General features: G+C 57.0%; 5 protein-coding genes across 27 annotated transcripts; 3 read left to right on the forward strand and 2 right to left on the reverse strand.

Annotated features, from left to right (window-relative positions):
* Window positions 1-1,819: 1,819 nt before the first annotated feature.
* On the forward strand, window positions 1,820-15,170 carry CAPN11 (calpain 11). 6 transcript variants are annotated; one of them, XM_065058104.1, is made up of 22 exons: window positions 1,820-1,933; window positions 4,647-4,929; window positions 5,508-5,577; window positions 7,053-7,171; window positions 7,313-7,446; window positions 7,622-7,790; window positions 8,371-8,454; window positions 8,538-8,623; window positions 8,835-8,909; window positions 9,306-9,466; window positions 9,546-9,715; window positions 9,944-9,955; window positions 10,224-10,435; window positions 10,561-10,600; window positions 10,860-10,925; window positions 11,267-11,324; window positions 11,423-11,487; window positions 12,347-12,415; window positions 12,522-12,600; window positions 13,041-13,157; window positions 13,233-13,291; window positions 13,855-15,170. In XM_065058104.1, the coding sequence occupies exons 2-22, from the start codon at window positions 4,684-4,686 to the stop codon at window positions 13,879-13,881; spliced, it is 2,118 nt and encodes a 705-aa protein (XP_064914176.1). In that variant the 5' UTR covers window positions 1,820-1,933; window positions 4,647-4,683; the 3' UTR covers window positions 13,882-15,170. The 6 variants fall into 6 exon arrangements, with proteins under 6 accessions (XP_064914176.1, XP_064914180.1, XP_064914181.1 ...); XM_065058108.1 differs by having other exon boundaries at window positions 10,863-10,925; XM_065058105.1 differs by lacking the exon at window positions 1,820-1,933 and adding an exon at window positions 2,867-3,001.
* A 6,640-nt stretch (window positions 15,171-21,810) lies between these two features.
* Window positions 21,811-41,303, forward strand: LOC102087755 (uncharacterized). 8 transcript variants are annotated; one of them, XM_065058089.1, is made up of 33 exons: window positions 21,812-22,422; window positions 25,482-25,589; window positions 26,972-27,127; window positions 27,830-27,961; window positions 28,077-28,268; window positions 28,349-28,432; window positions 28,584-28,702; window positions 28,865-28,979; window positions 29,253-29,339; window positions 29,653-29,768; window positions 29,923-30,067; window positions 30,186-30,292; window positions 30,396-30,477; window positions 30,621-30,758; window positions 30,834-30,965; window positions 31,235-31,491; window positions 31,609-31,732; window positions 31,896-32,090; window positions 32,399-32,554; window positions 33,062-33,282; window positions 33,624-33,801; window positions 34,113-34,259; window positions 34,487-34,885; window positions 35,244-35,363; window positions 36,461-37,996; window positions 38,300-38,380; window positions 38,544-38,630; window positions 38,793-38,884; window positions 39,132-39,217; window positions 39,790-39,850; window positions 39,963-40,123; window positions 40,416-40,550; window positions 40,736-41,303. In XM_065058089.1, the coding sequence occupies exons 1-33, from the start codon at window positions 21,994-21,996 to the stop codon at window positions 40,969-40,971; spliced, it is 6,414 nt and encodes a 2,137-aa protein (XP_064914161.1). In that variant the 5' UTR covers window positions 21,812-21,993; the 3' UTR covers window positions 40,972-41,303. The 8 variants fall into 8 exon arrangements, with proteins under 8 accessions (XP_064914166.1, XP_064914167.1, XP_064914161.1 ...); XM_065058090.1 differs by having other exon boundaries at window positions 30,624-30,758; XM_065058091.1 differs by having other exon boundaries at window positions 29,256-29,339.
* A 1,073-nt stretch (window positions 41,304-42,376) lies between these two features.
* Window positions 42,377-76,341, forward strand: SLC29A1 (solute carrier family 29 member 1 (Augustine blood group)). Of its 9 annotated transcripts, XM_005503802.4 has the most exons (14): window positions 63,051-63,308; window positions 63,554-63,794; window positions 70,093-70,175; window positions 70,604-70,685; window positions 70,955-71,091; window positions 71,321-71,460; window positions 71,663-71,797; window positions 71,972-72,069; window positions 72,427-72,517; window positions 72,645-72,736; window positions 72,862-72,970; window positions 73,223-73,308; window positions 75,047-75,246; window positions 75,348-76,341. In XM_005503802.4, the coding sequence occupies exons 3-14, from the start codon at window positions 70,147-70,149 to the stop codon at window positions 75,457-75,459; spliced, it is 1,311 nt and encodes a 436-aa protein (XP_005503859.1). In that variant the 5' UTR covers window positions 63,051-63,308; window positions 63,554-63,794; window positions 70,093-70,146; the 3' UTR covers window positions 75,460-76,341. The 9 variants fall into 9 exon arrangements, with proteins under 9 accessions (XP_005503860.1, XP_064914190.1, XP_064914192.1 ...); XM_005503803.3 differs by lacking the exons at window positions 63,051-63,308; window positions 63,554-63,794 and adding an exon at window positions 42,377-42,976; XM_065058118.1 differs by lacking the exons at window positions 63,051-63,308; window positions 63,554-63,794 and adding an exon at window positions 54,020-54,102.
* Window positions 76,342-84,330: 7,989 nt separating this feature from the next.
* Window positions 84,331-92,185, reverse strand: SLC35B2 (solute carrier family 35 member B2). Of its 3 annotated transcripts, none has more exons than XM_065058124.1 (4): window positions 91,956-92,185; window positions 88,676-88,869; window positions 88,228-88,388; window positions 84,331-86,481 (listed from the first exon to the last, which is right to left on the reverse strand). In XM_065058124.1, the coding sequence occupies exons 2-4, from the start codon at window positions 88,830-88,832 to the stop codon at window positions 85,543-85,545; spliced, it is 1,257 nt and encodes a 418-aa protein (XP_064914196.1). In that variant the 5' UTR covers window positions 88,833-88,869; window positions 91,956-92,185; the 3' UTR covers window positions 84,331-85,542. The 3 variants fall into 3 exon arrangements, with proteins under 3 accessions (XP_064914196.1, XP_064914194.1, XP_064914197.1); XM_065058122.1 differs by lacking the exon at window positions 91,956-92,185 and adding an exon at window positions 91,704-91,836; XM_065058125.1 differs by lacking the exon at window positions 91,956-92,185 and adding an exon at window positions 91,704-91,766 and having other exon boundaries at window positions 88,676-88,796.
* Window positions 92,186-93,475: 1,290 nt separating this feature from the next.
* Window positions 93,476-106,952, reverse strand: NFKBIE (NFKB inhibitor epsilon). Its single transcript, XM_065058126.1, has 6 exons — window positions 106,488-106,952; window positions 95,847-95,949; window positions 95,092-95,323; window positions 94,822-94,910; window positions 94,296-94,544; window positions 93,476-93,980 (listed from the first exon to the last, which is right to left on the reverse strand). Exons 1-6 carry the CDS (start codon window positions 106,817-106,819, stop codon window positions 93,915-93,917), a joined length of 1,071 nt encoding a protein of 356 aa, XP_064914198.1. The 5' UTR covers window positions 106,820-106,952; the 3' UTR covers window positions 93,476-93,914.
* Between the last annotated feature and the right edge of the window lie 9,420 nt (window positions 106,953-116,372).

The following is a 116,372-nucleotide window of genomic DNA, read 5'->3' on the forward strand; positions in this document are numbered from 1 at the left end:
AAAGAAGAATGGTGCTTCCTGCCAAGTCTCTGCAGGCATCTCTCCAGATGGAAGCTTAGGGGAAGAGAAAAAGGAAATTTCACAGGTAATGGTGCAGGTGCTTGATGGAAGCTGCTCTAGCACAAGGGGCAGGACACAGGACAGCCTGCATGCTGGATTACACAGGAGCTCTCTCCTACCCCAGGACAGTCAGCTGTGAAAGCAGCTTTAAAGGCCACAGAGGGGTAAAGAGGCAAAACCTGAGCAGGAGGAGAATGGGGTCACAAGAAGGATGGGCACTGTCCTGGGTGGATCTGAGCGGGCAAGGTTCACGGCCAGAGAAAAAGCTGGCAGAGCTGTCCAGGCACAAGCCCAAAGCAGGAATAAGACCTGGCATTGCAGATTTCTGATTTTCTGAAAGCACACTGCTGCCTGTAGCTCGCTGCAGAGCTGGCTGGGGACTCAACTAGGGCCCCCCCTACACTTCCAGCCTGCAGGCAGTGATGCAGCTGTGTTCTGCCTGAGAATATGGAGTGGGTGCTGCTGCACTCCAGAGCAGGGCACCCCAAAGCCTCTTCTGTAGCAGGGTGGGCAGAGCAAGCTCCCTGTGCCAGGCTCTCCTAAGTGGGAATGGGTCCTGGCCCAGGCCAGAGTGTTCCTGTGTAGGTGCGGCAGCAGGACCATGCCACAGCTGGATTTGAATGGCCTGGTTGCCCTTCCCTTGGGTAAAGGACACAGCTCCTGCCTTCATGTGCAACCTGCTCCCTGCTTAGCAAGGATGTGCCCTCCTGGAGCAAAGTGGGGTGGGTTAGAAAGCAGGCACTCTGCGAAGCCTGAGGGGGCAGCTGGGTGCTGCAGTGAGGTGGTACAAGCACAGCCTCCCCAGCTGCAACCAGGCATGAGCGTTGGAGAAGGACACCCACGTTTCGTGGCACCCATTGGGATCACTGAGTTCAGCCCTGGCACCAAGAGAATGGCAGTGCAGTGCTTCTTCCTGGACCTGGGGCAGGTGAGGCTGGGCCATGCCATGCCAAACTGAGCTGAGCTGGACATGCCAAACCGCACCACGCTGTGCCGGGCCATGTTGTCTATGCTGGGTTAAGCCACACCAGGCTAAACTGTGCCTGTCCATGCTGGGCCACGTTAGGCCAGACATAACCAACGTTGCACCTCACTGGGTTGCATGGGGCAGTGCTAGGCCCTGCTGTGGCCATGCCTGTTGGCAATGGCACCACCCAGCATAGCCACACCGTGAGTCATGGAGGGCATGCAACGGCAGCCCTGCTGTGGGAAGCCCCAGGGCAGTGGGACCTGCTTGGGATGGGCTCTGCTGGCACCCAGCAGCAAGGGGCAGCTGGTGGGGTGGGTGCTGGCCATGGCAGACAGGGCTTGCAGGAGTGAGGTGGTGCTGGCATAGCCTCCCCAGACACAAGGGGCAGAGAAGGGACCCCAGTGGTTGGGTGACACCCCATGGGACCACCAAGTCAACAAACCATTGGTCAAGGTGCAGTGCAGGGCTTCACCTAGCTAAGCTGACGGGCCAGCAGCACCTCCAGTGCCATGTCACCTCCAGCACCAGCAGCACCAGTCAGTGTCATGTCACTCCCAAATCTTTTCCCAGGTGAAAGTTGCTTCCTCTTCTCCTTCCAGCCCCAGTTTCCATGTGCATTGAGCCCTTTGTTTGCAGCAAAGGCGGAGAAGCACGCCCAGCCCGGCTGTACCCCCCCCCCTATCCCCAGGAGCTGGGGAGTGGTGGCAGCAGCCAGGACCGCACCAGCAGGCGCGGTCAATCCCCTCCCGGTAGTTGTGAACGGTCGCTGCGCCTTTAATTCCCCCTCCCACCGCCCTCCCGCCTTTGCTCGTACATCCTGCCCGCCCAAACCCCACCTTCCGCGGGGCCGAGCTGGGCTGGGCTGCAGCGGGTAGGGCGGTGGCGGCGGCAGCGGCAGCTTCCGTAAGTCCATCCTCCCCATCCCTGTTCTCACCCTTTTCCGACCCCCAGGTCGGGGTTAGCACCGGGGGGACACCCGCCGCTGGGCGGGCAGGAGTCCTTAGCGGAGCCCCCGCCGTGGGGGAGCCCCACCCGCCCGACGGCAGGGGCCCGTCCGGCTGCTCTCCCCGGGCTCTGAGCTGCTCCGGGCTTGCCTCTCCCCTCCCTTTTTATCCGCGGGGATTTTTGCATTAGGTAACAGAGCCGCAGAGACCTGGAGGCATCGCAATCAGGGCGGCGTGTAAACTGGGTACCGCAGCGACCCGAGATGCGATGCTGACCCCAAGCCAACGCCGCATCTCATCGAGGGGATGCGGGAGCATAAAGGGGAACTTGTAGGAAATTAGGACCTTTGGCACCGGACGGCCGGGAATGGGCTGATTGTTGCCTACGCACTGTAGGACTCGATGGGCGGCTGTGGCTCCTTGCCCCGAGCTGAGTATGCGGCAGGATGCGGTGTCTGGGCTCGGCCTAGCTCGTTTTGAGGAAGGGAGCTCCCCCTTTCTTTCGATCTCCCAGAGCAGCTGACGAATCAGAGGTCTGCAGAGATTTTTGGCTGGACTTCAGCATTGATGCTGTCCAAGGGTCTTTCAGTGTGTGCTAACTGGGCTGAGCTATCATGGACCCTGTGGGGACCAATGTGTATTTCTGCTCTCACCTAGAAGGGATCAGAGGTGCTTCTGATACTGGGAAGCATCATATTGCGGTTGGATATTGTCTGGTGTGGAGAAGTGCCCTGGGGGCTTGTTTTGTCTCTGCATGCCCTTTCCTCCCCGTGTCTCCGCCTGCAGTGTCCATCAGCATCAGCCTGGGGGGGTGTCAGTAACTGACCCCATTGCCTAAAGCCCCACGTGGTTCCTGTCCCATCTTGGGGTCTCAAATGTTTTTTCTCTCTCTGCGCTTGCGTGACCTACGTCTGCCACTGAGCCCAACCTTCCCCGAGTATTTTGAGCCACAGAGCTAAGAATAACTCACGGTGCCCGTGTCTGGTCTGCACGCAGCTCTCCGTGTCCGCGGCCATGTCCAGTGCCGGTAGGCTGGGCAGGAGAGGGTGCACGGAGCCAGGCAGGGGGAGTTCCCCAGCCCTCGGCCTGCCCTGGTGTGGGTGCTGGGGAGCTGGTGAGGTGGGAGCTGGAGGCTGTGTGGGTGGCTGCATTTGAAATTCTTCCTCCCACACCCGCCCTGGGCGCTGGGCAGCGGCTCTGACCAAAGGAGCCATCCCACCAGCTCTGCGGGCAGCGAGTGCCTCGCTGCTGGGAGAGGCTGCCAGTGTGTTGGCTGCAGAGCAGGTGTCAGAGGGAGGAGATGATGGAAAAGGGCTGAGAGAAGGATAGTGGGTTTAGAGCATCCCAGGGATGGTGGAGCAATGGATGGGGAGGCAGCAAGCCAGCACGGGCACCTTAGCACACTGCTCTGAGTGGGTTGCTGGCTCCTGGGTTATTTACCTGAGGACCACTCAACTGCTTCACATAGAGAGACCTCCGGAGTATTCAGCACCAACCCTGCCAAGCAATAGCTGAGATGGCTGGGGAGTGGGCTGGGGTAACCTGCAAATGCTGGTGGGCCCATGGTGGTGGCACCTGCCCCACAGCCCTTCTGAGGTGACCCTGCTTGCATGGGGGCTTGGACCACACGGCCCCCGGAGGCCCGTTCCTGCTTGGGCGCTGCGGTGGACACGAGTGCCAGCTCCTGCCATGGGTGCCTGAGCTGGGCCGAGGGCAGCTGGGTGCAGGGAGGGGAGCTGGGGCTTGCCCCACGGCAGCGGGGCAGGGCTGCAGGGCCGGGCATGCCTGGCAGCTGTGTCATGTCAGTTTGAAGCGCTCAGCCATGAGCTGCTGGTTAAACCCTCCAGGCAGAAAGCCTGTGGCAAGCCGTTTGCCAGAGCGAGGGAACGGGATCTGCCCTGCCTCAGTCTCCTGGTGCTGGGTTGCCCTGCTGCCCCTGTGTCCCTTCCCCAGAGCTTGAGTCACCCTGGCTGTGTGTGCTGGGAAGGGCCGTCCCGCCTCTTCCTTCCCTCGTCCTTCCCTGGCCCCATAGATAGAGCTGTCTCTGCGCTGCGCTGGGCTCCTCCCGGCCCGGCCCTATTGACTCAGTGCTCAGGCAGCCGGGGCGGCTTTCGAGGGAGAGGCGTCCAGGGCTGGGAGAAGCTGCGGGGTGGCTGTGACGCCCTCCTGGCTGCGACAGGCGAGGAGGAGCCGGGATGAGGGAAGGTCCCGGAAAACTGCGTCGGAAGGAGAGGCTGTTGGGGGTGGAAAGCGGCTGAAATTCCTCCAGGCTCGACCTTTCTGTGCGGCAGCAACTGGAGAGCTGTGTTTGGGCTGCCAAGGGGCTGCTTCCTCCCCGCCGTCCCTCAAAGCCGCTCTGCCCCTTCCACGTCCCCTAAAGACAGCACGGCTGCGATGGCTGGGTTGGAGGCCGTGGCTCAGAATGGGTCTGCTGCCAAGGATGGGATTTGGGGAGGTACTCCTGGTACATTAGCCCAGCCCAGGGATGCTCTGTGTGTCAGCTCTGCTCACTGCCCTGGAGCAATGCTGGTAGAGAAGGTCCCTGATGTGGGGGGTGGTGGGGAATTTGGGATGTCTGCCCAGCCTGGCACCTTGTGAAATGGCTGATGTCCCCAAGGCATTGCACGGGTGCTGAGCCCTGCCTCATGCCACCCGTGCCTGTTTCATTGCAGGGAGAGGAGCTGAAGGTAGCGCTGCCGGTGCCCGGCTATGATGCCCTTTGGTGGGATGGCTGCCCGTCTGCAGAGAGACCGCCTGAGGGCCGAGGGGCTCGGCCAACACAACAACGCCATCAAGTACTTCAACCAGGACTATGAGGCCCTCAAACAGGAGTGCCTTGAGAGCGGCACTCTCTTTAGGGACCCCCAGTTCCCAGCTGGCCCCTCTGCCCTTGGATTCAAGGAGCTGGGGCCTCATTCCAGCAAGACGCGGGGGGTGGAGTGGAAGCGTCCATCGGTAAGTGCTGGGCTTGCTTCTCCTCGGGCTGGGCTGCAACATCTGCCCTGCAATGCCTGCAGTGATGTGGTTTGCCAAGCTGCAGCCTGGCTCCTCTCAGTTCTCAAATTCCCTTGAGTGCTTCACAGCCTTCTTTCCCAAGGGCCTAGAGCAATGCCCCATGAGTGTCTGCTCAGAAAAGCATCATTTCTGGCAGGCTCTGCTTCCATGGGGCAGCAGAGGGTGGGTTTTAAAATGGGTGGGCTACATCAGTGCTTCTGGGTATCATGGCACTGATGCGTCACCCTTGGTGACTGGGGCTTTTGAGAGTGTATATCCCCTGCTGCCACAAGTGCAAGGGGAATGCCATTAGCCTATCTAGCTATGTCCTCCCATGGCTGCAGCAGATCTTGCCCCCCCTTACTGTGATGGGCTCAGGGTTGCAGTCAAGCCATTTTCTCTGGCAGAGGGCAGGTGGGGAGTGTCTCTTGGAGACCATACACCCTCCCAAGTCAGAGCTGCAGTGGGTGCCAGCCCCCCAGAAGCCCAGGCCCTGCCAAGATCCAGCACCAGCATCTGATTCTTCTCTCCTCCTGCAGGAATTAGTGGGTGATCCTCAGTTCATTGTTGGAGGTGCAACCAGGACAGACATCTGCCAGGGGGCTCTGGGTGAGTGCTGGACCTCTGTCCCCAGACCCTGGTCTGGAGAGCAGTGGCTGGGCAGGGCTTCTGTGGTGGGAGAAGATGTAATTGTGTGAAGTTGAGAGTGGAGTGGTTTGCAGCACCTTTCCTCAGGCCCGTGCAGTGCATTTTCATGCCAGCCACTGCACAAACATCTCTGTTGGGCTCCCTTCCCATTTATTATGGTGGAAACTGGAAGGCAGGGGTCACCCTGTGCCTCCTGGTGGCTCTGGGTTAAGGCTTCAGAAAAACGAGTTGGTGTGTGCACAGCCTGACCATGCTAAGATCAGGGGAGATGTTGAGTGGACCTGTGTCTGAACACATGCTGACAACACCACCAGGAGCTGCTCCAAAGAGCTCCCTGCTTTGGTAAATGGTGAGGGAGGGTAGCTTGATAACAGTAACAAGCTGAAGTGGGGATGTGCTGGTCAGGACAAAGTGCTTGCAAAGCAACGTGGTATGGCAGAAGGGAAGGAAAGTTGAGCTATGGAGTAGAAGGGGCGGTTTGTAATTTCTCCAGGGGTGTCTCCCAAGGCAAAGGCACTGACACAAGGAGAGCAGTGTTAACGAGCTGGGTAGGCTGGCAGGGCTGGCAACGGGGATTTCGAGGTCATTCGAACCAGATCTGGGTACCACCAAGAGTGTCGTCCTGGGTCAGGTTGGGCACTTGACTGGGAGTATCATGTACCTGAGCACACATAGCACGCTGGTTTCAGGGCTGACCACATTTAATCCATCCAGTAATTAGGACAAATTTGAGGTGTTGACTGGAGCACGTAACAGCCCAGAGCACTGCAGCAGTGTTCAGTTAGTCATTAAAAAGTCTGAAATGCCATTTTGTCAAACCACAGCCCAGTACAGGTTATCCAGACTCAGGCTAAGGTGTGACAGGCTTCAAAGTCAAAAGAGAAAGGGGAACGAAGGCAGAGAATTTAAAGTGCAGTGCTAGCCTGGAGCAGCATTTGTGGTTAAGAGCACTTGGAAGGAAAAGTGTGGTGATGTTGCTCACAATTTGAGAAACCAGGGCAGCAGCATTAAACATCCAGCTTGATAAAATGCTTTTTCAAATGCAGTTTGAAAATTGCAGTGTAATTCCACTGCAGAGCTCACTATCTGAGATGTGGAAGGCAATCATGCAAATGAGTTCCAGGAGAATCTAGATAAACAGCTGCAGGAGGGGGCTGTTGGTGCTGACTGTATGTGGTGGTCTGGATACAGGCTCTGGGTCAGGGAGGATTGTTCCCAGTTGCCTTGAACTAACGCTGCTCTCCAAGGCAGGCTGAACGAGCCTGGCTCCCTGAGCTCTGTTTGCCTGCTGGACACACTGATTTTTCCACATGCTTTTTGAGCTGGGGAGCCCCAGATATTTGCAAGGAGGGCATGCCACAGCCTCCTGCAAAGCCACTGGCTACCCCTAGCTAGGGAGGTGGTGGGTGCTCACAGTGGCTCCTCTCCATCCCCAGGGGACTGCTGGCTGCTGGCTGCCATCGGCTCCCTCACGCTCAATGAGGAGCTCCTGCACCGTGTGGTGCCCCATGGGCAGAGCTTCCAGGAGGACTATGCCGGCATCTTCCACTTCCAGGTGGGCTAGGAGCTCCTGGCCCTCCACGGCTGGTGGGCTGGGGTGGGAGGGAGGGTGGTGGGTTGAGGTAATCCCTCAGTGGTAGGGATAAGCAAGTTGTGTGATGCTCCAAGCTCACCCCACTCTCTCCTGACCCCCTAGATCTGGCAGTTTGGTGAGTGGGTGGACGTGGTGGTGGATGACCAGCTGCCCACCAAGGATGGGGAGCTCCTGTTTGTGCACTCAGCGGAGTGCACTGAGTTCTGGAGTGCTCTGCTGGAGAAGGCCTATGCCAAGTGGGTACCACCGTGGCGGACACGTGGGTGGGTGGGGGCCAGGGGACCTCGCTGCGTGAGGCAGAGTAGAGGTAGTAATTTCTCTCCCTGGCCCTGCTTGTGCTGCGTGCCTGGAGAGCAGCAGTGTGTTATGTCCTTGTTACCTCACGTGCCCCTCTTGCTTCCTGGTGCGCAGGCTGAACGGCTGCTATGAGGCACTCTCGGGGGGCAGCACCACCGAGGGCTTCGAGGACTTCACCGGCGGTGTGGCAGAGATGTATGACCTCAAGCGGCCACCACGTAACATGGCCCACATCATCCGCAAGGCGCTGGAGAGGGGGTCCCTGCTGGGCTGCTCCATCGACGTAAGTGGTGTGTTGGATGAGCCAGGGGCTCTGCCGCAGCAGTGGTCTCACAGCCTGAAATTGTGGCAACAGTTGCTTCTCTGGGACACCAGGCGGGAGGTTACTTCTTTCCCCTCTTACCAGAGCCTCCTTTCCAGAGGCAACATGGCAGCCTGGGGGCACAGTGTGTGGGGCTGCAGCCCAGCTGCTGGGAACAGGCTCCTTTGGGTGGAGTGGGAATGTCCATCTCGAGCACAGGCTGTTGAACAAGAGTCTGCCTATAACTCCCGCCATGTCTTACATCAGCATCTGAGAGTTACCTGGAGTGGGGTTTTCCATCCGTTGCCTCTTGTGAAATCCTTCTCTTGCTTTCTGGAGTTTGGGTGGTTCCCTGATGGATCTTCAGGGTCTTCAGGCTGGGAAAATCTCTTTACATTGTCCTCAGCCAGCAACCTTTGAGCAGAGGGTGCTGGTACCTGCTGCTTCATGTGGCTGGAGCACCGCAAAGCAAGGGGATTTCTCCACATGGTGGAGGGAAGGGGTAGGGATAGCATTACAGGAATTTAATCATATTCACTTGAGCTTTGCATATTCTCCTCAGATCACAAGTGCATTTGATATGGAAGCAGTGACCTTCAAGAAGCTGGTGAAGGGCCATGCCTATTCTGTCACAGGCTTCAGAGATGTGAGTCAGCTATGTGAGACTTTAATAGCAATAAAATAGCCTGGCCAGTGGCATGGGCACAACCTCCTGTGTCTGGTCGACAGGTGAATTACCGGGGTCAGCAGGAACAGCTCATCCGCATCAGGAACCCCTGGGGTCAGGTGGAGTGGACTGGAGCCTGGAGCGATGGGTGAGTTCGACAGATGGGACGTTAGTCCCACCACGGGCAGGCCAGCAGGCACTGCACACACATCAGTCAAGTGCACAGCACTGCTGTGGGTATATTTGCAGCGTGCAGTGCCCTTCCCATTGGTGAGGGGGACAGTCGAGGGCCTGCTCTGAAGTGTTCTTGATTCATCTTTAGTAGTCCTCATCTAATTGTCTCTCTTCTGCTAATGCAGCTCCTCTGAGTGGAACAACATTGACCCTGATGAAAGGGAAGAGCTGCAGCTGAAGATGGAGGATGGAGAGTTCTGGTGAGTGCCAGAGCAAAGTGCTGCTCTTCTTCAGCACCCAGCCTGGCAAGGAGCAGAGAAGCTGGGATCCCACGGTTCTGCTTCACCTGAAGCACATGACCTGCCTTTATGAATTGGGTTTCCAGCACTGGAGAGCCTGCTGGCATTTTCTCATCTGATCTAGTTAATAATTTTCCTCCCTTCAGGGGAGTCCAACTAAATCCACAATAAACATCTAGGAAGGGTAAACATACCTTCTTCCCCAAACCCAGCTTTAAATGAGCTATAACTGCTCAGGGTAAAAGATCTTGCTGTCACTTAATTCTTCCGAAATGTTGTCTGGGTCCAGAGGCACTTGTGCCCTCCTCCCTGCCCCCCAGCAGTGCCCTGGCCCCAGCCCCTGCCTGCTTCCCACAGGATGTCTTTCCGGGACTTCATGAGGGAGTTCTCCAGGCTGGAGATCTGCAACCTGACGCCCGATGCCCTCACCAAGGACGAGCTCAGCAGGTGGCACACGCAGGTGTTTGAGGGCACATGGCGCCGGGGGAGCACTGCTGGGGGCTGCAGGAATCACCCAGGTACCTCTTTCCCCTGTATCTCTGCTCTTGGCAGCACAATTGAGCTGGGTGTCTCATCCACACATCCTCTTTCTCCCAGCCACATTCTGGATCAACCCCCAGTTTAAGATCAAGCTGCTGGAAGAGGATGATGACCCTGGGGATGATGAGGTGGCCTGCAGCTTTTTGGTGGCTCTGATGCAGAAGGACCGGCGGCGGGAGCGGCGAGTGGGGGGCGACATGCACACCATTGGCTTCGCTGTCTACGAGGTAACCCCCGCCCCCACCCCAATGCTGCTTCCTTGGGACCAGCTCAGCCTTGCCAGTGCTGCCTGGACCTGGCATCCCAGTCCTCAAGGAAACCTTTCCCACCTGCTTTGTTTGGTCTGTGGGTTAATGTCCCCTGTCCCATGCTCTCCACGCTGTAAAGGATGGGGACAGGTACTGGGATTCTGATTTTTCTTTTTTTTTTCTTCCCCTTTTCTCTCCTCCTTGCAGGTTCCTGAGGAGGTAATTGCTGAGACACCGGAGCCTACCCCCTCTTGGAGGGGAGCACAAGAGTGGGCAGGAATGGGTTAAGGCACATGCATGCATGCATGTGCACCTTGTGACAGTGACAAGGGCACTAATGGGTGCTGGGCATCTCCCTGCAGGAGGGATGGCTCCTGCTGGGATGGGCAGGGTTGTCCTGTCCAATGGGGCTGGCTCTGGTCCCATCATGCCCTGTGGGTCTCCCCCATTTCGGGGCTGTGGTCCACAAGCGGGTTCATTCCCCCAGGCCCAGGGCAGCCAGCATGTGCACTTGAAGAAGGACTTCTTCCTGCGAAACCAGTCGCGGGCACGGTCCGAGACCTTCATCAACCTGCGGGAGGTGAGCAACCAGATCCGGCTGCCCCCCGGCGAGTACATCGTTGTGCCTTCTACCTTTGAGCCACACAAGGAGGCTGACTTCATCTTGCGAGTCTTCACCGAGAAGCAGTCGGACACAGCGTGAGTCCCTGCCTGGCCAGGGGACACCCTGTGTCTGTGAGCGGGGGGGGACATTTCCCCACTGCAGGGAGCTTGCTGGCTGGGAACCCTGCTCATCATTTTGGTTTCCTCCTTTCTGCCCCCAGGGAGCTGGACGAGGAGATCTCGGCAGATCTGGCAGATGAGGTAGGACCTGCTGCTTTGGTTGGGTTGGTGCTGGGGCTTGGGAGGGCGAGCTGCAGGCAGGAGATGGCTGCCTGGGTTTGGGATGTCACTGTGGCTGGAGAGGTGCTGGCAGGGTCACGGTGACGGGGATGTGGGAAGTAACAAAGATGAGAAGAACAAAGAAGAGCTTTCCTTCCAGTATGGGTTTGCTGAGCCTGGGAGGCAGGGCAGAGCCCAGATTTGACCACTAACCTCTTCTTTCTGGTCCACATCACCCGAGGAGGAAATAACTGAGGATGACATAGAGGACGGCTTCAAGAACATGTTCCAGCAGCTGGCAGGGGAGGTGGGTACAGCTGTGCTGAGCTCTGGGGGGCCCTAGACTGGGAGGGGATGGGACCTGTGGCCAGGAAAGCTCCAGTCCACCTCATGCTTGCTCAGTCCAATCCTGCAACAGGTCCATCTCTGCCACGACTCAGCCCAGCTGCCCCCAGGGGTGATGTGATGGGAGCAGATCTGGGGAAGAAGCATCCAGCTGTGGCCCAAACTCTTCTGGGCATGCAGAAAATGCAATGGCACCCTGATGTTTTGTGACTAAGGCAGAGATGTTTAAGCAGGAGCAGGGGGATGGCCACTAGTTGGGTAGAGAGCAGGCAAGGGGTGCTGCTAACTCTTCTCCTGCTGCAGGACATGGAAATCAGTGTCTTTGAGCTCCGGACTATTCTGAACAGAGTCATCGCTAGACGTAAGCACTACCCTTCCTGCACCTTGCTCCTCACAGCCCAGGCCTGCTCAGCAGGTTGGCTTTTGATGCATGTGCTCAACCTTCTCCTTCCTCCTCAGACAAAGATCTGAAGACAGATGGGTTCAGCCTGGACTCCTGCCGCAACATGGTCAACCTGATGGATGTATCTTCTTGGTGCTGTGGGCAGGGACCAGCTTCCCTGGTGCTCAGCCTGTCAGCGGCAAGACTTCTCCACAGGAGCTGGGGCTTGGCTCTCCAACCATGCTGAGGCATGCTGGTGCAGGGAGGCAGGGAGAGATCCTTGTTGCTTCAGGGCCATCTGCCCTACACCCCTGGACTTTAGCAGCAGGTTCTTTGGAAAGGGCTGTCAGTTCCCCTGCTTGCTTTGCACCCTGGCTCTGCCGCCAGAAGCACAGCCCAGCCCCACCAGTGCCTTCAGGCTTCCCTTCCAAGAATAAGTGCCCTGTGCTTCCCTTTCCTCCAGGCTCCCCAGCCTGATGTGACATGACGCCATCCAGATTTCAAGGCACTTCTGGAAGTGAATGAGTGCTGTTGAGCTTCTTTCCCCCCAAACCATCCTGTCCAGCAGTTGAGGATGAGAGGTGTGAAGCAACAGGTGCCACGGCTCGTGTTCCTGCTTGCACAAGGACATGCAGTTGAGGGGTCAGGTGAGGGTAGAGGAGCACCTCCAAGCCTTACTCCGTCCTGGCCCTGCAGTATCTCCTGTTGCTGCAGGCCAGCCCAGTTTTGCTCTGAGGACACCACAGTGATGCGCCTTCCTAGAGCAGCAGCACAGCTGTTCCCAGGGGGTGGCACAGCAACTAGGCTAAGTGTTGCACTTTTCCCCGCTGGGTTGCAGGCTGATCTTGCTGATGCTGCAAAGCAGACAGGAGATTGGGGGGGAAATTGGGTAGGTCAAGTGTGGCCAGGCTTTTCTCATGTCAGATGGCTGCGATCTGATGGCTTTTCTTTTATGCCACCCCCTTTGCTGGCTGCTTTCTCCTTGACCCTCTGCTCCCCAGAAAGATGGCAGTGCCCGCCTTGGGCTGGTGGAGTTCCAGATCCTGTGGAACAAGATCCGGAGCTGGCTGGTAAGGAGGAGGAGGGGGCATGGTGCACTGCAGCAAGGTGAGGGGACAGCCAGGCTGGAAGCCACAGGAGAGCCTGCCCTTCACCTCCTCTGTGATGTTTTTGCAGATGATCTTCCGCCAGCATGACCTGGATAAGTCAGGCACCATGAGCTCTTATGAGATGCGCCTGGCTCTGGAGTCAGCCGGTAGGTCTGGAGAAGGATAGGGCTGGGCTGGGAGCTGGGGAGGGTGCTTCTGCTGTCTGAGCCCAGTCCCAAGTAGCTGGAGAAGAGTGAAACCAGCCTATGCTGCTTGCTTGGAGCCAACTTGTCATGGTAGTGAGATGTGGCCCATGTCTGCAGTGGGCTCTCTCCATCCCAGCTGTGCCAAGTGCTGCAGCCTCAGAGTTAGTGACACACGCAAGGTGGTCCCAGCCTCTGTCCTCCTCTGACCTGCAGGGTCCCATCCTGGCACAGCAGAGGCCTGAGAAGGATCAGTGAGATAACTAGTCATATGGCTCCAGGGAGAGCATCCCCTCTCCCTGCTGAGGCTGAACAGGGTGCCCCTTCGGGTGGGGGCGTGGACTTTCATAGCTACACCCACCTCTTCTGCCTTCTTGGGGTGCTGACCACTTTCTGCCTTGCAGGTTTCAAGCTGAACAACAGGCTGCACCAGGTTGTGGTGGCCCGCTATGCAGACACTGACATGGGTGTGGACTTCGACAACTTTGTCTGCTGCCTTGTGAAGCTGGAGGCCATGTTCAGTGAGTGGTGGCTTTAGGGCAGGGAGGGCAGGAACAGAGGGATGTGTTGCTCACCTTGCTTTTGTGCCCCTGCAGGGTTCTTCCACAGCATGGACCGTGAAGGCACTGGTACTGCCGTCATGAACCTAACTGAGGTGAGAGCTCAGCCTAGTGGGAGGTGGGGTGGGAGACAAGGTGACAAGGCATAAGGGTGAACGGGGCACCTGGGGTAGGTGGTAGAAAGCCCTCCAGCCCCTTGAGTAGGGAAAGAACCCATAAAAGATCAGGATGAGAAAACGCGATTGCTGAAGGCTCCTTGCTTAGGGTGGGTGTCGAGGATAGGACCAAACTCTTTTCAGTGGTGCCTAACAACAGAATGAGGGGCAATGGGGACAAACTGAAGCACAGGAGGTTCCCTCTGACTATGAGGAGAAACTCCTTTACTTTAAGGGTGAAAGGACTGGAACAGGCTGCCCAGAGAGGTTGTGGAGTCTCCTTCTCTGGAGACATTCAAAACATGCCTGGACACAGTCCTGTGCAATCTGCTCTGGGCATACCTGCTTTAGCAGGTGGGTTGGACTAAATGATCTCCAGAGGTCCCTTCCAATTCCAAACATTTTGTCATTCTGTGTTTCTTGGAAGGCTGTCAGAGTTGACACATGAGGGCACGTCAAAAATGCATGAGCCCCTGCTCATCCCTTCTCCCTTTCTTTCCTAGTGGCTGCTGCTGACAATGTGCGGCTAGGAGCCACAACAGATCCGCTGTGGCTGGGACACCCCAGTGAGCCAGGCCCCCTCCAAGTGCCTCCCCTTGGATCTGTGGACACAGGATACTCCTCTCCCTCGCTCCATCCCATGCTGAGCCACCAGCCCTGCCTCTCAGCAAGCCTCACGCCACCCTCTCTGGTGGACCAGAGGTCAAGGCAGGCAGGGGATGTCCTTCTTCTCTTCTGGGCTGGACTTCTTTCTACTCCCCCCTCCTCTCTCCCCACCCCAGAACAGGAGGAGGGCAAGCAGCATGGGGTACCTGTGCACCCCTGCACCAAGCTTGGCAGGAGTGAAGGAGCAGGCTGGGGGGTGGCTATAGAGCAGAGAGAGGCAGGAGCTGCGGAGGGGAGAGAGGGGGGACTCATACCGCTTGCTCTAGTTCTGTCCCAAACCTGCTGGCACGTGCTGCCTGTCTCTGCACACGCCTGGGAGCATCAGCAGCTACTGCCTTGCTCAGGCAGAGGCAGCGTGTTCCTGAGGAGCCAGAGTGGCCTTCTGGGAGGAGGAAGGGCCATACTCTTCTTCTTGAAGCCCTTGCACTGCGCTCAGCACCACTAAGCATGACCAAAGCATGGAGCCTACTGGCTCTTTCTGCGTGGCCTTCAACACATCACTCCCACCTCCATGCCCCTGCCTTTGCCCCATCAGTGGGTCAAGCCCTGAAACTTAAGCACTGAATGTTTGGGGGCTCCCTTGCCACGGGAACATGTGCCACCCTCTAGTGCAGCAGAAGCTCATCTTCCACTTGGGCACAGCAATGCCACCACCATCACAGCGGTTTGGCCTCCCCTCCCAATGCTGGGGGCTCCTGGGGCATCCACTGACCCTGTTTATGGCCCACACAACAGGGCCGGGGGGTCAGCACCCACGAGAGAAGGGGGGTGGTGATTTGGGGGGTGTTCTCCTGCACACAGTTGGGTTTTTTCCCTCCTTTACCCTCCCACACTGTTGCACTCTCCTCTTCCCTTGGGCTCCTTTGCCCAGTGTGAATGGGCTCCAGTGCCAACGTATTTCCACTTCTCTGTGCTCCTCCACTCCCCTTCACCTTTTTCTGGGGTAACGGGGCGGCTCCAGCTTGGCGGTGGGCAACAGCCCATCCTTTGCCCTGTAGAGGCAGGCAGGCAGGCAGGCAGCTGGCTTCCTCAGACCCCTGTCGCGACTGGAGGATGTACCTGCAGCAATAACTAACCACTGCTGCCCGCCCGGCAGCTCCGCTTCCTCACCCCGCTCACTGCGCACTCCGGGAATAAACCGAGATCTGTTGGACGTGTGGCCTGGGTGTCGCATCCACCCTCCCCTCACCACGGCACGGGCTGGGGGGATGAGATGCAGGGCCAAGCCCAAAGCACACTGTTTGCCCAGCCTGGGCCATGGGTGAAGGAGCATCACCAAGTACAGGTCTTGTCGTGGGGGTGTGGGGGTCTATATCCCCTACGATTTTTTTCAAAATTCACCTCTTCCTTTGCAGGTGAGTCTTAATGCTGATACAGAGGGGCAGCACCATGTAGGAGGTGTAATGGAGCATTGCTCTTCAAAGTGAGAGCAAGCAGCGTGCTGTTGCCAGGGCTGTTAGGTTATCCCAGGGATTTTTCAAGTGGAGGAAAAGCCGGTGCTTGCTCCCTGGTGTGGGTGGGAAGAGGAGTGTGTCAGTGCCGGGCTGGGGTGGGAGGCCAGGACAGCTTCACCGCAGTCTCTGTCCCAAGGATGTGGTGCAGCCACGCTTCTGCTCACCTAGGGTAGCCCTGGGTCTGGCCACAGTGTCCCAAATGGCTCCCTAGGGTACTGCCATGTGCCTCTGCCATGGGAGCTGCTGGAGCAGTTTAATCTCACCCTCCTCCTGTCCCGCCAGCAGCTTGGCAGTGGCTGGAGGCAGCCGGTCAGGCTGGGTTTGACCTGTCAGACTTTGTGCTGGGGTGGATGAATGTTGGTCATGGTTTGCTGCCCTTGCCTGTCCCTTGCCCGGGGCCCTTCTGCTGGGGGCAGAGCTGGGGTCTGCTCTTAAAGGAAGAGGGAGCAGGAGGGGCTGGGGAGGGGAAAGAGGGTCTGCTTTGGTAGGATGGAGTTAACTGTGGAGTGGCTGGGAGTGGAAGGCAGCCTGGAGCTCTGGACCCTGGAAAGGGACCACACCAGGTATGTGACACTGGGTAGGGGCTGTGGGAGGCTGGTGTTTTCCCTTGGCCATGCAGGCTACAGCTGGAGGCAAAAGTTTTCCTGGAAAACTGCTGTGGAGGGCTGGGTGGTGGGGCTTTTCACAATATGTATCAGAGCAGGACTCCTCCGTGTGTGCATCCTGCCCCTTGCTGACACCCCGGAGGGGCATCACAGCCCACATGGCCCCAAGGGTGCTCAGCATTTGGAAGCAGACTGCCCTTGTGCACTTTATCCCCCCACTGGCATCTCAGTATCCCTTGTGTGGGTGCCCTTTGTGCCAGCCCAGCTCCCTGGGACCACTCTCATGGTGGGACAGCACCCAGCCCTGGTGCGAGCCAACCTGACTCAGAGCACAGAAGGGAGGCAAGGTATGACAGCAGGAGGGAGCATCTCCCCAGCCTGTCTGTCTTCAGAGGCTCCCCAGGGCTAGGTGGCCATGGGCTACTTGCACTTGGCTCGTGGCTACCTGTGAGCTGACCTGCCCTGGATGGGGTGGGGTACATTGGGGCTTGCCAGCTTGGGCTCCCCCGCTCCTCCTTGCAACCCCAAAGCCTCTGGGAAACAACAGCTCAGGGGAGATGAGACACAGGGGCAAACATGCAGAGCTGTCATCACTGTCCCAGCTGTGGGGCCTTGTTGTTCACACAGAGACCTGATTGTAGGGCATGGTGCTGCCCTGGCTTTGGAATGACAGGTGCCCCCAGCATAGCCTTACCAGAAGCCCCCATCCCTCCCTCCCTCAGGCGCCAGCTGGCAGATCCCTTGCCTCGCTGGCCCCCACAGCTGACAGCCCACTATCTGCAGGGGTCGGCAGCCGGGGGCTCCCCAGCTGCCAGCTAGTGACACAAAGAGTAGCCTGGCTCATCCCCCTCCTTGCAAAGGGGGACAAAGAGGAGGCCCAGTGGAGTCCTTAAGTGCTGGCATAAGGTGAGGAGCAAGAGCGGCTGGGGACCAAATGTGGCCAAAACTGATTTCAGCAGTGCTTAGTGGGCACTAGGCAGCAAGAGCCAGCCCTCTCCCACCTGTCCCATACCTGTCCCCAGGTCTGTGTTGGGTGGGAGTCCACAAGGTGGGCAGGCAGCACCCATGGGTGCACAGCACCACTGCTCCTGCTCCCCACCATCACAGCATCTCCTCCTGCACCCCATGCCCTGTGTCTCTGCCTCCTGCAGCCCAGAGCTGCCTGCCCATCCTGAGGGTCCATGTCTCTCACCACCAGCTGCTCACATCCATCCTTCAGGCATGGCGTGGGGGGACAAGACCACAGCTTGTCCCCACCTGGCCCCACCAGCTGCCCTGGCAGCTGGGCTCTGGCTCTGTCTCCTCCTCGGCTGCACTTTGCTCTGTCCCGGGCCTGCAGGAATGTCAGTCCTGTGGGCACAAGGGGCCTTTGTGCAAGTGGGGGTCTGTGGCTCAGCCCAGCATCCCCAGCCAGGGCTGTGGAGGGACACAGCTGAGGGCACATGCGTGGGCAGCAGCTGACACCAGCATGGCGCACAGCTCCCAGCCAGGCTCTGCGGTGTCCCTGCTGCCGCAGGGGCTGTCAGGAAGGAAAGCCCTCTTCCCGTCCCCCTCACCCCTCCAGCACCAGCAGCTGGGTGGCGGGAGCATCCTGCAGCCACTGCCAGCTTGGGAGCAGTGCCAACACCAGCACAGAGCTGGCACCTCCTTGGCGAGCCTCGGTGCCCGTGCCAAGGGACACTGCAGGCTCAGCCACCCCACGGGGCGAGCATGGGGTGGGGGCCAAGAGCACCAGGCAGCAGCTGCTGGATTCGGCCTTTTTCAACAGCTGCCGTCTCAGCACCAGCAGCAGGGAATGTGCATGGGCTGGGGCTTTCCACGGCCTGGCCATGGTGCATTAAACAAACTATTTATAACACTCATGTTGCTCCCCAGAAGGAATGGCACACGTTCCTCCTGCATGGGGTTGGGTGCTCGGGTGCCACTGGTGTCCCCAACACCAACACCTTCTCAGGTCCCTGCCAGAACGGTGAGGTCTCCTTAGAGAAAGGACTCTCGGCTGCCTCTCAGCTTCTTTCCCCCCATTTCTGTTAGCTCCCAGTGCTAGACCCAGAGCAAGATTTGCAGCATATCTCACACATCTCATGAGGAGATGCCCAAAGCCCATGCCCTTCTTTCCAGCACCCCTGCTCCCTGCTAAATCCTCTAAAGCCTTCACCATGTGTCAGCCACTTTGAGCACTGGCAGGTGCTGATGGTTGCTCTGTCCCCTGCGCCTGCCCCTGAGGCAGCAGAAGGGTCTCACTCCCCATGAAGTGAATCAAATCCCTAGGGCTTTGGAACAGCAGGGGGGAGAAGACAGGAGGACAGCTCTTCGCAGTTCTGTCACTATTCTGAGGACAGCCCTTGCAGCTGGGCTGCTTCCATGCTTCCAGCCCTCTTCTCCCATCACCAGCGCTGCTTCATTGCAGGCTCCCAACAACCCCACAATTGCCTTGTGCCACCCAGGGGCATCTCCTGCCGCTTGTTTGCTGATGTCCAGCTGCCTGCTGACCATCTGAGAGAAATAAGTGCTACGGAGGGGTACACGGTCCCTGTTTGGGCTCAGGAAGTGGATCCTAGCTCTCTCTGGCAATTAAATAGGGGATACTTGGTTGAGATTGGTATGATAAAGGGAATGGATGCCTGAAAGGAAGTGGTCTTGATGTGTACCTGGCAGAAAAGGAGCCAGTCACCTAGTGAGGGATTTTGAGCTCCTTGGTGAACGGTGACAAAGGATAGACAATAAAAAGCATTGAGAGATAGAGTAGTGGCTGCAGGAGCAAAACATCCTCTGTGGATTAGAGAAGTTACAGCAAGGCTCTACACGCCTTGACCCAGGAAACACAGAGGCACAGGACTCTGGTGGCCTAAATCTTGTGTTTGGAAGTAGATACTGGCAGGATTTAATTTTCTTTGGAGGTTGCATTTTCGTCCCAGCTCTGTGCCTGACTCAGCAAAGGAACAGGGTTAAGTCCCTTCACCTCCCTGGGCTATGCTTTTGCCCAACTGTGGAGGATAGGCTAAAGCCCCTGACCTTCCAGATGGGGAAAGCAGCTTGGCAACATCTCTACATTTTTGGCAAGAGACGAAAATCTGCCTCTTTACGAGTCCCAAGAGCTTGGCAAACAAGCCCTGCCCCACTTTCCTCCCAGTGCTGGGATGTTGCAAGCATCTGGCTCTTACACCAGGATAACTTCTCCTGCTGTAACCTGTGCTGGATCCCTGGGAAGGAGCAGGTTTCTGCAGAGGCCATGCACTGAAGCCCCTTTGTTCCCCAGGGATTTTCCATCCCCTCCGCTTGTGTGTCTCTGCCACATAAGCCTCACACACAATGCTCCCAGGAATGTGCTGCAACACTTCTGCTGCAACACCTCTGCACCTGGCCGGCACCTCCCTTTCCCTGTGGCACTGAAGGACAGGATTATCCCGGCAGGCAGGGAAGGACGGGCGGTTCCCCCGGCTCAGGCACAGCTTTTCCTTGGAGTAGGTAAGGCTCCCTGGGGAATAAGATCTCCATTCCCCTCCATCACTGCAGTCACTACTGCTGGCCATGGTCACTGCACTTTTCATCCCAGTGGTCCCCAGCCTGTTCAGAGGCAGGATGCTGCAAGGGCCTTCTGCACAGGGAAGGGATAGTCCCACTGGGGCGCTACTGCTGGGGAAGTCGAGGCACTGAGCAAGGCAAAGACTTAAGCTGGGGTCAGTCACAGCACAGTGAAACCAGGAGTCACAAGAGCAGGCCAAGCACCACACTCACTGTCTCACTGATAAAAGGGGAGAAGCTCCCTCCCAGGGAGGCATAAATCCTGACACAGCTGCAGCAAAGTTTTGGCTCCTGCTTCCTTCGCCCAGGCTCTTCCCATTCCCCATAACACAGCGGTGCGGGGCCGGTGCCAGCACGCAGCAGAGCGGTGCGCCTGCGCTGGAGCTCTCTGACCGCGGCAGACCCATAGCCCAGAAGGCTCCGGGAGCCTCGGCGAGGCGAGTCCCAAGGGCCTGACGTCAGCCCTGGTCCTTGCAGCTCCCAGCCCTGGAGCTGAGCCGTAGGGAAGCTGTTTCTGGTTTCGGCGCATAGTGTCTCTGTGCTGAGGCACGGCCAGTCCGCTTTCCTCATCCATGGCTGGCTCCCCAAGAGGAATCCACAGGGCTGGGAAAGGTCACCCTGGCTGAACTAACCACCCTTGGATCGGACTTGCTGGGCAAGGGACAGCTTGCATGAGGCAGGCTGGGAGATGGAGCAGTAGCTTTCGGTCCCTTGTGTCTGTTCATTCTCCTAAATTCCGCTTGAGTGGGAGCCAAGAGTAGGGCCTTGGCAGGGTTTTTGAAGGGGACAACAAGGGGAGGAAATGAAGCCAGACAGCCACCAGGAACAAAACAAAGTTTAGGCATAGGAGGGAAGACGAAGGGCACAGACTTGAGGCATGGACCTTCCTGCCTGCACCCTCACCTTGGCTAGCTCGTGCTCCCCTGGACTGCAGGGCCCTGGCCGCTTGCTCTAAGCAGGCTTAGCTTGGAAGCACAGCTGGAAAGCACAGGACACTCGTTGCCAGCCTGCTCTGGAGCCCTGTGTGAAGCCAGATCACAGCTCTTCCCCAATGGAGTGCCCCATCTGCTCCTTAGTGTTTTGTGCCCTGGGGCATCCTTTCCCGCATTCCGCCTGGTCTGCATTCCTGGCCCTTCTGGGAGCAGGGTGGCAACTGCTGGTGCTCGAAGAGAATGACAGGCAAGCATATTTTGGACCCAGCTGCCTGCTCAGGGGCTTCAGCAAAGCCTTGTAGTGAAATAGGACCTGGTCCAGTCAGCCCACATTTCTGCGGTGGGCAGATGTTCCTCCCTCGCCCCCCTTATTCCCACAGCACCGCCACCCTGACAAATGGGGTCCTGGGCTCAGGGAGCATGTGTCTGGCCTGGGAGGAGGGAGCATTTAAATGGGCAGCTGATTTTTTTGTTGTTGTTGTCCCTTGCTCTGGAGCTGTTCCTGCCATTTGGACTGGTGGAAGCTCCACGTGGGGGGAACTCAGCAGTACAGGCTCCCCAAGGAGAAAGGGCTAAGCAGTGTGTCCCAGAGCGGGAAGGACCCCAAGGAGGGTAAGAGTGACCAGGGGAAGAGGCGAGGAGAAGAGCGGTTCCTTCCAGTGGTTCTCGCCCAAGCAGCACCCTGCTCACAGAGAGGTGCAGATCCTCCGAGCACCGCGCTCGGGCTCCCGCGTCCCATTCGGGTCGGAAGCTCTGAAGCGTGAAGAGTTCCCGGGCTTCCCCCGACCCAGCAAGGCACCTCGTGGGGCGGAGAGCAGCGGGAGCTGCCGGTGCGCCCGCAGGCCCGGGGGGCAGCATGCCCGCCCCGCCGCTGGCCGCCCCGCTGCTGCGCGCCCTGCTCGCCCGCCTGCTGCCGCTGGCCCGCAAGCGCCTCCTGCCGCCGCTCCGCCGCCTGGGGCGCCGGTTGCGCTCCCGGGAGAGCCGCCAGGCCCTGCTCACCTGCCTGCTCTGCCTCCTGAACCTGCGCAAGAAGGTGGACGACTGACAGAAGCCGGACGGGGAAGGGCAGGGCAGGGCGCGGCGGCTCCCTCCGGCCTCCCCTGCCCGCCGCGGAAGGAGGGACCCGGGGAGGGGAGGGAACGCGCCCCGGCGGGGGCGGAGGGTCCGCCCAGGCAGCCGAGGCTGGACGGTCGCCCGCGCCTTTGCCGCTCCGGCCATGGGAGCCGGGCCGCCCCCCGCGCCGCTGCCCCCCGCCGCGGGGCCGCCCCGCTGAGCGCCCTCGCGGGAAGGGGCGGCCCCGGCGCCGCCCGCCCCGGGGAAGGAGCCGGCGCCGCCCGGGCGGTCTCCATCACCGGTGCTCCCGGGCCGCCGGGGCCCCGCGCTGCCGCTGCGCTCCGCGGTGCCCGGGCCGGGTCGCCCGGCTGTCCCCCTGCCCGCCGGCAGCGGCAGGGAGGGCGAGGATGTCCGGCAGCACGGCGAGGAAGGTCCAGCCCTTCACCATCAGCACCAAGCTCTCGCTGCCTAAGTGTGCCGCTGACTTCCCCGGGGACGCCTGCTCCGGCATCGCGCTCACCTCCGCTCTGGACAACCACCACGGCCTCCGCCGCAGCCTCAACGAGCGCATCTCCCTCTACCTGGCCCAAGCCCGGGCCAGCCCCGCTGTCCCCCAGAGCCAACCCCGCAACCCCAGCCCCGGCGAGGAAGGGCGGACCGACGAGGAGCGACTGAACCGCAACTCCCTCACCCGCTCTATTAAGAAGATCACACTGTCCAACTGGCACGGGGAGGCTTGCGTGGGGAACGCAGGGGGACCCCGGGACCCTGGCCGGACTGGCAGCGAAAGGAACCACAATAACAACAACAGCAGGCCAGGGAAATCTCAGTTCAAGGTAAGTGGTCTCCATACCTTGCTCTCTGCTCTCTCATTTCCCTGCGGTTCCCAGTTCCTGGCTGCCAAGGCACGGATAGGTCCTGGGGAGGCTGTGTCCTGGTAGGGGATCCTTGCTGCCCTGTCCCCATACCCTCCCGGCAGCACTCACTACAGGTCTCCTGGGGTAGTTGCTTTTCTTCCACATCCCCTCCATGCACTTCTCTGTACTGTAGGCTGGAGGGCAGGACGTCTTCGTGGATGAGCTGAAGATGAGCTTTCCCTATGGCTAAGATGACCCAGAAAAGCTCTGCCCCAGAGCCTGGCTATGGAGGGCTCAGCTCGCAGAATACCCAAGATGATGCAGTTATGTGTGGGGAGCTGGGAACTTGTTCTCCCTTTCACTGGAGGGGAAACAGGCTGGGAGATGGGAAGTGACTCACGAAGGGCCACACAGCCAGGCAGAGCTGGGACAACTCTAGGAGCAAGACCCAGGGCTCCCAGCACCCCGCCCTTCGGGTCTGAGTGCTAGCAGGCATGGAGATCTGAATTAGTCAGTGCCAGAGCCCAGGAGACCCCCTGTGTGGCTGGGATGGGGCGGAAGGTGGTTTGGAGACCATCACTGGCAAGAGCAAGCAGGAACTCTGTGGGATTTAACCCTGACCTGCAACAGCTGGTTTCCCGGCAGAATAGTGCTAGGGAGAGCCGCACAGTCCACTGCCAAAACCCTTGTCTTCATTGCCAATAAAGGCCAGGCATGGCCTCGTAAGAGCTGCTGCTTCCTCCGGCACGCAGGCAGCTCCTCGCTGGGCAGCGGAGTCTGCGCAGCCCAAGGGGCATCAGCACAAGGGCTCCCCTCTTTCATATAAGGTAGCGACACACACTCAGCACAGTGGTGTGGTGCGGGACTCTCGGGAGGGTGCCAGGATTGGCCCCTCTTCCCTGTCCGGCCTGGGGGGGGTGGAGCTGGGAGGGGAGGACAGGCTACAAGATGGAGCTTTGGGAGGAAGAGACAGAGCCAGAGCACAGGGCAAAGCATGCATTAGGCGGGATGGCAGCCAGAGGAGGGAAGAGAACGCTGTCCCCTGCACGGGTCATGTTAGGGCTTTCCCAAGCGTGTCCCCTGGTCTGTGGCTCTGCCCTTCACTCCTGCCCTGTAGGAATGGGAGACTCCTCTTGGATGAGCACAATACAGCCTGGGAGGGTCTGTCCCCACTTGTCTTGCTCGTGGGAAGTCACTGGCACACTCTCTTCTATGGGAATACGGCAAGTGTACGTGCTGTGTTAATTTTTTTCATGGAGGCAGCTGAGGCTGTTGCGCTCATTTCACATGTGGCTTTGGTCATGTTTCGAAGCCTGGGGTCCTGCTGGGGAGCGGTTAGCACAGCACCTCACGGATAGCGAGGATGGCCTTTGGTTGCTGCTAGAGTTTGTTGTTTTGCCCAAGCAAGGACCCAGCTCTGGCCAGAGGGACCGTGGAGGAGGGGCAGTCCCAGTGGAGCAGCTCTGTGGGAAGGATGAAGTCATCCTTGTGCCGGCAGCCCTGTTTTCCTGTGGCTGACGGATCGCAAGATGGGGACTTTAAATAAAGCTCCCGCCTCACCTGCAGGCTTCTTTCCCACGGCTAAGCTGGGGCAGGGGGGGACACTCATGAGCTGCAGCTGGTGTGGGAGCTGCTGTCTAGAAGAAGGGTTTCCTGGGGTCTTATGCTCTGTAAGCACTTCACGTTTAGCTCCCTGCCATTCCCTAAACAGACATCCAAATCTCTCGGCCTCATGGTTGGGCAGGGAGATGCCTTCTCTTTCTGGCAGCCACCTGCCAAAGGTGCTGAGCTCTTGCTGTGCCAGCTGGGCTGTGATTCAGCCTCGCTCCCTGCCCTCTCTTCCAGCTCTGGTTGGGGTGTTGTGGGGTGGTGCTGTGCTCTGTCCTCTGCAGCCCCCTGGAAAGGTCCAGTGGTGCTGGTCTCTCAGGGTTGTTGGTCTGTTTGATGGGCTCTGAGACTTTCTGGTTGCAGCAGCTCTAGTGTGAGGGGTAATGCCATCCACGTTTGAATTCTTCTTCAGTCCTGCAGAGATGGTAGGAAGCCACTTTCTGTGCAGGGGCGGGAGTCCTGCTTCACCTGGGTTGGTTCCCCTTGCACACTGTTCCTAGTCTGGAGTGGTTTGAGCAGTGATGGGCTGGGTCCAGCTCTGTCTGACCCACGACCCCATTTGTTGTGGTCTCAGAGAAAATCAGGAAGGGGGGATCACATGTTGCCTTCCGCCTTGTGCTGCCCTGTGCACGCTTGGATGGCTGTTATAGAGACAACAAGGTGGCCCTTGGGAGAGACTGGAAAGAGGTCCTGAAATTGGCCTGCAGTATTCAGCGGCCCAAGAAAAGATCCACCCATAGAGGATGAGAGTGACTGCCCTTGTGCATGATCCAAACAATCCCACGCACCTCTCCTCCTGGCACTGGGCTCTGTTAAGGATAAGGTAACGTGGAGTTCATCCTGGACCTCCTCTTTGTGCCTGGCTGCAACTCCTGAACTTCCTTCCTCCTGCTTCTCCTGTTCCCAGTCCTGAGGGAGCCCTTCCCTGCGAGTCAGCCGCCCCCTTAACTCTTGCTTCCCAGACAGGCCAAGGTCAGGGATCAGCAGCTGAGAGGACTCAGATTCCTGCCCGTGGGGTTATTGTCCTCCTGTACCCTTGTGCCTCTACCCTGCTTCCCTAGAGATGAGTGGTGGGGCTGACCCTGAGCGTTCTTAGGTGACCTGGGGTGACCACTGAATGGGTTTCTGCTGTCTTTGGAGTCAATTCAAGGGGAAAATGGGTGCTTGTGTGTGAGTGAAAGTGGAGAAGGCACTGAGCAAAGCAAGCTTAGGAGCTCTTGCCACTTGCTGAGTGTGTGGTAGGAACCACAGGTGCTGCCTGGAGGAGCCTGTTCTGGATGCCTAAAGAAGGACGGCCAAGCAGTGTCTGTGTACCGCTGACAGCCTCCTCTGGCCAGGGCAGGGGCAGGCAGGGGCACGCTCCTTTGTCCCCTTGGCTGCTGGGACAGTCAAGCACTTCCAGGCTCATGGCTGTGCCTTCCCCTCTCTAGGTTTTCCTCAGGAAGGATGCGGATGTGGAGAATGAACAGCAGGAGACCGGGAGTCCCCGGGCCGGTGGTTTCTGCTCTCCAGTGGACAGAGGTTCTCCCTTCTGTGCGGTATGTCCCGCTGCCCTGACCGATTAGAGAGTCTGACCCCAAGGGTGCGGCTTGGGGCTGAACAAGCAAGAGTGGCCACTGGTTATTGCCTGGGTGTGGAGTTCAATGCAGCCTTGCTGCTCTAAATGAGCAACGGGACAAGCTGGGCATGGGCAAGGTTACAACCCCCAGGCCAGCACCCAGAGGTTTTATCACATCCAAGAGAAACTGGATTATAGGCTCCTTCAGCCCTGGCCATGTCAGGAGATGGAAGATCTTGGAGTCACAGGAGGGCCTGAGAATCTCTGTTGCTATTTTTCAAAAAAAAAAAAAAAAAAAAAAAGACAGAGGATTTCTCTAATTCTTGTGGTTAGGCAGAAAGGCTTTGAAAAGCGACTCCTGTGCCGTCAGCGGGGCAGCACATGCCAGAGTGCTTAGAGAGCCTGAAAGTTGCCCAAACCCTGCTTGCTGCTCTGCAGGCTCCTGGGAGATTGCACCCTGATGGGCTCAGGGGCAGCTGGGACCCCATGGGCCAGCTTGCACCAAGGTCACTCGGGGAGAGAGGGCTATCCCAGCCCCTTCCCAGGAGCAACTTCTGCCTGGTGACAGGAGGCAGCGAGCTCTGTGCCTTTAGGTTTCTCCTGAAGATGCTCAGGCTCCTCTTTGCCACCAATTAGTGTGCAGTCAGGTCCCTGTCCCTGGGCAGCAGGGTGGGAACTGAGTGCCCGGGTGGCTGTGCTGTCCCCTGGGCTGTGTGCAGCTGGGCCTGGGGCTGAGCTTGGAGGGGGGCCAGCACTTTTGCTGGCTGACCTTTGCTGTCACCTCTGGCAGAACTGGAGTCCTGACAGAGAGTTTCGTCAGCGGTGGCTGCTCGGGAGGCCAAGCCCCAGGGAGAGATGTGGTGCTTCCTGCCCCCCTGCCACTGCTCGCTTGGGATGGGGTTCTCTGGGTGCCCCTGAAGGAGCAGTGGGCTGAGCTTGTCAGGGACCTGCCCCATGGCCCTCCCATCCCATCACCTGGCAGTGTCTCCTGGGATGACACCAAACAGGTGCTGCAGACACAAATGCTTCTTGCAGGGGTGCGCAGCCTCAGGCTGGGTGGGCAACAAGTGCCACATCTGCCTCCAAAGTGGGTGCTGGGTGCCATCCCACCAGCCTGGAGTAGTCCAGCACCTAGGGACAGCCTGGCGACCTACTGCTGGGGCTGCAAAAGCCATCAGCATGGCCTCGCGGGACCCATGCCTTGGGGTCCTGGGAGACAACCCCAAATATGTCAGTGAAGGAGTAGGATTGGGGATGAGGCTGGCTGACATAATTCATTTGAGCTTCCGAAACACTCCTAGGAGGTGATGGGGAGGGGTCCCTGGGGCAGCACACTGACCCCTCCACCTCTGCCTATCCTAGCTGGCAGGACCTTTGTTATCATCGCCCTGGAAAGAGAGCCCCAAGGGCAAGGAGCTCACAGCGGCACTGAGATGCACTGGGCAAAGCAGCGCAAGAGCATCCCCCCTCCTAGACCCGAGCCCTCTGGTAGCCCAGTTCAACCGGGAGATGCTGCAGGTGAGGCCAGCTGGGGCACCTGCCCGAGGGGCTGCGTGGGGAGCGGGGCGGGGGGCCACCGGCAGCCTTTCATGTGAGCTGCGGGCTGGGGTGCGCGCTGGGGAGGGCTGAACTCCCGGCCCCGAGCGAAGCCATGGTTGTGGCATGAGATCATGTTTGGACGCCTCTCCCTGGCTGTCAGCCCCAGGGAGAGGGGGTCAGCATGCATCAGGGCCCTGCTTCCTCCCCACGTGCGCACGCTCCTCCCATCCCTCCTCTTCCTCCTCCCAGCCCCTGTCCCTCCTAGCAGCGTGGGAATGGGGATGGTGCAGGGAGGCTGCTACCATGCGTGCTGGGTAGGGTACATGGGTGCTTATACAGAGGAGATGAGCATGAGAAGAGGAGATGCTACATGCAGGGATGTCCCGTACAGAGACCCCCAGTCTGACTGGCGGTAAGGGCCCCAGCTTCTTCTGCTGGGCTGGGGCAGGCAGGTGCTGGAAAGAGGCGAGATGCCGCTTGTCTTCCTGTCTTCATCACCCCTCTTGCCGTACTGAGCCTCTTTGCTGGTCCGTTCTTGCTCAGAGCAAACGGGTTGTGAGCTGAAAGGGTGCCCTCCGGTCCATGTTGTGGCTTTGGAGGGGTTTGGGCTTGCGTCTCCAAAGCCTCATCCTTGGGGCTTTGGCAGAAACATCCAGCCACGTGGCTTTTGCCACCTCACAGGCGGAGGGCTGGGTGCGCAGCAAGCTGCGGGACCTGAAGGATGGCTGCGACCTCCAGGACTGGGAGGAGGTGGCTCAGACCCTGCAGCGGGACATGAAGGATTTTGAGAACACGCTGATAAAGCTCAACCAGGTCAGGCCAGGTGGTGGCACAGCTCCCATTCCCCTCAGCACCCATGTCCCAGGGCTCTCCACAGTGGGGGGTGCCTGGGAGCCCATGATGCTGAGCAGGTCCCTTGGCCCCACAGATGGGCGAGCAGCTGATGTGGCGGGCGAGCCCCAGCACCGAGGGAGTGCGGAGGCAGCTGCTGGCCCTGCGAGACCAGTGGCAGCTCCTGAAGCAGACAGCTGCCAGCCAGAGCAAAGCCCTGGGGGGGCTGCGGAGCCTGCAGGACTTCAACAGGAAAGCCGAGCGGCTGGAGGCGTGGATCAGGCACAAGGTGTGGGGCGTGGGGAGCGCGGTGTGGGGAGGAGAACAGCCTGGCTGCTCCCCACCTTCTCACACCCTCTCCTGGCCCAGGAGGAGAAGCCCTCCCTGGCAGCCCTTCTGCAGGAAAGCCCGGACAAGATCCAGCTCACCCGACGCATCCTTGACTTGAAGCAGGTGAGAGGCTGCTGGGAGGCTGCTGGCATGCTGGGGAGCCCTGAACCCTGCCAGCCTTGGGATCCCGATGCTGGGGTATGGGCACAGGTCCCTGAGATGGGGGTTGGAGAGACAGCCAGGTGATGCTGATGTCTGTCTCTGCTTGGGCCAGGAGGAGCAGCAGTTCCAGAACCTGCACGAGGAGCTGAACAGCCTGGCCCAGAAGCTGGAGAAACAAGGCAAGAGTGAGAGCAGGAGCATCTCAGCCCGGCGCAAGCACCTCAACAAAACGTGAGTGGAGGACGCATGGGCTAAGCAGGGATGAGCTGGGCAGCAGGAGCTGATGTACTGGGAGGCAGGATCTCCCACAAATCTCTTGCCTCCCTCCCCTCAACCCAGCTCTGCATGGCTCTCCAGGGGGAACCCTTCATCTCTTCCTCTGCACCCATGCAGGTGGCTGCGGCTGCAGGGGACCCTGAAGGAGCACCACGAGGCTCTGCAGCTGGCCCTGGAGGTGGCTGCCTTCCTCCAGCAAGCAGATACCCTGCTCGGGGCCATCCATGCCAAGGTACTGGCACTGGACCTGGGGTCAGCCTGGTGCAGGGCTATTACAAGGCCACAGTGAAACTGAGCGGGCAGCACCTCGCTCTAGTCCCCTGCATGAGAACTGCTGCGGTCCCAGCACCCTCAGCCTGGGGCTCAGGGAGAGAACTGGGGAACGGAGCCTGATGTAAGATGGCGAGCCAGAGCAGCAAGCTCAGCTTTGCAGTGTCCCTTTCTCCTGGAGCTGAGGGCAGGGCCCCATCCTCCTTCCGCCGCTTACTGCAGCTTCCCCTTACAGCAGAGGAGTGTCTGCGGTACGGGGAATCCAGGGGAGGGTGAGCCAGGTCAGGATCGGGACGTCAGGGACATAGCCAGCCAGGTGATGGTAAGTCCAAGGCTCTGCCTCATCCTCAGAGCCCTGGGGAGCATCCTGATGGAGGGGGAGATGTGTGCCTTCCCAGGTCAGCATCGGCACCAGCGGGGCTGGGGGTCCAGTAGACACCCCGTGGCCATGTGGGGTGGCCAGGGCTGTGTGATAGACGCAGGAGCTGCCTCAGGGGCAGCAGGGGACTGGGCTTGGTGTCTGCCACCTCTCCTGCAGGGCTAGTGGTGGGTTGCCATCACACACTCGCACTGCAACTGCGGTGGCTTGTCCCTCACCAGCCCTGCCATCGCTCCCTGGCTGCTCTCTCCTCCAGATGCTGGATGTGACTGTGTCCCAGCTCCTCAGCCTGCAGCCCAGCCTGGCAGCCCGAGTGGTCCCAAAGCACCGAGATGTCAAGGAGAGCTGGGCACAGCTACAGCAGGTGCTGAGGTAGGGCAGAACCTGGCAGGAGCCCCAGGGCCTCAACCCTTGGGGAAAGACCTGGGTTAACCCCTGGAAGGCTCTCTGGGGCACCAGCTCCACTTAAGGTCTCTCTTTTCTCCATTCTCTGCTCCCCTGGGCCTCCCTTGTGCCCCTTTCCCAGGACGGAGAAGCCTCCAGCACTGGTGAGCAGTTCACCGAGGTGTGAAGCTACAGCTCCAAGCACAGAGCCCCGCGCAGATGATCACAGTCGTGGGATCGTGGGGAAGGAAGCAGGAGACAAATGGACAAGAGGCCCTGGGAGCATGGTGAGCATGCATGTCAGCCTTCTTCCAGCACCTCCACCATGGGAAGGTGTGGGAGCTTGTGGGAACGTGATGCACACTTCGTGCTGGCAAAGGAGGAATGGAAGCCTTTGTGCCGTAGGTGCTGAAGGATGTGCCAGAGAAGGTGGCGGAGTATGGGAGAGGTGAGGAGGGCAGCCCTGTCTCTCCAGTAATGGGGCAGCCCCCTCATGGAGGGGACAGCAAAAGGTACTGGCTTGTGGAAGTGGCTGTGGGGAGCAGGATGGAGCTGGGGGGGATGTGGTTCCTCCGTGCAAGGGGCAAGCTGGCCCGACTGTCCTCATCTCTGTAGGAGGAGGAGAGAGGCTGAGGCTGAGTGGGGGATGCAGCAGCCAGAGGCCCAGGTGCAGGACATCTGCCCGGCAGTGAATGTGGTAATGCTCCCTAAGAGTCCCCTTCGCTTCCAGCCCGGCCTGGGGAGCCAGTGTTGCAGGGAGAACCCCCTGCCCTGACCCCCTCCATGCACGCTTGTGTCCCTGTTCTGGGCACTAATGCACCATGTCTCCCCACTCCTCAGCAGATGGTGTCCCCGCACAAGAAGAACACGGGTCCCAGCATCCCCCCATGTTCGGTGGGGGATGTAGAGAGCCTGGAGGCAGCTCAGACACAGCGGGAGCTCCTGAACTCCAGTTCCAGACCTGGAGCTGTGGTCCTGGTGAGCACCCTCGAGGGTGGGATGTGGGATACACACCAGGCAGGGCCCATCCTCAACAGCCTCCCTGCCTCCTAGGAGGGGCAAGCACCAGGGGGGCCCCCAGGGAGCCCACAGGTGGAGGCCATGCTGCGGGAGCTGGGGGAGCTGTGGGAGGACCTGCAGAGGAAACACCAGGAGAACGGTGCCATGCTGCGGGAAATCGATAAGGTATGTGGAGGCAGGGCTGGGGTGGGCACAGGGGCATGCCCTGATTGCAGTAGCTTGCTGGAGATTGGCAAGTGAGGCCAGTCCCCATGAGGACGGGATCTGCAGTGTTGGCACCAACATCTCTGACCAGGCGTACAGCCTATGCGCTGCTCCAGCTGTGCCACCCGAGCTGCCAGCGCCCAGGGTACATGCACTGGGATGGCAGTGTGGCTTCTACTTCCCCTGCATGGCTCAGAGCCAGGCTGATGGACTCCCCGCTCTCCTTGCAGGCACTGAGGCTGGTGGGGGAGCTGGACCAGGCTGAGCGGTGGCTGCAGTCTGTGGCCGGGTCCCTCTCAGAGCCAGCCACCATGAGAAGCCCAGCAGAGCTGCGCCAGGACCTGGAGGAGACGGGCCAGTTGGACAGACAGCTTGTGCTCTGTGGCCTCAAGCTCCAGGCACTGCGGGAGGAGGCGGTGGGAGAGCCGCCCACCGAGCATGATGGGGCAAGGAAGATGCAGAGGAAGGTGGAGATGGTGGAGGAGAAGTAAGTCCCAGGGAAAGGTGCCTCCTCTCTGGTCTCTGGGAAGGGCAGGCAGGAGGATGCTCACCCCAACGAGATGAAGAGGGTGCTGGCACTTGTGACAGGCACCTGTCCCTGCAGGTTGGCACACGTGCAGGCAGCCCTGCAGCGCCGGGCGGCAGACCTGCGTGACTCCCTAGTGCTGTCTGAGTTCCTCCAGGACCTCCAAGAGGAGGAGGCACGGAGCCGACAGGGACGTACAGCGGTGAGCAAAGGGGCCAGATGTCCCTTGGGATGAGCCAGCACCTGGGACTGGCCCGGGGGTTGGTCTGTGGCTGGCAGAAGGACCCCATGGATGCCTCCCTCTGGCCCAGCTGCCTGGGGTCGCTCCCCATTTCCCTCATGCCCAGTGTTTCTGTTGGCTTCAGCCAGGGAGCAGGCATTGTGGCTCGCAGGGGTCTTTTCCCCTGCTCTCTGCCCAGGCCAGGCAGCCGTCAAGCAACAAGGACATGAGTCACCCCTTGGGAGACCTGCAGGAGGCTGTGCAGATGCTGAATGATGCAGCAAAGGAGCGGGAGCGGGTCATGGAAGTGGCAGCGGAGACGGAGAACCTGGGGCGCCTGGTAGGGGCTGGAGGTGGGGGGTCTGGGGATGCAGCTGGGTGGTCTGCCTGCAACTGGACATGCTGGCTAGTTGGGACAGGGCACACGCCTTGGCTGGCCCCAATGGGACACAAAGGTATTGGGATACATTCAGACTGCTCTGTGCAAGGCGGATATCCACATCCCTCCCGTGGCTAGTGCTCCCTGCCCTTTTGCAGGCACGTAGCAGAATGCCCCCAGGCTGGGGTGGGCTGGGGCCATATGGTGAGTGGTGGCATAGGGGTCCTATGCCAGGGCTCATCTCTCTTCCTCCCACACTGCCCATCCAGGTGGCAGAGGTTTCCCCATGCCTGGAGGCCCTTCGATGCAGAGCCGAGGCACTGGCTCGCGACACTGCCCAAGCAGAGAGTGGCTTCACTGCGGTGAAGAGCGAGAAGGACCTGCAGGGGCTGCAGGGCTTGCTGAGCCAGCAGCAGGAGATGGAGGTGAGACTCAGGGAGCACTGTGTCCAGCTGTGCCCATGGCAGGGAGGTGTCACAGCTGGTTAGGGCTGTCCCAGGGAGGTGCTAGACCCCCTGGGTCACAGGCGTTGTAAGCCTTGGCACATGGCAGTGGCCTGGGCTGGAGTTTTCTAGTGGAGCCAAGCCCTGCCGCACTCCACTGCCCTCTGCCAGCGCGGGCCAGGCAAGAGGATGGAGCTTGTGCAGCCTCCTGTGTGCCAGCACATGGCTGCCAGCAACTTGCTCATCTTCCCACTGATGGGGAGGTGAATCAGATGGGCAGAGTGGGGAAAGCAGGCAGCCCTCTGCTCTGCCCATCCTCCCCACCAAGGGTGGCTCTGCCCATTCCCCACAGCCCCTGTGCCAGCATCCTCCCCTCCCTCCCTGCATCCTTCCCTGCATCCTCCTCTCCATCCCTGCATCCTGGGATGCAGGGAGGACCAGACTGGGCACAGAGGGGTTGGATGCATCCTGAACATTTTCTGCCTTTAGCGTGTGGTGTCAGAGACCCTGCAGGGGCAGCTGGAGGAGCTGGAGAGGGCAGCTGCCCACTTGCAAGAGCTCTGCCCTGCTCAACTGTGCCCCATCAGCCGGGAGGTGCAGGAGACGCTGCGGGCCTGGACACAGCTGCGGGAACTGCTGCAGAAAACCCGGGCTCGGGTGCAGCAGGCAGGCCGTCTGCGGCACTTCTTCAAGGACTACTTAGCCATGATGTAAGTGGCCACGAGCCATCGGGATTGCTCCTGTGATGGTTGCGGGGAGCTGGTGAGAGCATGGCGTTGCCGGAGTACAGGATGCTGGCAAGTATGTGGGCAGTGCTGGAGCTGCAGCCAGGCAGAACCATGGGGAGCCTGGAACAAAGCGCTGTGCCAGGCCTGCCTGCTGTGGGGCAGCCCCATGGCATCTTGCCCTTTCCCACCAGGCTTGCCACTACCCCAGCGAGCTGCTTCCAGCCATCTCTGAGCATGGGAATGGCTTCCTGGGGCCCTGCAGGGCTGAGGAGAGGCTGGGTCGTTCCTCAGCCCCCCTCAACCCATCTTTCACGTGCACACAGCTCCTGGACGGAGGACACGCGGGCTCAGATCTTCTCTGAAAGCCCCAGCGGCCATGGCATCCAGGAGACTCCGTGTGAGGAGCTGGAGAGGAGGATTGAAGGGAAGCTCAAAGAGTTTGAGGTGCTGGCAGCATCGGGGCAGCAGCTGGTGTCTGAGGAGCACTACCTGAGCGTGACAGTAAGGATGGGGAAAATGGGGTCAGGGAAACCCTTAGCAGCCCCCAAAATCCTCTGGGGACAGTCCCTGGAGGAGAGAGCAAGGTGTGGGTGCAGAGCCCCAATGAGCAGTATGGGACCAGCCCCACATCCCTGGGGCTCCTCAAGCCAGAGGGGCATTTTGGCCAGCAGTTGATGCTGAGACCTGAGGTGATGTGACTATGTCCCACTCACAAACACTTCCTAAACTGCTCCATAGTGAGGTGTCCTGGTAGGCGCAGTGTCCCTGGGCCAGGGGTCCTGCAGGTTGCCCAGCATCTCTCCTCACTTCAGATAAAGGAGCGCTTGGAGGAGCTGCAGAGCATGCTGGGCTGGGTGCTGGTGCGCTGGCGAGCACAGAGGCACCAACGAGACCCAGGGAGCAAGCAGGAGGACAAAAGGGACCAGGAGAGCCCCTCTGGCACGTCCCTCACTGGCCACGTGAGTACCCAGCTGTGTTGAGACTTTCAAGGAGAAGGACCAGCCTCAAGGCTGAGGGTAGCAGAGGCACCAGACCGAGTGGGTGATCCAGAAGTAGGGGGGAGATGTGTGCCAATACCTCTGGGACTCTCTGTGGTTCAGACAGGGCAAAAGAGAAAATTGTCTTGAGAAGATGCTGAGCTCTGGCAACCCTTCCTCAGCGTTGTGTCTCTTGACTTTCTTCCCAGGAACAGCATGTCCCTTGTGCTGAGTCTCAACCAGAGGGCATGCCCAGCCCAGTGGAGTTCATACCCTGCTCCCTCCTAGAGCCCATGCAAAGATCGAAGCCACGGCTGCCAGAGGGAATGGCTGTCTCCCCACCGGCACCGCCACTCTCAGATGTGCCATCAGGAGTGGAGCAGAGCTGTGGGGAGCGCAGCAGCTCAACACCCCACAGTGCAGGACCCCCCAAGGAGGCTGTCATCTGGGATCCCGCCGAGACCTCCACGCTACTGCTGCCACCACGGGGCCCCGGTGGGCTTGGGGGGACAGTCAACCTCATCCTCAGCATCGGCAAGAAGGGCGAGAAGAAAAAGGCGCGGCCAGTGGCCAGCAGTGAGCGGCTGGGGGAAGAGGCACTGTGGATGGTATGTGGGGGATAGTAGGCGGCTTCAGCAGAACCATGGGTGAGCACGCAGCGCTCCTGTCCCAGGGCTGGCCACCGCCATGCAGCCAGGGCAGCTCCCCACAGCTGTGCCCCCTCGCAGGCTGGGAGGCTTTGAGGGCTGCAGGGTAGCCCCCATGCTGGGACCCCCATGGACTGTTTCCAAGCAAGCTGTTGGGGCTGTGTCAGTCTCAGGAGAGGTACCTTTGGCTGTGCCAATGCCAAGCGATGCCCAAGGGCTGAGGACCAGCTTGCACCACCTCCTCTGCCTGCACTGTCCTGCTGTGGCTCCTCGCCCACTCTGTCCTCAACTCTCTGTGTCTCTCTCTCCCGCCGCTCAGCTCCCCGCCACTAAACCCTCAAGCTGTAAAACCTTTTGGAAGCGTTGCCAGGGGCTTTTAGGAAACACTTGGGGTAGTTTAAAGCGAAAAAGAAAGCCGCCTCGCCAGCCTGTGGAAGAGGTAATGTCCCCAGGGAGGCTGCATGCCGGGCAGAGTGGCTGCATGGCGTGAACCCGCTGCTACTGACCCTCCTGGCCGTGCCACTGTGCCCTGCCGCTGGTGGTCACTTGGGAGAGCAGAAACCCTCCCAGTGCCACAGGCTACAGAGTGTGGGTGCTGGGGCATGTGATGAAGGGACTCAGATGGGGCTGGCTGCAGCTTTACCCTCCTGGGTAAGTGGTTTTGGTGGCCATGGGGCACAGAGCAAGCTGGCAGCTCCATTGCTGGGGGCAGCAGCAGCCCCTTGCACAGCTGACTTTAGGAGGCAAGTGAGGATGAGACCATGTGAGGGTGCATGTTTTGGGGGGTGCTTGCTCTGGGTTGCATGGCTTGTAACCCCAGGGCTGGGAGCCTGGTATTTTGTTGGGGCTTGCATCCATTCGTTGTTCTGGAGCCCACACAAAGGGCAGTGTGTGAGGAGTCCGGAGGGCAGCCATGGCTGGGCCCCTTCTGCAGCCGGACTGGGTAGCCTGAGGGGCAGCGCAGGGGGCTGGAGAGGCCAGAGGGTATTGAGGTAGGGCAAGGGGCTGCTGGGCTGCCAGGAGGGTTTTGGTAAAGGGCACCCTCCAGCCTAAGGGATACAGGAGGACACTGCTCCAGCTCCTGCAGCCAGAGCCCTTTGCTTTCATCCTTGCAGCTGTGGAAACTCAGGAGAGGGGGCTGTGGCTGGGCTGGAGAGGGTGTCTGCAGGGAAGAGGAGGGGAAAGGAATATGATAAGCCCCTGCCCTTGCATTCACCTGCTCTGCTGCCTGGGAGCACACAGGGATGGCAGGGAAGGGTAACAGTGACTGCTATGTCTTAGTAGCCACACAAAAGTGGTGGATTGGAGGGCAGCAGTGATGGGGGAGAGCTGTAGGCTTTTGGGGTAAAGTAGCTCCCACTGTACCACACCTGGGGGCCTCCATCATGGGCAGAGGTTCCCCTGCCTGCCTCATCTTTGTCTGCACTGAGGTGGGAGCAGCCTCGGGGGTCTGAGGTGGAGCCATGCCGCTCCCAGCTCAGGATGGCAAGGCTCTGGGCATGGGGGTCACCCCCCTCTCCTTCTCTGTATCCACAGGCACAGGTGGAGACTGGGAAAACCTCCATCTCAAAGCGGCCACCAGCCATCACCCGCCACCCTCCGGCATCCAGCGGTGGGACGCCAGCCACCTCTCACACCCTGCCCAAGGCTGGGGCCGGATCCCTCTTCAACAGCCTGCAGCGGCGGGAGCGGGCAAGGGCTGAGCAGGCCCGGCTGCTGACCCTGCAGGGCATCATGGGCTCCAGCTCCCTGCAGCCCGCGCCCGAGGAGTGCCACGGCCCCAGCAACACATGGCCTCAGAAGTGCGGCCGGAGGAAGGGGGGGCCGGGGGCAGCTGCTCCTGGACCCCAGCTTGGGGAGCTGCTGCTCTACGTCAGGAACCCGCTGGTGCGGGACATTGAGGCCGAGTGTGCAGCGGCCCCTGGGAACCCCCGCCTCTCCTCCCCAAAACCCACATGCCCACACGTTTCCCTGGGCTCTGTGCTCAGCCTGGAGCTGCCCAGGGATGTGGCAGTCCTGGGGTGCCACCGAGGGGTGGTGGCGCAGCGAGAGGAGGCAGAACGGCAGGAGCAGAGGCAGGGTGAGGGAGTGAGGCGGTGGGATCCTGTGGGCAAGCATGGGGCTGGATGGCAGGAGGAGGTGGATGTGGATGGGCACAGACCCCAGGGGCCCAATGAGGGCCTGGGGATGTCCCCCAAAGGCGAGGGAGGAACGTGGTTCGAGGAGGTGAGCTTCAACCCCAGCTACAGCCAGCACAGGGCACACCGTGCCAGGGAGGGGTGCTGGAGCCCACAGTGCCCTGGCAGCACCAGTGAAGACCTGGACTTGAGGCCAAGCAGGCCATCCCGTGTCGGTGTGCTTCATCAGTGTGTCGGCCAGCAGGGTGATGAGCTGGCTGCCCAGCTGGACCGAGTCGGCAGCCCCAGCACCACCAGCAGGGCCAGGCATCATGAAGCCACTCGTCTGGAGCTTGGGCCGTCCCTGGCCAGCACCCCAGGCAAGGCAGGAGCCATCCTCAGTGCTGCCCGCACACAGCAGCCAGCTGGCAGTGGCCAGCCCCAGGAGTGCCCAGCTTCCCCTGCTGCCCCCACCCAACTCTCTGTCTTCAAGTGGGCACTGGGGTCCCCACAGCCCCCCAGCCCTGTGCTGGGCTCTGGGGAGGTTTGCCACCCAGCCCATGGGCAGTTTGAGGAAGAGGAGGAAGAGCTGCAGGCCATCTGGGATGGGGCAGGCGAGCAGCAGGCACCCAGCCCACCAGCAGGCAGCCGTGCCCGTTGTCGGCGGGAGAGCGGAGCAGACAGCCTACCCAGCCCTGACACCGCTGCTGGTGGGCCTCTCATCCTCTCAGCAGCCAACAATGTCCTGGTGGCCAAGTTCACACTTCCCACCGCTGCCCGGCTCCTCCACAGCCCAGGGGGAGAGAAGAGCCCCAACGTGGGGCACAGCAGCAGTGGCAGCCCCAGTGGGCACAGGGGGTCCCCGCGCACAGAAGAGCTGGTGTCCACAGCACCCCTGGACAGCCCAGGTGCCTGGAATCGGCAGAGGCATGAGGAAGAGAGAGAGACCAGCAAGGTGAGAGCTGTGGGTCAGGGGCTCTCTCTCAGGGTCAAGGGGACACCCCGGGCAGCAGCTGGGGTTACCTGCTCCAGCAAATGTGACCTGTGTTTGGGGACTCCCTGACTCAGGTGACCCCTTTGCTTCACCCCAAAAGCCTACAAACAACCCAGCCGCTGCCCAGGCCAGAAAATGGTTCCTTTTGTCCCATTCCCACCTTGGCGTTGCCTGCCAAGGGTGCGTCAGACACACCCCATGCACTCAGGGGCTGAGCTGGCACTGCTGGCCCCAGCACTTCACTTACTCTTTGTCCTCTTGCAGGCTGCCCCTGGTAAAATGGAGTTTCAGATGATGGAGGGGACACTGGAAAGGAAGCACGTGTTGCAGACAGGAGGGAGAAAGGTGTGGACATAGCTGTGGGGCTCCTTTGGGACTGGGGTGCTGGGATGTGGTGGGGTGGCCCAGGTTTTGGGGTGGGAGAGAATCCAGGGATGTTCCTGGTGCTACCACTTATCTTCTCCCGAACTTGTTGGCATCACAGCTGTCCCCTGCTTGTGTTCTGCAGGCCAACTGCCGGGCCTGGGGCCTCTTCCACGCCGTGCTGATGAGGCAGACGCTGTGCTTCTACCAGGACCGCAGGGACAGCCTCAAGGTGTGGTGGGGGCAAGTGGGGTGGCACAGCCCCGCAGGAGCAAAGGGAACACTGGAGGGGGATGGCAGCAGCGTGTTGAGGATGGAAGTGGGGTGTCCTTGCCTCTGCAGCTGGGGAGGAAAGCACCTGCCAACTCTGCTCTTTCTGTTCTCTGTGTTGTAGAGCTCTGTGGTGGCCCTTCCCTTGAACCTCTCTGGGGCGATCTGCACCCCAGATGCTGAGTACACCAAGAAGACCAACTGCTTCAGGCTACAGTAAGTCACCCCAACCCAAGGCAGCTGGGGTCTCATAGCTACAGCCCCCCCACTGTAGGTGGAAGGGGCTTTGCACTGCTGGGAAGGTGCACACCAACACCTCCAGTCAGGTCCAGCTCAGTCCAGTGCCTAGATTAGGATTTCTTCCTTTCTTTTTCATCTGCTTCCCTTCTTTCCCAGTCTGGTGTGGGCTGTGGTATCTGTACTCCATGTCTGTCTCATTGCTGAATTTTTCTCCCCTCCGCAGGCTGCGGGATGGCTCTGAGTACCTCCTGAGGGCCCCGTCCCAGCCCCTCATGAGTGAATGGGTCTCCAAGCTGCAGCAAAACTCAGGTGAGCAGCCCTTGCTGGCAAAGCAGGGGCCTGGCTGTATGTGGTTACTGTGGGCATACAGCCCCTGCCAAGCCCTCAGATACACAGAGTGTCAGAAGAGCAGCAGCACAGTGTTGTCTTCTGATTTATGCATCTTCCTAATCTGCCTTGGGAACAGCAGTTCTCTGCCAGGCAGGATTTGGAAGCTTTGTTTTAACACTGCATACACAGTTATAAATCAGGAATAGCACGACTGACGTCAGCAGAGCCTCAGCAGCAAAAAGCCAGTGACAGGAAAATTATAATTGTGCCTCAATCTTCCTTCTTCTCCTCTGTGGAGACTGGAAGCCCCTTGTCTGCCCTCCAGGCGAGGAGATCTATAATACTGAGTTCTTCCTACTGCTGTACCCATACCCAAGGGGGCTCAGGCCCCACCATGAGATCCTGGGCTGGCTGGCAGGACCAAGAGCAGGTGCTACAGCAGGAGGTCAGAGGGACCAGCCCTGAAGCACAGGTGCCCAGAGCTGGGGCTGACTCCATGGGATGGTTCTGGGTGCTGTCAGCACCTTGTGGGTTGTTTGCTGTGCCCTCAGGTTTCCCCGAAGTGGATTACTTCCAGGCAGCAGCACAGTGTGTCAAGGGCAGTGCTGGGGGGTAAGTAGCCAAGAGCTAGCCACCTGGGTCTCTCCCATGTTTGCTGTTGCCAGCCACTCAAGCAGGGCATTGGTGGACCAGTGTAGTTTGCTAAATCTCTCCTATTTTCTAGTTTCAGCAAGGTCCCCAGCCCTGGGAGCTCCCTCCAGGGACATCATCAGGTCACAACCCCCAAGAGCCAGGATATCATGGTGCTACCTTGCTCGAATGCCCAGCTGCAGCGGCCTCTGAGCAGCCAGGATGGCCCAGCCGATGGGGCTGTGGCAGCAGCAGGTGACTTTCCTGCCTGGCTGGGCTCCTGCTGACCCCCAGCTCCTCTCCCCAGCCCAGAGAGGTGCATGGGAGCCAACTGGGGGAAGCTGGAGGCTGTTGGTCAGTCTTGAACTCAGTGGTTTCTGGGCCAGGCGTCCCAGCGCCCCATGCCTGGGAATGGGACTGGGGGAAGGACCAGTTACTTCCCTTCATTTCCTGGGATACTGGGATAACCACACATTTCCCTGTCCTCTTCAAGTGGGTGGTGTTCTGTGGTGGCCTTGCCTTGTGACATGTCTCCATTCTGCTTCAGAGGATGCTCGTGGGGCTGGGCACAGGGAGCAGGAGTGGTCATCCAGGGGATCTCCTGGGCTGTGGGACAACAGCTGCCAAGAAGAGGACTATGGGCTGGTGGCCAACAAGAGGAGATCCTACTCTTTCACCTCAGGTACAGCCCTGGTTTCACTGTCACTGCCAGGACGTGGCACCACTGACCCTGAGGGCAGACACAGTGGTGCTCCAGCATCCACCCAGTCCCACATCCCTGCATCCTTGGCTGCAGCCCCCCATTTGGGGAGGGCTGACAGTGCCTGCTGTCATCTTGCCCTCCCCACTGACTGCTCCCTCTTACAGCCACCTACCAGAAGATCACCCCAGTGCCCGTGCCCAAGGAGCCAGTGGAGGCCGGGAGCAGCTACTCGGTCACACTGTACATTGGGGAGCAGGCACCAGCCATGCCCCGGGCACGCTGCCACTCCTTCGTGGCCCAGCCGGCGAGCCCACGGGACACGCTGGGGGAGAAGACCCCTGGTCCCCCTCGCCCTAAGAACAAATCTGTCTTCAAGAAGTTCTTTGGGAAGAAGGAGTGAACCTCAGCTGAGGGAGAGAAAAGCCCCAGCCTGCTTTTTATCCTCCTCTCAGGTGCTGTCCTGGCACAGCCTCTGCTCCCAGCACCAGCTCACTGCTTGCTGCCTCTCTGGGGGAAGAGAGGCTGTGGCAAGTGGCTCCGCTCCAGCCAGCCCTGGGGCTGCCCCATGCCCCAGCCACCAAAGCCCCGGCCTCAGCCCGGCACTGAGCACCCCTCCTGCCCCCTCTGGGTGCTCTCCCTGGGTGCTGCTGGCTCTGCAGGCATCTCACTGACACACAGCACAAGCAGGGGTGGGGAGGTGGTTGTTTTTATTAAAAAACAAACAGATGCTTAGTCTGGGAGCTTCTTCCTTGAGCAGCACCTGCCGTTGCAGGAGAAGGGCTCTGCAAGGTGGTCCCTGATAAGAGGGGGAAGAACTTCAAATGAGGAGGACCCCTGCAGCAGGCTTTGGTTCTGCTCAGGGAGCCTGAACTGTCCGGTGCTTCTCACAAGACACCTGTGGTTCTTCTGTGCCTGCACCCAGCCCAGCTCGTCCCATAGGGCATCTGGGCCCCTTTTCTCTGTGGAGGGAGCTTGGCAGGGAAGCTGCTGCCTGCAGAGCAAATCCTTCTGCCTGCGCAGCCCTGCCTTCCTCTCTTGCAGGATGGCCACCTACCTGGGTCACAGCAGGCAGTGGAGTGTGGCTGGACCCCCAGGGCTTCCTGTATCCCAGATATTTTACGATAACTTCACGGTGCACCAGGCTGCGCCGGCTTCAGCTGCCCCAGTTCCTGCCTGTGCTGGGAAGAAAAAAGCAGCTGGTCCAACCTGCCCCCGGGCCGGCACCAGAAGGGGAAGTTTGCGGGGCTGTGGGTGGCAGGGCCTTTCTGTGGCGGGCTGCAAGGCTTGGCCATGCACACCCCTCGCCTCCTCATACACATTCTGGGGCTTAAAATAGAAGTGCTGGCTGCAGCCCAGCTCTGCAGCAAGGGCGGGGAGAGGAGAAATGTGGGCATGGGGCTGTTTCCCCACCACAGTGTCTCAGTGTCTTCTATCCAGGCTGGAGACCAGCAGCAAGGTGGAAGTGTGCATGCCAGCACCACCCACAGAGGGGCTTTCTCCATGCTCCCACTGAAGAGTGGGAAGAAATGCTGGTGAGGGGTGCTGCTGTGTGAGTGGGGGGGTGCACTTTTTGTGCTCCCACTGTGCCTCCCCACCCTTCACTTGGCTCCATCACTCTTGGCTTCAGCACCTGTTTTCCTCCAGCACCGAGGCTCAGCTGCCTTAATGGGAAGAGGGCAGCTGGGATGGGGGGGATGCCCTGGAAGGGGGCCAGCCCCAGCCAGGCCAGGGAGGAGGCTGAGGCACAGCATTTGCAGCTCCAGCCGTGCATACCAGGAGAGTAGCCGGTGGGCAGGCGCCAGTTCATTCCTGAGCAGCTGAGGGGCCCAGCGGAGGGGGCAGTGGGGTGCTCTGCTAAGGGCCTCCCTGCCAGCCCTGGGGGGCTGATGCAGATCCATGGTGTGGTGGGGACTCAGCAAACATCCCACCGTGGCCTGCGTCCAACACAGCAGTGAGGTGATGTGCTGCTGGAGAGGTGCTCCCATCCAAGAGACAATGCTGGCACCCACAGCACCACTCTCAGTGCCCAGGGCTGTCCCCCTTGCATGGGCTGTGTTGTCTCCCCAGGGTGGCTGCCCGCCAGCAGCCTCCCTTCTCTCCTTCTCTGTGCTGGCATTCAGCCCCGCTGACGAATCCCGCTTGCAGTTCCTATGGCAGAAGCCACTTCCCCTCCTGCTAATCCGCCCGTGCATGCAGCCTCCACCTGCTGAGCCAGCCGGAGCCGTGCTCAGCCGGCCCCAGCCAGAGCCGGGGCTCTGAAACCTGCTCCGGCTGCAGAGCCCACGGGGCAGTGGAGCCTTCACACGCGGTCCTGCAGCAGCAGGAAACCCCGACCCTGTTTGGCACCGGGCAGCGAGGAGGCTGCAGGCAGCATCAGCTGGCACCAGGAGACCTGAGTCCTTGAGGTAAGAGCAGGGTGCAGGTGGTGGGGCTTGAGAGATGCAAGCGCTGTCTCTGCTGTGCTGTTTCCCCGGGTACTAGGCAGGGGGTCTGGGTCCAAGCCCCTTGCTGAGCCAGGGACTTGCCTCCCGTTTTGGCTGCACAGTAGTCCTGCTGCAAGGTCACCCTGCAGCTGGTGGCCTGTGTTGAGTTCCCTGAGCTGTCACCCACCGTCTTGCTCCCCCTCCCTGCAGGAACAGAGGTCTGGTAACCCAACCAGGACCCGGGGCTTTTCAGTCCCATGGCTGCGAGGAGGGTTCAGAGCCTGGCTCTGCTGTAGGGGAGAGGGAAAGGGCTGGGGGAAGCGGTGGTGGCGGGGCTGGCTGGCAGCACCCTGCCCTCCTTGTCAGGGCAAACTTAGAGCACAGGAATACCCCCTCCCAGGGCAGGGTCCCCAGGAGGGTGCAAGAACAGGAGGAGGGGAGGCGCTGCAACAAGCCAAAGCACAGGGCATCCCTGTGCTGGGGCTGCAGCAGCGAGGTGACCCCAGCAGCCTCCCTCTTGCAGCTGTGGCTGCTGCAGCTATGGGGTCCAGGGCAGAGCAGGGTGCAAGGCAGGGTTAGGCTGGGGTGGGAGCTCCGAGTTGCAGTGCTGGCAGCACGGGGCCATTGCTGAACTGGAGCTGAGAGCTGTCCTGCACCTGTCTGTGCTGTGTCCTTGATGTGGCAGGCAGCACACTAGGACCTAGCAAGCTGCAAGCCTGCATTGCTGGCAGCCCTCTGCCTGGACACTGTGGGATCCTGCCTTGTCAGCTGGCAGTACTGCGGGAAGGAGCCTGCCAGCCCCCAAAAAAACAATGTAAGCAAGCGTGGCTGTGCACCTGGCCACCCCCGGGCCAGGCAGGAGCTCCCTGCACTGTGTCCTGCAGGCAGGGACATGCCAGCCGGAGGGCTGAGGACTGCTGCCGCAGGCTGTAACAGGGCACGGGGTTAAGGACTGGTGGCAGTGGTCGTGGGAGTGGGTGAGTGCTGGAGTAGAGCAGGGACACTGGCAGCGCTCCAGGGAAGCCCTGGCACTCCTCCTGTGGCCAGTGCAGGGCAGCTGGGGTTGGGGTGCTAGGGGCTGAGAGGCCATCTGACAGGTGCTTAGACCCCAACATGCTCACCCTCACGCTGCTGCCTGTACCAGGTGCTGTGGCTGCCTCCCCCCCGCCTCTCCGGGACTCTCCACTGGGCTGGGCAGGGACCTGTCCCAGGAGATATGGCTGGCACCAGGACAGTGTCATGAGGCAACAAACACCTTCTACTCACCCCCCCAGCACCAGCCAGCTGGGTGTGGTGTGTGGCTAGCCTGCCCGTAGGGATGTCACCCCAGGACTGGCATGGCCACCTTCTTGTGTCAGTCCCAGCCTTCCTTGAGTGCAGGCTCTCTCCCTGCCCCACCAGTCCCATATGTTCTTCTATGGTCCCAGGAGTGCCTGCACAACATGGGACACCACTGGAGAGCCCTCCCTGTTCCAAGAGGCTCTGGGGCTGTGCCAGCCCTCTCCTCCGTGACAGATCTTCTCCATCCCTGTCCACCTCTCACAGGCCTTTTGTCCCCATAGCTGGGCACTCTCCCATGACCTTTTCTATTTGTAGGCTGACCGCTGGGATCCCGACTTCTACCTGTGCACCATTCCCCATCCAACCCCTTCCTCCCCAGATGCCATTCCCCAGCTGCCCTTGGCGTGATTTGGCCCAGTGCAGAGGTTCCGGCTGCCCCTGGGGCCCAAAGCTTATCCCTTGGCTTGTTTGCAGGAGCCTGACCCCACGTGCAGTGGAGAGAGACAAGGTACAGGCAGCACAGGGTTCAAGGTATGGCCATTGCCACTGCACCCACAGTGCCTTTCAGCGTGACGGCACTGCTCTGCTACCATGGTAAAGGTGTCAGGCAAGAGGTGAGAAAAGATCGTCCCTGCCACTGCTTGCTGCTCCTATCCCTCACATGTCCTGATGCTGCCTCGGGCAGGGAGTGGGTGCTGTAAGGGCCATGATGTATGGGAAAAGGTAGGGAGCGAGGGACGCTAGAACAGCTGTGTGGTAGGAGATGGTGAAATCATCTGTCATGGTCCCTTGGCCTGTGCAGGAAGGATGATGGAGGATGCAGTGGAGCCACGTGCTGCTGCTGGCCTGCTCATGCTATGACATACACAGACATATAAGGAGCAGCCAGAGCAGCCCTGAAAGCAAGCTGGGCAGCACTGGGAGCAGCAGGATGTGGGATGCCCTGACCTGAGCTGCCGGCAGCGAAGAGCCACTCTGGGGCTGACCGAGCTGTCAGGCTTTCACCGAGCTCTTTTGATTCTTGAGAAGTGATCTGCATGGATTTTTGCAGGGATCCCAGCACCTTCATCACTGCAGCTATGAAGCAGGTCCAGCAGCAACAGCATAGCAGCAGCTCAACCCTGCTCTGAAGTTTCCCAACTGTGACAACCCTGCAGGCAGCACTAGTGAAAGCCAGGTGAGGTTTTTCCACCCACTGGCACCCACTGGAGATGGCAGGTCCTGCAGGGAATGTGGAGAAGGCATGGAGTATGGGATGCCAGCAGCTCTTCCTCAGAAGGGGTTTTCCACAGGGAGCCAGCCACTGCTATTGTCAGCACTGACTTTCCCCTTCTGGCTTGCCAGAAAGGAGATTTACTGGGTCTGGGTCGCAGTGTTAGCAGAGCAGGCTGTGTTTCCCTGGAGACTGTGAATCCTGATCAGCTGAGGATGGACATGTCGAGTCAGCCTCAGGCCATGAGCCCCTGGGAAGGTAGCACTAGGACTCCCCCCTTGTCCCTGCGGACTTGGCAGTGGCACAAGGATGCTCCTGACTGCCTCATAGGCCAGGGCTGCAGGGAGAAGCAGGCAAACTGCCTTCTAAGTGAGCTGCACTGAGGAGGTGGGCCTGGGCAGGAATGCCTTGTGTTTTTCCCTGTCCCAGCCTACTCCTGTGAGACTCAGGGTTGTCAGATGACCAGACAGGACCCCTTTCTCTATGCCCTGCAGTTGAGCTGCAAGTGCAGCCCCACAGGACCTGTATCATGTTCAGGGTGACTGTCACTGTGTTGTGTCCTCATGTGATCCATCCTGGGTGACAGCAGGACGCTGAACTCTGCTTCCTAACACCACCTCTGCACTTCTGCATGGTACGTTACCTACTGGCAAATGCTGCCCTGCTACTTTTCACCACCTTCAATCCAAGAGCTGGAGCTTCTGCCCTTGGACTTGCTTGCTCACCCCCAAGATTTCCCAGCTCTCGCTCAGCTCCAGCCCCCTCTCTGTGGCATAGCTGTGGGTTAGTACAGAACACACACCAAGCTCACTGAATCACTGCCCATACTTCGGGGTGCCTGGTCCCACTTCACACACCCAGTTCCCAATGCTGGTGATGCCCTCATCTCCCTGCTCCAGCCTGCTGCCTCCTCATCCTCAAACTGGCCCTGGCGGACACTAGAGTCCAAGCACTCGGGCGCTTGCCTGCGTCTCCCTGGCCCCCTTCCCGAGGGGCGACTTGGGATGCTTTTTGGCTCAGAAAGGCCAAATACTTAGCCACTGGCCGTCAGCTCCCCGCTTTTGGGAGCACACCACCACTGCGCTCCCCACTTCTGCTTTTCCACCCTCCCTCCCGCATACCGCGGAGCCACTTAAGCCTATAGGCCGGGTAAGCCCTACCCCGTGGGCTCCCCGTGCTTCGCGGTCGCAGGAGGGGCCCCACAGCCGGCTCCCGCCCCCTCGGGGGCCGCCGCGTCCCGTGCCTGCCAGCAGGGGGCAGCACCGGCCCGCGCACCTCCCGGCGATGAGTTTGTGGGTGCTCTGCGGCTGGGCGGGGGGAGCCCGGTAGAGCTCCTTGCACTGCCCCAGCATTGCCCTGCACAGCTCCCTGCACAGCCCCAGCACTGCCCTGCACAGCTCCCTGCACAGCTCCCTGCACAGCCCCAGCACCACTCAGCACAGCCCTCAGAAAAGCCCATCTCCGGGTCAAGCAGGTTTGCAGCAAGAGCAGGCAGGGCCCAGAAGCTGGTGCCCCACCTTTGGGGACAACCAAACTCTGCCTGGCATCCCTGGCAGCACAGGTGTGGGGCACTGCAGCCTCCTGGCTGTGTCTCCCAGCCCCACGTATGAGGGGTGCAGGACCCCCAAAGGGTTTCCTTCTCCACAGGCTTAGCGCATCCTCTGCCTGTGAGTGGACGCTGGGGTTTGCAGAGGGGCTGAGGGAGGGCAGCGTCTCAGGTGATAACCGGTGGCTGGTCATGGGTTCAGCTTGCCCTTCTTTTGATGTCTTATGGTTGCTCTCTGCTGGGTGGCCTGCGGGGCTGCATATTGGCTTGGGAACCCACGGAAGCACAACTGACAGGAGAGGGAGATGATGAACGGCTGGTACTGTTGGAAGCTGTGGGAAAGGGCCCTTCTGGAGACCTGCCTGAGGGATGTTTGGGAGCATTCAGCTGCAGCTCCGCTGCCGATTTGCCCAGGGGAGAAAGCATGACGGGACAGGCTTAGTCTCCAAACAGGATTTAGTCAGCTGTGCCAGACGTTTGCATAGAGCTGAATTCCTCCACGCCAGCCAGTGTCTGTTGAGCTGGGCACAGATTGGGGCCAGCACAGCCGTGAGAGCTCCTGGGGTTCTGTTTGGAGCCCTCGTCTCTGCATGTGGCTATGTGCCATGGTCCCCATGGTGCCAGTGATCACAGAGCCTGCCCAGGCTAGCTGGGAGAGCCGGCAGGCACCTTGCCTCTGCCCTGCCATGCAGGGTGGGCAGCCTCTGGCCGCAGTGGCACTCCCCACGAGCAGGAGCATGGCTCTGCCCGCTGCCACCAACATGCCTGGGGAAAGCTGGTGGGGAGCCATGGCTTCAGGCTGTCCCTCGGGGCTGGGATTCAACCATCCTCCAGAAAGGCTTCTTCTGCCTTTTAGATGGCTCTTGGAGATCCAGGGAGCTGCTGGGCACCTGGGTCTGCCAGGGCATGGATGGGTTTTGTTGGGTGGGAGTGTAAGCAAGACCACACAGCAGCTGCCACCTCCCCTTCATCCTGCCAGGTTCCATCGTTCCCAGCTGCCTGCAGCTCCTTCATGGTGTTTTACGAGGGTGGCTGGGAGCCAGACGGCTCCTTCCTCAATGGCTCTGTGGCGGGAGACTGGTGCTGCCAGCCAAGCAGCGGGATGTGCCCCCGGCACTGCTTCAATGGGCCGGATGACCTTGACTATACTGTGGCTCCCTCTGCCCATGCCTGCTCCATTCTCTGCCAAGGACACCTGGCGTGAGACCACGACAGGGTGGCAGGGTGCTCAGCGTGGCCTGTGCTGCCATTTCGGAATGCCTCACAGTGTTTCTGCCCACGTCTGAGCCAAGGGTTAACGCTGGCTCCTCCAGTATGAGTGGGAGCCTGCACTGTATATCTTGAATTTATCCAGGTCTCAGCTCAGCCTCTAGCAGGTAGAAACCCCCTGCTGTGGCGGTAACATTTCACCCTTGGCCGGTGGCTGCACAGCTGGCACTCTACCAGTTGTAAATGGTTGTAAATGCTTGTCAGAGCAAGTAATTGGGCAGCTGGAGCTTAGGGGAGGGTGGCAGCGGTGCAGCAGCTGGTGTGGGAGAGTGGGAAGATGTACACTGAGGGAGGCACAGGTATGGTGATGAGGAGGGAGAGATTGCTGCGGGAAGGATCGCATCCAGGAGGTGGCAGGGATAGGAGACCCTTAGCAGTGGCTTGGGCAGAGGGGTTTGTGTCATCTTCCCTGCCAGCTGGGAGATGCCCCACGTCCCAATGATGCTGTTGTCCTATGGGGCACCAGGCCCTCCCCTCAGGCAGTTTGAGAGGGGCTGGATCTTGGCTGGACCTCACAGCCCTCAGTAGCCCCAGGGGTGCCCTGGGCCCCTTGCTGAGCTCTGCCCATGGACAATGGGGTTTGTTTCTGCTTGCCCAGCTGGAAAATACCCATGGCCCTGCCACCCTTCCCTGCCACATCTCCAGACTGTTTGCTCACCGGGGTGCAAGCGCTTTGGGGGGTAGCATTGTTACCCCATTACATCTCAGTGTTACCAGTGAGGGGGGCTGCTGAGCATTAGGAGGTGGTGAGGCTGATCAGCAGCAAATGCTTCCCTCTCCCCTGCCTCTCCTTGCAGGTTTTCAGCCAGGGCTGCTCCTGGGCTGGCAGTCAGCTCCCGCTGCCCTCAGCTCACTAGTGAAGAAGTCGCAGGCAGCTGCCTGACTTTATCCCGGCAGATCACCTCGTGCGAGGAAGCAGGGGGACAGTGGGGTGCTGGAGATCTGCATGGCTCCTTGCCAGCGGTGACGTGCCCAGCTGGATCTCCTGTCACGGGCAGAGCTCGGGAGGGGATCACAGCCCGCTCCTCACCCACCTCATCCCAGCCAGGCTCAGGCCATCAGATGAGCATCACTTACACCCGCCACCTCCCACCCCGAAATGCAGGGCAGAGCAAAGAGGTCCTGGGGGGTCGCCATCAGGAGCCTCACAAGCAACGACCAGAGAACCCCCACCCCAAGAAGGGCCTGCAGCCAGAACCCTGCTCCAGCATAATTCAGGGCCAGCAAGGGATCAGCAAAACTGAAACCATCCCTGAGCCAGTTGCTGATGTCAGCAAGAGGCTGTGATGCTTTGTTGATTATCAAAGCATCTGGGATCATTGCAGTCTCATTATAACTGGATTCCCAGGAGCTTGTAGTGATTTTTTTTTCGCCCTCATTGGCTAATAGGTTAACAACCTACTGGCACTTGACAGAGGTCCAGCACCTTCTGTGTTTTCCTCCATGTGACTGATTAAAGCGCCCCTTTCCCAACCCGGCTGTGCTCTGCTGCCCTGTCACACGTGCACAGAATCGGATACGGGTGCTAATCTGCTTGCCACCCCACTCCTGCCTGCCTGCTCGGCTGTTTATGCACACTGGCTCTCTGTTTCTCTCCACCGTGGCACAGAGGCTCTCTGAGCTGAGCTGCCCATGCCTTCCTCAGGAACGGGGTGAGCGGTGCCTGATGGAGGGAAATGCTGTCTCTGTGGGTTGTGCTTGCAAAGGAAGGGAGGTTTTGTGATGGAAAGGGGAGCAGAATGGCGTGCAGCCCCCTGACCTCAGTCCTGTTGCAGGCTGACAGCCTCACAGTGCCTCAGTTTCCTACACAGGCACAGGCAAATTGGAGAGAAATGGAAAACTCATTATAGGGAGGGAAGGCTGGCAGGTTAATTAAGATATGGTTGCAGAACACTTGCAAATCTCTGAAGAAAACATTCAATGTAGGTGCCAAGTATAGAGAACCCTGGAGGCACCCAGTGCCTGCAAATGCTGCCTAGCTCCTCCGGTCCTAAAACTTAAATATTGCCCAAGAGCCACGGAAAATATTCCTTCAGCTCGTATGATGCATTACCCACAGCCTGGAATAACAGTTCCTTTTTCCTCTTGCTTTCCAAACCAGCTGTTTGTTTGCTTTCCCCTTTTGGATTTTGATGCTTTAGTTGAAGCAGGGAATTGCTACCAAAAAAAAAAAAAAAAAGAGGCAGCTTTTGTAAAAAGTTTGGCAGCAAGCTGTCTGAAGGAGAGCATTTGACTGTTTGTTCTGCCTGTTACAAGCTAGCTTTGAGCAGAGCGTACAAATTGGGCTCCAGGTGACGATGTCGCGTTGCCTGCAGTGCACATTTGAGGTTTCAGAAAGAAAACTGGGCAGGCTGGGCATCTTGAGCCCCACTGGCGTGTCCTGGGGAGCACGTCCATGGGACTCCCAGCCTTATGTAAGGGAGAGGCTTTGCTGGCTGCCTTCCTCCGGGAAAGCAGGGCTCTGCCTGCTCCCTTTGCTCTGGGGAGTGCAACAATCTGCCAGCAGCGGCAGCGTATTTTGGCACCTCACTGCTGCTTTTGGGATGGAGAGGGTGGAAGAACAACAAGCCGCAAGGCCCTGCTTGAGGCTGCTTTTTCTGCTTGCCCAAATTACGGAGGGGAGAAAGATCTAGCTCTGTGTGTCGTACTGGTGTGGTGCATTGCTGGGCCCGGTACCACTGCTGGGCAAAGCACCAGTTGTTTCCAGTTTGGAGCAGAAACCATTTCCATAGCTATTTGCTTCTTCTGGGAAGCTTGTTATTATACTTGCAAAAGCCAACACAATAACATGAAAGTCACTTGGGAGTAGAGGGCTCTGCAAAAGCAACACGTCCCATCAAGATGAAGCAAGGCAGCTTGGCCCTTCAGCAAGGGCTCATGTCTACAGGGTGAAAAGTGAGTTGTCACCAGCTGTGTGGTTTGTCACCTTCCCTCACAGAAGAGGTGTCGTCCCCCTGGGACCACACACCAGCATTGGCATCACACAGCCCAAGGACCGTGTCTCGCTTTTGAGGGCAGACATGCTCCTGGGATGAGACCCATGGGTGAAACCTCTTCTGCCCTGCACCCTCTCCCAGCCTCAGCCTTTCTCACTCCATGGTGTCTTGTTCACTCCAGGTCTCCTGCTTTCCCCAAAGGAAGGCATCATTAGACCCCATCCTGCAAGTCAGTGGTGGGTGGGAGTGCAGGTCTGTGCATAGAAGAAGCTGTGGGTCCATGGTGTACTTAGGAACTGAAGCTGCCTTTCTCCTCACCTCCCCTTGGGTTTATCTGCCGGCCTCCTGTCTGCCTGTGGTCACTGGTGGCTGAGACGCTGTTCAGTGTTAATGGATTTCAAACCCCATGTCTCCACTGAGAGACAGCTCTACTGAGAGATGTTGATGTACTGATGATGCTTGGGAGTGGCTGTGAGGGTAGGACCAGAGCTGTGAATTAAAGAACATTTAGTCCTGTACTTTGGGGATGGTAAGTGCTACACATAACACTGCTGAAAGCCTGGGGTGAGACAGTAGCTACTCCTACCCCATCACAAAGCGGAGACTTCCCAGAATGTCCACACAAATGCGAATTTTGTGTTGTTTCTCCTCCCTATGAGGTTTGAGGCTCTTAATGATGCTGAGAGCCTTGTCCTGGCTTCTGGAAGCACGATGGTACTTTGGCTGGGCACCACCAGTCTGGACCTGGGAATCAGTTCCCACAGCTTTTGGCCTGTACTGAACTCAGAGCTTATATAGAAAAGTCAAATTGTAGTGATGCTCAAGTTTTAGCTCAATGCTGCTGACCACTGAGTGTGGACATCTCGAAGGGAAACATGGGGCCAGGGTTCCATGGCATCAATGTCCTGGGGACTGCCATGTGGGCTCGTAGGGCTCCATAGGTGACAGCATGGCACATCGCAAAGCCAGAGAGCAGGTGACATGAGACATCCCAAAGCAGGCAACCTTGATCTTCTTTTTTTGCTTTTTGTTTCCCTGTCTATTTTGAACCATGTTCTTCGTTCATGTCACACCCTTTATGCTGGGGTTGAAGGAGGGAGACAGAGAGGAGGAGGGGAGGGGAGGGAGAGGGAGAGGGAGAGGGAGAGGGAGAGGGAGAAGGAGAGGGAGAGGGAGAGGGAGGGGAGAGGAAAGGGAAAGGGAGAGGGAGGGGAAAGGAAAGAAAGGGAGAGGGAGGGGAGGAGAGGTTTTGCCTGTGTTGCAGCTCACTCAGAAGATCTTCCAGATCAGAAAGGCTTAGGGAAAGTGGGCTGAAGAAAGGCAGGCCCTGGGCCTGGATCCCTTATTGCCTGAGAGATGCAGCAGCAGCTTAATTGGAGATGGGAGCTTTTAAATTTAATTTGATCTGATATGAATCTTGCATTTAAGACAAGAGCCTCCTGTCTTATTATCTGACAACATTGTCTGCTGCTCACTTCGTGTTTTTGGCACATCCTGCTATCTCACCACAGAAACCCATATGGCAACAAATATCTACCACCAGCACAAAGAGGGAGACATCCACAGACAGGGGCTGCTACTGAGCAGGACTGTGAAGAAGTCACTTCCTGAGGGTGACACTCCACAGTGTCATCATTGCATCTCAGAAAATGCTGGTAGTTGTTTCGCCCCTGTCCTTGTTGCCTTTTTCTTGGGCTTTGTGGACTTTTTGCTTACGTGGCAATGTTTCGCAGGTCTGTCTCAAAATACAAGCTTGGTGCTTGGATCCTGCAGGGAAATGTGTCTTAGAGATCATCTCGCTGAGAGATCATGAGGATGGGAATCTGCCAGAGCATTCGGGGGTGTTTTAACTTCTGATTTTAATTTCTAACCCAAACTGATCACCGTCTGTAGAGAATTTTCTGAGGCTGTTTATTAAGGGAACAAACGTTTTTGCAGTCAGGGCTGCTGCAGGGACTTCTTGGTGACGCTGCCGGCAGCTGCACAGCGAAGGTGAACGGTGAGAGCGAGGAGGGCCCTGTGCTCCTGGCGGAAGCACCTTGAAACACTGAGCTGCAGAAAAGACTTCTACAGACCGTTTAACCACCCGGATGTGAGGTTGAATTCAGGTGCACTTCCCTTTGCTGCGGGACAAAGTACCCTAAGTCCTGCTGCACCTTGGCACTCCAGCAAATGAACAGGCTTTTGTCATAGCGGAGTAGTTATCTCTTCCGGAGAGTTAGGAGCCTGGCGATGGAGAGCCTGAAAAAAAAACAGCTTAGAGTCCAATTCTGCCTTTTTGATACTGTGTACACATCATATTGATGTCCTCTGGATACAGGGGAATTGCTAAATTTCAGATGGCTCTGTGCATTGCCTGCCTTCCTGGGTATCACCATCATGAATGCACAGTGCAAAAAGCTGTCTTCAATTCTCTCTTTAACCTGAGATATTTATATATTACAGTTTTACACTCAAAAGTGGTGACTGCCAGCAGAACAGGTTTTTGTCCAGGTTAGGATGCAGCACTGAGGACGAGTGACAGATCTAGTGAACGGGACCAGTTCACGCTCCGTTTAGAGCCGTGTTATAACATACAAGCTCTCTTTAGAGCTATAATATGTACTAACGTATAGGTATTAACACAAACCGGAGCTGGGTGCAGCTCAGGGGCGTAGGAAGAGGCTTTGCTCTCCTTCCACCACAGCCGTGCACCATAAAGCAGCCGAACCCCGGGCTGGATGGGAGAGCCGGGGGTTCCCCCGCCGGCTGCGGGGCGCGGGGAGGCGCGGACACGTAGTGGGGGGAGCCAGGGGCGGGCAAAGCCAGGGGGAGGGCCGGGACCAGCGAGCGGCGGGGAGCGGCGTGGAGGAGCCCAGCGCAGGTGGGTTCACCCGCGGGGTTGGGTAGCGCAGGGGGACGCGGCGCCTCTTGCCCGTTTTCCCCCCGTGGGGTTGAGGGTTGAGAGGTGGGTGGGGGGAAGGCAAAACCCGCTGCTCCCCCCCCCCCCCACCGCCGCAACGCAGGGACCGCGTGGCGCTGAAGGCGGCAAAAACAGGAGGAGGAGTTTGCAAAGCGGACAGGGAGGAGGTGGTTTCCCCTCCGCGCTGGGGACAGAAGGCGCCAGAGCCAGCAAGGAGCGGGGGCCGCCTGTATTTTAAGGTACTGACTCAAAGTCGCTGAGCTTGCGATCCTACCCGGGTTCCCCACGCACTCGGCAGCTTTGCAAGGCTGCTCGGAGCTTCGGCGGGAGCCGGGGGGTCGCAAACTCAGGATCCGGCACTCCGTCGTGGAGGGGAGGCGACGTGTGGGTCGCAGCGCGGGTTGGGGGGTTGATGCATAGATGCTGCCTTTTAGGATGGCGGGGTGGGGGTTCTTCCTTGCTGACTCGCACAGCAACTGCGAGTCCCCTTTCCTGGTTACTGCCAGGGGGAGAGCATGTGGTTTTGGGGATGCAAAGCAGAGCAGCATGTGGTTTTGGGGATGTGAAGCGCGCTGATGCTCTGATGCCTGGGATGCAGGAATTCACCAAGGGGTTTGTTCAGTGGTCCTCTGGCTGTAGGGATGTGCATCTCCGCCGAGCACTGGTGTGTGTGCACGATAGCGGTGCATGTTGCGAGGACACGCTGGAAGGTGTGTGGACTGGGTACCACATGCTGCTGTGCAAGCAGCAGGGCAGAGTCCTCTTACCTGTCAGCAAAGCCGCTGGGCCAGGGTTCCTCCAGGTCTTGCTCAAGAAAATGTTCTAAGTTGGCTGTGGGATGCTGTGGAAGATTTCGGTAAGCATTTCTTTCTGTTCCTGAGCTGTGTTAACAGAGAGCCTGGCCCAGGCAGGAGCACTGAGAGCTTCTGTGGAGCCCTTTTGTGCTGTCCTCCCCACCCCTGTAGTTAAATCTGAGCCTCTAATTAAATCTGAGCCTCTCACCCATGCTAGGTGCTAATACTGCCAGGCTGACACAGTCCCTGCCTGTGTTCACCAGCGTTCCCATCTGCCTTTTGGGAATGGGCCGTAAAGCTTTGGGCTGTGTGGGAAGGCAGCAGCAGCCAAGCCTTGGGGCTGTGGGATCTCAGACAAGTGAGCTTGTATCCTTGAGCCCAGTAGATTCCCCAGGGCTAGGGGCTGCAGGAGCTGCAGCTGTTAGCCACAGCTGGATGCGCATCCTGGCTGTTCTGAAGCAGGAAGCAGCCCAAAGGCCCCTCGGTTGCCTGTTGCGAGCTGACACAATTGAGGGACTTCTGTCAATGCCGACACAGGAAATCCCACTCCCCTCCTGCAGCACATCCCAGCTTGGCGGCATGGTTTCCTCTCGCCAGCCCCTGTGAGCTGCCGGACAGCCCCGGGCTCCCTCGGGCCTGCCTTCCCTCCAGGATGTGGCTAGGCAGGGATGCTTTTCTCTTGGGTTCACTGGTTATCCGAGTGCCGTTCACAAGCCATTGATACAGTGTCAGTCCAGTGCCAACACCACATGTGTGCCCTTCGAGCATTCCTGCTCCTGATGTTGCCTTTTGCTTCTGGAAAAGACAGGTATGCTTGCTCTTGGCTCGCCATGAAGGTCTTCACAGAGTGTGAGTGCCTTCTGTACAGCATTGAGGGCTGTAACGTAGGCCACAGAAGATGGTTTGCAGGGTGGCTGTTCCACCCAAGCTAGAGCAGACAAGATGTGGGGGCCTACGCTGTGCCAGGTACCTGGAGCAAAGAGGCTGAAGCAATTCACTCCAGCTTGAATGAGCAAACATAGGGCCAGCACACAGGCCAGTGTGGCACCTCCATCCTGCAGCTGTCCCTCTTCTCTTCCCCAAGCTGCGTAATTAACTACTGGCATAATTTCCTCATCATAGCATCCCTACTCTCATTATCTTGGGCTGGGAGGTATTTACAAGCCTTGTGCTCTTTGAAGATGAGCCATGGGCTTTGTTCTTGCCCTAGCCTGACCTGTCTCCCTCATTGTTGTGGTTGGGGGGCAGCCAGGGTGCGGAGGACAAGGCACTTGTTCACCCACTCCTGTGCTGCTCTGTCCTCACTCCGCCTGGCTCCATTCCCAGCTACCCTGGCAGTGGCACGGCTTGGGGACCAGCCTGTTGGGCCAAAGCACCTGCCTGCCCTGTCCAAGTGTGAGGGCACAGGCCATTGGCTTTGGGAAGGCAGCAAGCAGCGTCCGCTGCTTTCTTGGGACAGTTGTTTTTGTCCAGCGTAACATCCAGGTCCTTGGCAAGTGTTAAAGAAGCTGCAACAGCCGCTCTTATCAGCAGAGTAATGTTTGCTTGTGCTGCTTGCCAGCTCGGTACTGACCCCACAGTGCAAACTCCGCTCACCTCCCTGCGCCTTCCTGAGCTCCCCCAGCGCCTACCTCTGCCCTGTGACTGGGGCTGCTGGGGCTGCAGGACCGTGAGCTCTCCGAGTTGCGTCTCCATAGAATCACAGAATCATTTTGGTTGGAAGAGACTCTTAAGATGGAGTCCACCTATAACCTAAATCTAGCACTAAACCATGTCCTTAAGAGCCTCATCTAAATGTCTTTTAAACACCTCCAGGGATGGTGACTCCACCACTTCCCTGGGCAGCCTATTCCAATTCCTGACAACCCTTTCCCTGACGAATTTTTTCCTAATATCCAATCTAACCTCCCCTGGTGCAACTTGAGGCCATTTCCTCTTGTCCTGTCACTGTTTACTTGGGAGAAGAGACCAACACCCTCCATGCTACAACCTCCTTTCAGGTAGCTGTAGACAGCGATAAGGTCTCCCCTCAGCGTCCTTTTCTCCAGGCTAAACAGCCCCAGTTCCCTCAGCCACTTCTCATCAGACTTGTACTCCAGGCCCCTCACCAGCCTGGTCACCCTCCTCTGAACTCTCTCCAGAACCTCAGTTTCCTTTTTGTAGTGAGGGGCCCAAAACTGAACACAGGATTAGAGATGCAGCCTCACCAGTGCTGAGTACAGTGGCACAATTACTTGTGTAGTCCTGTTGACCACACTATTCCTGATGCACACCAGGATGCTGTTGGTCTTTTTGGCCACCTGGGCACACTGCTGGCTCATATTCAGCCACCTTTCAATCAACACCCCCAGATCGCTCTCTGCCAGGCAGCTTTCCAGCCACTCTTCCTCGAGCCTGTAGCTCTACGTGGGGTTGTTGTGACCCCTCGTTTGTCCTTGTTGAACCTCACCTCCACGCTAGCTCATAATCAGCTGCCAGCAAGATCAAGCACAAAGCACTATGCAGAGTGAGCTACAGGCACTTGCAGATGGGCAGGAGTCAGGGTTTTAACAGCCAGGCAGCTATTAGGATTTGATTAAGCAGTGTGAAACTTTATAAGTTAACAATGATAGTGCTTCATAGGTTAACAGTGTGCAAGACATGGGATGGGGAAATAAGCGTGCAGAGTAGGGGCAGACCCTGGATAGGTTTGGTTACATCAGGATTTGTGGTCCAGAGGGACCCCACTGCCCCAGCTGAAGTTGCAGAGCAGCACTGCACCCCATCTCCTACTCCAGACCCTGTAGACCTGGTTGGGGGATCAGTTGTACATGCACTCTGGGGTCCCCATGTGGGAAAGGAGCTGTGGTGCTGCGTGAGGAACATGTACGAGGGTAATTGCTCCCATGGGACAAAGGAAGCTGTTGTGTAGGGATAGCACTAGCCATTTGTAACTTCATTGCTGACGCTGGTGGTGTGAAGGACATTACTGTTGTGACATTTTAGTCCTGCTCCGCCTTGAACCGATCCCTGAGGGCAGTCTCAAAGCACTGGGTATCTGTGGCTGTCATGCACCATCCATGACACAAATCAGTGAGCCTGGCATTCTGAGTGCAGTACTGGAGGCTCTCTGTCAGCCTCTCTGTTAAGCCGTGTGTGAGCACAGCCAGGCTTGACCTCCAGGAGACCAGCTTTTTTTGAGGCCAAAGGGGAGCAGAGACCTATTGCCTGCTTGCTGGCGCATGCAGAAGTGGCCAGCAGGAAATCAGGCAGATTTCCGCAGAGCCTTCTTGCTTTCTTCCCACCACACCACTGCCAGAGCGATCTGCTCTAGTTCGTTTACTTTAGGACGTGTCTGGTGGGAAAGCAACCCGCTGTGAAATTTCCAGCTGGAAATTCATGGAGTGAATGGTCTGGGAAGCTGCAGAGGCAGGAGGCAGGCAGGGCTGGAGGTGGAGAGGAGTAAGGTTGAGAGGGGTATGGCTGAACTGGGAGCAGTGCTGGGATGGGAGGGGTGTGCAGGCAGCCTCCTGCTCTGGCCATGTACCGAGGCTGAATTATGGCAGCAGGACTGGGTGGAGACTCCCAAACCTCTGCCATCAGCCTTGCTGTGCCCAGGGCAAGCCATCAACCTGAACGTGTACCAGAGTTTTCCTGCTGGGGAGAGGGGCATCCCACTTGGGCCACCCTGCTTGGCTTCTGCCAAGCCCATGCTGTGGCTTCGAGGGTGGTCCTCATGGACCTGCCCGGTTCATCATGCCTAGCACAGCCACCCACTGGCACCATGCAGGGACAGGGAGCCGATTGACACCTGCGGCCGAGGGCTGGAGCGCCTAGAAGAGCTCAAAGATGGTCAGGGCTTTGGGGTGGGCAGCCCCATTTGAGTCTTGCTGCAGGTTTGCTTGTGAGAAACCCTTGTGAGAGAAGCTCCCTCTTTTTAGGTTTGGGGATTACCCCTGGAGAACAGCGGGAGGAGGTGGGAGGCACTGGTGGCACAGCTGCCTTCTTGGTGCTGGCCAGTGACTCAGGGTTGAAGGAGCTGCCTGCTCTGCCTTTGACAAGCCTTGTCTTTTCCTGGCCTCAGGACCGAGATGCAGGCAATTCCATTTTTTTTGCCTGGGGTATCCTCCCATGGTGCTATGGATGAGCTCTTTGATCATATTTGCTCCAGATGGGATCTCTGCTCCTTTGGGGAGCCCAGTCCATCAGGGTTTGTAGGTGTTGGGCTGTGGCTGAGGCCAGTGGGGTTGGGTGGATCTCCGCACCCTCCTGTTGAAAGCAGGAGGGTTATCCACAGTTATCCACGGGAGGAGGCAACACAACCAAGCTATTAAGAAACAATCCACCCTCCCCTGCAGCTTCTCCTTCCCATCTTCACACCCACTCCTTGTGGCAATACAAGGTTAGTGTGACCGTGTGGTAAACCACATCAGAAAACTAATCTGCCAACATGTTCCTGGATGGGGCTGTTACCTCGGGGGCAGCGGGACTGGGGTACCTGGGCAGTGGGGGGCAGGAGCTGTGCCTCACAGGGGGTCAAGGGAACTGCTGTAGGGCTCCATGCTCCCCCTGCCTGGGCTCTGCATCTGGGATTGCTCCAAAAGAGGAGCCTTTGATCAGAAACAAAACCTGACAGCAGTAAATTGCCTGGCTGTCCATAAGCAAACACAAATTCTCTGCCACCAGCTGTCTCTCCCTTCATCCCCTGTGGTTGTACGGGGGATGCAGTGTCCTAGAAAGGCATTGCTTCAGCAGGGCTCAGCCCCTGGGCTCCCTATCACCTGGCATCGCTGTGGGAGTGCATCAGCATTCCAGCATGTTCGGGCACTCGGGCAAGCTCTGGCAGGGCACCTCTGACAGAGGTTATGGTACTCTGGGTCTCCCAGCGGGGAGTCTCAGACCTGCCCTTGTCTCTTCTGCTCCCCAAGTTAATGCAGGAGGGGCTGGGATGGTGGCCGAGCCTGCATACCAAAGCTAGCCTCTCCAAAGCACCATTTCAGCATGAGCAGAACACTCGGTAGCTCTCAGGTGGGGCTCACGTGCCTACCTGAGATATCTCCAAGGATGCTTATGGTCCTGGCAGCTGTGGCACACCGGGTGGCAGCTGGTTACACAGATGTGACAGGATCTGCAGGCTGGGATTTGGAAGGGATGTGACTTACCCTTTCCAGACTTGTGGCCTGGCTTATTATTGTTGGTCATGAGGGGGAGTCTGTTTTGTTGGGGTTTGGGCAGACGCGGGGGCGAGCTCCCCACCTCCTGTTGGTTCTCCCTGCCCTTCCTGTTTGCCATGGGTTAGCTGATGATAGTGCTGAGAGCAGGAGGTTTGTGCTCTGACTTATTCCCTCTGAAGGAGGTGTCTGCCTTGAGCCTTGCTCTGGCTCCACATGTGAGACCTTAGTCCTGCCAGGGTGTTTGGAGAAGCTGAGTTGCTCAGGGAGGAGGGAAAGGGGTGCCAGAGGTGATGTTTCTAGCCTGGGTGTTTACTCCAAGTCCTTTGCTTGCTCCACACCGCTGATGGCATGCTGCCACCTTGGCTTTCCATTCCTTGGTCTACAGACGGTGTGCTGCCCACACGGCTCTTCTGGAGCTGCTGCAGAGCAGGGATGTGGCAAGCCCAGGTTTCAGCAGGCAGCATCTTCCCCTCAGTTTAATTTAAAATCAGCTGGGAAGTGTGCAGGTGTGTGTGGCTTCTGGAGTGCCCTCAACTCCTAGGACTCTTGGGAACATCTTTGCCCTGCTGCTTGGAGCTGGCTGCAACTTTGGAAGTGAGTGGCTTTAGGCAGGGTCCGTGTGGGGGGAGCAGACCCAGCCAGGGCATCATCCCTTGTTCCTCCTTTTCCTTCTGGGGATCATGGGGTGCCCTTGGCTGGGACAAAGTGTGCATGAGGGTGACAGACATGCCGTCTCGTAGAGCAGAGCTGCCATGCCCCTGTCCATTGTGAAATGTCTGCATTTAGCAGCTGAAGCCAGTTCAGGGTTTGTGAGATGCTACGGCTGCCCAAGCAGCGAGCGGGATCTTGGCAGGACAGACAGCTGGCAGAGGGACGATGCGGGACCACCGTGGGTGCCAAAACCTGCTTCCCTATTCCCTTTCCCAGTAGGGCTGCGGATATGGCATGCCAAAAGCAGCTGTCAGCCAGGGCCCCTGTTCCTGAGCTGGCCTACAAGGAAAAGGCCACTTGGTCTGCAGGGACCCAAAATAGCCCTGGTATTTCTGTCCCGGCCACCGGGCACAGCTGACATGCGGAGAATGGAGCTAACCTCAACCCGCCATAGGCCTGGTGGTGGCTGGCCACTGCGTGTCCGTCCCAGCTTCTGCCAGGGGACTGCTGGTCAGCCCCTCCAAATTTTGGGAGCTGGGGAGATGGTGATGCTGTGGGAAGATGTGTTGTTCTGGCTCTTTTTTAATTCTTCCACCCCCCTACTAAATTGGAAGCAGCTGTGCAGCCTGGACCAGCCTCCAAAAAACTGCCGAGTGATGGCAAAACGAGATCTGTCCTTGTGCCAGTCCCCCAGCAGGGCTGACAGCCTGCTGCAGCCCCTCCGCCGAGTCCTCTGGGTGCAGGGGCAAGGCTTGCTCCATCCAGCCCCGGGGAAGCTCTCCCACTTGCTTGGGGGGTCGGGGACAGTGCAGCCCAGGTGCATGTGGTTCAGCAGCTCCTGCTGGTTGTGGGCAGCTCCTGCCAGCGGAGGGTCCTGCCTGCTGCCAGCTCTGTGCAGTTGCATACGGGAAGGAGCCAGAGCTGGAAGGACAGAGCCTCTCTCTCGGGAGGTGAACATGCCCCAGGGTGTGGGAGGCAGGGGGCTGCTGTGGGCAGGTGCTGTTGCTGCTGGTTGACTGCCAGCTTTCACCACAGCCCTGTTCTGGGGATGAGCAAGGGACCCCTTGGCTCAAACTCTCCTGGGGGGAGGAAGAGGCCCTGTAAAGTGCAGAGTGGCATTTGGAGTAGGGGACCATGTCTGGGGTTAAGCTGAGTTCTCCCAGCCTCCTCCCCCTGGGGCTCCATGCATAGTTTGGGGAAGGATTTAGAGGGGCTTTTCAGATTTCTAATGATTTCACAGCCCACCCCTTTGCCTTGCCCCTTTTCATAGAGTTGTTTTGAGAATCTCCCAGCTGCAACATAAGCTGTTCTCATCCTTTTCCCACAGCACCTCATCACAAATTACTCCGTTCTCAGCTCCCTTGTGTCATTCCTGGCTTGACTCCTTCACAGGTCTGCCAGCTCTAAGCTCAGTCCTGGGGCCAGGAACATGAAGCAATGGAAGAAGAATCCTCTCCACTCTGCATTCCAGCACCCTCGGGGCCACCAGTGGGCAGGTGGCCTCCCGTAGTCCTGCTCTTCACCTCTGGTACTGCTCCCTGAGCAGTCACCTCAGGGACTGGTAGTCACCTCACATGTTGCTGGTAGATATGTCAGGGTGTGGAGAAGCTCATCTTGCCCCTCTCTTTCATTCCCTGTCCATGGGACTCTCTCCCAAACTGGCCTGCTGGGGTTTCTTTATTCTGCATTCACTGAGTCCTTATCTTCAGACTTGTCTGATCATGGGCTGTTTCGGTCTCATCCTGTCTTGCTGTGTGCTTCCTCTTTACGGGTCTCGCCTCCACTCCTTTCAGCTGCAGACATTAGGGGAAATGGGGACACAGTCCCGTAGGCTCAGCCCATCCCTCTGACCTGCTCTTGCTGCTACCCAGGGTGTGGCCAGCCCAGATACCATCTGTACAAATGGTGATTCCTCTTGAGCAAGCCCAAGCGTGACTGGGGGTAAGCTACTAAAGCAGAAAAGATCCATCTGGCAGCCATGCCTCAGGGGGTCTTACCTAAGCACTGCCCCAGCGCCCCAGAGAGCACCACTCTTTCACCCCAGTGGGTGGAAGTGAGGAGTGTGTCTCCTGCCTGCGGGAGAGCCGGGCTGTGGGCAGGCAGGTACCAGAACTGTGCTGTGTGCTGTGGTGTGGTTGGGCTGGCGTCTGCCCCTCATGCATGGCTGTCCTGCTTTGTGATGGCTGTGCCACCGGCGCACCAAGCCCCAGGCTCCTCCATGTGAGGAGAATCCACTCCCAGAGATGCTTCTGGCTACTCCTTGTGCTTCTAGCTGATTCTCACATTAATGGTGTCCGGTTGTTCTCCCCAGGGGTCCTGTAGGGTTTTCTCCATTGGTAAGCGGAAACGTGGCTTCCTCCCATTGTGCCTCTTCCCACTGCAGACCGCGGTCCGACCCCGGGGGAGCACCCCTTCCTGCAGCACTCCCCTCCTGTATTCCCCTTCCCCGCAGCCCTGGGGCAGAGCTGGGCAGCACCTCCGGTGGGAGACCACACCGGCACCCCTGGGGGATTGGACCAGCCCTGAGGACATGGGCTTTGTGGGGGCTGCCAGCTGCAGAGGATGCCAGGTGAGGGTGAAGGTCTGTGACAGAGCATCCCTGGGCTCTTCCTGAGCACATAGCAGTCCCATGGGAAGCCATGGCCAGGTGGTGTGAGCCTTTGTGCCTGTCTGTAGTGGGTCATGCCCCCTCCCTTTCCCACCTCCAGGCAGTCCCTGGAGGTGCTGAGACCTGCCTGGAGGCACATCCAGGTCCTGGAGGTAGTTTTTGCTCTTCTTGGAAGAGCCCATACGAATCTCTGTCTCTTCGAACAGGCTCCTGAGAGCAGCTTATCTCTCACCCTCTGACGCCTCCTCTGAAATGACGTCCCCAACTTGGCTCCTGCCCCCCTGGGTGCTGTATCTCCTCTCACAGCCCCAAACTGCTGGCCTTGGAGCTGGCGACTGTTCCAATATTTGCGGGGCTTTTCCTGCCCCTCCCAAGGCTGCGCCGTCCCCATAGTCCCGTGGCCTGAAGTGACCAGGAGTGAAGGTCTGGGACTGACGTGTCCTTCTGGTAAGCTTCTTCTATGAAGTTAATATGTCCCTCTGCCGTGGGCAATGACCCACCTGGGGGCGACAGCCTTTGATGGGACATGGAGCATCTCTGCTCCAGGGGGATTGTGTGGGTGCCTGGAGGGGTTTTCTCTGGCCAGGAACCAGGCATGCCTGGGCCTGGGTACTCACAACATGCTGGGGAGAGAGGGGTGTGTGTTCCTCATGGGGCTGCCATTGCTGGGGCCCTCTCGTTGGTATTTTGCCAGTCATACATCAGGGCTGGAAACCCACTCAGCAGCCCTGGTGGGGAGATGGATGCCCACAGCCTTGTGGGACTCAGTGCAGGATGCAAGAATCCCAACTGCATTGCCTAGGGGATTTTTGTGGCTGGCTCTGCCTCATCACTGCCTGCTCCCCTCTCCCTGGTGGGAAGCCCTTCAAGGACAGCACTTGAGTCCTGTCAGGCCCTTGGGTAATTTGCCTCCCAGCTGGGTTTCTTTACCTGCTGGGAGCAAGGTCCCCCAGGGAGCCTCTCGAGGCTCCTTGAACTCTCCAGATAAGGGACTTAGCAGCTGGCTGGTGTGCACACTTCAAAACACACGGTGGGGCTGAATGCTCCCCCCCCGCCTCCTCCCTGGGCCTCCTTGCTGCAACCCGGCAACCGAGATAACAGCTTCTGCTCCATGGGGAGTTTGCATGGTGACTGCGAGTGTCGCCAGCCTGAAGGCAGAGAGGGTCTAGAGCTGCCTCTCCTTTTGCCAGGGGAGGAATTAAGGGAGCAAGGTGAAGCAGGTCAGAAATGGTGCCCAGGGCTGGGACACTTCCCGGGGAGGTGCTGAGGAGGCATAGCTGCTGCTTGCGGTGCAGAAACCTCTGTGGGGTGAGGGTGCTGCTCAGGCTGCCTTGCAGGAGGTTTTTTCTGCCTGCTCAGCCCTGGCAATGCAGAGGGGTTTGTCTGCACACAGTGAGGCGAGGGGGGAGGCAGAAATGCCCCCATGCCACTGCCTCACCGAGCTCCCTCCTCAGGATGCAGGCACAAGCAGTGCCGGGGGAGCGGGTGGTGCAGCAAGCCTGTTTGCAGAGAGGCGGGGTTCGGAAAGGAGAAGAACAAGAATAATAGGAAGTGCTACCAGCTCTATGATGGATACTGCTTGCAAAGCACATCAGGAGCAGGAAGCCTGCCATAGTCTGTTGGAAGGATGGGGGATCGAAGGAAAAGAGGCCATAGAAGAAAAGCCAGATTGAAGCTTTTGCCTCTCTGTCTGCTCCAGAAGAGCCTGACAGAACCTTCTTTTGAGGGGCTCCTCAGAGTATCTGTAGAGGAAAGGTTAGAAAGCAAAGCTGAACAGCAAGAAATCACTAGGGCAAGGCGATGTCCACCAAAAGGAAAGGGAGGGTGAACTGGCTGGCTGTTGCACGTGGCCTCTAGTCATTCATTCACAACTTCCCCGGCCCCCAGGGACTGGGTGGGGGGAGAGATGTAACTGTGGGTTTCTGAGAAGGGCTGGAGGGAACTTCAGGGAAAAACCGACGGGTGAATCTGCTGTGGCGCCCGTGTGCCTGCGCAGAGATGGGGTCCCGCCGAGGGGCCCCCAAGCTGGGGCAGTGCTTTTAGGGACTCTGGGCTTGTGGTGCCCACACCGCTTCCCAAAAAAAAACGTTCAACCAGGGCTTTCAGCCCAGTTTTTAAGGGAACTGGCTGGTCAAGGGGAAGGTCCTTGCATGGTTCTGTAATCAGTACCAAAACAGGAAGGAGGGTGTAGGAGTCAGCGGTCAGTTTTTGCAGTGGAGATTGCTGTGCCGGGTCTCATGTTTTTTCAATGTGTTTGTGAGCGACCTGGAAAAGGGTATGAGCAATGAGATGTCGGCTTGCTGAGGCGATTGGATTACTCAGGTTCATGGGGACAAGTGCCAGCTAGGAAGAGTACAGAAGACCATTACAACACCAGCCAGCAGGCAGATGAAATTCGGTTTAGATAAATATCAAGCGATAGACGAGGGTGGGGGGCAAAAGCCCCTAATCCACAAACAAGATTACACACTGAGTTGGCCACTCACAGGAAGGCCTGGGGCTATTTCAGATATCTTGACGTCCATAAAAACACATTGAATTATCTTTCTGAGTGACAAAGCAGAAACAAAGCAGGAAAGCTTTGTGCAGCTCTTCAAATTGGCATCTCACACCCTCGCAGGCCCTGTGTGCCCACAGCCCCAGTGTCTCTGGAAGGGTTGAGGGGAGCCAGGGAAGGCTGGGAGGAAAGAAAGCAACAAGGAGGACTGAACGCATGGAGCTGTGCCTGGATGACTAACTGAGCTAGAATTTATCTGTTTGGAAAACGTGCTGCAGGGTGGATATGATCCAGGCCTCTAAAGCTGAGGCTGGCATGGAGAAGCCAGTCCAATGTTCCTCTACCTTTTGATTGCAAGGGCGAGCGAGCCCTGGCTGAGGCCATGCGTGTGGGGAGAGATGCTGCCCTCTCTCAGAGGCTCCTGAGTTTGAGGGGGAAACAGGGATTTCACAGAAGCAAAACTCACTGTGGGCTGCAAAACATATGAACAGCATACCCCTGTGGCTGGGAGAGCAGTTGGGGAGTTAGTCTATGCCTGTGCCACTTTTACCCTTTCTTGGCATCTGCTTTTGCCCTCTGAGGGAGATGAGCTTTTGAGCCAGACTGGCCTCTGATTTGACCCAAGCTACGTGCCCTTATTTTGGGAGGGCTTGTGTTTGTCCCAGCACTGGGGCGATGGTGTAAAATCGTGCGCACACTCATACGTCTTGTGAAATACAAGCACGTGTTCTCGCAGCTGTTGGCTGAAGGTGGTGGCAGGAAGGATGCAGCCTTGGAGGCTGGTTCTGCGGACCCTGGTATGAGGTAGGAGAACCCAGGAGTGGCGTGGTTAGAATTCAGGCGTGCACATGAAATCTCATGAAACGAGTGGTCTGGAAGTGTTTCCCATCCTCCAGCTGAGTCATGGCCACCAGGGCTTCACATGACTTGCACACCTGTACCGGGCTCGTTCCTTGCCCATGGGTAAACCTTGATGTGCCCCCAGATCAGCCTTCCTGCTGGGAGGGCTCTGGTGTCACCCAGGGGGGCGAGCGGATGTAGGTGATGGGGTGAGGCCTGGGGAGGCAACTGGCTCTGCCCAGTCTTGGCCGCGCTCAGAGGAAGTGCTGACCTTATCCCTGCAAACTGATCCTCTGCAAGCAGGGGCAGGAGGACACGGGGTGCTCATCCTTGAGTGTGATGACAGCCCCTCATCTAGGAACCTCAAGGACGGCGCTGCGCTTGGTGTGGCGTGAAGAGCTTTTCTTTAAAGAGCTGGTGTTTCTGGGTATAAACCCATAGCGTGCCTGCCCGTCACCATGAGATTGCTCTTGAGCAGAAAGCCACGTGTGTGCTGTGCTCACCTTTGGTGAAGGCAGCAGAAGCAGCAGAAAATGTGATGTGTGGGATGGTAAATGTGGGGAAATCTCTGAAGCCTGGTGACGAAGAGTGGCCTACAGGTGTGGCTGTCCTGCAGTGCAAGTTTTGCTGCGCAGGTTAGATGGTTTTGGTGACAGCTGGCCCTGCTGTGTGACCCAATACCGCAGGTGTCACTTAGCGTCTGTCAAGGCCTTTGTACAGTGTGAATGGGTAATTAAAATTGTGCTTGTTCTTGTTTGTACCTGCTTAGAGGTGCTATCCTGTGGTTTGTTAAGCCCGCTCCTTGTTACCTTGCTCGTCCTGCTTACACATCCCTTCCAAGGGGATGAGACACAGCTCTATGCCCAGGAATAAAATGGATGTCCCTATACCAAGGTCCTGCATTGCTCCTGCTTTTCCCTATCCCCTGGGCTGTGCAGCCCCCAAGCTGGTGGCCAGGCTAAACATCAGGAGATGCCTCAAGAGGTGGTTAGAGCTGTGCTGTGCCAGCCGGGTGGCTGGAGGGTGGCATCGGTTCCTTGGTCCCTTATGGTAGAGCTGCTCTTGTGGAGCAGGAGCAGGGTTGCCACCAGGATTGCTGGTGTTTGTTTGTGTGACCTTTTCTGTTTGTTGTAGGGTTGTTTGTAAGAGCTGGCAGCTGGGCGCATTTCCTGCTGTAATGAGTGCTGACCCGTGCGCCCCTTGGCAGGCGCTGGCTCTTTGTGGAAAAAATTAGGAGGTACTTAGCGAAGTGAGACAGAAAACAAACAGAGTAGGCAGGAGGCTGTGCTGGGCAGCCAGGCAGTGCTGAGGAAGTCGGGCTCCTGACGCAGGGATGTGGGGGTGCTCTCCAGACGGAAGCAGGAGGTGGCTGGGAAGCAGCGTGGCAGAGCAGCACGGAGCACCCTGCCCTGCTACCCCCCGAACCTCCCTGCCACGCCTGGCTCCTGCCACCTCCTCCACAACACCCTTGCCTTCTTGCCTTTCCTGGGCACCGCGAACGGGTGCCTGGGCAGCGGGACCTGGGCTGTGTGCCAGATGTGGTACCCGACACCTCTTCTCCTCCTCTGTGGATGCCACTAGACCCACATGGCCCCAGCCCCCGTGACTGAAGCTGGGGCCTGACACTGACCCCCAAGAGCAGGGGCATGTGGAAGGGGGTGGAGTGCGCTGCCTTCAAATACACTGAACTCAGGCCTTGCCCTGGTTCCATCGTTCCGAGGTATGTCTGTGGGTCAGTTCCTGCCCCAGTTTCTTGGGACACTGATGTGAGCTCGTGGAGGTCAGGGAGGGTGGCCAGGGGATTGGCTGGGCAAGGGGTAGCATGTTGTGGGCTTGCTGGGGACCTGCGAGGGGACCTGGGCTTCTCCTGCCTGTTTGAGAGAGAGATCTGTTTGCTTGGGGACAAGCAGTGGCCCCGGCAGGGTTTCTGTGTGCGAGGGGGTGGCAGTCATGCTCTCAGATCCCTCTGCTAATCCCAGGTCGGGGCTCAGGGCGTCTCCTGCCCACTGAGGCACTGGCAAGCTGCCAGGAGGCAATTTTGGGATGTTTTCTCTGGAAGCTTGGATGGCTCACAAGGGCTAAGCAGGAGCTGTCATACACTGTACTGCCTGCATGGTAAGGCAGGGGAGAAAAGCTGCAGCCGGCTCTGGCGTCATGGGATGGCACCTGCTGGGTTTGTGGGGCTCTCAGTCCCATGCAGACCTACCTGTCAGCCTGCTCTGGCTTTTCCAAGCAGCCGGACTTCCAAATCCTTCTCCACATCCTGCTGGCTATGTTTTGGCTCTGTCATAGCTGTAGGCTCCCCAGCCTGTAGGACTGCAGCAGAGGAGGTGGCGAGCTGTGCCCAGAACCATGCAGGGACCTGCGACAAGGCACACGGGTTCTGCTGCCTTTAATGCGTGTCGGGGCTGGCAGGGACTACAGATCCCAGCATGCTGCTGCCGGCTTGCCTCCTCCTACGCCATACCTGGCAGGGCGCAGGCAGGGATGCTGTAACCGGAGCATTGCCGACAGCCAAGGGGCATGCCCCACAGGGGCTGGGGGCTCAGTGCCGGGAGCCCTGCTGCAGATGAAGCCCTGGGAGAGGTGCTGGAGCACCCCATGCTGCGCCGACCGGACTGGAAAAGGACAAGGCAGGCCTGCAGCTTCTCTGGAACAGCTAATCCTGCAGAAGAGGGGGGGGAGCGGGGAGGGAAGGTCTCTTCTTGAGGGTCCTGGGGCTGTATCTGTGGGGCTGTCTGAAGGGAAAGTAATGCCAGGGAGATGGCAGGGACCGGGCAGGTGGTGATGGGGGAGAAGGAGCGGTAGGCACCAGGGAGGGGACAGCAGTGCCAGGGACACCCTTGGCTTTCCAAGGTGACCCAGGAAAGGGCTGCGAGAGGCCCAGGGAAGCTGGAGTCAGAAATAGGGGGTTTTTAGTGGTGGTTCTGGTGAGAGAGGCTGCTGGATTAAATGTGTCTTTTGTGCTGCCATGCCCCAGGCATTGAAGGGAGTTGGGGAGGGCAGGGGGGCAGACACAGCCCGCTGCGCATATGCTTCACTCACAGCCTGAGGATTGGGGGCACAGAGAGCTGCAGGCTCACAAATCCTTTAAGAGCCTGCTGTGGAGCAGCTGGGCAGCCGGCGCCGAGCAGCCTGGGCATCTCAGGAAAGTGATTTTCCCTTCAGAGGAAAGGCTTGCTGTCCCCAGCCAGAGGCATAAGGCCATGTGTCACAGACCCTCAGCTGAAGGGCTCTGAGCCACAGGTTTCCAAAGCTAGCTGGGCTGTCCTCTCCTCATTTGCTATCTCTGTTTGGCTCCCGGTACTGCAGAGCCCTTACCCTGCAGCACAGCTGTGGGGTTAAAACCAGCACTGCCCCTGCCTGGCCTGTGTCACGCACTCCACCATAAAATCCTCTGCTTTCCAGACGGAGAGCAGCCACAAGACTTGCTGGGAGTGGTGCTGACCTTTGCCACACGAGATGACAGCAAGAGACGGGCCCCAAGACAGGTAATGCGGGGCTCTGGGCTGGGTGTTGGGGCACATCCAGGACACCAGGAGGTCAGGGATGACAGGGGGGACCCATCATCTGGGGAACCCCCTCTCCTGAATGTTCACTGGACTACCGAACTGTCCCTTCCACAGGATGATCTCTCTGTCAGCTTTTCCATAGCAAACAGGCTGTAAACAGTGAACTTCTGGGTGCCACGTGCTGAGGAGCAGCCGGCCTCCCTGACGAGGGGAGGGTCTCCAATGGCACCTCTGCAGTGCCACAGTCTCCTCCAGCAGCCCAGGCTAGCTGGGGCTGTGGGGCAGGGACAGGGCAATACATTTCATCCTTCCTCCTGGTGCCTCCGGCTGCGGTGTTGAGGACAGTCAGAAGCGATGCCTGTGCCCTGCCCAGCGTCCTGCTCCAAACCTCTCGGTCACCTCCACAGGTACAAGGCTGTCTGGCTGATCTTCTTCATCCTTGGCCTAGGAACGCTGCTGCCATGGAATTTCTTCATGACCGCCAGGAAGGTAAGGGCTTACCTCCTGCTGCTGCCCATGACACTAGTCATCCCTTGTCACGTCTAGGGACCATGATGTAGGTGTGTCAGCATGCCACAGTGTAGAGTCCCTGCATTTGCACGCAGGAGAGACAGAAACGTGGGTGACCTTGATGGGATGAGTGGTGCTGAGGTGGCAGGAGGTCTGGGTGTGAGGCTGGAATGGGGAGAAGGGTGGCCTGAGTGTGCTGGAGGGTGACCTCGCAGCACCTTGGCCCCACCGGGATCCTTCTCTCGCAGTATTTCATCAGCCGCCTCGGGAACCAGACCAGTGAGGCTGCCTTTTCCCTGCAGTCCATGTTTGACAACTTCATGACTCTCTGCGCCATGGTGCCCCTCCTCATCTTCACCTGCCTCAACTCCTTCATCCACCAGCGGTGAGCGTTGCCCTGTCCTTTCCCCTACCAGCCCCCATAGGGCTGCCCAGCCACGGCTCATCCTCCTACCCCAGCACTGAGTCAAGCCGCAGCCCATTCAGTCCAGTCAAAGGCAAAACACCAGCCTCCTGTGCTGGCGTTTGACTGGAATTCCCATGGGAGAGCTTGGTCCCAGCCTCGCAGGCTTTCTTGGGGGGTAGGTTTTGCTCACTGAGACCCTCTCTTGCAGGATTCCCCAGCAGGTCCGCATCTTGGGCAGCCTGGTGGCTATTGGGCTGTTGTTTTTAATCACCGCAATCATGGTGAAGGTTGCCATGGAGCCTCTTCCCTTCTTCATCTTTACTATGATCAGCATCGTCTTCATCAACTGTGAGTGAGGCAGCAGGGAAAGGGGCACAGCCTCATGGCTAGTGCTGGTGTCTCTGAGAGAAAAGCATGACCCTTGATGCTGGAGAGCCAAGGAGGAGGGAGACCTGCCCTGCCTCGCAGGGTAGGGGCCTTGGCTCCCTGCAGACATGCAGTCCATCCCTGCCTTTGGTTTCTCATTTCTGCTCATCTTTCCCCTTTGCAGCCTTCGGCGCCATCCTCCAGAGCAGCCTCTTTGGGCTGGCAGGGCTCCTGCCTGCCAGCTACACAGCTCCCATCATGAGTGGCCAGGGCTTGGCGGGCACCTTTGCTGCTTTGGCGATGATCTTCGGTATTGCCAGTGAGTAATCCCTGCCCTGCAGGTGACAGAGCCTTCGCAGAGCACTGGTGTCAACAGGATCTGCTGGGCTCATGCTACAGGATTGGGTGGGAGATGGCAGCAGGGCCCCGCTCCTGTCAGCCCTCATCATCTTCTTCCTTTTTGCCCCCTTCTCCTCCCTTCCTGTGCTCCCAGTTGGCACCCAGCAAGCCAAGACCTTCATCGGTTACTTCATCACAGCCTGTGTGGCAATCGTGCTGGCAATCTTCTCCTACATTCTTCTGCCTCGCATGGTGAGACTTTTGTCATCCTGGTGGGGACGGCGTGGGGACCTGGGACCTTTTGCACATCACAGCACAAGGACCATGGCCCACTAGCACCCCAGCCTTGGCTTCTACCAGCCTCCACCTCTTGGGTCAAGGCAAGCCCTCCCCCGCCCCAAAGGAGCTCTCTAGGATACTTCCCACCTCAGATACCCCAGTATCCTTGTGCTACTGTGGAAATGAGCCCCTGGGTGAGCAGGGATGCATAAGTATCGGACATAAGTGGAAGGAATAGTTTTCCCATATTGCCCATATCTGCCATTACCACCTGGCCCCTGGCAGCCTTCTTTCTTCACGGATGAGTTCCCTGTGGCTGTCTCTCTGCAGGATTTCTTCCGATACTACTCCATGAAGGACAAGACAGAGTACCGTGTGTACAATGCAGAGCTGGAGACCAAAAGAGACCTGATTAAGAAAGGTAAGGGGCTGAGAGGAGGAAGAGGAAGGAAAAAGAGGAAGAGCTGAGAAGAAGAATGAGAGAGAAGACTAAATTAGATCTCGGCTTTCTAGCGTCTGCTATGCCCTGCTTGTGTCTCTCCCTGCAGATGAGCCCAACGGCATGGAGCAGAATAACTCAAAGATCATCCCTATCCACAACCCTGACGAGAAGCCTTCAGTCATTGCCATTTTTAAAAAGGTCTGTGAGTTGCCTCTCCTACCAGGGGATGGGCACAGGTGTAGGAGGGCAGGGGGAGAGGAGACCAGCCCTGCGCTGGTCTCTTGCCCTGTGTTTGGTACCACCCTCCTCTTTCATCTGCCTAGCTCTGGGTCATGGCTGCATCCGTCTGCTTTGTCTTCACTGTCACCATCGGCGTCTTTCCTTCCATCACAGCTAAGGTGTCCACTGTCCTTGGAGAGGGAAACAAATGGGGTAAGTGTGGCTAGGGATGGGGTGGGGTAGGAGGAAACATGCAACAAGGTAAATGGGAGGAAACAAAGTGGGGCTTGAAGTAGTAGGGGTGCCTGAGGGGAAGAGGAGACCATTGTGCATGATGGTTTGTATGTGGGCACCAGCCTGACTGAGAGAGCATTCCAGTCCTTAGTGGGAAACCAGGGGGACTCAGACATGAAAGAGTGCCTGGGGCATGCTGGGCTCATCAATGACCTTCTCACCCTTCTGCAGATTCCTACTTCATCCCTGTCTCCTGCTTCCTGCTCTTTAATGTCTTTGACTGGACAGGACGGAGTCTCACTGCTCTCTTCACATGGGTAAGTGTGGAGAAGGGAGCAAATGCCCAGGCATTCCTCATCCCCAGGCCCCTCAGCCATGGCTGTCACTGGGGCTGGAAGGAGGAAAGAGGTGCAGAGCTGACTCCCACCCTGGCTTGAAGTCCTAAGCAGAGATTTATGGGTCAGAGCCAAGAACCACAGTGTTGTCCTGTCCTCCTCCCACCCTTCTTTCAGCATGGCATGGATGAAGCTGCCTCCTCCATTTCAGCCTCTTTGTAAACAAACCTTCACTCCAGCTATGCAAACAGCCAAGCAGGAGCGTGGCAAGGAAAGAAGGTGAAAGATAGGGCAGCCCAAAATAAAACCTCGCCTCCACACAGGACACAGCTGTTTTAAAGAGCCTTGTCCTGAGAGCAGGGCAGAGCCATGCCACATGGGTCACAGAGCTGTCCCCTGCCGTGTCCCCTTGCTCTCATATCTTCCGCTTGGCTCAGAGCTGCTGGGGCTGAGTGCTTTGAGCTGTTATAGGGGTGGGTGAGGAAAGGGACTGTCCCGTCTGTCTCTCTTCCTGCCCCTTCACCCATCCCCCCAAGTGCTGTTTCCCTCTGTGTTGTTGAGGCTGTTTGTTTAGAGAAGCTCTTCAGCACCATATGCTGTAAGGTCTGTCTGGCCTGGCTTCCCTGCAGCCTGGAGCTGCTTCTCCTCCGGCCATCACTGCTGGCTGCCCTTGGCCTTGGCCATGAGCCGCATTGCCTAGTGTCCAGGCCGCAGCCTCCGTGGTGGGATGACCCAGCAGGAGACGTTTCCAAAACAAGGCTGTGTGGAAAGTCTGACTACATGTGGTTCAGGCTTAATTTCCCTGGTTGGGGCCCCGCTCGCTCCTCTTCTCCTCCTCAGGCAGGAGAGGCTGCTGCTCTTGCCTGTTTGCCCACAGACATAGCAGCTGTCCTAACCTCAGCTTCCCCCCGTTCTCATGAAGTGTCCCATGGCTCCACCAGCCCACGCAGCTCCCAAGGCAGCTGTGGGTCTCTCCTGACCCCAGACCAGTGAGCCCTGTCATCTGCGACCCTGGCACCCCATGGGGGGGACCCCAGACAGAGCCAGGCAAATCTCATACCAGGGGCTGCCTCGCTCCCAGCTGCAGAGACAGCACAGGGGGACAAGCTCCTTCATCTTTGTCCCAGCCTCCCATGTCCAGGGGGATCCAAGGAGACTTTAATTCAGTCCATGCCTTTCCCAGCACTATCCAAAACAGCCCCAGCATAATCCGTTTCCCAGATTGCTGGATTTCGCCCTGCTTGGCTGGGAGATGGCGTAGGAAGCTGAGGCGCTAGTTAAGCTCAGTTTTCAGGCCCTGCGGTGCCAGAGGGGATTTACCTCAGCCAGACTTGTCCTGTGTGGTGGTTTGTTGATGGAGGAGATTGCGTGAGCGTGCACGAGGCTCTCCTGCCTGCCTGCCTGTTGTTTTCAGCAGGGGCTTAACAGTCACAAACCCAACTCAGTGTTTTGGCTTTAGTGCTGCTGTTTTCCAAGTCATCTGGGATAGGACTTACAGGGCAGTAGTGAGACCTAGTAGGTCTCGCTTGCTTGCTTACCACAGCAAGCAGTGATGCTGAGATTTGTTGCAGTGGAGAAGGTGTCTCAGCAACTTTGCCTTCTGTGTGGCTCCTCTGCAGCCCCAACACAGCAGGGACAGCCAGTGCAGCCCCTGTTTTCATGCCACAGGATGGGGAGTGCCCAGTTCTCAGCTTCTCAATTACCCGTGTTTTTCTCCCAGCCTGGAAAGGACAGCTGCCTTCTGCCAGTGATGGTGGTCCTCCGTGTCATCTTTATCCCTCTTTTCATGCTGTGCAACGTGCAGTCCCGTAAATACCTGCCTGTTGTATTCTCTCATGACGCCTGGTACATCGTCTTCATGATCTTCTTCTCCATCTCCAATGGCTACCTGGCCAGCCTTTGCATGTGCTTTGGGCCCAAGTGAGTAAGAGCTGGGGCGAGGGGAAGGTTTGGTTACACCCCCAGGCAGGGCATAGGGCACACGTCCCCAAGGATGGGTCTGATTCCTGTTTCTCCTCTAGGAAAGTGCTTGCCCACGAAGCGGAGACAGCTGGAGCCATCATGGCCTTTTTCCTGTCGCTGGGCTTGGCCCTAGGAGCTGCCGTCTCCTTCCTGATCCAAATTCTCATCTAGCAGAGGCACCCAGGGGGTGCAGGGACACTGAGAGACGGCTCCGCATCCTCCTCTGAGGCCCTGGACACCTTGGCACCGTGGGGAGATGACACCTCACGCCTGCCCCTGCCAAATCACACTGCCACGGCAGGCATTATGCCCAGGGACGGTTCCACTCCTGCAGGGTTGGCCTGGCTCCTGTCACGCTTGGCTGTGTGATGCCTTCAGGCCTATGTGCCTTCTCCTTCCCCATGCTGTGTGTGTGTGTAAGACCGCCCCAGGATCTCATAGAGGTCCAGCTGCCTCCCACGCTGCATAATTTCCCCAGCTCAAGTCCAAAAGCCAATCCCAGCCTCCTCTGTGATGGAGTTGGAGGCTGGTATCCAGTGTTATTCCCTCTCTTGCCCTTGTCCCCAAGGCACCTGGGGACTTGCTCTCCTTCCCTTCCAGGGGGACTGGAAACAGCCCACAACACTTCTGCTGGTGAGACTTGCAAGTGGGGAGGAGAGGCCCAGCCAGCCTCGCCATCCCTGCTCTCTGCTAGGCGCACAATCCCCTCTCCAGCAGCAATCCCAAGGACACAGAGATCCCTGTCCCACCCATATGAAGAGTCAACACTGTGGCTAGGCTGAGGGAGGAGGTCTCCACACCTCCCCTTCTCCCCCTCTCCTTGCCTTTGTACCCTCCATTTGTGTGTGTGTGTGTGGTTCTACCAGTTTTCTTTCTGCCTCCTGGTTGTGTGACAGGAGGCCTCACCGTGGGCTACAAAAGGAGAGAAGGCAACTCCTTTTCCCAGCCTGCTTGTGCTGCAGGGGGAGGCTTGACCTCTCCCTTGGCTTTCCCATCCCGTCTGTGTAAACGTGTCTGTACAGTTGCCGTTTTCTATAAAAAGACCAAAAGGCCTCTTTGTGTATGTGCTTGTGTCTCTCCATCACCACAGGGGAGAGGGCTACAGAGAGGGAAGGGCTGAAGGGAGCATTTCCCAGGTGTCCCCAGGGTCTCCTGTAGCCATTATCAGCCAGTGGAGCAGTGCGTGCATCCCCTGCAAAGGCTTTTTACCAGGGCCTGTTATGGCAGGACAAGGGGTAATGGTTTTAAACTAAAGGAAGGAAGATTCAAGCTACACACGAGGAAGAAATTTCCTACAGTGAGGGTGATGAAACACTGACACAGGTTGCCCAGAGAGGTGGTAGATGCCCCATCCCTGGAGACATTCAAGGCCAGGCTGGATGGGGCTCTGAGCAACCTGATCTAGTTGAAGATGTCCCTGCTCATGGCAGGGGGGGTGGACTGGATGAGCTTTGAAGGTCCCAACACAAACTATTATACGGAAGGCCCAACAGTTCTCCACTATGGGGACTTGGGCAAGATGGGAAGAAGGTGCTGCCCTCAGGGTACACCACAGAATCACAGAATGCTAGGGTTTGGAAGGGACTTCGAAAGATCATCTAGTCCAATCCCCCTGCCGGAGCAGGAACACCCAGATGAGGTTACACAGGAAGGTGTCCAGGCAGGTTTTGAATGTCTCCAGAGAAGGAGACTCCACAACCCCACGGGGTAGCCTGTTCCAGTGTCTGTCACCCTCACTGTGAAGATGTTTCTTCTCATGTTTAAGTGGAACCTCTTGTTGTTCCAGTTTGTACCCACTGCCCCTTGTCCTATAATTGGTTATCACCGAGCCTGGCTCCATCCTTGTGACACTCACCCTTTACATATTTATAAACATTAATGAAGTCACCCCTCAGTCTCCTCCAAGCTAAAGACCACCCAGTCCAGGTGTGGTCTCACCAGGGCAGAGTAGAGGGGGAAAGAGAACCTCTCTCAACCTACTAACCACCCCCCTTCTAATACACCCACAGGCTGCCAGCACCTCTGCTAAGGAGGCAATGCACCTGTGTCAAACAGTCCACCACGGGGGCTCCCCGTGTGCCCAGGAGTGGTGCGAAGCCACACGGAACTGCTCTCCTGCCTCCTTCATGGATAATGGAGTGGACAGAGATGGGTGGGGCAGGCAAGGCTGGCAGTGAAGCGTGTCCATGAGGGAGAATGTGGTGGGAAAGCGGGCCTGTTTTAAGGTGGTAGGCAATGGAGGGAGGAGGGTCTCCCACCCTTTGTCACATTTTCTCAGCTATAGGTTTTAGTTACATTAAGCTGTGGAGGGACTCCTGGGAGTTGGTTTCAGGAGAAGCCCTGTTTCCAGGTGTTGCACAAGTGTGATGAGGAGCAGCTGAGGGAACTGGGGCTGTTTATCCTGAAGAAAAGGAGGCTGAGGGGAGACCTTATAGCTGTCTGCAACTACCTGAAAGGAGGTTGTAGCATGGAGGGTGTTGGTCTCTTTTCCCAAGCAGCAAGTGATAGAACAAGAGGAAATGGCCTCAAGTTGCACCAGGGGAGGCTTAGATTGGATATTAGGAAAAAATTCTTCACAGAAAGGGTTGTCAGGCATTGGAACAGGCTGCCCAGGGAAGTGGTGGAGTCACCATCTCTGGAGGTGTTTAAAAGGCATTTAGACAAGCTTCTTAGGGACATAGTTTAGTGCTAGAGTTAGGTTAGGTTATGGTTGGACTCAATGATCCTGAGGGTCTCTTCCAACTGAAATGATTCTATGATTTTATGGGTTGGGCTTGTGTTATGAGGACGCCCATTTCTCTCATTGGAAGCAAAAGGACTCCTGGTAGTGGTTGCTCGAGGCTGAGCCTGGGGTCATGGCCCTGGCTTGTGTTTGTCCCTTTCTCTGCAGCTAGAGATGGAATGTGAAATAGAGATTAGTGGTGATGAGGCAGAGGAGGAGAAAGGTGAGAAGGAAGAGGAAGAGGTAGCATCCAAAGATGAGGAACCCAAAATCAAGGATGTGGGCTCTGAGAAGGAGGAGGTGAGAGACAAAGGCAAGAAGAAAAAGACCAAGAAAATCAAGGATAAATACATTGATCAGGAAGAGCTGAACAAGACCAAACCTATTTGAATCTGCAACCTGATAACATCACCCAGGAGGAGTATGGTGAGTTCTACAAAAGCGTGACCAATGACTGGGAGGACCACCTGGCTGTCAAGGTGGGTGCTGGGCCATCCTGGCTTCCAGGGAGGGACAGAGGGTCCCTTTCTGGCCAGTACCCAGAGCCACCACGTGGTTGTGCCTCAGAGGGACTGAGGGCTCCAGAGTCACTTGGTGGTGCCCCAGCCCACACTGTGATCCCCGTGCAGTTGGAGTGGCTGTCCATGCCAGCCTAGAAGCACGACAGGAGTGTGTTTGGCCTCAGAGAAACATAACTTGCCCATCCAGGCCTGCTGGATGCCAGAGAGCCCTGGTATGTGGTGGGCAGTAGGGCTGAGGAGGGGCAAATGCAGGCTGCTTTGATGCTAGAGACTCTGCTGTGCCCCCAGTGCTGAGGAACAGCACTTCATCCTGACCACAGCAGGTCCAGCAGGAAGGGGAAGCACCAAATCCACTGGTTTTCCTTCCTGGCTCTGCAGCACTGTTCTGTGGAAGGGCAGTTGGAATTCTGGACCCTGCTCTTCATCCTACGCTGCGCTCCCTTTGACCTCTTTGAGAACAAGAAGAATAACATTAAGCTCTATGTGAGGCATGTCTTAATCATGGACAGCTGTGATGAGTTCATCCCTGAGTATTTAAGTAAGCCCCCACCTGCCCCAGCCTCCAGTGAGGAGCTGGAACCCCCACAGCCGGTGGTTTCACTCTCAGTATAAAGTGACTGCCTGAGACCCTAGCTGGTGTGGGTGCACAGCAGTCAGTGTCTTAGCACTTTTCCTCCTGTGATGAAGCTCAGAGCTCTTAACCTGACTCCTGTTTTCATTTCCCCTACTCAGACTTCATCTGGCACATTGTGGAATAAGAGGACCTGCCTCTAAACATCTCTCGTGAGGATTGTGCTCTGCTGGAACATCTCAAGGTGATCTGCAAAGCATTGTGAAGAAACTTTTGGAGCACTTCTCAGAGCTGGCAGAGGACAAAGAGAGCTATCAAAAACGTTTTTATGAAGACTTTTGCAAGAATCTGAAGGTGAGAGCTGTGTACCCTGCAGCTGGAGGAAGGAGGGACCCATGCCCTGTCTGCCTGAGGAGCAGGCTTGTCCTGTGCCATGTCTTCTCTATGTGGGTGTTAGGGTAGAAGGGTCTTGTGAGTGCCCTAAAGAGCTTTTCTGGGCAGCTGGCCCCTCTGGCTGCCATAGGCCCAGGACTCAAATTGTTAGGGGACAGGCAGAGATGGCTTTGCCTTGAGGATGGCCAAGTGCATGCAAGTCCCATCCTGGAGGCTTCATGCATCTCTTCTGCCCCCAGCTGGGCATCCATGAAGACTCAACCAACCAAAAGTACCTTTTGGAGCTGCTGCATTTACCACGCGTCCCAGTCAGGCAATGAGGTGACTTTGCTTTGAGTATGCATCCCATATGAAGGAGACCCGGAGGAGTGCTACATCACAGGTGAGCCAGAGCTGCTCCGTGCCCTAGCGAGATGGAGGTTACCTGCCTACCAGCCTCAACATAAAGCAAATTCTTCCCAATAGGTCCTGCTGCCTTCAGCAGGCTCCCCCTGCTGAATGACAGCCCATCCCTGGGGACTGGGGAAAGATCACCTAGGCCTAGAGCCCTGGCTGCAGCCAGTTTTATGCAAGGGGCTCTGAGAGACTGCTGCTGTTTGTTCTGCTGTAACCAGCTCTGGCATCTTGGTGGCACCTCATTTCTAGCTCCAGGGGAGACTAAGGAGCAGGTTGCCAACTCAGCCTTTGTGGAGTGTGTGTGTAAGCCTGGATTTGAGGTGGTGTATATGACTGAGCCCCTTGACAAGTACTCTGTGCAGCAGCTCAAGGAGTTTGATGGCAAGACCCTGGTATCAGTCACCAAGGAGGGGCTGGAGCTGCCTGAGGATGAGGAGTAGAAAAAGAAGATGGAAGAGAGCAAGGCCAAGTTTGAGACTCTCTGCAAACTCATGATGGAGATCCTGGACAAGAAGGTGCAGTGGTGCAGACAAGGGCCCCAGCTCAATGCGTGCCTCTCATCTCCTGCAGAGTAGCCTCTAAAGGAGACCAGAGGTCCCAGCATGTGCTGCACCATGTTCATCTAAGCTGTCAGGCTGCAGGTGAGGGTCACTGACCCAAATACATGCATTGATGGGAAGACTGTAAGTGTGGGAAACATGCAGTGGGTACTGAAGGTGCTGGCTGAGCTGTCCAAACTAGTTTGTACAGCAGCCTTAGGGCTGTTTGGAGGCTGTTTTCTGCTTGCTTTGTCTGGTCCCCAGGTGAACTTGGGGTATCATGTGTGCTGTAGCTGGGCCCAGTCCAGGGCACGTGTGGACCTTGCTCAGTTAACCTTTGGCTGCATTGGCAGGTAACTATCTCAAATTGGTTGGTCTCATCTCCCTGCTGCATCATCACCAGCACTTATGGTTGGATGGCCAATATGGAGCACATCATGGTTTGTCATGGCTACTGGGTGCTTAATAGCCCTGTTCCTCAGGCTGTGGGCAGGAGCCCGCCTGCCTTTGCTCTGGGAGAAGCTGTACCTCTGGGATCACTCGGAGGCCTCTCTCTCCCTCTCCTCGCCTCTCCCAGGCATGGATGAAGATGAGGTGACCGCAGCTGTCCCTGATGGAATCCCACCCTGCCAGGAGACTAAGATGCATCCTGCATGGAAGAGGTAGACTAAAATAGGAGGAAGCCCCTTCTGTCACCTGCTCCATATTATGTCTGCTTAGGAGGGTGTCTGCTCCCACCAGCTGCTACTGACTCCTTGGTGGTGTCTCTTTTTTTTTTTTATTTTATTTTTTTTATTTGGTTGGGGTTGTTTTCGGCAGGGGGCAGGAGAGCACAATTCCCTGTTTGTTGGTAGTGAGTGATTCAGGCAGCCTGAGGCCTGTCTGTTCTGTGTCTTTCTGCTGTGTAGTAACAGCTGATGGAGAGTGGAGGTGAGGAGCCATCAGCCTTCCCCTCTCTCCCGCCCATGGGGTCTCCCATGTTCCTGGTAGGCATCAAACACTGCCCTTGTTCCACTGGGGTGGGAAAGCCCTTCCTTTGAGCTGCTGCCTCCCTGAACACCCAGGATGGGATATTGTATTTCAGTTGGCTTGGTTACTTTTGTTTATTTTTCTGTTGTTTTGTCTACTGGAATTAAAATATCAAAGAATGTGGTTTACGCAGAGAGGTCTTTTGTGTTTCATGCCTACCATCCAGAGGAAGGAGTCTCAGCGTGTGCCTGAGTGTATTGGGCAGCTGGTCTCTCCTCTGCCCTGAGTGGTTTTCAGAGCGCTGCTTTAGCTTATCTCTACCCCTTCCTGCCCAGCCACCATGCAGTGGGTTGGAGAAACACATTATGTGCTGTGCAGGTGGGGTCATCTCCAGCTGGGCAGCAGTTCTCCACTCAGAGAGCTGCATGCCCCATGGCTTGGGAACAAACCTCTTCCATCTGCCATGTGTCAGCTGGCCAAGCTGTGCCAGGACATCTGATCCACGTGTCACTGTGGCAGGAGCCACCTGCCTGTTCCCTGGTAGTGCAGGGGGTGGAGTGACAGCTCATGACTGTATTATTGAGCGGCTTCTCTTCAGCTCTTAGGCCAAACTGCTCTTGCTCTGTGCTCTAGACTCTACCTTTCCTCTCACTTCCAGCCTGTCCTTGCTGGCCTTCTGCAGCACTGGAGCATTTTGCAGTATCTGGGCCACACCCTAGCTTTTGCCTGTGTCCCAGATGATGGAGAAGCCTGGGTCATCACCTCTGATTCACCTGCACTTTGCACCCCGCTCACACACTTCACTGGGGTTTGTCACCCTTGGCCACATTGGCCCTGGGGTTTGGCAAAGGAAAGGGACACCAAGTTGTCGTGTTGGCTCCTCGTCAGCAACTGCAGGCACAACACAATGTGGGCTTCAGCCAGCATCCATCTTCACCAGGGAGGGAGGAGGCAGAGCCTGATGGAGTCCCCTGTTGCTTACCCAGAGACTGTGGGGCACCATGCTGCAAGCCTGGCAGCTGTTTGGGTGCAGGCTGCTAGGGTAGTGCGGAAGCTGTGCTAGCAAATGCCTTCAGGGTGGTTTGCTTTCCCCAAGACAGGAGAAAAAATTGTTTAAAAGTAAGATTTCTTTTTGGATAGGAAAGTTTTGACATGTGAATCAGTAAATTCTTCTCTTTCACAGAATGTTAGGGATTGGAAGGGACCTCAAAAGATCATCTAGTCCAATCCCCCTGCTGGAGCAGGAACACCTAGGTGAGGCTACACAGGCAGGTTTTGAATGTCTCTAGAGAAGAAGACTCCACAACCCCCCTGGGCAGCCTGTTCCAGTGCTCTGGCACCCTGAGAAGTTTCTGCTCAAATTTAAGTGGAACTTCTTGTGTTCCAGTTTGAACCCATTACCCCTTGTCCTATCATTGGTTGTCACAGAGAAGAGCCTGGCTCCATCCTCGTGACATTCACCTGTTATATATTTGTAAACATTAATAAGACCTCCCCTCAGTCTCCTCCAAGCTAAAGAGACCCAGCTCCCTCAGCCTTTACTCATAAGGGAGATGCTCCACTCCCTTAATCGTCTTTGTTGCCCTGCACTGGACTTTCTCCAGCAGTTCCCTGTCCTTCTGGAACTGAGGAGCCCAGAACTGGACACAATATTCCAGATGCAGTCTCACCAGGGCAGAGGGGGAAGAACCTCTCTCGACCCACTAACCACCCTCCTTCTAATATACCCCAGGATGCCATTGACCTTCCTGGCCACAAGGGCACAGTGCTGGCTCGTGGTCATCTTGCTCTCTACCAGGACCCCCAGGTCCCTTTCTCCTACACAGCTTTCTAATAGGTCATTCCCCAACTTATACTGGAACCTGGGGTTGTTCCTACCCAGATGCAAGACTCTACACTTGCCCTTGTTATATTTCATTAAATTTTTTCCCACGCAACTCTCCAGCCTGTCCGGGTCTCGCTGGATGGCAGCACAATAACTTAGAATGCTTGTGTGCCTTGTTTTCCCACTATTTTTTCTTTAAATCTACATTTAAATTAGAAAAGGGATCCTATTCCCAACCTTTTTTTTTTTTTTTTTTTTGATCAAAGGAAAAAATAAATCCATTTTCAGTCTGTCAGCAGATGGTAGGGCCAGACATTTTGAGGCATTTGTAAGGGCAGGACCAAGGGCTGTGAAGCTGCACAGACACTTTCAAGAGCAAGGAAAGGAGCACAGGTAAAACTGCTGAGGAGCCAAGTGCTATGAAGTACTGCTATCCCTACTGTCTCAGCTAACTCAGCACTGTGATAAGCAGCTCCTGTCTCTGGTCTCCTCCTCTGTTTCTCCTGTAGCCCTCACCCCAGTCTCCCGCTTCTCTAGCTCTTACACCAAGGTCCTGTCTCTGACCCCAGATCACCTAGACCTACAAGCAAAATTTTTCACCAGGTCTCTCCTATGTGCTAGTAAGATGTACCATTCATACCCAAACCTCTCCTGGCTCTGGCGTGGGGCCAGTGGAGCTGGTGTGGGTGCAGATGCGCCCCATAAGGAATGGGTTCTTCCAGGGCCTTGCCTACAGCACTGCTGGCCCTGGCTGGCAGATGCTCAGCGGGCCTCTGCACTATCTCTAGGTAGCTCTACAGGCTGCAGCTATACCTGTTGGTGCTGCCCAAGCTGCACCGTGCAGGAAACCCAAGAGCTAAACGTGAACTGGGCTAACAGCTCCACTGGCATTAGCAGAGGTCCAAACCTGGCTGTGCTCCCCAGTCATGTGTGCAAGGAGCTTGTGTCAGGCCCTACAACAGAGGCACCAGTGTCTGGAAAGACAGACAGCCTTGCTGTCCCAGAGAGACTAGGGACACAGGAAGGGTTGGGAAGTCTCTCCTTTAAAACAAAACAAAACAAAAAAACAACCCCCCAAAAAAACAAATAAAAAACATTTAGCCCCATGGCACTATATGCAGCATATTTTTAATTTAATAAAATAAAAAGAGAAAAATGTTGCCTTTCAAAAGTACCAAAACCTGCTGGCTTGTCAGTCAGGTTGTGTTGAGGAGAAAAGGGTTAACCAGTAAAACCCAGGTTCCTGGGGAAGAGCAGCTTCCAGTGTTCCAACCCATCCCCTGCTGCCTGAGGAGCAGGTGCCTCCTTGCTCCATCCCCTGCTGCCTGGGGAGCAGGAACAAGGCACCCCACGTGGGCTCTGGCCCACCTCTCAGCCCTCCAGGCACAGTTGGGCTCTGACCGGCCTGAGAAAGCCGGGGCTGATGCGTCCAGCTGGCAGGAAGAGGGGTTATTTGTGCTTCTCTGAATGGCAACTACAAAGCCCAGAAACTGTGGCACTGAGACACCCCGAGGTGATGCTGGGGCTTCTGAGCAGCGCAGCCTTTGGCCTGTGACAGCAGCGGATGTAACCAAAAAGCAACCTAGAACAACTCAGTAAGCCTTGGGAACTGTACCGACCAGAATCCATCTCTGCATAAAAATCAGCCTGGGCAGAGGGAAGCGAAGAAAATAATCTTGGAGCAGGGGCAAGAAACAGCTAAAACCAAATTGGGATGTACCGGCTTTCACTGTAGCATGTCCTCCCAGAGCAGATTCCAGGCCTGGGGTAGGACAAGTTGGGAGTCCTTCCCGTAGCTGCGCTTGTCCTACCTGGAGCACCTCCTGGGAGGGGTGCTGAGAGCCTCACATGGAGGTGTTTCAAAAAGAAAACTAGTGTTTTGCTTGCCCTTTCCTCCTGCTGAGCTCTGTAGCAGTGACAGAAATGGAGGAGCATTAGCCAGAGGCAAGAGGGAGCCAGGGAGAAGAGCTCCCTCATTCATCAGCGACTTCAGAAAGAAGCCACAAGCCAGAGGTGGGGCAGGAGTACCAGCAGCCCCACGCTGGTCCTCCCTGAGGATGCAAGCCCCCCGGCCCATGCCTTGGCTGGAAGTCTTTGACCTATTAAGGCAAATGGAAAGGTTTGGAGCTGTGGTAGCCCAGAGTACTCCCTGGGCTTGTTCCAGCCCCTTCCCCAAGAAAAGCAGGTGGCAAAGTGTCACTGGTCCAGCCTATCCATATACCCCACCCTGCTCCTCAGCGGGTTCTGAGAAATCAAGCAAGTGCCCCCGAGCGGAGACAGGACAGTAGGCATGGCTTAGATGCCATGGCATCAGCTTCTTAGACCTTTTGTACAGGGGTCTCGCCTGGCGGGAGCTTCTTACTGCGCTTCTTCATACGGCTGCGGGCATAGACACGGAGGAAGAGGGCCATGAAGACAACGGCTACACCCAGCCCACCCACAACAGTGACAGCGTGCCCATAGATGAGGCAGGAAAGAAGGATGGCAAAGGCCTGTCGGAGTGTCATGATGATGGTGAAGACAGCCGCCCCAAACTGGTTGATGGTGTAGAAGATGAAGAGCTGGCCACAGGCAGAGCACACGGAGAGCAGCACGGCATGGGCCGTGAATTCCGAGTGGCGGGCCATGAAGCGTACCGACTCCAGCAAGGCACCCTGCTCCAAGAGCGAGCCCACCGTGAAAAGGCAGGAGAAGACGTTGACGCCAAACATCATCTGCACGGGAGACATCTTGTAGGTGAAAAGGGCATCCTGCCAGTTGGAGGTGAAGCTGTCAAAGATTATGTAGCCGGCCAGAAGGACTATGCCTGAGAAAGTGGTGACAGTGGACATGTGCTTGTTGGGACCGTTGGAGAGAAGGAACATACTGACCCCCACAGAGATGAGGGCAGCAGTCAGGTACTCCCAGTACTCATAACTCTTATGAGACACCAGTTTGCCCATCATCATCACTGGGATCACCTTGGAGGCCTTGGCCAGCACTTGGGTGGGGAAGCTGATGTACTTGAGTGCCTCATACTGGCACCAGCTGCTGAGGATGTTGGAGAGAGAGGCAAAGGAGTATTTGTACATAGGAGCCCCGTGGCGTGGCTGCTTAGTCAAGGCACAGTACAGACCAGCCACCGTGAAGGCCAGGATGCGGTTCATGAACACCAGGAACTGGGAGTCCTTGAACTTCTCACCAGGGTCCGTTTCGGTGGCACCATACGTTCTTGTCATCACACGCTCCTGGAGGACGCCCCACGTGAGGTAGGAGGCCTGTGAAGCAGGGGAACACAGGGAGAATCAGGACCTGCAACGGCAGCTGCAAGCAACCACGGGAAGAGCAGACTCCAGGAGATCTTTGCTTGCCCCAGCATTACCTCATCCCTTACACAGCAATGATTTTCTGAGACACTGGGAGATGGGGCACCCCCCACTCCACCCGTCTGAGGGAACCCAGTGCCCATGTGATTACAACCAGAAACAACCTGTCCCAAACAAAACCTGCTCCGTTTACAGCCTCTTCAAGGGGAGAGAAGCCCACAGAGCAAACATCCTGGTGTACAGTGAGCGCTTGTGCTTTAAACTGCACATTGAACCAGCCCGACAGGATCAAGGAACGTTACTGATGCACAGCTGAGGTTCTGGTGCCAGCTCCCTGCGGCAGCTCCTGGCAGTTTTCCCAGTGGCCTCTGCACTGGTTTTTACTTCCAGCTCCCTAGGCCCAGTTCTCCCATCCAAATCAATTATAGTATCAATCCCAGCGGAGGAAATTGTCCTGCAGGGATGATCACTGCTCTGGCTGTCACCTCCGCTATTTCTGGTGTAACAGTACCAAGCCCCTCACAGAACACAGACTTCCTCTCACCACACACCCCCTCCTCAGAAACTGAGGCACGAGAGATGGAAGAACTTGTTGGTGACCCACAGCAAGCCTGAATGGGCTGGGCTCATAGGCCAGCAACTGGATGCCTTCTTTTGGCTGCAGAATATATGGGTTTTTCTATCACAATACCCACATTTCTATTTTTAGTCCTCACAGACCCAAAAAGCTGCCCTTCCTAATGATGCTCAGGCCGTAGCTGAGACTCAGTGAAACTGAGATTAAAAATTCCTGTTTATTCTAGCTGAATGCACTATTTCTCTCTAATATTCAAATCCAATCCATCAAGCAAGACGTGTCAGCCCCAGAAGGTGACCTAGAGGAGAGCTTAGGTGTGTACACATACGCAGGCACGTCGCAAGAGCCAGAGGCCATGAATGCATTGCAAAGAGCAAGTTTTATTTTAGTTACCTCTCTACTGGGGGATCTCCGAAGCCACACCTGAGCTCCCAGGCAGAGGTGACACCAATGGGGACACAGGTGCTGGTCAGTTCAGCCCTGCTGGAAGATCACTGGGCCTGCTGAGCTTGCCTGTATTTCAAGGCCTCAGGCAGGCGCAGCCTCCCGCTCTTTCTCACAACAAAGCAGGAATCTCACACATAGGGATAAGGTGCCTAGAGTTTCTCACAGGCCTATGTTATCTAACACAGAGGTTCTACTCATCAAGCACACAAGTTCAGGAAAACAATTAGTGTGATGCATGTGCTTTTTCTACAGACAGGTGCAAGTCACTTGAGTGTGTTTACATTTAACTAATCTCCTCACCAAATCTTCCGCTATATCCCCATACACTGGGAGATAGGAGCGCTCTAACTATCTGCTGCTCTGACATGAATGCCAGAACAAAAGCAGCCCCAACAATCTGCTGAATCACAGAATTTTCCCTATTCATGGCTACAGAGTACTACAATCAGATGAACAGGAGGTCCCAACCCAGATGACACCACCTCCACAGCCCTTAGAGATGACACAGCAGGTGGACTACCCTGGCTGAGATGCTTTGTCTTAGCCTCCAACCCTGCCCTGATCAAGGACAGCACTGCACCCCTGGTCTTCAAGGAACTGATGGTCACAAACCTGCTGCCCACCTCCTCCTCCCAGAGTGGGATGGCCACACACACATGTACAGGGCCCCTTACCTGTAGACCAGCAGTACAGAAGAGCAGCTTGAAGACCTGCCGGGCTGTAGAAGACTCTGTGGGCTCCACTCGGGGTGGCAAGGAGCCATCCTCCTGGTGTACAGACTTCACCTCAGAGCCAAACACGCATGATTTGATGACAGGGAAGCAAATGCCTCGGCCTGAAGGGGGCAAGAGAACACAGAGACAGAATTAACCACAGCCTGGCCACAAGCTGCACCAGCTTGAGAGGTGAAGCCTCTCTCCTTACTAGCCTCCACATCTGCTGGTGTGGGGATCTCAGAGATACTTGTTTCAGAGTAGCACCTAGATGGCTCTGGGATGCAGCTCTGCGAGCAGCTCCCTCCTGGTCTGACAAAGCAGGACAGGGAAACAACCTGTCAGCGCTGAAGGGGCTGCAGAGAGCTCACAGGGAGGCAGGATGCGTAAGGGAAGTTCTTGCCCTTACCTGTCTCCAGGTAATTCCTTCTCTTGAAGTACTGGATGAGGAGGAATCCCGGCACCACAATACTCGCATAGCCAGCAGCATTAACAAAGAAGCGGAAAAGCCAGAAGTCCCCCCAGGAGTCCTGCAAGGCAGAGGGGATCTCTTCACCAGTAGCCATGGTAGGGAGGGAAGCCAGCACGAGGGGAAGGCAAAACCTGAGGAGAGACGAAGAGGCAGGGGGTAGGCAACCAGCACATGGCCAGCTCTGCTCCACAGGCCTGCGCCACCTAGGCTGCTCCCTGCTGGCAGGCAGCACCCAGGTCCCACAACAGCAAGGATGGCAGCATGTGCAGTAGGAAAAGCCGTCCGGAGTTCAAGAGCACACACTAGGTACTTATCTTTGCTTCTGTTAAGGGTGTTTGCTCTGGCTTAGGAACACATGGACTTAGAAACTTGGATTTCCAGGGCTGGAGAGAACACTGGAATACTATTGTAACCACCTGATTTTGACAACGCCCTTTGTCCAAATCCAAGAATCACCTTGTACCTCACCTTTTTAGATGAAACTTTAACACAGCTTCCGGGTGAAAAAAGAAAAGGTCATTGAATGGAAAAAGGGACTCCTACCTAGTAGCTCATGTTTCAAGCCTGTGGCCAGAGCGGCCTTCCTCCAAGAGCAAATGGTTCAGAGCCTCCCCCTGCAGCTGCACCAGCGAAATGGAGGAGACCAGGGGGGGCTCAGGCTGCCAGCCTCCCGCACCTCCACACACAGCGTGCCAAGGCATTCCCCACAGCTCAGTGGAAATTACCAGGGCTCACCCGCTTAGCAAGACACAGCCAGAGAACAAGGCTGGGAAGGAACTTTCCTGCCAACTGGCTGGTTGGGATTTTACCAGGACTATCTGAGAAGGTATAGCTGATATTCTTCAGCTGCGGCCCTAGGTGGTGACCTAGTCAGCGTTAAAACAGCCTTAATACTCCCTGGAGGAATTCTTCCCTCCACTGTCCTCCCCCTCTCACAAAGGCAAACCTGTGATATTCAGGGGCCATGCAAAGAACAAGAACACCAGGTGCACAATCGAAGGAGCAAGCTGGCAAGGACTGCCTACCCGCAAGGCCACCCGCATTCTCCCCTTGCACAGCAAGCTGTGGCTTCCTGCATCAGGGCAGGAGGTTTCCTTGGTCCATGCTCCATCCCTGCCTCAGTCTCTCCAGCAAAGAAAGCCTCCTGATTGCCTTGGGGGCCAGCTGAGCATGCTGTGGGGCTGTGTACATAAACACACACAAGAAGCAGCTCTGGTTCCTGTGATGGCAAGGGCCAGAGGCGTTAATCCCCCCTCTGACAAGAACAAATGAGTCAGAGGAATTTAGGTCCTGTGAGATATACCTGGCCCAAACATAATATAACTGTGACCTCTAGTAGACCTCGCATGAAACTGAGAGACATACAAACTTAGAGCTTTAAAGGCAAGAAAGTCCCCTGCCATTTCATGAACAACAAGCCCTCCCCACTAACCTCTTGTCCCCTTGGGAAAGGCCTGAGGGGCTTTTCTTATCTTCAGTTGCTGTGGCCAGGACCCCATAGTCCAACAACATGACTTAAGCCAAGAATGTGTTTCACCCTGAAATCTCCCTTGTGTGACTTAAAGGACCCAGAAATTCCCAGCCCAGGGAGAAGTGCAAACAGCTGGGGGTGGGTTTCTGTGTCTGCTTCCTATTCCCCCCTGCTCTCCCCCATAGAAAAGGCAGTTTGACATCTTCACCCCTGTCATCTCTCCTGCTGCAGGGGCATCACTGCAGGCTGTAGGGGTGCTGCAGGATGCAAGAACAGGCCCTGGTACAGGCATCTGGGGCTGACGCTGCCCACATGCAGCCCATACTATGTAACCCTGATTGATCGCAGCAGAGGCTGCAGAAAGGCCATTTGCTTTTGCAGAAGTCAGATATAAATGGCAGGGTCGGTTGCTACACTCACTGGCCACGTGTCCCTTCAACTTGACAGCAAGTGAAAGCCAGCCGGCTCCATTCAGCCAAACTGTGCCTGCTGTTACCCCCACCGCCCCGCTCAGCGCTGCCACGGGAGGAGAACCAGCTCTGCTCTCCCACAGCGGCCGTGAAGAGGAGGCTATGGAGGGACAATGGCTCTCTCTATGCCTGCGCTAGCAATTCCCAGGCCCCAAGAGCTGACTCAGTGCAGCAGGCCCTGCCCTCCCCGCCGAGGCTAGGAGGGAACAGGGACGCCAGTGTTACAGGTAGGAAAGGGGGGGCTGCGCAGGGCAAGTGGGCAGCATGCCGATGCATGAAAGGAGCCTTAGTGTGGTGCCTGCAGAACAGCCAGGGTGCCAAGGCAACAGACTCGAGGACTGTTCCCCTCGGCACAGGAGGGGCAGCTCCCAACCACACCGCTCCAGAGCCGGGCTGGGCCACAGGCTGTGATACAAAATTTGGCTCCTGGGCCAGAGGTCTGAAAAAAGATTCCTGCCTGCAGCCCTGCTACTCCCGAGCGCAACTCCAGCACCTTGAAGGGCGGAGGTCAAATGCAAGCCCAGAGCTTAGGCGTCCATGACCCCCTGCTAACAGCTCTGGATCTTAAGTCTCCCCGCAGCCAACTCAGAGCCGGGGCGCAGGGACAATCTGCCAGTGTCCCCCGGAGCCAGCCGCCGCCTCTGCTCCCAGCAGGAGCAGCCGGGCTCCCGGAGCCCCTGCCGACCGCAGGGACACCCCCCGCCGCGGGCAGGGCCTGGCGGGCCCGGGGGGCCCCGGGCTGGGAGAGGCGTGAGGGGAGCCCGCTTCCCGCCCCGGGGCTTTTCTTCCCCCGAGGCCAGGGCGCCAGCGGCCCCTGTCCAGGGACCGGCCCCGCGGGCGCAGACACGGGGAGGAGTAGCGCCCGGCTGGCTGCGGGCTGAGCGGGGACCCGGGGCCGCCGCCCCGCTCGGCGGCCACGTCCGCAGGAAGCGGGCCAGCAGCGCGGCGGCCCTCCCCACCCCTGTCGAGCAGGACAGCTGCCGCCCGACCCGCCCTCCGCGCCCACCCCGGCCCCGCTACCCACCTGCGGCCCGGCCCCGGCCGGCTCCCCTCGGCTCCGCTCCCCGCGGCGGCGGCGGCGGAACCCCCGCCCGGCGGCCTGGCTACGGCGCCCCACAGCGCCCCCTGCCGCTCCGGAGGTGCCACGGCTGCGCTGAGGCCCCGCCGGGCACACGCGTGGCTGGGCGGCCGCGGGGTGGGGGGGGAGGGGCGGGGTGTCCTCCCGGCACCTCCTACCGCAGGAACGGGCCAGTGTCGCTTCCGGAGCAGAACATACCGAGTGAGGGAGGGGCAGCCACCGGGCCGAGGGGGAGCCGGTTCCAGGCCGAGCACCAGGCGTGGATTCTGAGCTCGGGAGCCGGGCCCAGCCCTTGCCGCCCCCACCGCCTCGGGCCCAGACGCGCCGAAGCCGCGCTTGCTGTCCAGCTCCAGACGCGCCTGACACAGCGAAAAAAACCTGCTTGCAGTGCAGCTGCCCTTGACGCACCGGCCCTGGCCTCCCCCCGGCCGTGCACCGGGGCCCGGGGCCCCCTCCCGGGCACACCCCGCGGCTGCGGCGGGCGCTGCCCCGGCCCTGTGCTCGGCATCCCCACCCCGGCCCCAGGCAAGGCTGCAGGGCCGGCTGCAGCCACCAGGTGGCCACCCAGTAATACTTTACAAGACACTAATTGAAAAAAAGACATTTTTATTTAAAAATAATATTAAAAAAAAGGAACGCAGCTCACTTGCCTCTGCCTTTTTCCTCCCTTCACGCCCAGCTGCAGCCCTGGCCCCGCCGCGCCGCTCTGCCCTGCAGCACCCATTGCTCCAGCTCTGGGCCACCCAGGGTGCCCCACGGCCCCTGAGAAGGTGGCACTGGAGCAGCCCCACGGGGCACCCGCTCCTCGCAGGTGCTGGCTGGGGCCCACGAGCAGAATATGGCTTGTTTGCAGCAGGGGTGAGGCCCTGCCAGAAGGTGAAAGGCAAAGATTCAAAGGAAATAGCAATCCAGGCCAGGGCTTCTGAAGAGCCCAGGCAAGCTCCAGCGAGGCCTGGAGGGAGCCCGTGCTGCTTTCCTGGCTGTATTCCCGTGCTGTCTGTCTTTCCAAGAGGGGAGGAGGAAGACAACGGCTCACTCCAGAGCATCGCAGGCGATTGCGCCATGCAGGATTTGCCCCAAACAATAGCAGCTGCTCCCAGGCAGCAAGTGAGGAATTTCCCTGGCTGAGGGGGTGTCAGGCGTACTTGGTGTCTCCATTCCCACAGCACCTTTGGCTGCCGGTTCCCTAATACACCACACGTGCTCCTTCAGCTTAGAGAGGGGGCAGGGAAGGGTGGTGAGCTGAACGACAGAAGGGATGTGGAGATAACCCTGCAGCACTTTTGCCCTGGAGGAATCTAAAGCCCAAGGAAGACCCATGCCCTAAAATTTTTAGTGCCTTCCCAAGCCAGGAGATGGGGCAGGATCTTTCTGTCCTCTTTGCAGAAGAGGAAATCACTGCACAGTCAGGCAGCAAGGTATTAAGCACCACACCAGAATCAGGGATCCACAACCTGGTCTCCTGGCACCTCCTGCACTGCCAGACGCTCTGCAGGATGGCATGAGAATGGAGTGCCAGGCTGGGATCTCTAAGGCTGGAGCACTGGCAAGGTTCTGCAAGTGGGGAAGCCCCTGCGCTCGCACTGAACTTCTGCTGTGAGAAGGACGTGAGGGAGCGGCAGGCTGGGGAAACCCCTGCAGCCCTCACCTGCCCAAGCACCCCAGGTAATGCTCAGCCTCCCAACACTGTGGGGTGGGTTAGATCACAAGACCTCAGGTGCCCACAGCAAGAACAAATGTTTATTAGAGTACGTGTTAACTCTCCTCAGCCCACACTTATTCTGATGGTGTTTGGGGGTGCCAGAGGACGCTCCGACCACTGTACGGTGTGAAAAGGAGTCCTCTCCTGCTCCTTCCCTGTGTGAGCTGGAGACCCCCAGAAGTCAGACCCATGGCATGGAGGGGAAATTCAGTCCTGCTGCTGGGCACAAACACTATAAAAAAAAGCTTCCCCTGTGTAGTGCTCATAGTACTACCTTCTTCCCTCCATAAAGGCAGCCTGAGGCCAACAAAACTTTTCCAAAGAGGAGCGGGGGGAATAAGTGTCCCAAAGTGGCTCTGCTCCCACTGAACTGCAGGCAGGTGGGGTCCCAGTGGGCAGCAGGGCAGCAGCACAGAGCGAGGAGGCAGCCTGGCAGGCCAAAGGAGTCCAGCCGCTCATTCCGAGCACACAACAGGCTTCCCTGAGATCTTCAGGTCATCAAAGGGCAGCAAGGCGAGGAGCTGCAAACACCAAAGATGCAGAGGTGTAAGGAACCAGGGTCACATCTCCACCAGGGCTGGGGTAGAGGCCTGGACCTGCCTCTCCCAGCCCTGCAGCCTCCCACCTCCCCAGGGAAGTGCCAAGAAACCATGGCTGGGCTTTCCCTAGGGCTCAATGCAACAGGCACCCACATGTCCCCAGAGCCAACGCCTGCACCCTGTGGGGGAGGATGGGCATGGCTAGAAACTCCTCCTAGGAGCTACCCCCAAATCATCTGACTCCTGCATCCCTCAACATGCTCGCCGAGCCACAGGCCTCCCCCCTCATGGACTCACATCGTCGTTGCCATCAGCCAGGTCCTGGGCTGTCTCGTTCTCCATGTTCCTCAACAGGGTGTCAGCCCCAGAGCGTGAGAGGATGGTGGCAATGGCAGCATCCTTGCGGCCCACAGCCAGGTGCAGCGGGGTGCACCCATTGTACATCTGTGCATCCACGTACGCCCCGTTGTGCAGCAGGAACTGGACAGCTCTGCGGTTGTGGCACTCCACGGCCAGGTGCAATGGGGTCTTCCCACTCGTTCCCTCCTGCAACCCACAGACCACAAGGGCATGGGTGCAGGGTCCCCTCAGATGGGCCCTTCAGCACCCACACCCCCTTGTCAGGTAATCCCCAACTGCAGTCATAGCACCCAACAGACCTGCAAGGACCTTTCCTCTCTTCTTCAAAATTCAGTGCTTCCAAGCTCCACAGCAGTCTTGCCACTGCCCAGCAGTGCCTGCCCCAAGGCTGGAGGAAATGATCCGGGGAGCCATGCACCTTGCCCAGCCTCACCCAAACATCTCACCATGCCCCTAGCCTTACCCGAACATCAATGTTGGCGCCGCTCTCCAGCAGCAGAGACATCATCGGGATGTTCCCCTTCAAGGTGCTGATGTGCAGACAAGCCAAGCCTGGGGTAGGGAGGCAGGAGAGAGAGCCACAGTCAACATGGAGCACCCTGAGGCATGCAAAACCCAGCCAACCTCAGCTCCATGCCCACTCTGCTGCACTCCCAGGTCCCTGCATACACAGCACATGGTCTTTTCCCCAAACTGGCCACCAGCTCTGCACCAGGCTGCCCCAGGGTCTCACCTTGCCAGTTCTGGAGCTGCAGGTCCTGGTGGTGCTGGTGGGGCTGGGCCGTGCCCTCCGGTGGGGCTGTGCCCTGCAGCAGTTGCTGGGCACACTCCAGCTGCTGCTGCTCACAGGCCAGGTGCAGCGGCGTGTTGCCGTTGCGGTCCTGCAGCCCGGGGTTCACTCCCTTGTGAATCAGTGCCTGGATCACGCTGGGCTGCTCCAGGTACACGGCGAGGTGGAGCGGAGTCTAGAGAAGATGTGGGCACAGAAATTAGGAGAAGGGGGGATGACCCACAGGACACCAAGTGTGATGAGCCATGCCAGCCTGGCAGTATGGGTAGACTGCCATGAAGGAGCCCATCCCTGTTCTGGGGTTAAGTGTGGCTGATGGTGGGGGCGTGCACATGGCTTGTTGTCCCTATGCCTCAGCTCACAGATCACCCATGGGGGCAGATCTCACTCTCCCAGGTTATCTATCCTGCCACATTCAAACTGTGCTTGCTCCACCCTTGGAGGCTGTCTGCAATGTCCTGGGGCCTCGTAAAGGATTTCACCCTGCCATGCTGGGAGGCGTCACACTTCTCTCAGGGTACCTCATACACCTTTCTTCCCCTTCCTGAAAATGGGCTGCCCACATCGGGACCTCCACCATGCTCTGGAGGAAGTGGGTGCGGGGTCCTGGGGAAAGGGCAGATGGACTGAGCATCTATCCAGGTAGCAGCCTGTGGCACCTGCCTTCCACCTATCTTCTGCTTATTGCATCCACATACCTGGAAAAGATCATTTTGGATCTCCAGCACCTCCCTGGGCAGCTGAGCAATGCAGCAGAGCGCCACAGCTGGAACACAATGGATAATGGCCAGGTGAACCAACCTACAGTGGGGATAAAGGGAACGGGACAAAAATAAAAAAGAAAAATGAGTTCTGAGTGGCATGCTTGGGAGTGAAGATCCCTCACTGCCACATGGAGGAATAACCTTCCTGCTCCCCACAGTCCCTTTGCCTTCCCACCAGCTTGCAGCTCCTCCATCCTGCCCTCTCCCTGGGGAAGCTCAGCAGCAGGGCAAGGCAGGAACATGGCCTGAGGCTCCCCAGGGCAGTAGTTCACTCTGGTCCCCGCAGGGAACAGACCCGCCTGTCCCCGCTAAGCATCGCAGGGTCCTCCCTCAGACCTCACAGCAGGTGTGGGGCTTGGACCCATCACTGCCCAAAGCCAGGCCTCCAGCTGGTGCAGGTCTACAGCACCTGGGATGTGTTTTGCAGAGCCCAAGGGACAGGTTTGGTGGCTGCAGAAGGAGGTCTGGGCCCTGGCAGCTGCCCGGGGAATTCCAGCTCCCCGCTGCTGGCTGCACACTGCACTTCTGCTTTCCCCGCCACCAAGGCAGGCAGCCAAAGCCGGTCTGGAGCCCGGCACTGGTCCAAGATCACCTGCATGGCACAGTCCCCATGCCAGCCGATCTGCTGGCCCGCACAGATTTCCTCTTCTCTCCCCAACATCCTTCCCTTTCAGCACTGCTATGGAAAGGCTGGCAGGCAGCCCACCTGTGCAGAGGGACACCGGAGCTCTGGCCATCGGAGCTTGCTGGCCAGCAGGGATCTGTGGGCCTCAGGACTGTGGTCCCCACAACCACAGAGAGACGAGATAGCGTGGGGTCCCCCAGCCCAAGGAAAGGTTTTATTTCCATCCAAGATCTGATGCTGGCCCCCATGCAGTCAGAACAGAAGTGAGAGTGTGACAGAGGCAGAGCCGAGAGGGAATTTCCAGTCTGCTCTGCTGACCTGCCACACTGCCGGGCTCCACTGCACAGAGGGACTGGCCCCCTGCTGCAGGCCAGCCCCCTTGGGCCAGCCCCGGCCATGGCGAGCAGCAGTGAGAAGCGGGCAGCAGCAAGGAACACGCAGCAGCTCCTGCTCTGCAGAGCATGGCAGGCATGAGCTGAGCTGAGCTGAGCCTGCCGCCTCCTCACTGCCACTGCGCTGGGGCCCCTGGGTGGCTTTTAGCTCTGGCAGGGATCAGCTCCAAATGGAAGGCTGGGCTCTAAGTGGGCTCCTGCCGCCCATGCTGCATGGTGGAGGCAGGCAGGGCTGAGAGATGGAGGGCAAGAGCTGTGCCAGCCCCAACAAGACACCTCACTTGCTGAACAGCCCAGCTTTGGGATGCCACATGCAATGTGGGGGATGGACAGCATACCTCTGCAGGCTGGAAGGCAAGACCTGGCCCTAACGTATTGCAGCAAAGACGCGGGTCTGAGGCTGCCTTCTCACCGGCTGCAAGGTGGGACATGAGCATGCTGAGAAGCTCAGAGGTCAGTTCCCCAAAATGTCCTTTATCCACCTTCTTCCAAGCACTGCCCGGGGGTCGAGTGAGTACTCAGGACCCTGGGTGCCTTCAGCTGAGCCCCATTTTTGGCAGCAAAACAAGGCCAGTTCCTCTTTACCCTGCTGCCAGGGAAGAGGCTGTGCCCCACAGGAGAGGCTTCATCCCTGGGGAAGCCCCAGGTCACACTGCAGCAGGGAATTCCCCGCTGGAAGGAGAGGCCACCCACATTTGTCTCTGCATCACTGTGGGGTGCCCCCTCGCCACTGGTGCTCCCCAGGGCAGGGCAGGGGGCTGTGAGCCAGGGCACAGCCTTGCCAAGAGGCCTCACGGGCAGGGTCTGGCTGCCCACAGCAGACCATGGGGCAGGGGCACAGCCGAGGGGCCCAGGCCATGCTAGCGGGGGGCATGAGCGAGAGGCAGAGCTGAGGCACCGGCTGCAAGAACACCCCTCTCCTCGGCAGGCTCTCGCTGGCCCCAGACACAATGTGATCAGGGCAGGGAGATTCCCTGCTGGGTTTTGCATCAGACCCTTGGTGCCCCAGTGGCACCTGTGCCAACATGTCCTTTGCCCACTTGCAGGGACAGCCCCTGTTTCTCCAAACTGGCTCCCAGGTGCCACGTGCAGGAGGAGGCTGTGGGATCTGCCTTTTTCAGGTATGGCAGAGATAAGACTGCTCAGAGAGGGGACTTTCCAAGGCAATTTGGCTTGAACTTTAAACCTCTGCTGCTTTCACTTTCCAGAGCCACGCTGTGCTCCCAGGGGAGAGCGCAGCGCCTGGGGTCATGTCCCCATGCAGCCATCCCCTGCATCCCCAGGAATCCCCCCAGCCCCTCTGCCACAACCCACACCACTCTGTGCCATCACGTGGGGACAAGTGAGGCAGTCACCTGGGGGAGGTGGAAACCCCACACAACCCTCTGCCACCACCAGCACTTCACTCTTCCTGGCTTGGGTGGTTTTGCAGCTCAACAAGACAGTGGAGCTACTCAGGGCTCAGCTGACACAGAGTAATTTTGAGCATCTATGCCATGGAGGCAATGGGGGTGACCATCCCCACCTGGTCAGAGCTCAGGCTTTCATCTTGAAGCTGGGATGCGCCTGCTTTGAAGGTTTGCTTCACCCTCTCCCTCTTCCTTCTCCACCTGGGCGCAGCCTCCTCCTGTGCTTTCATTTCTGCATTCATTCCCCCCTTCCCTCATTCCCAGCCCTCAACTTCCTGAAATGGCTACAAGAGCTGTGAGACACTTGGCGAAATCGCAGCAAGGCCACCAGGCTGGGATGAGCCCACCAAGAGCATGTGTGCACTAGGGCACTCTGTGCCATGGGCAGTGATGCCAACCAGGGATCGGGACTGTCTCCTGCTAACCTGGGAAACTTCCTATGCCCAGGAGACCTGCTGTGCAGGCATCATGCCAATCTCCGCTTTCTTCTGGCCAAGGCTACAAGCACACTTCTCTCTGTGCTCTGGCAGCCACGTGGTCCAGCTGCTGACGGGCTGCTGCCTGCCGGCATGCAGTGCCCACAGCTGAGCCTGGAGCCATGGAGAGATACCACTTGCTGCCAGACACCCCTCCTCACCCAGCCACTGTCCCCCACCTTTGCCAGAACAAGCCCTCCACCCCACCACATTCGGACCACTGCCCTTCCCTCAGGTGCCTGCACGCCTCTCCTCTGCCTTCCCCTGCTTCCCTGCTCCTCTCTCCCCATGCTCCTGCCTGCTGCAGTCCTGCCTGCAGCCATGGGGCTGGGTGCCCAGGGCGACTTTTGGAAAGGCCCACAGGGAGTTTTGGAAAGGGCAGGGCAAATGTGACCAATCTAGGTGGGCTCTTTCTCAGCTTCTCCACTTGCTCACCAGTTCCTTCCTGGCATAAGGAGACTCAGTAGTGCTCTGAATCGCAAAGGTCCCAGAGGTACAGGGAACTGCTGGCACAAGGTGATCTACCTATCAACAGAGAGATAATGATCCTGGAGCAGAGGGGTCAGGGCCATCCCTGAGGATGTCCCCAGGTCTGAATACACAGCACTGCCATGCCCAAGGTGGTTCTAGTTTGGGCACAGAACATCCATTTCCACAGCGCTGTCCATCCCCAAAGCTTCTGAGTGACCTCAAGGTCCTGGTAGGAGAAGTGTCCATGTCTGAGGGTGCCCGCAACTGGAGGTGAGGAGTAAGGGTGACACCCAGTTTTGACATATAAGCAGAAATTATGAAGTGCCATCTGTTCTCCAGCTATCCTCTTCCCTCCCTCTAGAAAAAGGGCTGACCATGCAGATCCACCACCTATGGGGCAAGACACCTTGTCATCAGAGCAGCATCTCCCTTCACCATCTCACCCCAGAGGCATCTAGGACAAGGGATCCAGCATTCAGTAGAATTTGCTTTGGGAAATTTTTCTCCTTCTCTAGATAAGGTCCCTGTCCACAGTGGGAACAGTTCGCTCCTGGCTCCCTATTTTGGCTAAGCAGAGCAGTAGGAAATCATGCAAACAATTCACACAAGAGAAACTTGCTCAGGGGAGGAAATGGCCCCAGCAGCAACAGAGAGGAGAGCGAGGGAGGAGGAAAACAGGGGGGGAATTCCACGCTTACCCTGCTCTCCTGTGTCAGCCCCGTAACCTGCACTGCTAACCGCTTCCTCAGCCACCAGCATGAGCCCCTGCCCGCAGGCTCAGCAAGCACAGCTCGGTCCTGCCCTGCAGCCCCCCAGCAGCCCAGCCCGGCTCCCTTCCCCCTCGTCTATCAGTGTGATGCTGCCCTGCTCTGTAAAGCTGTTCCAGCTGCCCTCAGGCAGCTCCAAAGGAGCAGGGGATCCCAGGCAGCTGCAGGCTCAGCCCCGTGTCCTCTGCTCCTGCCCTGGATCTCCTGTTCTGTGGGTTTCCCTTATCCTCTTCTTTTGGCAGGGCACAGCTTGAATTTGAGTGTGGTGGGGACAGGACTGGAAGGAGGCTGTGGCTAGCAGGATGCAAAGCCACATTGAGTTTGGTCCTCCAATCTCCAGCCTGCTGCTTCTGGAGCCAAAGGGAGGGGTGGGAACCCATGTGTGAGCAAGGGAGACAGCCTCTGCCTTTCCCGTGGTGCTCTGGTCCGGGTGCTGGCAGACAAGGGGTGCTGGAGGCTGACTGGTGGGGAAAGCATTGAGAGGGGGCTGTGGGCACCTTGTTTTTCAGTGAGGTGCGGAGATTAAGGTGCCCCTGTTTACCAACATATAGCACCCCTGGCCTCACATCCTCTAGACTCTACACCCACACATTTGGGCATTTTGCTTGATTTCTGAACAGATGGTGGGTCCAGGATTGCAGAAGCACTAAACAACACATGCATGCAGACTGCTCCCCGCAAAACAAGGGATCTGTCCCACACTACCATCACTGCAGGAATGGGCCAAGCCAGAGAGCAGCTCAGCCCATACCAGGAGGGCCCAGTCATGGGCTGAGAAGCAGGAGGAACAATTCCAATAAAAGCAGCAAACATCCTAAAAGGTCCATTGGCCATGGCAACTCCACTTCAAATAGAGCAAATTCCCATTCTTCCTCACCAGGAGGCAAACGTTCTCCTACAGTTTCTCTAAACACAGAAATAACTTGTGGCCAGAACAGCCTCTTACAAAAGGACAGAGCCTGGACTTTGCCAGAGCCTGTATAACACATCCTAGCAATCATTTACAGCCCTGCATGTATCCTCACTGCCTCAGGATTTTCTTCTAATAAGACACCAGCTGTGTGGCTAGGATATCTCGGGGCCGTACTTCAGCCCTGCATCTCTCACAGTCAGAGGGGCTTCCCATCTCCGGGACACACAGCATCCCACGCAGCTCACGCTGAGAAGCACCCTGTAACCGCTCTCACAGCTCAGACCCCATGACCTCTCTTCCTACACAGTCACGTCTGATTCCTCTTTTATCCACATTGTACTGAAACGAAAGCAAACCCAAAACAACAAAAATCAAAACTTTTTTTGTTAATTTAGCTGAGTTCAGCCCTTTTGCAGCAGCAGCCAAGCCTGCCTGCCCAGTGCAAAGAACTGACCTGTTACAGCCAGGCATCAGGCTTTTGCGTCCCAGGACATGGAAATTTCCAGCCATTCTTTCCCTTCCTCTGTGCTGAAGTTCCCTGTGCCTCTCCCCAGCTCCAAGGCCAACCTATGCAGGTGGAAAGTCTGAAGAAACTTCCTCCAGGCCAGGCTGAAGTCATCCAAACAGGGGAAAAAGAAAAAAAAGAATCTCTTCTTGCCTGCGTGATCTCAGAGGGCTGCCAGGACTCACCCACCTTACGCCAAGCCTGTACGTGTGTGACCCCTGGGGCAGCCAGGAGCTTTTGGGGCATTCTAAAGGAGCCTGTGCAGAGCTGCCTGCCCTCACTTGCAGGGGGACTAAGACCTCCCCTGCTCACCAAACTCCTGAGCACACACAGAGGAAGAGTTGAGAGTCCAGGCATGGCGGGGCTGGATACTGCAGGTTCCCTTCCCCCTCTGGCCAGCCCCACATTAGGACTCACTTTCTTCTCTGCCCCACAATAGCAGTGAACTAGGGAGCAACCCAGGATGGACTGTAACTCCCCTGGTAATCGGGAAAGTAGCTTCCAAAGCCCCTTTGGAAACCAAGAGCATCACTGCTTCCCATTAACTATGGCCAGGCTGCTGCTGGGCAGCCACCAACAGCCCAGCCCAGCCGAGCAGGGGTCTCCCAACCCAAACAGCAACGGGACGTGCTCTCCACACTGCACTTCCTCCATCTTTCTCCTAAAACTGTCTCTCTCCAGCTCCCTGCTTCTTTTCTCCTTTCACAGTGGTTTCCCTTTGCTGTCACACGCTGAGCATTCCCACACATGCTGGGATCCAGGAGTACGGGGGGTTCAGCAACATCCCTGTTCAGAAGGCCAAGCGCTGAGCGAGCAACCACAGCAGAGCAGGCAGTCCGAATGGGGACAACCTCTCTTCCCCTGCACAGGGAAGATCTCTAGGACAGGGCTACATGAGATGCGAGGGTTACGACTGGCACATGCTGGTGCTTGGTTAGAAGTGGCTCTTTGGGCTTGCAAGATGAGCCTTTGTGCTCAGTGCCTACCCTCACAGGCAAGGGCTCAGCAGGGAAGGCCCCTTCACTACCATCACGTGGAGGAGAGCTCAGAACATCAGCTCCCGTGGGGCACCAATTTTACTTGATTAACTGACCCGAGTCCTTGTTAAGGCATCTCAGCCCACGAGTCCCTGGCACGTGATTTCTTATCAGCAGACAGGGCAGCACTTGTCTCTGGTGGAAGGAGGAAGTCAGGCTTCCTCTGCTCTCCTCCCTCCCTGAAACACGCACCCAACCAAACCTGCTTGGTCCCATTTTCCATCTGGAGGAGGCCAAGATCTCTCTCCTAAGATTGAGCTGGGCTCCCCCAACTTTCACTCCTGCAGAGGAGCCACACTGCACATGGAGCCTGGTTCAGAAGATAGTGACTCTCCCGCAAAGTCACAGCCCCAGCTTCTCACAGCACGGCACGGCCAGAGGTCCCAAAGCCAGACTACATGTGCTCTAACCAGCTGGCCAAGGGGCCCATCACCATGGCATCAGGTACCAACGCCATAAACTGGTGCGTGGCCCAAGCACCAGCATGGGCAGAAAGGAAAACGTGTAAGACAGAAGAGAGGAATCTCAGCCTAATTTCCCACACTGATAAATCAACTTTGCCTCTCCAGAGTTGGCAGAAGCTGTCATAAGCCTAGTCAAATGGGGAGGTTTTCCCTTGTGCTGGAATGAGAAAGTTGATCCCATCACACTCCATGGGACCTGGTCCCATACCCACCCTCTCCCAGGACACCAGACTCATGCATCTGCCTGGCGAGGCTGGAAGGAGGGGGTTTCCTCGGGGAGTCCTAACTAAGGTTGAGCTTGTCTGGGGGCTGCGGCATGGTGATCAAGTTGCCTGCAGCCTGCTCACAGCTAGCCATGCCTGCAGCTGGAAAGCCCCTCTTCTTTGCTTCCACATAGAGCAGTCCCATCGGGACTCAGTTCAGCAGAAAAGGAGCTGGTTTACCTGGAAGAGATGGATGCTTGGAGGAAACCGCTTGGTTTATGGGAAAAAGGTGGATGCTTGGAGGAGACTGCTTGAGCACACAGGGCTTGCGGATATGTATTTCTGCTCTAAATGCACCCACCATCTTCTGTCTGTCCCTCATCCTTGACCTCTCCCACCATGACAGCTCTGCTGCTTCTCTCAAGGGCTGATGTGCGGTAGCCCAGTTACTGCAGCTCTGCCTTCCCCGAGACAGAGGGACCGTCAGTGGCACTGGGGAGGCGAGGCAGGCTGGGGCTTTTGCAAATGATTCTTGGAAGACGGCACCCACACATTTCACTGGCCATCAAACCCACATGTCCCCTGTTGGCCAATTTCCTTCCTCCAGAAGTGGAACCCCTTCTAATTTTGAGTGCGGGAAGATCCAATTTTAGCCCCATTGCTTCACCCTGCCTAGGCTAACGCTCCTTTCCCGTGGAGATGGGCAGGAAGGTATCCAAGGAAGAGCCTGCTGACGCTCCAACCACCCAAGCACATTGTCCTCACCTCTGCCTCTAACTCCTACACTTCCCCAACAAGCTCCACGCTGACAAACATGGCCCCCTCGAGGCAGCACGGGTAGCTATGGACAGCCAAGACTCCTGCCAGCTCCCTTTGTATGAGCCCGATGCTTCTCTCCGCTCGGTACCAGCCAGGGCAGCCGGGGAAACAGGAACTACCTGGCCAAAACCCCTGAACTTTTTCGTATTTTCAGAACTACAATTACAGGAATGTGTTGTTGCCCAAGTCTTCTGAAATATAATGATAGTATGATTTTAATTCTTGGCCTAGAGCTGTTTTGTGGCAGACGTTCAAGCAAGGCACACAAGGAAATGTGCCACTGATGGAGATGAAAAGAAGTCGATGGGTTTGTCTGGCTGGATGAAAGGGATGCAGCCTGTGGCCATGTGATCTCTTTTCTCTGAGGACCCTATGTTGCTGGATGAGCAATTGCTTCTTAGACTTTAGCATTACTATGAGCCCTGACTTGTTTTTGCATACAAAACCGGTGGCAGTTCAGCAAGTTGATCGACCTGAGTGGTGAATGTTCAGCATTTCTAAATATAAATGCCGCCTACCTCTCCCGCAGGGTCAGGAGGAGAGACAGGAATAGCAGAGGCAGAAATCCACAGCCTCGTCGCTCTAACCACAAGAATAGTTGGGGTTTGTTTGTTTGTTTTTGTTTTGTTTTTTTTTTTTTTTGTTTTCCAGCACTGCAAGCGGATCCCGGGAAAGCCACCTCCTGCGCTGGTATGGCCAACCCTGAGCTGTACGCGCTGCACCAATGGCAGACTTTTTGCTCCCTCCCTCGCTCGTTACAGATTTCCTGTTCTGAACTGCACTGAGAGAAAACAGAAGAGCAACTGCAACCGTTTGGATAGCTCTCCACGAGCCTCTCCTGCCTACAGTAACCAAGACACCACGGATTTATGTTTCCCTCGTTAATGAGATGCTTGCGTTAGGCTCTGGCCAAGCAAGTCTGACAAGCAAAGGGCTCAGCCACCTCACAAAACAGCCCCAAGCAGCAAAAGCATCTCCAAGCAGCTGCATCTACCAGGCTCACTAAAGAACAGCAAGCAGGGAGCCCTGGGCACACAATGGGATGGGCTGGCCCTGGGGGGCTTTTCTGAGGCATTACTTCCACAGCTCTGCTCAAAACACCCCTGTCTCTTGCCATGGGTACCTCAGCTCTAGAATTACCACTTGGAAAGGTGGCAAAGCTCCTCCATGCTGAAAAGCACCAGAGCCAGCCTGTAGATAGGACAGGACCAGAAAGCCCTATCCAGGTGCCTAGCTGGTGAGCGTGGGAGGCTGGGTTTATTCTAGCCTTGCTTGCCACAAGACTTCCAGCCAATCCTCGGAGCAGATCCCACAATGAGCATTAATGAACTAATTAGCAGATGTACAGGCTCCTTCCTAACCAGGAAGTAAACACTCAGGCTGGTTCCCAGCTCATCTTCAGCCTCAGAACCAGATGTGCTCTGCCAGGCAAGGACAGGGCGTCCTCGCTGCTCCCGCTACTGAGGACATGTGCTTGCTCGTGTCGGCGCCTCTTAGTTTCTCTTCCTCTTGCACCATTACTCAGTATCAAACTCCAGCCTGGGTTTGGGGCAAAGCTTTGCCCTCCTCAGCTGCGAGCACACTTCACTCATGCTTTGTGTGTGCACTCATGATGAAAACGTTCCATCGAGGGAATGTACAACAGGAAAGAGCTGTGATTAACTGAAGGCAGTTACCAGAACACAAACCAAATACCTCCAGCGTGATGCCTCTGCCCTTGAGAGGGCATTACGGATGTGGGAAGCCCCCCCAATTAAGAGAAACACTCGTCTCCGTCACAGAGGCTCAGGAGGGCAGCCCTATAGTGGGTTGTGCGTCACAACTGTACTGAAAGCTGCGGCTGTGCAGGCGGGTTGGTGAAGCAAGGCAATTTCCACCTGAGAACAAATAGTTCTCAGGTTTCTCGGTTGAGCAGCATCTGTGGCTCTAACACAGCCATCTCAAGGTCCTGCCCTGCATAGCCAATGTTGTTTTGGGTCTTGCTCGTGCGTCATCTCACGCAGCCAAGCCTTCCCCATTGGGGAGGAAATGTTGCATTCTCTGAGGAAGAGACACCGGGCGGGGGGGGGGGCGGGGGGGGCTTGATGTGCTCCCCACCACTTTATAGTTGCTAGCAGCCCCATAGCAAGTGGAAGTTGGTTTCCTACGGTGGGTCCATTCCGTGCCATGTTGCCTGGGGTACATCTGCTCGACCTGGCTCAGATGCCCCACTGATCACCCACCCTGACCCACACCAGGTTGCCAAGCATCCACGCACAGCACAAGGCGGGAGGCTCTCAGGACAGAGGCTTAGGTAGTCCTTCACAGCCAGGCTGAACGGGTGCTACTTGGGAGAGGGCTGGGGACCACTGCAAATAAAGCCTGGTTTATCTCTAGGCACCGGCTACAAAGGGGCCAAGCCCGGGCCTGGGGGTGCCCGGCGCTCGCAAGCCGTCCGCGGGGAGGGAGGGGGGAAAAGAAGGAGGGAGGAAGAACAGGGGCCGCGGTCACTTACGTGTCTCCGTCCTCCGAAAGGTAGGTGAGCGCCTCCAGCTGCTGCCGGCTGAGCCCCTCGGGCGGCGGCGGCTCCTCGGCGCGGCAGGCTGCCGGCAGCCCGGGCAGAGGCTCGGGAAGGGCGCCGGAGCCGTAGCTGGAGTCCAGCCGCTCCTCTGCGGCTGCGGCCTCGGCGAGGGTTTCGCCAGCGGCCGGGGGGATCTCGGCGGCGGCCGGGATCTCTTTCCCGCCCGGCAGCGAGCGCAGCGACTCGATGCCCGAGTCGCACTGCCCGTCCTCACCCTCCCAGCCCGCCGCTTCCTTGCGGCACTCGCCGCCCTCCGCCCGCGACATCGCTCAGCGCCCGCCGCCCGCCCGCCCCGGGCCCGGCCCTGGCCCTGACCCCGGCGCCGGGGGGCTCATGGCCGGAAAGCCAGCGAGCGGCGGCCGGCACGGAGGCTAAGGCGCCGCGGCTCCTCCTCCTGCCCCTGCCCGCACTGACTCAGCCGCGCCCAGCCCCGCCTGCCCGGGATTCCCCCCGCCGCGCCGCCACGGCTCCCCCTTGCACCCCGCAAGCGGGGGGCTGGCTCTCCGCGCCCGCCTCGTCCGGAGGCGGTGCAGGAGCACTAAGGCAGAAAACCCACCTGTGGGCAGGACACGCGTGGGCGAGGGCTGGCAGCCCGGGTTGTGCAGAGGAGGTGGCTGTGCTGTGCCGTGCCGTGCTATGCCGGGCAGTACATGCCCCTGTGTCCTGGGTCTCCCCTCCCGGGTTCGTTTGAGTTCTTTAAATAGCAGGCAGGTTCTATGGGGATGGGAGAAGGACCTTGTCAAAGCAGGCAGCACGGGGGTCAGGATGCTGTTGCATGCGCAGGTGCTGACTGGAGCTGCAGGTTCTGTGGGAAGCGATATGCTGGATGTCACTTACTGGTAGCAGAGATAGGTGAGAACGAGATGTTTGCTTTTCCCATGCACATGGTTTAACCTGTTTCACCCACTGAGGCATGTTCTTGTCTGTATTGCTTGTCCAGGCAAAGGGAAAGGCCAGGCAGTCACTACAGTTGGTTGTACAAGTCACTTGGCCCAGTGACTTCCCACCACCTTTCTGTGTTGCAAATAGAAAGCCCGCAGCACAGAGTGGCTGCCGGGGCTCACACAAGAGCAGCCAGGACACAGACTGAAGCTGAAAATAGAAGTTCAAATGAAGGCCCAGCTCTGCCTGTGAATGATTGACCGGGCTGCACTTCAGTGCTCTCCTTACGACGTCAAAACTATCCAGTTGTGTTCCTCATAGATCTCCATAGACTTCATCTCGTCACTTTCTAGTGTCCCAAGCAGTGGGCTTTCCTTAGAAGACAACCTAGAGATCTCTGAATGCAGGTGACACTTCAGAATCAGTTTCACTTGTTTCTTTTAATTGCTTGACTTGCCTCCCCACCTCCGCAGGGTGCCCACCTTTCCAGCTCAGCTCAGCAGGAGAGGAAGGGTTGCTTCCTGTCACACACCTGCAAGGGAGCCCACCTGGGAAGAGCTGGGTGGTGGGTACAGGACTGAGGTCCCACAAACCACGTGCAAAGCACCAATGACTTCCCCCTCCCGTGCTGCAGCTGCCAGTTTGGGTTTGTGTCACTCTCCAACGCTGGCTGACAAGGCCTTCAACTGCAGCCTTGTTTCAGGCAAGCTGCTCACGAAAAGTGTCTCTGACCAGGTGGGAAGAAAGATTTTGGGGTGTGAGGGCAGCAGGAGGCAGGCAGAGGAAGTCTCTGTTGGCATTGATAACTTCCAGTCACAGCTTTTCCTCCCACACTCACGATCTGTTTCAGTATCTCCAGTTGTGTCCCTGACACCACCTGGACGCAAGACTACAGTTGCTATAAAGGAGCTTCTTCCACATCTTATCAGCTCCGTCCGACACAGGGCAGGGATCTGGGCCATATATTCTTGTCATTGCCTTGTGGTGGCTTCATCCCAGCTCCATGTGCACCTGCAGCTGATGCTCCTCAGAGTTTCTATTCTTTCAGCTTTCTGTACCCAACTGCTACTAGGTTACTCAACAAGTATTTTCCAAAATGCCTTTGCTATTTTCTCTAGTAACATACTAGATGTCACCAGAGATGCAGCTCCATCATGGAATGGTTCCTTAAAAACTTCTGCATGGACAAAATCAGGTACTGGGAGAACTCCGTTTTGGCCAAATCAGCACAAACCTGTGTGGCGATGCACAAAGATTTCACTTTTCTGTGAACTAGTTGCTGCTTTGCGGCAAGTGGCAGTCACCTCTTGATTATCTTGCGATATCCTGTTCCAGCTGGGGCACAGGTGTGGAGCCTGCTTCCAGGGCTAGCACAAGTCCAGGAGCAGTTCAGCCAAAGCACAGAGCCTGAGCTAGTAAGTCCTGGATCAGCTCTGCATGGTGGCAACTTGAGATCCACCACTTGGGACTCTACAGTCCAGTCCACTGCAAGCTGTCTACACCTCTGGCTACCAAGCAGTCCCTGGAGGTGGCCTTCCTCTGCTGCTGATGTGAACTTAGCTGAAAGCTGGTCGTCCTGCAGCTTACCTGAGGTGAGCCCTTGAGATGGCTAGTGCTGTCCCAGGGCTGCATTATTATCGTCTGATGCAGCTGATCTGGAGAGACCAGGTACTCCCCATCAAAATCAGTGATGCCACCCAGGCATTCAGGTCCAGCCTCTCTCTGTTCTGACCTTCCAATTACACCCACCAACACCCAGCTCAGGTACCATCTCCTTGCTATTGTTCTTCTGGCTGGGTGTGTTTCTATTAACCCTTGGGACAATGTGACTGGAAAGTCTGAAAGATGGACTAGTCCACTCTGCCCCATTATTTGCCCTCAGTCACTCATTCAGCAAGGCTTGGGCCCTGTTTTGTGCTGTCTTCGTAACAGAGAGCTTTTCTGCTTGGCCATGAGGGTTTTGGACTTTCATTATTTTCAGAGTCTTTAAATACAGAGAGATATACATACACATGTGCATATACATACGTGCATATACATGCACATACACACATGCATATATATTATATACTATCTATATACAATGTATTAGCAGGTAGTTGTAGAGGGGGTAAAAACATTCAAATACAACATGAGGCCAATCTTGATGTCCTGATTTGATTTTAAGGATTTTGAAACCAAAACTCTAGTTCTGGGCTTTCTTCAATCCCCCTTAATATGTGTCACCTAAAATGGTTAAAATGGCAGGGAAAAACTGACGAGGAAGGGATCTGTTCCCACTAGAGGTCAGTGTCAACACACTCTGCTTGAAGGCACCCAGTGCTACTCAAAATAACCCCTGTGGCAAGAAACTCGTCTCAGAAAGGTTCTCCCACCACACGGCACTGCCAGGACCATCAGGGCACAACTTGGGCATGGGATGGACTCCCCAGGCGACCTGTGACCCTCGGTACCATCCCAAATAATGTCCTATCCACACATGCAGCCCTCTAATTTCCTAAATGAAACCCAGGTCTCTGCAGGTGACTTCTTGAACCCAAGCTCTGCCCACCTCAGTTCTAGCCTGGCCTGGCACCAGCATCTTCTCCACTGTTCCCTGAACTGTTAACTGGGTGAGATAAGTGAGATGCAGGTGAAAGAGATGGAGAAAGGGAGCTTATGCCCATTCTGTGTATGGCCTGAGGAAAAATAATGGTACTTTAATTGCCAGCTGCGGTCCTCTGCCATGTTTAAGAAACATAGGTTACCTGAAATTTCTGCAAACAGTTATTAGCACAGTAATTCACACCAGGCAACGTGACTGGTGCTACATTCCTCCCCTGCAGACTGTCCACTGCACAGCTTTGGTCCCACACAAGCATCGGGCTGCCCCATTCCCTGGGGATGCAGCCCTTTTCCCCCATCCCCAGGAACAGGGGTGCTGAGCCCATCACAAAGTGCTAAATCCCCATCTGAGGAAGCTCCCACTGCATTTTCCTCGCCAGAGATGTCTCTGGGTGCACCGAGCGGGAACCCAAACCTCCGCCTGGGGCTCCAGCTCAGGGAGCTCAGCACCGAAGCCACATGTGTAGGACACTTGACTGGGAGCAGAGGCCCTGGGAGAGCAAGGGAAGCTCCAGGAAAGGCGACAGATTCTCTCTGCCAACTGCTGTTCTTTGTATCTGACAGCAAAACAGCTCCATGGTGCACCAAACTGGGTCACTTCACTTTCTGGCCTAGCAGAGTGAAGCAAGAACATGTCTTTTAAAGATTCAATGCTCAGAAGCAGGGCCAAGCTTTCTAACAGACCAAGGCAAACCAGGTCCTCTTCAGGTACCCATTTTTGGGGGGGAAATCAGCTTAGAAAATGCTGACTGCCCTCTTGTGGTAAATCCAGCTGAAATCACAGGGTCACTGAATATCTCTCCAAGGATGCTGCTCTGATCACCTCCTTGCTTTTGAAGTAAGGGATTATTTCCAGTCAGAATTTTCCTCTTTGTAGCCCATGTTGGGTGCCTCTTGTCCTTTTGCTGTGCACTCCAGTAACGTTACAGGACTCATTGAGTCAACGTGGTGACACAACCCGGAGCAAATCAGGTTTGTCTACACGTGATGGGTGGTCAGCAAGTTGCCCCATTAATGGCCACCCTGATAAGGACCCACGATTCCCACCATTGCCTGGAGTCCCGCAGTGGACAGGGCAGTTTTTAGCTCTGTCTATCGTTCACTGTGATGTGTATAATATGTAGGAGGCTGGACAAGGGGATCAATTAATTTTTTGCATGGGGGTCACACTTAACTCACTGCGCTCTCAGCCACAGCATTCATTTCCACATGCAGAATTTGATCATTATAAAGGTGCACTAAAAATCCTTGAGCTTACAAAGGAAATGAACAAAATTCCCAGATATTTTTTAAAAAAATCATTCTAAATTATATCCTCCTTGTGTAACTCCTGTCAGTTCAGTGGCTGCAATGTTCTTTGCTCATTCAGGCAAATGCATGGCTGACAAGGCCTCTATATGTATTTATTTATGTGTGCGTGTGCTCAGAGATCTCCCAAAGGAGATGGCAGATGTTATGAACAGGGAAGAGATGGCAGATGATCTTGGAGAACTGATAATAAACCCATGCTTAAATAGATGATGAAATTGTGTGCTAGGTGAGAAATCTTGCCACCTGGGGCTCCCTTTATAGCCACTGGAGAGACAGACTCACTGATAACCTCTGTCTGGCCACACTGCTTTAAGGACGAGCACTCCTCCCTCCCTGTGGAATAGCTGTGTGGAGCAAGGCAGTGCTCTGTCACTGGGCTATCATTTATTCATGACTCTCTAAGCACAGTTTATTTGGCAGAGGCTATCCGAAAGAGAACAAAAACCTCAACTCACCCAACAATCCCTCATCTCACCTTGTGAGAGAGCACAGGACAGATGCTGCCAATGCTGCGTCTGGGTTTCAGCATCACCACTCTGGAACTGATGGCTGTGAGAAAGGAGGATGGGTTAACTTCAATTTTTGAGTTGCTTCTGCTTGAGTTGCTTCCCGCTTCAACCCAGCCCCTCACCATAGCCCTGCAGCCCACTGCTAGCCCAGTCCTTGCTTCCTAATAGTGGTCCAAGTGACTACTCTGCTGGTCCCTAGCAAGCTGCGCAGTGCTGCCAGAGATATTACTCATGCAAGCTTGGCTCTGCTCTCAGGAGAGTTAAACCTCCCAGCTGCCAGACTGAATTAGAGCTGGTGTCTCTCCACACTTGCATCATAGTGATTTGGGAACAGGCCTGGTGGAGCCACACTCCTGTTAGCAAGCCAGGAGCCCAGGCAGGGGTTAGGAGAGATGGGTGAGCAGGATGGCTGGCTCAGGGCGGTGGGGAGGGGCAAGCTGAGGGCTCAGCTCAGATGCTGAGCAGGAACACAGGGCAGGCAGAGGGCAGGTGGCCATCCCCTGGGACGGAGGAGCCCAGGCATCATGAATAACTGATGAATTAGTCCATGTTGCCCAGGTAACAGCTGCTCCTGGTGCGCTGAAGGTGGGATCACAGCTATCCCCCAAGGTGGGATCGCAGCCATTCCCCAGGACGTTGTCCTCACCATCAGCCCGAGTCCGCGTGATGGCCCCTGAGTAATGCAGATAGGCAGGAGAGCAGTTGTGCGGTGAGCTTTTAGCCTCTGCCCCAGAACAACCTCATCTCGCCCACAGGAGAGTTGGGTGACAAGGGGATGCTTCCCCACACCAGGATGTGTCAGGTCCAACCGCTCAGCTCTGGGAAGGCAAATTGCACCAGAAAACTATTTTTTTGCTTTTGGGGAGGTGACTCCCAGGACCATAACTAGGCATAGACTAAACTCTCTGAGTCATTAATTTCCATGGTTTGTTCCTTTCTGGGGGTAATGGGTCAAAAAAACTCAGGCAGAACAAAACATTTGCCAGGGGAGGATTTGGCTCAGTTTCCAGGCCCTTGGGATGGTCGCTGCTGCTCCAGAGTTACATCAGACAAAGATGTCCTGAGGGCTGTCAGACAGCATCTGGGCAACTCTGAATCTGCTTTTCATTTCTAGGGGGGATGTGAGGGAGGGCACTGGGTATCCTGCTGGCTGCTGCAGAGAGGAAAGCGACTTAACCCCAGCCAGAAACCTCTGTGGGGCCTCACAAATAATTGTGCTGATGAAGAAATAGACTCTCATGGGGCTGGATGGAAAATAAGCAAACTGCACACAGGCAGCCTGTTGGAAAGGAAAGGATCAGAGCAGAAATCAAAGAGTTTCCAACAACAGCAGTTCCCATCTGTGAAATACATCCCAGAGCAGGAGCTACAAGCCCATCTACTTCATGAAGTTTCAGACTTTGCGCATTTGTGGACCGTTGGCATCTTGCCCATGGAGATGTCGACCCTGGTCTAGTGATGCTGAACAGAAACTATTAATAGTTCCCCACAAATCACAAATTTTGTGACCACTACAGGTTTACTTCCAACTATAAAAAAGGGCACACCTGGATCTCCTCCCAGCAGACATGAAGTCTGAGTGTAGCCAAGGAAAATGTAACTAATGCACAGATTTCTTTGACGACAATGATTGCAGAAGTAAATGGCACCCATGCAGGCAACACCACTGATAAGCAATGGCAAAGGGAGCAAGAGGCTCATTCTTTCGCCCACACTCCCCTTGTTGCATTAATAAGGAGTTGGAGCAATTTAGTTGGAGCAATGCATTCTGGAAAGATCAGACAGCCATCATAAAATATACTTGAAATTTCTAAATGTCAAAAGAATTAGTTTCCAAGCTTAGAAAATCCTACATCCTAACATGGGGGGATTCTCTGCTACATATCTGCTTAAGAAAAAGCAGCAGATTGCTACGAATCATTGATTGCTTCAAAAAAACAACTAAGATTTGATCACATTTGGCCTATTGGACAGAATGAAGCTAAACCCAATGTTGTATATGTGTGTATATATATATATGATGATATAGAAATTTGCTGCGAAATCCGGTTTTATATTGAGGCTACAAATACCAGCCTAAATATAGGTATATATGGTCACCTGGTTTAAAATGCAGCCTCCATAAACATTTTTCCAGAAATTAAATGCAAATTTACTGCATGGGTAACAACCAAAACCATATTTAACCAAAAGCTAAAAGGGTATTTTATGTAACTACCAGAGACAGAAGTGTGAGACATGTAGCTTGACACATTATGGAAAATGAATGGACAATACCACTAATATGGCCTAGTGCTTTACATCTGCTTGGAACAGATATGAATGTCCCTGCAGGGGACAGATGGGTGGCGGATAGAGGATTTCTGGAGGACAAACTTATTGCTATCACAGTAAGGGCACCACCTCTCCTTCAGTTGTCATGTCTTCTAAAAAGCCTGTCTACTTCTTCCAACCATTTTGTCATATCAGAAGTGTCCCTGTACCAGAAATGTTCCACTCTCTAACATGATCTAACAGTAAAGCATCCTGAAAACTACAAGAATAACTGGTGGGGATTCTCACATCTTAAAACAAAGATGTTTTTGTCTTTTGCCCTCAAGAGAAAGAGGAGTTGAGTGTTCAGGGCAGTGTGTTATAATTAGGATTCCCGGGTTGTCCCTGTGATGGTGACACAGAACACAATCTTGAATGCTGGCCTTCTTGCTTCAGTTTCCAAATGGAGTAATGCATCCTATAGTCTTATTTCTCCCATTTTCAGGAGTATCCTATGCTCTTTGTAACACATTATGAGCCATGCCCGTGGGTTCCTATCTGAGGGTCAAAACCTGCCACGTGCCACCTGCCACATAAAATGGCTGAGAACTCGTACAACTTCAGTTAGGCCAGAGCAGGGCACAGGAATTCTTTGTGACACCTCAGCTCAAGACCAGCATAGCTGGTGGTGTGCTTGACAGTGTTGTCTCCAAGACACAGAAAACCAGTACCAAAGATGCCTGATACAAGTCCTAATTCTGGCTCAGACATAGCTGCTGAATCCACTGGTGGAAGATAAATTGCAGGGCTCTCTGTGGGTGACTCCATAGGGGTGACAGCAGCCCACTTCCCAAGGCTTAGTCTTAGCGGATAACAAGCCCAAAATGGACACACAGAAGGAAGCCGCTCCTTGAGTCTCTGGGTGTACTGTGGAACTCCTTGCCATGGAATGCATGTGGCATCTACAAGTCCAAAGTTAACATTAAATCAAAAGTGAATGGAGACATAAACTCGTATCACCTTTTTTTACCCTCCGCCCTTCTGCTTTGCTCATTTTTTCCCATCTCTGAGAGAAAACCAGAGCTGTTCCTGAAGGGTGATCATCCCACAGGCACCTTTTAGTCTAGCTGAGGTCACTTCCTCCAGGAGTCCTTACCACTATAAAAAGCAGAAATGCATGTATGTATGCAAATTGCTTGCAACTGGCTATTAGTATGCATGCAATAGCATAGAGTGCTGCTACAGAAACCCTGGCAGCTCCAGGCTTGCTCCTTTTTGCCTTGCTCTGCCACGGTACACACACACACACTGGTGAGCTCTCCTTGGAGGCATGGGATCCATCACATGAGGATGGGTCTGAAGCCCCTGAGAGCCAAGGCCTGCCTTGGGCAGGGGGTGCCTGAGCAGCAGGCAGTGAAATTCAGAGCAGGCTGCTCCTGCGTGCTGTTGTTCCCATGGAAACAGGGGAAAGGCGAGAGGAAACGCATCCCCGGCCTCTTTTGAAGATGAGCTCCTTCAGCAGCACCCCTGGCTGCCACGCCTGTTCCTGGAGGAAGCAGTGGCTGGCAATTTCCCTCGGTTGTGTGTCCTTGGGTGAAAGCACCAGGCCTACGGACCATTCCTTCCCCAATCCAGGCAACAGAGTGGGCAAGAGCAAACCGCTCATCCCAGCCCCGAGGCTGAGCCTCAGAGCTCAGAAAGAGTGAAGCAATTTCCAGCAAATTTTTCAGCTCATGCTTTTCTCCAGTTTGGATCTCAGGAAGGACCTGCAAGGACACCTACTTTCCCCAGACTGTCCAGGAATCTGGGCTCTAGCTACAATAGCTGGACCTAGATGAATCTGGATCCTTCCTGAGCTCTGTGTGTGTGTCCCCTGAGGATGCTACCATGAGTTTAGATGGAGGGTCTGAAGAAACTTCCCCATTCGTCCCTGCAACCAAGTGGGTCATGTCTGCGGGTGAAATACGCTGCAGTCAGCTCTGTGGTACCTAGCTGAGCATCCTTGGCCCTGACTCAGATCACAGCAGCGTAGATGCTGCCCAACCTAAGGTTTCCCCCTGAATGCCAGTACTGGCGCTGATGGTCAGCCTTACCCCTCAGACCCGATGGGGCTGTCCACGGGTTAGAAAAACAGATGGAGCTCGCGCAAAGTGTTCCTGGTCCTCTGAGCTCTCCCACTCGAACACACACGGGACCCCTCGCCTCCCCATCGGGCAGCCCGGCAGGGGCCGAAGCCCGCCCGGCCGCCCCCAACAGTCTA

This window comes from Columba livia, chromosome 3, assembly GCF_036013475.1.
Source record: "Columba livia isolate bColLiv1 breed racing homer chromosome 3, bColLiv1.pat.W.v2, whole genome shotgun sequence".
Lineage (NCBI taxonomy): Eukaryota > Metazoa > Chordata > Aves > Columbiformes > Columbidae > Columba > Columba livia.

Bases quoted from the DNA above. Each gene is read 5' to 3' on its own strand.
- CAPN11 (XM_065058104.1), top strand. From the start codon at position 4,684: ATGATGCCCTTTGGTGGGATGGCTGCCCGTCTGCAGAGAGACCGCCTG. The intron at 7,791-8,370 runs GTAAGTGGTGTG...TATTCTCCTCAG, and splicing joins TGCTGGGCTGCTCCATCGAC to ATCACAAGTGCATTTGATAT. The intron at 10,926-11,266 runs GTGGGTACAGCT...CTCCTGCTGCAG, and splicing joins TCCAGCAGCTGGCAGGGGAG to GACATGGAAATCAGTGTCTT.
- LOC102087755 (XM_065058089.1), top strand. From the start codon at position 21,994: ATGTCCGGCAGCACGGCGAGGAAGGTCCAGCCCTTCACCATCAGCACC. The intron at 30,966-31,234 runs GTATGTGGAGGC...CTCTCCTTGCAG, and splicing joins TGCTGCGGGAAATCGATAAG to GCACTGAGGCTGGTGGGGGA. The intron at 32,555-33,061 runs GTGAGACTCAGG...TTCTGCCTTTAG, and splicing joins GCCAGCAGCAGGAGATGGAG to CGTGTGGTGTCAGAGACCCT.
- SLC29A1 (XM_005503803.3), top strand. From the start codon at position 70,147: ATGACAGCAAGAGACGGGCCCCAAGACAG. The intron at 71,798-71,971 runs GTGAGTAATCCC...CTGTGCTCCCAG, and splicing joins GATGATCTTCGGTATTGCCA to TTGGCACCCAGCAAGCCAAG. The intron at 75,247-75,347 runs GTGAGTAAGAGC...TTTCTCCTCTAG, and splicing joins TGCATGTGCTTTGGGCCCAA to GAAAGTGCTTGCCCACGAAG.
- SLC35B2 (XM_065058124.1), bottom strand. From the start codon at position 88,832: ATGGCTACTGGTGAAGAGATCCCCTCTGCCTTGCAGGACTCCTGGGGG. The intron at 88,389-88,675 runs GTAAGGGCAAGA...TGCCCCCTTCAG, and splicing joins AAGGAATTACCTGGAGACAG to GCCGAGGCATTTGCTTCCCT. The intron at 86,482-88,227 runs GTAAGGGGCCCT...CCTGCTTCACAG, and splicing joins TCTGTACTGCTGGTCTACAG to GCCTCCTACCTCACGTGGGG.
- NFKBIE (XM_065058126.1), bottom strand. From the start codon at position 106,819: ATGTCGCGGGCGGAGGGCGGCGAGTGCCGCAAGGAAGCGGCGGGCTGG. The intron at 95,950-106,487 runs GTAAGTGACCGC...TCCCCACTGTAG, and splicing joins CTTTCGGAGGACGGAGACAC to GTTGGTTCACCTGGCCATTA. The intron at 95,324-95,846 runs GTATGTGGATGC...CATCTTCTCTAG, and splicing joins TCCAAAATGATCTTTTCCAG to ACTCCGCTCCACCTCGCCGT.